Source organism: Chenopodium album, chromosome 11 (assembly GCF_948465745.1).
Source record: "Chenopodium album chromosome 11, dcCheAlbu1.1, whole genome shotgun sequence".
NCBI classification, from domain to species: Eukaryota; Viridiplantae; Streptophyta; class Magnoliopsida; order Caryophyllales; family Amaranthaceae; genus Chenopodium; species Chenopodium album.
In genome coordinates, this window is record NC_137844.1 from 42,567,533 (window position 1) to 42,711,711 (window position 144,179).

The window sequence follows — 144,179 nt, forward strand, 5'->3', positions numbered from 1 at the left end:
AAATGCAAAGATAAAACAGGCTTAATATAAAAAAAAAAAAAAAAAAGTTTGTATGTACAATATGTCTAATATGTAACTCATATAATACAATGGACAAAGTCCTATGAAGTCAAATAAATAAATAAGCACAGGTACAAACTATGGTGCCGGAGGCCGTAGATGATGAGGTACGCCCATCATATCAAAGAACGCTGTAGTCCGGGGTGTATGCCCCTCACCATCTCCTGACCCGCCAGTCGGCGGAAACCTCAGCTTAGGGTCAGTCCACCCAAGCTCACCCCGATAATCAATCGACAATGGCTGAAGCTGCAAGGGCTGCTGCGACGACGAGCCAACCTCGTACGTCCCACCACCCATCAAAGGAGCCGATGTCACGCCTCCTTGGCCCGTCGACCTAGCAAAGACATCCTCAGGCGAAGAAACCGAGTCCTCGGTAGGAGCAGCCTCAGACCGGCCACCTCGGCCGCCAGCAGAAGTGCAACGACGCCTTGAGCCAGATCTAGCCGGCTCTCTCCTAGCCTCGGGTCTCGACCGAGTGCGGGGTGAAGGAATAGGTTGTCCCTGCAAAGGTAAATCAATTCAGATACCAAGTAAAGGATATAATAAAAGATGACACAAAAGAAAGATACCTCCTCAATGTCGTTCCCCCGACAGGTAGCTCGGTTTCGTAACCTCACGAGCTGGCTGCGAAAGGCATCTATACACCTCGCCATAGCTGTCACCACCTCGCGAGAAAACTGTCAAAGGAATAAAGTTAGTAACAATACAGAAAAAATACAAAAGCAAGAAAATAGATAAGCTCACCCGAGTCAGGTGACGAGAAATGGAGCGCTCCACAAAACGTTGATCCTCGGGGGCTGGAGGAATCTCCTCGATCGGTCCGAACATACCCTAGTAACGCATAGACATCCTCGGGGGGATGAACTCCCTAGGCCCAGCCTGATAAAATAAAATTCAAATGATTAGAATTCACTTGGGGGCTACCTAATGAAAAATAAAAAGTAAAGCACACCGCTGCCTCCTCAGACAAAACAGGGGCCGGCGCTAGCAAAGGCAGCAAGTCATCCTCGTAACTCTACTCCGAATGGACATGAGACCGCCAGCGAGTGCCAGGAGATGACCGACTCGCGGAGTCACGCATCAACGCTTCGTGAAACATATGTTGAGGCGGGCAAGTGGGGACGACGAAAACATCCGAGGAGTGCTGAATAGCTACTCTCTCGCCAAGATACACTGTAGCGTCATACGTCCCCTGAAAATAACGACGCTCGGTAGTATACCGCGCGGCCAGCAAAGGTATAGCCAAATCAGCCCATGGTCGATATGCCACGCTTGGCGACAAGAAGAAATAGCGGCGACAAGCAGTTCCGGCTAGCTCTGGAGCGGCGACAGAGTACAGGGCTCCATAATATGGTTATGTGAACCTCGTGCAGCGATTTGGGTTCCTTGGTACGCCAGTTATCCCCTCTAAGCAACTTGACATGATTTAATGATCGGCTCGATTACGATTAAATCAAGTGATCGACCTGGTAAAAAGTCTCACTTCGCTTAAAGCGCCTGAACATTGGCTCATTACAAAGGCACAGACATAATGGTTCATAAACAGCAAAGGCACCGACATAATGGTTCATAAACAGCAAAAGCACCGACGTAATAGTTCACAAGCAAGCAAAAGCGCCGACGCACTGGCATAGCAAAAGCAAGTTCAAGCGAACTTTAAAGGATCAACAGGCGTTGGTCTTCGGTGATATTCTTCGGAGTATTGTCACAACAAATGAGGATGACTTCAGGCAAAGATATCTTCGACAACGTTCCCTAGCTTGTGGAGGGTTGTCACAAACAACAGGAGGTGATTTCAGGCGAAGTTATCTTCGATCATGTTCCCTGGCTTGCGGAAGATGGTCATAAAGCAATGGAGATCGTTTCAGGCGAAGTAGTCTTCGATGGTGTTCTCTAGCTTGCAGAAGACTATCACAACAGAAATTGGGGGTAGTTACAGGCATAGCGGTCTTCAGGCGGTATCCCCTAGCTTGAGGAAAATCGTCAGAACAACAAGATGGCATTCCCTAGCTTGTGGAAGGTCGTCAAAACAAAATGCAACAAATCGGTTGCCTTTAGAGACGTGTGCTCGACGGTGCAAGATACGCGTTTCTTAACTCTTTTATCTGTTTTAACTAAAGCTAGTTTGCAGGTATTGGCGTTACAAGAATGATTTGGGATCGCAGAACGTTCTGAATCATTCTCCGTCCCTATCGCTACTTTGACTTTTGTTTTCGAAACATGCGTTTCTCCAAACTCAGTCAAAGTGGGGGCTTCTGTAGACACCCATTTGTGTCTCCCCAAAACCAAACCCAATGATGAATACCTTTTGCGTCGAATGATAACCGAATAAAGTGAAATTCTGAAAGGTCAGGTGTTGCGGTTAGTTTTTATTAAAAACTCTTTCTTTCTGTTTTCGAAAAACAACTCTATTTTATGAAAATAGCCAATCCAATTTAGTTTGGTCCACGACAAGGGTCCAATAATAGTTTAGTTGGATGGGGCTTGCAAAGAGCTGTCCAACGATATATTATAAGCCCAATTCCGATGAATAATGAGGAAGTTATGGCCAAAATACTAAACTGGGCCCGATTTGATCTTTACATGCGGCCCGATGATCTAGGGGAGGGCCCAATGTTAATTATTATTCCTAAAGTTATTAGAATTAATTATAGTCTTCTAGAATTCTCTAGAAAGTTCTCTTAAATCCTAATAAAATTAGAATTAATAATTATATTTTGATAAGTTTTATTTGGAATAAAATATTATTTTATGAAAAATACGATTTCAGTTTTCATACGGACATTACAAGTCAATTTTGATAGATAAGTGGACTCCGTGTTTGAAAGCGCGTAGGAATCCAGGCTATCGCCAAACGACAGGCCTGTCGCTACGCGACAAGTTTGGTTTTGCGGCGACAGCGTGGAGTTTTATTCCTTATCAAATTCTACCTATTTCCGGACTGTTTTCTTATAAATAGGGTCCTGAACCTCCGTTTTTAAGGAATTCACAATCAATTCTCATCATCAATCAGTCTATTCTCTAAATTTTCTCTAGGCTCTCATCTCTCTAGCTTTTCAGAAACAAAATTCCGCATTCACAAGATCTAGAAACACCTAGCCGAATTCGAAGTTGCCTTCGCCCTAGACGTGAAAGGTTATAATTTTTGAGGGTTTGGTCCCAAATCTCTATTTCAATTATTTAATTTAATTGTTTAATTTTATTCTTTTCCTTGAAGTTACTAACGCGTGTATTTTGTTATTAGAAAGAGATACGAGACATCAAAGTATGTAATCTTATTGCTCTATTCTTGTAGAAAGCATGTTTAAATTTGTTTAATTCCTAGTATCATGTTAGGATGTCTTTATTGCTTTCTAGTATCATGTTTAGGGTGCCTTTTACTCTTTTCTAATACCATGTTAGTATCATGTTAGGGTTAAAGCTTTGATTTTTATTGTTTAGTGACATGCTAGGATTTGTTATAAATCTTGTTAGTATCATGCCTAGGATCTTGCTATTATATTTAAGCTTTATTATTAACATGATTATTATGTTGCTTGATCTTATATTTTATTATTGTTATTGCTTGATCACACCCTCTCTTGCAGGACTAGAGGGAATTTGTACTTGTAATCACGCTTAATAAGATAATTAATAATCTTGTTTAGGGCTAATATGATTATATGCTTGTGCATTTAATTCAACCAACATAGATAAACAGGTTTAGGGTTAACCTATTGATTGCATGTTAGTTAGAAAGCGCACATGAATACAAGAAGAATGAAGTAGAGGCCTATTTTATTAGGGCAGGTTCAATCTCTTTTAGGTTAGATTTGTACCTTCATCCCCGAACACCAATCATGGTTCCAGACCTATTGGAGTTGACAATCTCATGGATCATTAAGGGGTGTAACCTTCACCCTGTGAACGGTTTACAAGTTCCTAAAAATTATTGGCGACTCTTTTGCTCTAACTTCCTTCCCTTTGGACGCCACCATGCTTAAGTGTATGATCACAGTGGGGTTCAAGTTTGGGGTAATGCTTGAAATATTCCCTACAATGAGTTTCAATGAAAAAAAAATCAAGTGCGGAAGTTAAAGTTTGTTATTCACTCAAGTTCACATTGTTATATTTTTATGAGTGAAATTGTAAGTATTGGGATTATTTGATATGATTGGAGTTGTATTTGGTGAATTTTTGGTGGAGTTGAGTATGTTGGAGATGATTGGTCATTATTTATTTTTGACCTCGGGTTTTATTAGGATATGGCTCCCTTAAGCATGGCTTTACTCTCACATTTTCCCAAATTAATCCTACCTTTTACCCTATCCTTACATTACAAGATTTAACGACCTTCCGACTTTTGTGCATAGAGTTGTGTGAATGTGAAATTAGTTGTTTATCAATGCAAGGAATGACTTGACGTATTCCAAGTCGACTATTAGGTTGAGTGTATGTTTTTTTAAACACACGAGAGTGTGAGTTGGGAGGGCATTGTTCACATTAAAGGGGTTGGGATGGAGAGCGATCGAGTACATCTTTTACTGGCCACATAAATGAGAGTTGAGTGTGTGAGCACTAGTCATGAATTTTATATGCTCTTATGGTTTGCTCTATTTGACAATTGTTAGGGAGGATGAGTGATTGGATGGATGAGATTGGTTGATGTTAATGCATGCTTGTTGGATTTGCCTTGAATTGGTTGCTCTTGATTTTTATTATTTGGGGTGAGGCATGTTTTATGTATTCATTGATGAGCTCTTTGCTTAGGGACAAGCAAAGGTTTGGCTTGGGGGAGTTTGATATGTCTATTTTATATAGTATTTTACCCCCGTCCCTTGGTCATAATTGGTAGTGTTTTTGGCTCTTTAGAGCCACTTTTATTACTAATCGGTGTTTTCTAGTGTTTTCATAGTTTTGGTTGAGTTTTGTAGGGAATTGCACTTTTGGAGCATTTTCCCGGGATTTTATGGAGCGACTACGAGCATTGGAGGAGCACGGCCACTTTTCATAGCCCAAGGCCGGCTAGAGTCATCGAGCCGGTGATTAATGGCTCGACTTATGAAATACCGAGCATTGGACATCGTGTATTCAAGCCCCAAAGTGGAAATCCGGAGTGGGCTAAGAAGTGAAGCCCAATCGAAGTCCAAGCAAAGCCGGGCCCGATCGGGCAACCTTTGGCTCGATCGGGCGGCTGCCCAGAATCAGAAGGCGAGGAAAAAGGCGGGCCCGATCGGGCGCGTGTTTCTGAGAAGGCGTTTTCGACGATTTACTTAGTTTCTAATTAGGATTTGTGAGGAGCTTTGTATAAGTATGATTTAGTATTTTTAGGTATAGGGTACCTCTTCTCTTAGACTTTCTCTCACTACTTAGTTTTGTTTCCTCTCTTATTTTTTCTCTCTACAACTTTACACTTTGTTCTTGATTCAACTCATTATTTCCGTTAATTTTGGTAACGATTTCTTCTCTATTAATTTCAGTAATTTAATTTCTTTATTCATCATGTTTTGTTTAATTACTTTGATTAGTTTAGATTTAATTATGCGTGAGTAGTTTTCTTTCTAGGGTTTATGGGGATCCATAAATAATATGAAAGGGGGGTAATTTATTGTTGTTGATTGTCATTGCTTAATTAATTTCCTATTGATTGATTTAATGCTATGCAACTAGACTTGTGCAGGTCTTTTATGTATGAGTTTAGCAATATTGATTCGAGATTCAAGAGATGAGAATTGATGTTTAGGCTTATTTTCAATAGGCGGACTAATTTATAAATGGTTAAGTCGAGATTCGAGAGATGAGATTTAATACCGATAAATTAACTCTGTGATTGTAATACGTAGCGAAAGCCCTTTATGATCTAATTAATTGATGCATTGATGATTGATTGTTATGTTTTACCCTGGAATATTGTTTATTGGTGAACCTATGCCCTAGGTCTTTTATTCATTGATTTCCTCCTACTTTTATTTCTCCCTACTTTTATTCTTCGTAGTATAGTTCCTTTAATTAACAACAATTTTGGTTACTTGATAATTTAGATTACTCTTAATTAATTAGGAATAAATTGACTTGTTTTCCTGTGATTCGACCCTTCTTCCCTATCTGCATAGTTAGTGGACTTAGGAATTATTTTTGATTAGGTGATACGACTAAAACTTGTCACATACGTTTTGGACGTTTTTCGTGAGCGTGTCCTAAGACGTTCCATAGTGTTGCTTTACGTAAAAGCTCCCATAGAAAGGTTTGTCATTTTACTGTACTAACTTTAGAAATGTCACGTTCTTTTCTTTCTTTTTGGCGGTCACAGCAAAAACGATGGCGTTATCATACAGCGTAAAATTGTATGGCGTAGGTGTTGCGTAAAATTTCACCTCTTCCAAGCCAACGTGATCTACCTCTCGTAACTAAAAGGTAGAATTTCTTTAGGCGTTAGCCAAACGAGTTGACTGACGCGCCGAACCATCGAGGACAAGGCACATTCTCGATTGAAAGCAAATACGGTAGTTAGTGAGCTTACTGGCTTACCGGACAGTTAGGGTGTCCGTCCACCCCCTGTATAAAGAGTGACGTGCGATGTTGCATCTATTTAGACACGTGCCCCCAGTCCTGAGACACGTGTTTTCATCTTGTGGACAAAACTGCTGAGAGAGTTGCTGATTTTCTTCTCTCTTACTGGATTTGGATATATGCCTCCAATCTTGAGACATGTATTTCTATCTTGTGGACATCGAATACTGCGTTTTGACAAGCGAGTGTCAAGGACTTTATTCATGTGTTAGGCTACGAATGCCGAAACACCTCCCCTTTTATCATCTTTTTAAACTTGTTAAATCAGGCTAAAGTTTCAATGACATATCGAGGGAATTTAGACCAACGATGCTATAAATGAGAGGATATCATCCCCTTTAATCCTTTTTAAACCGATTTCTTCTCATGACTTGACATCACCCATGTCAGCCTTTACTTGTAAAAACGTTCTACATTTGCAAAGGATTAATTTAGATTCTTTAGCGTGTTAAGACTAGAAAATGCTTTTTCTAGCCTTAATATTGCTACTTGTCTCAAACACTTAGTGAATCAAGGATCGTTTCAACATCCTTAACATTACTGAAAGATTCTCTATTCATAGGGAACTTTGCAGAATGAGTCTTGGATTTATTTCCTTGACTACTTTGATCCTCGTCTATTCTAGACTCGATCAAAGTGGGGGCTAAATGTAGACATCTACTTTTGGCCTCCTATCCCGACAGAAAGTGCTATGACGATAAATAAAACCATCTTTGTGTTGGGTCAACGTGAAGAATGCTTATGGACAACTGATTAAATCACAAGAATGCAAAATGACTAGCCTAACCCAAAACAAAATGAATTAAGGTCCAAAATAACTAAGCCCGATCATAATTAGGCTTAAGCCCGAGGTTAAAACCTAATTATGACGGATTTAGAGGCGCCTAGGTTAAAAATCAATGTTGTCGCAGAGAAATCCGCACGCATCTCAATGAGTCGCACTGGTCTGGTGCGAGCAACTTAATCAGCTGCGTGTGACACCCAGCGCAACTACTAGTGATGCGCTTGCAGAAGATTTAGAATTTCATAAAAATATAAAATCGAATCTTACCATAATACCGCGCGCAAGACGATCAGTTGCGTTGTCCAGAGCAGCGCATCTAAATTACTTGCGCTGGGATGTCGCGCACAATCCATTCAGATGCGCGCGACACCTGCTACTGCAAAACGTTCAAAACCCTAAACGCATCCATTCCCTATAAATAGAGGCTTAATACGAGGCTCAAATAGACAGAAATTAACCTAAAACTCTGGCAGAAACTTTGTGAACTAGTGTACTATCAAACCCTCTTGTCCTAAACACTCACCCCCTCAATACTTGTTACTACGGTGGAGGTTCCCGGACAAGAAGGAGTCCATAAGTGTTCTAAACGAAGATCTAGCAAGGAGAAGTGGTAAATTCATGAGCACTTTGTAATCCCCCATATTTTCAACTTAATTATAATGTATTTATTTATTATTTATACAAATATTTTTTATTTTGATTTTATAAGTATGAATTATTTTGATGTAAAGTAATAAGATTTTCATTATTATTAAACTAAAACTATTAAGTTTTTGGTTGAAATCAAAATCCCTTTTAAGTTTAGTTGCCCAACACTTAAACCTTACTCAAGCCCAAACAACAATCCTAATCCTACTTGGATTAGGAAAGTTAAGCCCATACTTTTACAAAAACATAAACCTTTAAACCCACCTTATTTCCCCTCACTTCTCTTCTCCTCTTTCACGTACAACAACAAAAAAAAAAAAAAAAAAAAGAGTTGCTGCTTGCTACCAGCCAACCCGACGCCCTCCCTGCTCGCCGCTGACCACCACACGCCACCAGGCACCGCCGCCTGCTGCTGCCCCGTTCGACCCTCTCCTTTCTCTCTTCCTTTATTTCTTTTTATTGCTTTATTATCTTAATTAAATTGTTTAAAGTTTCAACCTTTAATTAAAATTTTGTTCTAAATTATATTATTATGGTTTGATGATATGTTTAGATTATAAAGATTATAAATTTAGGAGTTTTGACATGTTTAATTTATTATATAAATTTTCAGATTTGTGTATGTATAAAATTTAGGGTTTAAACATTGAATTTTTATGTTTTAGGGCTTGAAAACGTACTATCTAAGTTATCTAATTATACTATGTTTAAATTACATCAAAGTATGATTATTTTGATTATATATAAATTTTCAGATTATTAAAGTTTTGATTTTTATGAGCAAGATATGTTAATTTCATGTTTTTATGCTTCTAAGCCTATGAAATAATTATTATGGGTATTTTATGATTAAAAAGCTTTGAACTTAAATTACAACCTCAAGTATAAATTTTCAGATTTCATACTTTTTATTTTGAAGCCTCTAATTACATTGAATTGATATATTTTTGGGGTTTTAACACACTAACTTGCTATATAACAATAATTTCAAGTAATGATGCTTATGGGGTTATTTTATATACTTAAACTAAATTTTCAGATTTATTTACTTACTTTAAAGCTGCTGGAATTTCATGTTATACACTATATTTTCATAATTTTAACATATAAACTTATAGTTGGGATGTTATATTATAAATATTGACTAATGGGAACAATTTAAAGGCTTTATTTTGATGGTTTGAGAGGTTTTAAAGTAGTTTGGTATTGCTGTAAATTTATTTGCTTGGGTATTAATTTAATTCTCGTTGTTTGGTTTAGGAGAGGAGTTTATAGAAGGTGATTTCTAGTGAGTAAAGTGGCATACCAATTCGTATACTCAAGGTACGTATGAGTTATGAAACCTTGCTTTTAGATGCATGTTTAAGGACGGATCGAGAACTTAGTATCATGTATAGAGAAGACTAGGCTAAATTGTTTGATTATACATTGTGATTTCCGTATGTTGTGCACTATTCTATATTTCAAGTGTTGTTTATGCTCTAACTATGTAAGGTGCGCTTAGAGGCAAAGGTATGTGGTTGGTGAAATGATTCATTTATTACTCGATCATGATCATGGGGATAGAATGAGTAAAGAAGGAAATTTAAGTCTTATATGACGAGGTTAAAGTTGTGGGGTGCCTTATGCACTCAAGGTGTTTCTACACCGAGATAGTTAAAGGAATAAATAATAAATGTTGCTTGTCACTAATAAATCAAGAATTGAAATTGAAAGTTTGCTTTACTTGATTGAATTGATATTGGATTGATTGTATTGCTTTGCAAATGAGTCATCACCAAGTCTAAACTTGTAAATCACGTAAAGTGCAAGATGGATGAGCAACAAAACTCTAGATTTGTGCACATCTGGAGTAATGACAATCAGGGGTTGGGGTACACGGGATATTAGCCGTGCACTTTTCTTGAGGCCGTCTGATCTACGAGTCTCTTATTTCAAATATTTCTTTTCAAAAACTAGGAGTTAGATGAGATCTCATACTAGCTACGGTCACGGAGTCGTGCCCGTGGTCGTTGGATGTTTTATTGATGTTTCCGAAAGGAGGCATGGGGTTTTTCTTTTATTGATGTTCCAAATGGAGCATGGGTTGGACAACCTTGTCTATTGCTTAATCCAATGATTAAAAATGATGAGTTAACTACTTTTAATTAGTAGAGTCTTAGTAAATTGATAGTTGAGTCATGTGTCGAGTCTACAAATTAATGATGTGTGATGATTGATTATTAGTAGCATGCTAGGGATTTCTTATTATGTTTCGCAGCTTGTATGTACTCAGCTTTACTGATTGCGTGCTTTGTGTGTCTTTCTTGGTCATGGCCATCGCCTTTCAATGACCCTGTGACAATCCAATTTTTACACTTGTAATATTGGGGAGCAGATTAATCACAGGTTCTTACACATGCAGCATCTGTATCTAGGTGGTGGGATCTTGAGTGGAGTGTTGGTTGCTTTTCTTATTTTTATTGTTATTTACTATTGAAGTTATCTAAACTCAATTTTTCTTTCATACTACTTCTATTGATTCGAGTTTTGAATAAGGGCCTTAAGGGTTCCAAGTTGTAAGATTTAATTTGGTTTTGGTTATTGGTTTTGGAACTTATTTATAACTGAGTTAGTTTTTCCGCTGCTATTTTCTGATAAAGCCTTAACGTTTGAACACGTGGCTGTAGCACGCCAGTAATTCTCTTGAATATTGTTCAGGGTCCTCACAGGTTTAAAGAGAGAATTATTGGGGTGTTACACACTTAGATCAATCACCTTTATTTTCTTGTTTAAATAACTTTTAATTAATTAATTAGTGTTGTTTGATCACTTTAAACGAACTTTTAATTAATTAATTCCACATAGTATCTTGCGTTAAACAAAGAATGGAATTGAATAAATTTATTTTTGATTGATCACTTGAGCCAAGGCGAATCTTGTTTATTTATTGTTCTTTCATGAATATTGATTAAATAAGAATAACGACTTTTGCAATGTAATTCCTACGTGATTTACGCATATAAATAAAATCAACTAAATTAGGGTTCGTTTGGCATTGTTGTGGTTTTCTGTTGTTTGGTTTTTTATTTTTTAAAAGTATATGATATATGCCCCATAATGAATTAAAAATTATTTAAACTCATTAAAATCATGATAATTTTGAAAACTGACAACAGAAAAGTGGAAACACCTTTTTCTTGTTTCTTGATTTTGGTTTTTGGTTTTCAATAAAACAGGAAACTGAAAATAAAAAATGATGTCAAACAAGCCCTTAGTTTTTAGGCATCACGTTGTATATATTGTTTGGTGATGAAATTGTGAAAAAGGAAGAGCTAGAGACGTCGTACTAGGGCTAGGATAGCGATTCCCCCTAAAGGGAACGTTATTTTAGTACCCTCGCTCCCGAACTCATCTCTGGTACACGTAGACCAATTTGGGCATGGGTAAAATTACGATTCGTGCTAAATATCCCTTGAACCCTACTTGGGAGAAAGGCATAAACGAGGTTTATGAGTTTTCCTAAAACTCATTGGCGACTTCTACTTGTTTCTTACAAAAAAGCATAATGACAGGATCAATTCTAATTCAAGATCCCAAACACAGTCAGGAATTCAAATCCTAATACACCCTAACAAGTGTAAAGTCCTAGGCTTTTAAAGGGCCATGGGCATTTAAGGAGAAGGATCCCCCACGATGGGCACACCCTCCTTACGATATGACGAATCAAACTAAAGAGAATTAAAGTAGGATGAAATCAATAAATAAAAGCCTAGGGTATAGGTTCACCAATAAACAATATTCCAGGGTAAAACATAATAATCAATCACCAATGCAATAACTAATCAGATCATAAAGGGCTTTCACTACGTATTACAATCACAGTATTAATCTACCCGTATTAAATCGCATCTCTTGAATCTTGACTTAACCATTTATAAATTAACCTGTCTATTGAACTAATCCTAAACATCAATTCTCATCTCTCAAATCTCGAATCAATATTGCATAACTCATACAATTAAACCAGGCCTAATCTAATTGCATAGCATTAAATCAATCAATAGGAAATTAATCAAACATTGATAATCAACAATAATAAATTAACCCTTCATATTATTTATGGATCCCCACAACCCTAGAAAATAATGTACTCACACATATTAAAATCTAAACTAAACAAAGCAATTAAACAAGACATGATGAATCAAAACAATAAAATTACTGGAAATAAAAAAGGAAGAAATTGTTACCAAAATTAACGGAAATAATAAATTGCATAAACCAAGAGTTGTAGAGAGAGAAACAAGAGAAAAGTCTAAGCTTAAAAACTAAGTATGAGAATTTTAGCTAATGAAAGAGATAATTGTCTCAAAACTAAACAAAATGTATTTATAGAAAACCACAAAATCCTAATTAGAAACTAAGTAAAAAACGTCAATAATCTTCTCTCCAAAACACGCGCCCGGTCGGGTGCCATCTTGCCTGGCCGGGCCTGCCTTTTCTTGAGAGGTTGCTTCTCTCGCGCCCAATCGACGAAGAGGTCCTTCTTTCTTCCGCCTCGCTCGATCGGGCGCGCCTTCAGGCGAGGCCACATCCGATCGGGCGGACTCCTCAGGCAACATTTAGACTTCATTTGGGCCACTATTCTTGGCCCGAACACATATCTCCTCTTTGGGTCTTTATAACTCGGTCCGTTGCCCCGGTTTCTCCTATGCTGAGCCCTTAATCACCGGTTTGATGATTCTAACCGGCCTTGGGCTATGAAAGATGGTCGTGCTTCTCTAATGCTCGTAGCGGCTCCAAATAAATCCGGTAAAATGCTCAAAACCTGCAATTTTCTATAAAATAATACCAAAACTACGAAAATACTAAACACATATTAGTAATAAAGTGGCTCTAAAGAGCCAAAAATACTCCTAATAATGACCAAGGGACGGGGGTAAATCACTATATAAAATAGACATATCAGCAATTTAATCATTCTCTTTACGCCCACTATACCCTCAAAGTCCTCTACACTCATTTCCACCCCCCCTTGGGTTTCACATTCCCTATCTCTACTCTACTCCATAGCCACTTTGATCACCACAGGGCACCACCTTGACCATTGGGCCAAACAACCCCAACCACTAAAACCACCCACCGTCCAACCCCTCCACCTGAATTGCCAATAGCAGTCAACCTAACTTAGCATGAAATCTGCCTAACCACCACTACTCTTTACCAACAGACCACCCAAAAGTCATCCTCCCACCCGAAAACCCTCTTCACCCACCTAATAACTCAACCCCACCACACGAACCCACAACCACCAACTTGAATACACACCCCACCCTACCATGAACCAACCATTTCTAACCAAAAATTTATCATCACCCACCAAATATTGAATCTCTTTCCCGAAAATCTAACCCCACCAATGAAAATATATTACCACCTCCCACTCATAAGGAACTAGATTTATTTACAAATGTGTTAGTTATGGTGGTGATGGCGGCGATACCAAGGAAATGTGTAGAGGAAGAGAGTAGTGATGGAGAGTCAGAATTATTGTGAAAAGAGGAGAGGTGGAGAAAAATAAAAGTGACCAAGTGAGTTGGTGGTGGGAGAAGAATAGATAGACCAAAGTGAGAAAAGTTAAGGATAGTACTCAAACAACAACTTACATCAAAGGGATTTTCTTTCCATTTGCTTCCAATCCCTTTCTTCATTCTATTCCCTTTCCCTTTGAGTTACCAAACGACACCTAACTTTTTATTTACAAAAATAATATTTTATTTAACATATAGACGATATATGCTGTTCATGCAAGGGTAAGCATTAAGGGTAGTGTCAAAAAATTGCCCGACCCGAAAGGTTTACTTGAAATTGAACTATTTTCGAACTTGTTGGACCTGAAAATTATTCATTCAAATTCGATCTAGAATGATCAGGCCAAACTTGACTTGATATCCACTTTATCATTGTATATCAAAACCCAACTTGCTATCAACTCATTGTTTATCCGAACTAATAAAACCCGATAATTCAAGATCGGAATTTTATCTAACCTGAGAAATTTACCGAAAACCATTTATACCCGAAAAATACCTCATTTTATCCGACCTTTATTTACTCGTGGCCCGATTAAACCTAACCCAAAACTTATTTATTAATTTTAACCAAAATTAAAAGTGAATTGATTTCAACTGAGATTTAACCGAATTTGAAATGACCCGTATCAAAGTATATTAAATCCATCTTGACCCAAATAAACCCGGTTAGATCTGTATATGAGCTCATCTAAACTTGACCTGAATTTGACTTGACCCAAATTCGATTTGTACCCGACCATACTTGAACACAACTTTGACCCGTATTTAATTAAGCTTGACCCGACTTGATTTGATCTGATAGGATAAAATGACCTACCATCACCCAACCCAAATATCTTGACCCATTGTATGTCAACCCAAACTCTATCTTGGTACCCGATTTGGCACCTCTAAGCATTATTCAACGAATCTATCTATCTATCTATCTATCTATCTATCTATACTATATATTAAAAGACGTTCCTAAACAAGATTAGGCGCCACGTGCTACTTTCCGACTCCTTGTTTTTATACTTCATATGTTTAAGCTATAGGGAAACACCCTCATTTAAATCCGATTTTCACTCTATGTTTAAACATATGGTTTTATAAGATTTGAAAAATCAAGACATTAAGTTTAAAATATAAAGTGTTAGTTAGTAAGGTATTACCATATTACACGACATTTAAATATTCACTATAAATTAAATATTAATAAAAATAATTATTGTAGAAATAATAAAGTAACTCGGGACATAGTCGTTTACTAAAAACTAGTTACGGAGTATTACTTTTATTAGTTGCAAAATCGAGTTCAAACGCCAAGCTGCCCTCTCTCCATCCCCAATTGTTAACCAAAAATGGCAAATTATTTTTTTGCATATTTGAACTCTTGAGAAATCGAGCTCAATAACTCGCTACTTCACTAACTACACAATCGTTTCCGTTTATTCTTTCATTGTTTAACTCTTTCCAATAAAAATTGAATAAAATTTTCAGATTTGGGGGTTTAGATGAACCCATTAAACCCCCTTAATTAACCCACTAATGGCCGATAATCTCGACAATAATAATGATAAATACAATGTTGAAGCTGCTGAGATTTTGGCAAACGAAGCTTTGGTAATTTTTACTACTTGATTTTCTCACTCTAATTTCTTGTTATTCAATTTCTTACAAATTTTCGTATAGTTCGATACTACGTATTAATTTTTTTTTTTTTTTTTTTTTTTTTTTTTTTTTTTTTTTTTTTTTTTTTGTGATTAGCATCTGCCAATTACTGAAGCAATTCCCATTTATGAACAACTTCTGGCCATATATCCTACTGCTGTAAGTGCGCTCTATCTAAATTTCTGCTCATAAATAATTTCTTATGCTAAGTTTATTATATAGGAACAGATCATTGGTATGTTCAAAGTAATGAAATTTCGGGTTTTGGTAATATTTGAATCATGTAATGATAAATTGGAATCATTGTTAGGTTCAAAACTACATTGGTTTGATTTACTTTTTTCGTTCGATTTTAATGGCAATGGGTGAGGTGAAACAAGCAACAAGCAATAATTTTGCTAATATATTTTCAAACCCCAAGATGTTAAAGTGTTTAGAAATTAGTGATTATGGTTGGAAGTTAAAGCAAAACAATAAAGATGGAAACTTGACGAGGAGAGAGAGATAACGAAAATCATTGGCCGGATAATATAATTTTGAAATTAATTGCAACATCCCTAAAAGGAACATGTTGCAATTAAATAAGAATGAATTAATGTACGAAGTATTGATCTAAACTGAATAAATTGATGTCCAGGCAAAGTTTTGGAAGCAGTATGTGGAGGCACAAATGGCCGTCAATAATGATGATGCTACAAAACAAATCTTTAGCCGTTGTCTAATGATTTGTCCTCAAGTTCCTCTTTGGTAAGTGAGATCTTCTATTTCCTTTGGGCTTTACTATGGATAATCTGACATTATAACTTGCTATGTGAATCTGGTCTTAGGTTTGTAATTGCCTTCTAATTTGGAGTTGCTGTTTGTGATATACGATTATCTTTTGATGTCTTCTAAGTGTACTTTTCTTGTTTATTAATACATGTCTCACTGTGTGCTCCATATTGCTTCTAAAAGGAGGTGCTATATTCGTTTTATAAAGAAGGTTAATGAAAAGAAGGGCTTTGATGGTCAGGAAGAAACAAGGAAAGCCTTTGATTATATGCTGAATTGTGTCGGTAAGTTAACTCTTTTTGCAAACATACATAAAGAACTTTCAGTAAGATGTTTCCGTACTGAATTTTTTCCAATGACTCGCATGGCCACCACCTTTTTCCCACTTGTTCGTTCAGTTATTCACTGTAGTTTAATTATCTATTTTGACAGAAGGATATAATTCATATAACCATCAGTTGGTGAGTTGGTTTGTTATTATCCTCATCATCTACAGTTATATGTTTGATGTTTTGAGCATGGAGCAAAAGAACTTAATTGCCTTAGTGTTGTGTTTACCAAGTAGGGTATAGCCATCATTGCTTCCTGTAAACTAACTTCTGTTATGTGGCCTTAGCTTGTGTATGCGATTTTTGGGGCTTCAGGTTGCAAATTCATGCCTGTGATCTGAATTGGTCAAATGCCTTTTTGAAGTCTATTTTGTTGCCACCCTGTTGGTCAAAGTTTTTATTGTAAATCTATGGTTTTTCTGCTTGGATAAACAATTAAGGACAGGCTTGCAGTTTATAGTCATACTGCAAAAGGAGGTGGAATTGTTCCTGATTATAGCAATTGATTGAAGGGTGTGACAGTTGAGAGATGCTTGATGCTTTTAATGATACATAGTTTTGTAACAGGAGCTGATGTTGCATCGGGCCCTGTATGGTTAGAGTACATCAGCTTCTTGAAGTCCTTACCGGTTAGTCACACTTATCTTTACATTACCTTCTTTAATGATATATGTGCATTCTAACAGTGTTTTGGCAGGCTTGTTCAGCACAGGATGAGACTCATCGTATGACTGCTGTTCGCAAAGCATATCAAAAAGCTATTATCACTCCAACGCACAATGTTGAACAACTATGGAAGGAATATGAGAATTTTGAAAATTCTGTCAGCCGCGTACTGGTAATTTTGATCTTTTATTATGTGGTTTTTCAAGAAATTTTTTACTCCTTTTAGTATATAGATGTAAGCAAGCGCAAAAGTGTGTTCTTATTCTATTCAGCATTGTTTTCAATGTACCATCTTAAGTATTGTTATGTACCTTGTTTGGACATGTACTACAATACTCTTTATTTTAGTTCCCTTAGTGTTACTCCGTATTATATTTATAATGTTTGCCATTGTGCACCGTGTTGTTCTAAGCATGAAGCATATGCTGTTATGTAAGACAATATTTGTGAGGTGTTGTTGAGGCACCCAAAGGCACTTGAGGCACTTAAAGGCCCATTACTTTAGCTTCCAATTCCTTTACTGGGAGATAACTAAAGAAGTTATGACTCACAAACTCTTTGTGCATGATGGGGATGACTAGTTATCATATTAAATTTATCAATATAGCTTATCTCATTCAACATGATTCTAGATAATTGTTATTGTAGTTTTGGAGTTATGCAATGTGAGAGCCTGGTTCTTTTCACAATATTTAACTGAACCAATATTATTTTTACTGTACTTTTCTGATTTTTACTGATTAAAATTTATAGAATCCCCCAAATCCTACTTAGGAGCAAATAATATCTATTTCTATTTCCCTATTATTCCCTGTGAGCTTTTAATGTTCCCATCAAGTATTTAAACATATTCAAGTGCCTATGTAAGTGAATTAAATTTTGTGTAGCTTATAGACAACCAACCCATTAGTGTGGATCCTTACTGCATGGTTTCTCTTGGTAAAATTTCATTGTCCTCATTCTTACCAAATTGCTAAGTTTTGATTCCCTTGTCAAAGCCTGTACACCCGCTGCTTAATAGTAATTCTGAGTCTTACACATTTATGTGTGTTATCAATCCTGCTGCGCATGATATAGCTTACTTTGGTGTTATTATGAACATATTCATGTATGTAGTTTAAGGACTTTCATTTCTTTTGTTTTTTTCTTTATTGTTTTTGTTAAATACCCAATGGGCTAAAATGCATAAAATAATCACCTAACATGTTAACATCTAGAATTAGTCTTCATGTCTTAGTGACAACTTGTCTATTACTTATCCTTTCACTCAAGCTCAAGTGAGTCTGAAAACATTATGTGGAGATCACCACTCAGGTTTTGTTCTGCCACACTTGTGCATGGGTTCAATGCAATTGCATCTAACTGCTGTCAAGATATCAAGGTGCAATTTTGAAAGTAGGGCTTGATGCTTGTCCTAATGAGTTTCACTTTCTAGTGACAGTTGAGGTCATAGAGTTTACTTCGGGTAGCTTTTTATTCTGACTAGGTGAACTATAAGTGGGTGTAATGCGGAGGGTGTTATAAAATCGAGCTTACCTCTTTACCCATAGTGCTAGGGATCCATTTCATAGGAAACTCTAAAATAAGTATTCTTAGGGATCCATTTCCTAGGAAACTCTAAATTAAGTATTCTTAGGCTTTGTTCTTTTCACCTTATTCTTATTACATATTGCTTATTCTTTTTAAGATCAGAAAATTTCGGACCAGATTAGATCTTATTTATTTATTTATTTTTCCTTATTGCCATCTATCTTTATCTTCGTATTTAAAAATAAAGAATATTAGATATTTAAAAAATATATGTTGAGTGAACCTAACAAGATCCTATCTTCGCATGTCAATTCAGACCAGACCACCCCACATCCGAAAAATTCAAACCACACCAGAATTTTAGAAAATTCAGACAAGAACGGCTTATTTCACGCAAAGCGAACAAAGCTTTAGTGCCTTAGCTTGCTGTAATGAACTGCATATTGCACATGGTTCTAAGAGATGAGAGTGGTGATTTTGATTAGCAAACCTGAAATACAAAAAGATAAATAATAATTACAAGTATTCAAAAGACTTGACCCTCTTGCAAATCTAGCAAATAACAACTCAAATATTCTGGATGCCTTTTCTCTATGCCTACTCTCCCTGTTCATATCAAATCTGATGACTACTAATAGAATAATATCAGAGTTCCATGATGCCCCTCCCCTAGGTTTGTTCATTACATCTTAGGGGGCTTCTTATTTAGTAGAACTGAGTCTAATTGTTCTAGGGCAATCCTCTAAACCTTTTCATTATGTATAGTAGGAGGATTGAATGATTGATAGTTGTACTATTGAGCTTTGTTTGATATGATAGAATATCATGTCCTATGTATATCTTCCTTGTTGCCTTTGATTATCAGTGATATTTTCTTGAGGGAAGTGGAGTTGACTCTAGGCTATATGCAGGCTTACCGTTACATTTGGTTTAGCCATGGAAATGACCACCAGACCTAATTTTGTCTCGTTTTCTTAACCCACCTTATTTGGATTGGACCATGTTGGTCTATTTGTATCAATCTCTTTTGCTACCTAAATATGAATATCTCTAAGGAATTAATTTCTGCCTTTCATAAGAGTTGAAGCTGTAGCATAAACCTTCCATTACCAGTTCCTAGTTGTGTTTTGATATGAGCTTGTCCAACATATAAGTTCCCTTTCTTAGGCTAGTGGAGAAAGAAGGTCTCTTAAGAAATATGCTACAAGGGGGCACATAAGATAGATGAATGAGATATGAACTTTCTTTTGCTTGCTACACAATTGCCCAAATTTGTACCAAGTAGCAAATTTGAGCTACCCTTGAAAGGATTTTGAGGAAATATCCCCTCTCTGACTATTAATACTTAACTTAGAGAGGGTTCTGGAGCAAGAAAGAAACTTTATAGTCAGTGTGAATATTTAGAAAGAGAATGGATAGATAAACGCAAATTTGTGAGGTATCTAACATTTTTTAACTGTATTGAAATGTGTAACCAAATTTTTTTACAGGAGAAAAGTGACTTGGCTGTTACTATATGATTCTTATATGAAAAATTAGAGGTTTTTATAGGTATATTGTGAATGAGGTAATCCTAGCGGACCAATGATCGGCTATCATTTTCAATTTAATATTGGGCTTCTGCATAGCAATGGTGCATGTATCATTGTATCTAGTCAAATTAAGTCCCCTTAGCATCTTCCATATTTTGAGTATATGGCAGTACTGGAGCTTTCGTTTATAAAGTTCTTTAGTCAGGACTAGATGTATAGTATACCATGGTTAGCTTATACTTTGTATGCTGGATCAGTTGCCATATAGGCTTGCTGGATGAGCTGGGCTCCATATGCTCACTAATGCTGGTCTTGAATGAAAAATGCTGATGCATGATGCTTTATAATTATCTGCATATGTGATGGCTACTTAATTTTAATTATTCTATCACTTTCTTTTATGGAGAAAATGGTCCTTGGTAGCATAAACTTTGATATTGAATACTTGAGAAGCCGTATAGTATCATGATTAGAAATGTGGTAATTGTTATGCAGGCTAAAGGAATTATATCGGAGTATCAACCAAAATTTAATAGTGCAAGAGCTGTCTATAGAGAGCGGAAGAAATATGTTGATGAAATTGATTGGAACATGCTGGCCGTCCCACCAACTGGTTCTTGCAAGGCAATGTATATGTATTAGTTTTGATTAAAGATTGTATCTTGTTTGTTTCAAAATTTTGGCCCTTTTGTTGGCATATGCTATGACCATGCAAGGATAGTGTGGTTAATCATGTTGATTTAGTCACTTGTTAGTGTCATACATCATTTGTAGTTAGAACTCATCCGCTTCACATGCCTTCATGTTTGATGCATGTTAAGCCAGTCACTTGTTAGAGTTTTGATTAAAGATTGTATCTTGTTTGTTTCAAAATTTTGGCCCTTTTGTTGGCATATGCTATGACCATGCAAGGATAGTGTGGTTAATCATGTTGATTTAGTCACTTGTTAGTGTCATACATCATTTGTAGTTAGAACTCATCCGCTTCACATGCCTTCATGTTTGATGCATGTTAAGCCAGTCACTTGTTAGAGTTTTATACATTATTTGTTGATTGAACTGATTCCTTCACACTTTACGCCTATTTTGGGCCTTTTGTTTGCATATGCTATGGCCATGCAAAGATACTGTGCTTAATCATGTTGATTCATTCACTTGTTAGAGTGTCATAAATCATTTTTTTAGTTAGAACTCATCCTCTTGCCATGCCTTAATGTCTAATGCATGTTAAGCCAGTCACTTGTTGGATTGTCATACATCGTTTGTAGTTAAAACTCATTCCTTCACACTTTACGCCTTCATATCTCATGGTTGATTTATCTTTGAATGTTTACAGGAAGAACAACAATGGATGACATGGAAAAAACTTTTAGCATTTGAAAAGTAAGTATTGGTACCGTAAGCCTTTCACATTTTGTTTATTTACTTGTAGTTTATACAATGTAGTATTGTGTATCATTCCCCTTTTCCCAATTTTAATACAAAAGATTGTGATGTGTTCACCTATAAGAAATTTTAGGGAGTACCGTTTACCTTCTTTTCTTTGGAACTTATTATCAGCCTTACTTGAAATGACTGTGTGCATTCTTCATATGGCAATTTCCATTTTTGTAAGTCAGAAGAATTGTGGTTATGCCCTAGACCTGCTTTGTCATGGACTTTGATCTGATGGCATTACATATTATTGGTTGCTTTATTTCAGTGGGTTCTCCTTCTTCAAAGATCCAGCAAATTCACCCTTCTCCCTGTGGATAAAAAATAGCACCGTAGTTACGTTTCTGTTTATGCTTCCCAATAACATTGGAAGTGAAAAGTTTAGGTCAGAGTTTGAATGCATAACCTCATGGCTGTGTAACAACCTTATCAGACTAAAGTAATTCACGTATTTTTTTTTATAGATCCGTACATAACACTAGATGTATGTACTGTTTCATTCTTGTAGTTGCTTTATGATATCTGCTTAAAAGTTGGTTCTGTGCTTCAAACCAACACAATGCTTTCCTCCGCATCTATCCTTTTGTTTATTCTGCTATAGTTATGTGCTTATTGAAAATGTTTTCTTTGCAGGGGGAATCCTCAAAGGATTGACAGTGTATCATCTAATAAAAGAATTGTCTTTGCCTATGAACAGGTAGAGTAATAGATGTATGCATTTATGCAGAAGTATACTGGATATGCTTTTGTTATGTTCTTTTAGTGATCTATTTTCCCTTTCAATACTTTTCCAATCTATGCTACTTGGACTCGGGTACCCATATCTGACACGATTACATGTCCAAGTGTTCGACTCGGCTATTTTGTTAAAAGTTTTCATGATTTTGAACTTAAATGAAGTGTCTAAGCATCCACCCATGTCCGAGTGTCAAAGATCCGATACAGATACTTGAGGTGAAATGAAGAGTCTGTGTAACTTAGTTTCCGATCAGTTTTTTTTTTTTTTTTTTTTTCTTCTCTTTTTCATTTATTTACATATATAAAGTGGTGGGCTAGTTTCAACATGCAAGTTGCTTTTGTATCATTAGCTATTCTGTAGAATTTAGCATACTTAAGTGATGATTGTCTCTTTTCTTAAATTAAATTACTTCTTGTGCTGGACTTAATTTAATTGAATTGCCTTTTATCTTTCAAAAAAAAAAAAAAAAAAAAAAAACACCAACTTCATGCGCTCTGAAGGGAAAATAAGGCTTGAAGCAAAAAGGAAAAGAAAAACAAAAGTGTATAGTTACCTGATTTTGAGGCTTGCTTACCCAAATAAAGTTCAAGCTAACTTGGATGATTGTTTCCCTTACTGAATTTGAAGAGTGCTAAGTGGCAGACATCATTTGCCTGTACCTCAAAATTGTGCCTGTACTATCTGCATTATTACCTTTCCTTTTGAGCAAAGAGTCATTTCTTGGCTAACTTCATAACGTTACTATGAGGCAGCTAATATTGAAAACCTTGCAACTCTGTGTTCATCTAAATGATCATACATCTGCTAAGCTAGTGGTTCCTTTTTGCTGCTTCTAATTTTGTTTCTCATGGTTTTTGTTTGAAATTTGTGCTCTTACTGTCCTATTGTCACTTTTTAACCTTTCCCTTGCTTTTTGAATGATTCCAGTGTCTGATGTATTTATATCATTATCCTGATATATGGTATGACTATGCTTCATGGCATGCAAAAAGTGGGTCTGTAGATTCTGCTATTAAAGTTTATCAGAGAGCTCTGAAGGCTCTTCCAGGTGATTTTCCTGCTTTTGACTTTTCATAGCTTCTTGTCATGTTTTAATTAATAGGCAGTCTACGCTTTCTTCATGAAATGAAAGTGTCTCTGCCTTTCCTTGTGGGCTTTCTGAAGCTTCTTATTTTCTTCCTCAAGCAGGTTCTGAGATGCTGAAGTATGCTTATGCTGAGCTGGAAGAATCCCGTGGAGCGGTCCAGGTGAACTTCTCTTGCTTTATAAATTTGATCATTTATATGAATTGTTTATCTAATAATAACTTTTCTTACTCGATGCAGCCTGCAACGAAGATTTATGAGAGCCTGCTGGGCGATGGTGTGAATGCAACAGCCCTTTCACATATACAAGTAATGTGTGGTAGAAATTTATAAGGACTTTTCTAATAATCAAAGTTGTCTTTGAGCATTTTTTCCTGAGCAAAGAGCACTCAATTAGCTATTTATAATATGAATATAAAGGACCAACTACCAAATCGCACAACTTTGAACAAAATCGCACACAAAAAACACCAACTACCATATCGGACCAAAACTGACACAGTTGCGGAAAACAGTCCAGTTTAATAGCAAACGAACTCTGAAAATTCTGAAATTTTGCAGGAAGAAAGAAGACAAAATTTCACCCAAAATCAAAAAAAGAATCACCTTAAAAGACCTCGTAACGAAGGAGAACGAGCCCTCTGAAGTTGACAGAAAAACTGGTTGTCCGAGAACAATTCCGACTTGTTTGAACAAGTTATCGATCGATTAAACCAACCTGGCTTTGATACCAATTTGATGTGGATTAAAGCCCTTTAACCTAATAAAAGATCTAAAATCACACAATTAGAATAAAGATTCGTTCTTGACAAGAAATTCGAACCAAAAACGAGTCAAAGTAACCGGATATGACCTTGAAAACGACCGCTCCTGGAACGGATTCAATGCCTAATCAAATTATCTAGACTACTCCTAGAACTAGATACTTTGATGAACAACTCTTAGACTACTCCTAGAACTAAGAATTGCACGTTCTAATTATCAAAACAACTCCTTGAATTGAAAACTAGCAAAGAAAGTGTTTAAACAAAGTTAAACCAAAACAATATTATTAATCTCAATTTTTTTTCATGTCTCTAAGAGCCACGAAAATCCCTTATTTATAGACTAAAAATAAGCTAATTTCATCCCTACCAAGGATTAGGAAAACCCCTAACCTTGCCCCCCAAGTATCCTAACTAGAATAGAAAACTACTTCTAATTAGAATAGGAAAACTAATCCTAAACAAACTAAAAAACTTTCCTAATATACTTAGAAAGTTTATAACAACTAAATAACAGAAAATAAACTTAATCCTAAGTGCTTAAACCAAGAAAAACCCTCTCAAGTGAAAGGTAAAAACTTGCAAGCAAAACTCTACAAAAAAACTAAGTATAAAATTTCCTTCTTCCTTGACTTTTCCCTCCAAGTTCGAACCTTATTGGACGTAAAATCAATGTAATTGGCTCTTCAAAAGAATTACCCTCTTGATTCACATCATCTTGTCATAATCTCCCTTTTAAGAAAGTTGTTTGAGATTATGCAAGCTGATTATCAGGCTTTAAGATTAAGGATACTCGCCAAATTGACTTTATGGATTTAAGCAGTTAAGCTCAAGTCTTAACCCAATTTATTGGTTTCAATTTGTTTTGTGCATACTACACCGCATATATGAATACATATTGTATCAGCTGATCATTCTATTGCACTTAACAAGCTCAACCGATGAATTGCCATACTGTAATTGAGATGGACATAATTGAACATCTCATGTTACCTGTCCTTTTCTGACATTTGTTGTTGAGCCTCTTATCAGTCTTTGCTTTATAACCTTCAAGAGTATGACATCTTTCTGAGATTGATATTTGTAACCATGAAATAGTTTCTCCTGCCTGTGCATGCAAATGAGGAAACTGCTGATGATGTCACAATAATATAAGACTTAAGCTTTTTGTCTGGTTTGACTCTTTTTTGTCTGGTCTGGTCTGATCTGACATTTAAACTTTGATTATATTTTTAAACTTTCACCATATTTACGTGAACGACGTGTCGTGATATATATATATATATATATATATATATATATATATATACTTTTAATAATTTTATCTTTGTGTTTTATGAACTGTATTGATTTCCTTTGCTATAGTTTTCTCAAACCTGTATGATTTTTTTACTCTTAACGTTTGAACCATTCCTTCAAAACTTTCTTGAATTTTATTCTTGGTTAGTTGGTTCTCTTTTAAAACTCCCTTTTGGATGCTCTTTCTTTTTCTCATTTTACTCACCTTTTTTCAAACTCTTCTAACTGGCTGTCTTGTTATGTCCCTTTCTTTATATCGTATGATTCCTTATGACGATTCATGTTGGCTGAATCATTTTGGGACTAGGCTTTGTTGTTGTTGTTGTATAAGGAAAAAAATCTAGCAGGATCTTGTTAGGTTTTAATGTGAATTTTCAAAATGACATATATATATATATATATATATATATATATATATATATATATATATATATATATATATATATATATATATATATATATATATATTAGTGACACAACTTAAAATTTTCCTTAGAAATTAAACGGAAATAAGAAGTTTTGGTCTGACCTGGTGTGCTTTTTGGCAAGAATAAATAAAAAGTTCATGCAATAATGTTCTCAGCTGGCTCTTGTTGAAAGAGTTGCCACATGCATGTGCAGTGATATTTCTTCCCTGGAGACCTTATCTGTGTGAACTCTTGTGATTCTGCAGTTTACATAGTTGATTTGCCAAAGTTCTGTTGGCTATTCTTGTTAAGTCAAAGTTGATGACTACCAGTGATCAGGATTCTCTGAAGATGGTTTCTGGTATTTGATCACTTGAATTATGAAAAGTTTTTTATTGAACTTTTAAAGGAATTGAGGAAAGAGATTAATAATCATGGATTTTGGTCTTTGTCTTAGGGTGACCTGTATTTGATGATGTTTACTCCGTTGTACAGCATCACCTCTCCAATACTGAATCTATAGCATGTTGATAAGCGCTTGCCTTTGGTAGAATACACATGTAATTTCGTCTTTTCAATCTCTAACTTTTGCTTTGTGATGTTTGATGCTCCAGTTTATTAGATTTCTTAGAAGAAGTGAAGGAGTTGAAGCTGCCCGCAAGTATTTTTTAGATGCCCGCAAGTCACCTAATTGCACTTATCATGTATATGTTGCATATGCAATGATGTCTTTTTGTCTTGACAAGGATCCGAAGGTAGTTCAATGCTCTATAATCTATTCCCCAATTTCTTATTAAATATTAATTAAGATCATTTGTATGATTACTACGATAGAACAAGAAATGCGGTTTTATGAATTACATACCCTTGCTATTGGGTGTAACATATGTAAACCTACTATTTTGCGCCAACACGAGGGCTTGAACTTTATATGATGCCGGTGTAAATTTCTAATATAAATAAGTAAATTACTTACCCCCCCCCCCCCCCCCCCCCCCACCAAAAAAAAAGAAAAAAAAAAAAAACTTAACATACTCTCTTTGACCCGCAGAATTAGCCCACTTTGCTGTCTTAATGTTCTTATTAGAAATAAGCTCTCATTCATAAATTATCCAATATTACCTGATTTTTGTTTTATTGAAACCAATACCTGCTATCTGCATTCAAATGGCCGGGAGATCCAGAAAAATGAATTCCAGTTTTTGTTGTATACTCACTGTACTGTTCATTATTGCTATTATTAGGCCATTTCTTTATTATTCTTGTTCAATAGTTGTTGCTGTTATTTTTCTGCTGTTTGATTTTTTGTGTTGTCTCTTCATACAGGTTGCTCATAATATATTTGAAGCAGGATTAAAACGTTTCATGCACGAGCCTGGATACATCCTTGAGTGAGTTCAAATCTTGTTTTTTACCTTTACAAATAGTTTATTTATATATATTCTCTGTTTTCCATGTAAATAAGTCCAGTTGACTTTTTATGGTTGATGAGGAAAAAATATCCTTGACCACTATTTCCATGAATTGTTAGTAACAAATACATTACTTTTTCCATACCAGACACATTTTGAACTATATTTTGGTGGATATATTACAAAATGCCTTGAATACCCGTTTGTGTAAATTGTTATTTGAGCATTTCAAGTCTTTATCTCCTAGAAAACAAGGTTTTTCATGCTGTCCAAGGCATTGACAACCATTTTATAGGATGCTCAAACTATATGTTAAGTTCAGGTGTGATTTGCCTTGTTAAAACATGTTAACTGGTTCCCTGCTAAATTTCTGCCATTGCGAATATTTGCAATTTTCCTAATTACATTTTCTCCCAAATCTCCTTATTATTGAGTTATCAAAGGACATGAAAAATACTTTTAGATAATGATTGATCAGTAACGTTATTGTATTTTTCTCTATAAATCAATGGTTAAATTTTTATGTTTGGCCAACAAAGGTCTGACACATTTATGGAAGCACACTTTTTTGGGCATTTTGTGATGTTCATTGTGGTTTAACAATATCCGAAAGTATGATTAAATGAGATTGTGTTATCTTTAATATGCATCCCTACCTTTTAAAAAGTATGAGATAACTCTTATGAATAGTGCTTGGACAATTATACCGTCTAAAATATTTATTTACTTAATTACCCCCATTGATGTTAATTAACTCTTTTTTAAAACTCTTAAGAATAGTGTGTGGACATTTATACTCCTGAAAAATACTTGTTTAACTATTTTCTGTGTTGCTACTAATAACTAAAGTTGTGATGTAAGGCCAAACTGAAAGAGCTTCCCGAATATTGCTAGCTATGACTCGCGCATCGCGCGCATAAGCCACCCTAGTAATGGACAAAAGCTCAAGTGTCAAGCTATGATGAACAAGTTATTGTGAAAAGACCATCAAAAAATTTATTCAACACACAATCCTTTTTCTTTGTTTTCAATGTGGCTCATGATATAATATATATATATATATATATATATATATATATATATATATATATATATATATATATATATATATATATATATATATGTATATATATATATATATATATATGTATATATATATATATATATATATATACTACCTCCATTAATAGTTATTTGCAACAAAGGGAGGTAGCACGGACTCCAAGACAAAAGTTTTTAAACATGATTATTGAAATATAAGGGCATTACTTAAGTATTAATCCAATTTCTTTTTTTTTAAAAAACCTAAAATTAACCAAAAACAAACCACCCAACCCAAAACCGAGAATAACCACCACCACCACGGAAACCCAGCATCCACCGAAAACCACCACCACCGAAATTCAGAACCCACCGAAAACCACCCCCACCACCGAAAACCACCCCCACCGAAAACCATCACCATCGAACCCACGACCATGAAACCCAGAACCCACCCCCACGAAACCCCAGAACCCACAAATTAAACCACCACCACCACGAAACCTAGAACACTAATTAATCCACCACCACCACGAAACCCAGAACCCACCAATTAATCCACCACCACCACGAAAACTAGAACCCACCAATTAAACCACCACCACAAAACCCAAAACCCATCGAAACCAAGAACCTACTAATTGAACCACCACCACCACGAAACCCAACACCACGCCGCCCACTACCTACGAAACCCAACACCACGCCAACTACCACCCTAGGAAACACTGGCGGATGCATTTGGCTCCCAAGGGGAGCACTTGCATCCCCATTTTGCAAAAATAAAATGAAATTCATGGGTAAAGTATAATATGTAATTTGTATTCTAATAGATTTTGCTCTCCCATTTTCATAACATGATCTTCTAAACGACAAAAACAAGCAATAAAAATACATTCTAAATCTTTAGGCCCTGCTATTTTCATCTTGTTTTTGTTGAACTTATATTATTCTTATTGAATTAAAATTAACATAGCTTTCGAAATTTCTACAAAAATCAATATATATATATATATATATATATATATATATATATATTTTATCCATATAACATAAATTATATGATATATTTTCCCTGTTTTATAAATATTGATATGTTTGAACTTATGACACTATTCATACAATCTTTTATAACCACAAATTGTGATTTATACGTAAATGAAAATATAGTCATTTGAGGCTTTTTTTTAGATTCGTATCAATATATTATTATTACAAAAGGAATGGAGCGAGGATGTATGTAGATATAATAAGAACTAGCAAGTAAAAACATTCACATTATGAAAACATTAATAATATCAACCAACATCTAATTTTGCACCCCCATTTTGAAATTTCTAGATCCGCCACTGCTAGGAAATCAACCACAACAAAACCTATACCCAGACCCACGACATCTAGATCCACCTACGAAACCCACAAAACTTAGACCATCATCCACGAAACTCGTGCCGCCTAGAACCACCACACCCACGAAACCCATAGGCGACCATCTCCAGATCTGGACAGCAGATAGGGAAGATGATGAAGGAGGAGTAAGATTTTGAAGATGAAGGAGGAGTGAGATCTTGAAGATGAAGGAGGAGTGAGGAAGATTGAGATTTAGATGATGAAGGAGGAGAGAGAAATTTGATGATGAAGATGAATGTTGAGATTCTGATGGTTTTTGTTTTGAGATCCTTTTTTTTTTTTTTTGTAAGATTAGATGAGTTAAGTTGGTTATAATAGAGTATGGTTAGTGAAATGATTAAGGGAGTAAGTTGGTTAAGTAAGGGCAGTTTGGCCATTTCTTACAAAAAAACTTACTAAAAGAGGAAAAAAATTCATTTGTTGCACATAATAGGTAGCACCCGTTTATGGCAAATGTTGCAAATAACTGTTAATGGAGGTAGTGTATATATATATATATATATATATATATATATATATATATATATATATATATATATATATATATATATATATATATATATATATATATATATATATATATACTATCACCAACACATCTTTCTATTTTTTTTTATATTTATTATATATTGCAGATATGCAGATTTTTTGTCACGCTTGAATGATGATAGAAACATCCGAGCTTTGTTTGAACGTGCACTCAACTCACTTCCACCTGAAGAATCTGTTGAGGTACAAACTCATTCTTCAGATTGCTCTGAAAGCAATCACATCTAATTTAGTTTCTTAATAAAGCTTACAGAATGTCCTTGTGTTGGGGGGGGGGGGGGGGAGTGGATTGTGGCTATTTAGTAGTTATGATCGGGTCTAAACCTTCCTATGTTTCAAGTGAGACCATTGCTGTCCCAACTATTTCAATATAATGGTCACCCATAGTCGCTAAAGAATCCCAATATCAGATTTATAGTTGTCCTAATAAGGGGATATACTTGTCTGTAATAAGCATTGTGAAATTCAATTCATGTTTTCCCACTTAATATACCATCTTCCACCTTTTACTTGTAAGTATATATAGCTAATCTAACATTAACGGTTTATACTATATTTTACTCTTCTTTCTTCTCAAAGTGATAGGGGTGTTGGTGGTTATGACGAAGGAAATTTCGCATTGTTTGGATCATTAAACAAGTAATGTGGCAATGGTCATTATCCTCATTCCTCAAGGACTAAGGGACATCTATTTGAGTCAACTAAATAGGAGTTGAAAATTTCAATAAACCAACTACTAGCTACCAAACAAAATTTGGGGATGATGTTAAACTTCAATGTATCACAAACATTTTAGGTAAGCTAGGTAGCAATTACCTCTATGACTATGTTAGATTTTATGTATGAAGAACAAACATTGGTGTATGTGAATAGTGCAAGTGAGGCACTTTAAAAGATAGAGGAGTAATAAAAACAAAAAGAAAACTGAAGAGAAAGGTAAAAAAGGAAAAATAATAAAAAAAATAAAATCCCCAAAAGTTAGAAATCCCCCCCTTCCTTTTTTGTTGGCTATTCCATGAGATTTTCTTTGCTGCCCATCATCGTTAATCAATCTTGGCTGTTACTTCGTCTATCATCATCAATGCGGTCCGAAATCAAAGAGACCCACCAATCAGATCACATCTGTCAAACATTCTTTAATTCCGTATAGGGCTTGTCTTAAAAGGTTTGGACGAACCAAACACCTTTAGGTTCTCCGAACGCCTCTTGATTGTGGTTCGCTCGAACTCGAGAATTGCTCTGTTTTCTTGGTTTGCATGGCACCAATGTAATTGGTGGGTTGTAATGATCTTAGGGGTGTTGATTGTGCAGGGATGAACGTTGGTGTTTGGTGCTGCGTTGTGCTGAGGCCTGAGAGTGGCGTTGTTCTTAGTGCGTGAGGCTGTAGGCTGATGTTGTGTTTGTGAGGGGGTGCTGCTGCATGGAGTTGTTGTTTGGAAGGTGGCCGTGGTGAGACAAGGGAGAGTGTTGTTGTAGTTGTGACAAGGGAAAGTGATTAAATAAAAGTCGAAATAAATTAAGAGAACTAAACTAAATCAACAAAGTATAAAAATCAAGAAACTGTAAATGAATTACTAAATAAGGAATAAAAATGAATAAAAACCACTAAAATGTAAATGGGACTAAAATTGTATAACTAGAGGATAAAATCACTTAAAATAAAGTAAAATGGACTAGTTATTACCTAATCACTACCTATGACTCTATGAGTGACATAAGGAAGTAAACCTCAAATAGCAATTCCAAATTTTGACGATGGCAAGAATAAACCAGGGAAGAAACCTCTTGGTCCTCGTCAACTAGCAATTATTGTAATACTTTTAAAATTAGGAAAGGTAACGACTAGTATACAATGGAGGAAGTGTAGCCTTGAGGTTGAGGTCAATATTCAGAATATTCATTATAGTGGAAGGTACTGTGGGAGATCTTGTATAAATTGGATACATAAAAGACTTGTTAAAATGTTAAGGATTTGGGTCTGGTCCTTTTTACCTTAAAATTTAAATGCAATAAGTTAATGTCCAGTTTCTTAATTGATCCTCTCACTGCATGTTATCTTTTATATTTTAATCTTTTGTTACTTAGTAAAAAGAGTGTTTTATTCTAGCAATTATAATCCACAGGTTTGGAAGCGGTTTGCACAATTTGAGCAAACATATGGAGACCTGGCTAGCATGCTTAAGGTAGTAAAGCGAATTGTTATCTGATTCTTAATTTCATATAGCTCTTCATTTTCAGTGGCCTTTTGATGTGCTTACTGCTTCTTAATAAAAGTCTCTTAGGATTTTTTTTTCCTCTGATTTATTTGTACCACATATAATGAGAACAGTGACTGATAATTGGAATTTCTCTTTTCAACTGAGCATGGAGTTTGGCCTTCAGGGACCTAGTTTTTTTTTTTTTTTTTTTTTTTTTTTTTTTTTTTTTTTTTTTTTTGTAACTGATCCAATTAATATTGAAACTACATGTCTGTAACTGTTCTGTCAAACCTGAAGATGAAGAATGGGTCTTACGTTATTTTTACTGTATGCAAATTGCAGAGAAACAGTACTAAAACTTGTATGACTAATAATGAATTGAATATTTTTTGCCTTGTATCCAAATTTTATATTAACCTGGGCGGCACTGAAATAAGTATATAGTTGGTCATTGTGTGATTTAATGTCTGTATTTTTATACATGGTAAAGGTTCGTATAGGAGTTTCTGATAGTATCTGATGTTTGTTTTACTGTATGCAAATTGCAGAGAAACAGTACTAAAACTTGTATGACTAATAATGAATTGAATATTTTTTGCCTTGTATCCAAATTTTATATTAACCTGGGCGGCACTGAAATAAGTATATAGTTGGTCATTGTGTGATTTAATGTCTGTATTTTTATACATGGTAAAGGTTCGTATAGGAGTTTCTGATAGTATCTGATGTTTGTTGTTAGGTTGAGCAAAGAAGGAAAGAGGCTCTTTCGAGGACCAGTGATGATGGAGGTGTAGCACAGGAGGGTTCACTACAGGAAGTAATTTCACGATACAGTTTTATGGATCTTTGGCCATGTTCATCTAAAGATTTGGATAATTTAGCACGGCAAGAGGTGTGTTTTAATTCTTGTCTTTCTTTCTTTCTTTCCAAAACATAAAAATAGAAAAAGAGACAAAATTTGTGATGATAGAGCAACTGAAATCAGATTATCTGATTTGCAAGTTACCTTTACATTTTTCTTATCAAATTCCTGCATTTGTGATGATAGAGCAACTAAAATCAGATTTACCTTTACTTTTTGTTCCCATATCCTGTACTAGTGCCTAATGTAATTTTTTATTTGTTTAAATGTTGATGTCATTTTGTTAAAATGATTATTGATAATTTGATGTTGTAGAGAGAAAATTGTGTGGAATGTGTTTGTTATTTTCCTAGTTACTTGTGCGGCACACTGTTTCCTAATAATCAAGAATTGTTAGAGAACCCAATTTCTGAAGAACCCTGGTTCAGAACTAGTTGTATGGTGGATAATAATATGTTAATAGAAATAGGACAGGTGTCAATCTATAATTGTTTGGAGGTGCTATCAACTTATGTATGAAATACTAGTGCATAATCCTTTCTTGTTGCTTCTGTTTAATTCCAAAGAGTATAGTAACCGATTGTAACAAAGTTAGGAGGTCTTTTGAGTTTTTTTGGTGAGTATGTTTAAGAATTAAAAAAGGATTTATAGGATTAATGTCCATGATCTAGATCATGCAATGTGGTTGTATCACAATCAGAAGTACTCGTGTAAAATGACAGATATAGCTCGAAAGAATGGAAAAATGATGTGTAGGCTCTATGCCCAGTCAATTTCTTATAATGCATGCATCGTATACGGTTGTACCACTGTTCACAAATAATGTAACCCTACTGTTGCGATGTCAACCATAAATGTTTTATTCCCTTCTTTTTCCTTGCATACTGGATAGGGTTATATGGCATTACAGACATCTGGTATCACTAAATATGTGTAACAAATACTAGAGCACAACAAATTCTTGAGCTATAAGATATTTAGTATGTTTTGATTACTAAATGTTTCAAGAATACTAAACACATCATTTTGTTTAAACATCCAGTGGCTCACTATGAACATGAACAGAAAAGCGGAAAAATCTAACGTGCCAAATGGAGTTACTACTACAGGTAATGAATTTCTAAACACTGTTGATTGTGATAGATTTTCCACATTTTATTAAATGTTGATGGGGTTGCTTGTGCTACTTAAGGTGAAGAGAAGAGTACTTCAGGAGTTACTCCTATGTTGGACCAATCGTCCGAAGTGATTTATCCTGATATTACCCAGATGATGATATATGACCCTGGGCAGAAACAAGGTTTGTAACCAAACTTTGCAACGATTATATTTTGTGTGCAACTGTTTTGCACAAAATGTCATGATATTGGAATCTATGTGTAATCTTGCCAGTACATTTTATGCTCTGTAATCAGAACCTACAACTGTGACAACTTGACATGCCTTGCAACTTGTTGCAAACAATATATATGCTATATGTTGGATTTGTACAACCAAAGTTCAAAGTTAGAGTAGAACCTTTGTTTACTATGTCCATAAACGCGCCTAATCCATGGAAGTCTCAATTTTGAGCATATGCTGAGGGTTAGCTGCTGTCAAGAAATACAAATGGCTTAGAAGGTGCAGCCCCCCTGGGAATGCCTTGCTCAATATGTTGTGTGATTTACTTATATCATAAAAGTAAAGAGGTTTTATAGACTTATTGTAAAATTTATGTAGCTATTCATATTCCCTACATGTGTCTACTGCAAAATATTAAACTAGATGTGAAAATATATGTGAGATTAGAAAGCTGGAATAAGTGGCTGATGCAATGAAACAGAATCCTGTATATATATGTATATATGCCTCTGAATTAGAGTATGATATACTCTTATATGCTATGTTACTTACCCATGTCTGATACGGGTGTGTGTCCAAGCGTCTGACTCGGCTTTTTTGTAAAAAAGTTCCATGGTTTTGAACTAAAAGTGAAGTGTCCGAGTGTCATACCCATGTTCGAATGTCGAGGATCCAACATGGGTATGTGAGGAAAAATAAAGAGTCCGAGTAACATAGCTTATATGAATTGTGAGTCTGTGAATTCCGGGTCATGAGTTCATACTATGACATTTGAAATTTAGCCTGCTGTGCAATAATTTTATACTACGTAATTACATCTACAAGGGATTTTTTAAATTGTCCACATAAATGACCCTAATAAAATTTCATTTTAATGACAAGCATCAAATAAGGTTCTTTTGTATTCGGATATTTAGATATTTTAGAGGATGAAATTTTATGGGAGTCTCCTTTAATTTGATACACTAGAATATTCACTTTTAGCATTAGGCACGAATTTATAAGAATCAAGCTTTTCAAAGCCATTAAGTTTATTACAGATGACGATCAAGTATTCAAATTATGAATTTTTCACTGCGTCACTCTTTAGGAGTTAACATACTTTCAACTTTTGCAAAATTAATGATAACTTCATGTTAACCTGAACACTTAATTTATCTTAGACCTGAAATGTTGTGTTTTTACTCGCACCATTTCTGGATGTTGAAAACTTGATCATTAATTGCAGGGTCTACAACTCCTCCAAGTGGAATAGTAGGGGGTCTTCCCACTGTCTCTACTACCATGTCAACATTTGATGGGATTCTAAAAGCAGCTCCTCCTGCACTTGTAGCATTTATAGCAAATCTTCCTGCCGTAGAAGGTGATAATTGAACTTAATTCAAGTGTTTCAATTTTTTAATTGTTTTGCTAGTGATAGATACATAAAAGTTTTATCCTCTAATTTTTTACACTTTATGCGGTGCAATATGGGATTTGGTATCATACTTACGAGATCGATGAGATTAATATTAAAAGATTTTTTTTCTATGTTCTTTTTAACCTTTTTTTAATGATGATTTGATCTTAATAGTAAATTTTTTCTTAATTTTTTTTAATACCTGTTATAAAAAAAGATATTGCTAAAATGTACTAGAACCCTATGCTTGAAGAAAGAAGGATTTGTAAATTTTGTTTTGTAATTTATTTTTAAAATGTACTAGAACCCTATGCTTGAAAAAAGAGGAATTTGTAAATTTTGTTTTGTAGTTTATTTTTGGCTAAGTATTAGTGTATAGGTGCGCCTTAGGCACAAAGTGACAGGGTCTATTTACTTTTACTGGACCAGCTGAGGTGATTTTGGTGAGGTGCACTCGGCTTTTTTTTCGAAATTTTCTCACCTTATATTTAATTTGTCTCACTTCAATGTGGCTAGCCTAAGGCATATGTAAATCCCCATCGCCTTGAGCCTTTTTACGTGTTGCTTGTATCAAGAAATGGCACTAGTAATTTTTCCTTACTCATTTTTGTACTGAATTGTTTCTGACTGATCAGCATTTACAAATCAGCCATTACTGTTAACCAAAAGCAGAGTTTGATAACTAGCCATTTAGAGAAAATTAGTGCTTTAAAAACATGTGGTGGAGTGCCCATCCACCCATATATTATCAGCCAAAATTCTAGTGAGAAGCAACATTTTGACTGGGTTTTCAGAATCAAAACATGTGAAGTTGTGAACACAAGGCAGTCACGAGAATGTATAATTTTCCTCAAATTTTTCTACAAATGTATTATTCGGCCATAGTAAGTCATGAATACAATTTGAGCGACATCTATAGTGTTCAATTTTATTTTATTTTTTTTTATTTTTTTTTTTTCCTTTGGACTTTTTTGTAAAATCCATTTTGGGAAGAAATACAAATTCTTATTCTTTCTTCAAGTATATATTAGAGCTCTTATCTTATAATTATTAAAATTTTCACTTCTTTATTTTGAGTGTTATGCTTAAAGGGTAATGTAAAGTAGGATTTTAGCCAAGTATCTTACTCTTTCACTAACTAAACGATCCTTTGAAGTTGAAACTTGTTTTGAGATTTTTTTCATTTGCCTTAAAATCGGTTGAGGAATGAGATAATTAGGAAGAAAGTAGGGGTTACATCGATTGAGTACAAGATGAGGGATATCGCTTAAGATGGTTTAAGATAGTCTAGCCATGTAAGAAGGAGACCAAGTGTCGTGCGGTAAGGACTAAGGAGGCTTGAAGAATTGCAAAGTGTTGCGATCGCGAGAGGTGGGGAAAGACCTAATAAAACTTGAAAGAGGGTGATTGGGAGTGACATGAGTGCTTTGGGTATTGAGGAAAATATGGTGTGGGATAGGGGGTGGTGTTGAGGGAGAAATTTTCATGTCAACATGTCGTTATTATATACATACTTTCTATATTTATTATCGTATTTTATTTTATTATTTTATCCCACTACTGTTTTATGAACTGTATTGATTTCCTTTACTAATGTTTTCTCAAACCTTTATGTGTTTTTTACTCCAACGTTTTAACCACTCCTTTAAAACTTTCTTGAATTTTAACATGAGTTATAATGTAAGTATTCAACTTTTCAATAGCTTCATCTGCACAAGTGTTGGTTAATTGAGGGTTTTGAATCATTACACAGTTCTTAATCCTTGGTTTCAAAAACAAAGAATCCCCAGTCTGTTATTTTGTACTTTCACTTTGGACCATAAAGTGCCGAATGCATGGGGATAATTTTCAATTAAACACGTCTTTTGATCAGGGAAAATTTCTTAATAATCTTATTAGATAAGTGATTTATTTAAGAAATCAGCCACTATTCACAAACTCACAACCATTGGACTTGACGTTGTAGTTAAGAGGCATAGAAGCATGTGGGATTTAAAACGAGGAAGAATTTGAGGTTGATATAAGTTGAACTTCTAGTTCTTTGGAAGATGAGTGTGGGAAAGGAAGAAATGCGTGAATTAAAAATGTTAAATTAGAGCCTCCAAAACTAGGTAAGTAATTCTGATCCTAATGCTTTTTAGGAATGGATGACAAGGTGTAATAGGATTTGTAGTGAAAGGCTATTTAGATGAGAAGTCTTTTATGATCATAGTCAATAAGCTTAATGGATATGCATCTTTATGGCTGGATATATATAATGATGTAAAGAGCTTGAAAATGAAAGTGAAAAAAGTAAAACCTTGGGCGAATATGAAAAAAATTGATAAAAAGGTTTTTACAACCTAATTGCTCCGTGGAATTAAGATCGTATCAACAATATAGAATTCTGGGTTTGAGGATTATTTTCATGAATTTGAAAGCCGTAGTGTAAGTGTGTAACTAGTTGAGGAAAATATGGAAGAGCAAACTATAGCATGTGTTTAATTTTTTTTATTTATTTTTTTATTTAATTTTTTTAATTTTAATGAGGTTGGGAATCGTGGGAGGGTGGATCTAAAGTAAGAAACTGAATTTGAGGATTATATTTATGAATTTCCTTTCTTACCTGGAGTTTTATCTGGTGACCTGTTATTAGTTGCCAAGTTGTTGACCCCGGTTGTTCTGGTTAAAGAAAACTTGTGGAATGGGGGAATTTTCTTTACTGGATTTGATGCTTTCTGTTTACATGTAACATTTTGTGCTTGCCAGTTTCAGCATTCTGCCAATTTGTGGTTCCTTTCGAATTACTTGTTGCTGTTTTCTCATTGCCTCTAAATTTGTAGTCTACCCCACAACTAAAGTTTATTTTTTGAAATGTCAGGTCCTGCACCAGATGTAGATTTCGTGCTGTCAATATGTTTGCAAAGTAACCCTGTAACCAGACAGGCGTCAAAGCATGTGCCCTCAGCAGGTCAAGTACCTGCAGTAGCTGCTTCTGGTATAAGCGAGCCTTCTGGTACACACAAAGCCCGTCCAGCTCCAAGTGGTTCATCTGTGAGAATGGCAAGAGATAGACAACCTGGAAAGAGGAAAGATGCAGAGAGTATGTTTTATAATTTTGTTGCTTCACTATGTCTGTGTAAAATGCATGATTGCTATGATGCTCAACTATGTCTCTGTGTGAAATGGATGTTTGCTAAGATGCCTCACTATATTTGTGTAAAATGCTAGATTTATAAGAATGGACATGGCTTAGAAGATTTTTACAAGCATCTTAAACATGCATGATTGCTCATTCTTTGTATCATCAAAACATGTTGCTTACTACAGGGCAGCTGATAATTAAGTCCCCAGAACTTTCAGGAAATATATTCTACTAGTAATAAAAATTAATGGGATAGTGGTTGTATCAATGTAGTTCTAATAAATGCAAAATTTATAAGAATGGACATGGCTTAGAAGATTTTTACAAGCATCTTAAACATGCGTGATTGCTCATTCCTTGTATCATCAAGACATGTTGCTTACCACAGGGCAGCTGATAATTAAGTCCCCAGAACTTTCAGGAAATATATTAAAATTAATGGAATAGTGGTTGTATCAATTAATATATTCTAATAAAAATTAATGGAATAGTGGTTGTATCAATTTGGTTCTAATAAATGCAAGATTTATAAGAATGGACATGGCTTAGAAGATTTTTACAAGCATCTTAAACATGCATGATTGCTCACTCCTTGTATCATCAAGACATGTTGCTTACCACAGGGCAGCTGATAATTAAGTCCCCAGAACTTTCAGGAAATATATTCTAATAAAAACTAATGGGATAGTGGTTGTATCAATGTGAATTAGCTTCACTGGCAATGTATTAAAAGGTTGCTTCCGAGACCTAGAACCTTATCTTGGACCTTAGACAAATGATGCATTCTTTGGCATAGAATGTGAAATATTATAAGGATATGGAAGTCCACAAAAAAAACTTCCCATTCTCTTAATTCTTGTCCCTCAATAAGCTTCCCATTCCTCTCTTGAATTTGGTCCACTTAATATAGTAATGGTTTACTTTCCCTTTATATATTTTTTTTTTAACTCCTCTGTTCAACTAAAAAACAATAAATAGTACTCCCTCTGTGGCTCCGTCCCATTGTTAAGTGTTCGTTTCTCATATTTCATGGGTTTTAATGTAAATGAAGGAAGTATAGAAAGCATGTGTGAAGTACATTGGAAATAATTATAAAGAGTACTGTTTTCTAGTAGAGACAATAATGAAAAAGCATGTGTGAAGTACATATGGGCCCCAATTTTAAAGGATATTTAAGGAATACATGAGACAAAGCACTTATTTTGAGGCACCCAATTAGTAAAACAGACACTTAATAATGGGATGGAAGGAGTATCCACTGCCTAATTTATTATTCTCTTGCTTAACAGTGTCCCAAGAGAAGGGGAAGTTTTTTGTGGGATGGAAGGAGTATTACATTTTACCATTGAAAACAGTCAAAGTCTACTTTTCTTGAATATGCAACTCTCTGCCAATTGCCATTTGTTCCGCCTTATAAGACACAACAGACAAGGCATCAAAATTCATACTCTCAGAAGTTTGATTCATCTACTGTAGGCTATTGTTTGGGTGTAAGAGAAAGGTGGTTAAAGTAAGATGAATTTAAACATGGTTAGTGTAAGGGAAAGGTGGATAAAGTAAGAAACTGTGAAGTAGTAAATAGTGTTGGTAAGGTTGTAAAAGGGAACTAAGTCAAGCTTTCTGAATCACCCCAAATGGGAAACTGAGTCAAAACTTTCAAAATTGGAGAGTATATGAAATCCAGATGTCTTTTAATGAAGGACAAAAGTTGTGTTTATTGAGGATGATAGATGTGAGTATTAAGATTTTTTTAAGCCTATAGAATGGTCTATTTAACAATGAGCTAAGTAATCTTATTATTTCAGTGGATGATAGGTACCTCGGAAATGAGAATTAATAATGCTTGCTGCTCCATAGGAGAGAAAGTCTTAGTTTCACATTAATTGATTTTTCTGCTAGTTTCGCCTGCAATGTATTTTTTTCTTATTGTTTTTCGTTTTGTTCAATATGTTTCCCATGGTACAAAGCTCTTCATTCCATTTCAAGGCATATCTGTGCTCTTATGAGATAACGTAAAACAACCACAACTATTTCTTATTTCGTTGATAAGTTGAACTAGAAGTTGATATGATATATCATGAACTGATTACTAGAAACAGACCAAGTCAATCAAACGGAGTCTATGTACTCAAAATTCAAATGCATTGAATTAGATACTGAACCTTGCTGAAACCAAACATAGGTCTGTATCTACAGTTTTGATGAAGAAACTGCTGATACAGGTTTCTCAGATGTCTTTAAATTTGAAACCTAGTCTTATGTATCCAAATTTAGTTAGTTTCCCTATATTGATGGTCTCATTAGTTGTTTGCGAGTCACAGGTTTAAAAGCTCCTATAGAACTGATTTTTGGTTATTTTGATACCTGGAGTTTGCTGGCTGGATTATGTAAATGGCTGTGGTTGGTATAGTATGAATACCCATACTGAGTATTTGTGTAGCACTCATCAAGCTGATCATTGTGATACTTGTGAAGCTTTATACATATTAACTTGCTCGGGATCATTATATATGGTTGATTTCTTTTGCAGGACAAGATGATGATGAAACTGCTTCAATGCAGAGCGCACCTCTTCCCAAAGATGCCTTCAGATTGCGCCAATTGCAGAAAGCTCGTGGAGGATCAGCTTCACAAACAGGATCAACGTCGTATGGCAGTGCATTTTCTGGAGAACAGTCTGGGAGCACTAGCTGATAGCCTGATAATGTAATTTTGTACAATTAGCATTTGTATCACTAGTTTTTCTTTTTATTTTACATTATTTATATTTATCAAATAAATTTTTGTATAATCCCCTAATAATGTAATGATTCAGTTATCCTTCTAATAATTTATCAGCAGTTGCACTCTTTTTTAGCAATACATGTCAAATATCTTAAAATCCCTTGAGAATGTAGTGCTCAAGTGCGAGTTGCATGCCAGTATAGCTTTGTTTTGTTTAATAATTTCATAAATTGTTTTGCGAAAAGGCTACACATACATGGGATGTATGCGGGTTCCACATTCATTTTGATCTGGCAACTTGCAATTGGTTAAATAATATGGGTTCCGTATTCCACTTGTTTGAAATTTTAATTGAAAATTTAAAACCTGTTTTGAATTTGAAATTCAAATATAAATATTATGTTTATTTTTATTTTTAAGTTGTATACTGTTTACTGTATTTTAATTTCTCAACTTTAAAAATTTAAATCTAATCCGTTTCTTTCTCTTAGGTTTTGCAATCTCTCTCTTGTATTCTTTGCTGCGACCAGCGGCTTACGACCATGATTGCCGACGTCTGATCGGAAATACATCACCCTCCCTGGTGGTTTTGTCGTTGCATGTTGATATTAGTATAGTATTGATTTCAAGCTTTTCTGTATGAAAAGCACCTCACTCACTCCAAGCTTCGGTATATACAATTCTAAAATCCCTTATTTACCAATTTCCCAGTTAGTAAATCTCCACGAATGATAATTATAATTTGATATCGTTGATTGATTTAGGTCATAGATATGTTCTCACGTTAGAGTACAACAATATCTTATATATCGCGGTTTTTAGGAGGGTTTTCAAATAACCAGATTATGCCAAAAGTTGCTGCCTTTTCAATGTCTTCTTCTTCGCTTGATTCCATTGATATCAACAACACCAACATCCCCACTATAAGACTTTATTATTAACTATGTTATTGATTCAGTATATTATATTGAATCTCTGACTTGATTGTGAAACTATGGTTATGATTGATATTAATAATAACAACCTACATTGGCTTGAACATGAGCATGAGTATGTCGGCTTGTGGAGTTGTAATCTTCTTTACATTTATGTTTACAAAAGTAACGATATCATAATTCGATGTGATTGTAAGAGATTTTAACATTTCATTATCAAATTTTTATATCATTTTTTCACTTTTTAATATCTAATATCAAATTGAATTATCTGACAACACTTATTAATATCTGATACAACATTGAATAACTGATGATAACCGTTTTAATATCTGATGATATCATACTTAATGTCTGACAATCTAAATTCACCATCAGATATTGGCTTTTTTAGGTCTGATGATAACCAAAATTTATATTTGTTCGCGTTGTTCTTGCTGTTTAGAGGGTAGGTTATTTCTATTTATCTAGACGGACTCACCGTCCATCCTTGTACAAAATTCCTTTCCCTGTGCTTATAAATGACCAATGTATTTCTGTATGTAATTTGTTTCTGTAAATTCCATTCATTTTCGTTTGTTTGTTACCTCTGTTTTGAATCTCGAGCACTATCCCTCAATTCGGTGGTCATTCAAATTTATTCTCTAAATTATGTGGTCACTGTGCTCAATTAATTTAGATAAGTAAAATTTTAAGTTATGGGTTTGGAATGATCATAGTCCTCTCCGGTGACAGCAGTGAAAGCCGTAGTGTAATTTATCCTTAAAATCTTAGGGATTGATCATGTTTGCATTTGGAGATTCTGATTTTGTGTGATTGAATTAGAAATTGAAATTTATTTTACTCTCTTCAACTTCAATTGCAATCGCTTGTTTTCCTACCATCGTTATTCAATTAAAAGCTTAATGTATAAATTTGTGTGTAAAAGAACTTTATTTCTAAATTCTGTATAGTCAGTTGATGAGTGTTCCAACACTTCCGTTCTGACATAATGTGAAGTTTTGGATTTTAAAAATGAAACATTATACTAGCAGAAAGTATATGTCATTAGAACACTAAATTATATTTGTAAAATAAAGTTTGTGGATAAATATTGTATTCAGCAGGTATTGATTTTTGGTTATCGGTTTTGAAATTTGATTATCAGACATTTAAAGCGTTGTATCAGATATTAAGTTACTATATCGGATGTTGATTATTAATTTAGGACAAAAAATTGGTTTAAAAAAAATAAAAAATAAAAATTTAGGACAAAAAATTTCAATGTTTCTCATGGCGACAGGTTCAAGTTAACCTGCTCCAATTGACATAACCATGTACACGTGCAAAGTCTGAAACCAAGTGAAACATCGGTATCCGGGTATAGGCTTTAATTCGGGGAGATTATATATATATATATATATATATATATATATATATATATATATATATATATATATATATATATATATATATATATATATATATATATATATATATATATATATATATATATATACTGCTGGTTTTAGTTGTGCTTTCACAAGAAAAAATTATAAGGTGTTTTTTCAAAAAAAAAAAAAAATAATAAAATAATAATAATAATAAAACAAACCCGGAACTTCCACAACAAATCCAAGGGATAATTACCATAAAACCAGGGGATTAAATCCTTGTTAATTACTATAGATAAAACTGTTTAAACCCTTTTCAAAACTACTACTTGTGAGTATCCCTTTTGATCCTATAATTTATTAAATAGCCATTTGTTGTCAAATAACGGATAACCCTAAATCCTAAACTGAGTATTTTTCTTCTGACTCTTGGGTTATCTTGATTATGAAAAAATATTACCAATCCAAAGTATTTTAAACCTGCCTATGAAAAACTATCTTTCACGTAAAGAGATAATACCGGACTAGAAAAACATATAACCAAACCTAAGAAAAGTTATACCTGATTGTCGTAACTATCTTCAAACTAAGTGTTATAATATCGGACTATACTAAGCTGCTGTCATACAAAAAATTGTAACAAACTTGACAAACTTATATCACAGTATCACACTAGAGAATCGGAAATAATAAGTGAGATACTAATTTTATGTATGATATATATGAATGTCATATTAATGACCCTTTGTAAGTCTTTATTGAATCTCAACAGCCTACAATTTATATGAACTATGAGATCATGACTATAACGTCTAACTTCGTATAATATCAAAATATAACAGACAATGTTGAATAATATGATTATCAGACATTAAAGTGCAAAACCTAATGTTATTAATTTTTCTTCTGACGAGACTAATCTAATTTCTGATAGTGAATGATTATTCTTGTTATTCTTGGGATCTAGTGCGATGTGTGCTTACGGGGAGAAGTGTGAGAACCCAAGGTACATCAGGCTACTACTACTAGTACGTCAAGTATTAGTTGCATATACATTAACCACGCAATGTAAATACATTATAAAAAAGAGGGGGGGGGGGATTCTCAAAGGTAGCTATGTGCTTGTGCTCGTTCTCAATGATAACAAAATATTTGGCAAATTCTCCTAGATACCATTATTTTTTATAAATTTCCCAAACATACTATATTTGTACAATTTGCAACTAAGTAGCTTAATAAAACAAGAATTAACTTAATAATTAAAAAAAAAATATATTGGCCATGTTTGGTAATTGGCTTTTTGATGGCTTTTTGGTTAGCTTTTGGCTTTTGGCTTTTTTAGGTGGTCAAACAGCCAAAAAATGTGTTTGGTAATTGGCTTTTTAGTCAGCGAAAAAGCTAGCTTTTAAGCCAAAATGAAAAAGCTGCTTTGAGTAGCTTTTTTGTTGGCTTTTGGCTTGTTGGCCCACAAATTATCTAATAAACAGCCAACAAACAACAATTAATTTACCAAACACTTTTATAAACAGCTAGCTTAAAAAGCCAATTTCAAAAGCCATTATAAACAGCCAAACATTCCAGCTGGTCAAACAAGCCAAGTGAACCAGCCAACAGCCAACCGCCAACAGCCATTTGCCAAACAAGGCCATTATAATATCAAATAATCATAACAAATACATTAAGGGAATAATATTTTTTTTCCAAACAAACATGTAAACAAAGATTAAAAGTACATCAGCAAATATGAAAAATTACCAAACCAAAGTAAGTTTTGAACCTGCCTATGAAAAACTATCATTCACGTAAAAGAAATAATACCGGACAAGGAAAACATATAACCAAACCTAAGAAAAGTTATACCTGATTATCGTAAACTATCTTCAAACTAAGTATTATAATATCGGACTATACAAAGCTATTGTCATACAAAGAATTGTAACAAACCTGACAAAATTATATCACAGTATCACACCAGAGAATCGAAAATAATAAGTGAAGGTGGAGTGTAGTCGTCGATCATTGCGTCGATAATGAAAAACAAATTTAACAAAAGCAGACAAGAAAACGGGGAAGGGGGTTATTAATAATCAAAATACATTATTAATATAAACAAGAATAAAAATAAAAGAGTCCATTTTTAATCATTAAGTTAAACTAAATTTATCTTACACAGATTATTATGTTGTTTTGGAAAACGTGCATTGCACAGGCATTATACTAGTTCTTGATTATAATTTTTGTTTATGTGTATGTTTATATGGAATTGAAAATGTTTAAACTATATAGCTTAAACTATTCAAACCCTTATCACACTACTACAAGTGAGTAACCCTTTTGATCCTACAATTTATTAAATAGCCATTTTTAGTCAGAGAATGGACAACCCTATTTCCTAAATCGAGTATTTTTCTTCCGACTCTTTTGCTATCTTGATTATGAAAAACTATTACCAACTAACGTAATTTAAAACCTGACTATGGAAGACTATCATTCATGCAAAAAATTAAATAATACCAGACTAGAAAACTATCTAACCAAACATAAGCAAAGTTACACCTGACTACAGTAAACTATCTTCAAACAAAGTATTATAATATCTGACTACACTAAGCTGTTGATAAAAAGAAATATGTAACTAACCTAACAAACTTATATCACAGTAACACCAGAGAATCCAAAATAATAAGTACTCGTATGCTAATTTTTTGTTTGATGTATATGAATGTCATATTTATACACCTTTGTAAGTCTACATTGAATCTCAACAGCCTACAATTTAAGCGAACTCTGAGATCATGAGTATAAGGTATGACGTTGTTTAATATCCAAATGTAATAGACAAGGTTAGTGCAAAACCTAACAATATCAATATATTTTCTAGCATGACAAATTTAATTTAATTTCTACTAGAATGATTATTATTCGTGTTTTTCTGTTAATTTTTAAGAAATATATATAAATATAATTATACGGGAACATAAAATATTATTTGGAATTCCATTTTCTAATTTTTGCACTAATCAATAATATTGCGAGTCTATATTTGTGTGTATGTATAATGATGAATATTTGATACCTTAACACAAATGAGTACACTTTTTTTTTTTGTTAAAAAAAAAAGAAATCCTAAAGGACACTATATTTGTTAAATAAAGTCATACGACATGTACGTACAATAGAAAATTAATGATAATGAAATACAAATTTAACAAAATCGGACAAGAATTAATCGGGGAAGGGGTAATAATCAAAATACACTAATAAACATATATTAATAATAAAAGAGTCCAATATTAAATAGTATTATTTTAATAAGGTATTGTATGTATTATGTTTTTTTTTTTTAAACATTCTTTCTCTTCCCATATTATTTTCACATGATCACCTTCTCCATCATATAATCATATATATTTATAATAACACCCCATAGGTTCATTAGAAAATGTCAACCATACTTCATCATATTCACGAAAGACGTAGCTAACAGCACTTCAATCAAATAATGGAGCATGCATATTTTCCCAATAGTATTGCTGAGACAAACCCTGAGAAGGGTCTACACGGGAAGTGGATGCAACATTATGTTGTCCGTCAGAATAACCTCGGGAATTAGGCAATATTGAGGGTATTGGCACATTATTGTTAGCCGAATAACGTCTCTGTATATTCTTGAAACACTCCAAACTGTCAAATGTTGATTGTATAATAGCCGGTAAAAGGAAAACAAAGTGTAAACACAACACATACAAAATTACAAAGTACATCAGACGGGTTATATTGACATAATACTACTCAAAACCTCGGTTTTTTCATTTTGTTATGTTGTTAGATATGTCTTTTTTTTTTGGACACTACTCCACTTTCTCCTGCTTTCTAAGGACGATTCTTGCTGGCTGTACCAGTGAACAGCTTGTCTTTTGGGTCTTTGATGCAGTTAGGCTCCACGTCCTCTACTGCCCGGATTAGGTGGCGTTGATTATTCTCCTTCGGAAGTATCCGTCGCCGACCATAAACAATTGAAAGCGGTTGGATCCCACCATCCCTGATCGACGTTGGCAGGACGGTTTATTCCTATTGCGGCTTCTAGCGTCGTACATATGCTATCTGTTGCTCCCTTAAATAAGTTGTATGTCTCCTCGTTGTGCAACACTAACCCCTGTAGATAATTATTCCTACGTGACAATTTCCTTGCCCAGACAACTCGAGCTAATTCTTCTTGATCATATAGTAAGACATCCTAATATCTTCATAACTCCTAACAATATCCTTCCTCCACCGTTGTAGGATATATTTCTCAGGAATCCAATCAATTTCCTCAAACTCGATAACATGTATTATGTGCCTCACAGGATACCTCGAAACTCAAACAAGTTGCACGAACATTTGAACTCGCCTTTGTCCTTGTCAATGGTGAGGGATCGAAATAGCTCTTCCATCTCCTCCTCCATATAGGGGTGGGTATCTTCTCATCTGCTTTATAAAACAATACCGACCCTAATGTCCTAATCTTTGTAAAACTAACATGCTTTAAAGCATCACACTCATCCTTCACCTCTTTTTACTTGTATTTGTATAGGCTTTGTGAAACACGTAATCAACTAAGACACCCTTGTCAACAGCTACGAAACTGTACCTGGTCTTAAAGTTCAATTCGGCCTCTTCAACTGCCTTTCCCTATAACGCCAACTCGTACTTTTTCACAAAAAATTCAAGACACGAATCAATGTTGACACTAATTTTGACAAAACGATTAGTTTGCTCACTCCTCTGTGTAGACGACATTCCTGCCCAAAATGTACTTCTCCAATGTCTCGGAGCCCACCTCCGTCTTATTTCAAATGCTTCATTCATCCATGCATTGGTTTGCAATCCGAATTGTTGCATAACTAATTTCCACGCTTCATCAAACTCATCTGGTTCCAAAAAATCATGAACGACTGTCCTCATGGCAAAATCTATTTCGTTCCATTTTGGATGTCTACCTAAACTCTTATGTGCATTCTTTATTATATGCCACAAGCATAGCCTATGGGGGACATATAGGAATACGGTCTCAACTGCTTTTCCAATGGCTCTTGCCTGTGAAGATTCCCATTGGTTTTTTTCCCATGCATTCCATCCATTGCTGAAAAACCCAAACAAATGTTTGCGCATCCTCGTGAGAAATCAAACATGAAGTGAAGATTACCGTTTTCCCGTGATGGTTAACCCCGAAAAACGGGGCAAAAGGCATGCGATACCTGATCAACGTTAGTTATTAATTAATAAATGGTCCTTGTTAGAGTTTAATTAACTAAGTTAACAAAGGTGAAAACCTGTTAGTGCGAAAGGTTGTGTCAAATGTGATGATGTCACCGAAATATTTAGCTAATGCCCTACTCCTTACATCAGACCAGAATACATTCAACAATATGCCTTCATAATCTTGCTGCATTGAACTATAAAATTGGCTATTAAACTTACGGTGCCTTTTGAAATAATCTTCAAGGGCTTTTGCATCTCCTTGAATCCTTGATCGGTGCCTTGCAATGTTCACAGCATTCCTTACATCTCTTTTGTTGAAGGTCAAGTTTTTGTGGCCTTCGTTTTCAATGACTTGCGCAGTAAAATCTGAACAATAGGGATTCCGGCTTGGTCATTAATCATTATCCTATCAAAAGTAGGGTCATTAAGACCTCTGTAATTGACCATCATTTGGCCAGATTTTGGATCAAGAGGATGATTGTGGTCAAGCCTGCACCATGTGATCACCATTTGTCCCTCTATTATTTGAGCATATAAAAAAACTTTACACCCACTGACGTTGTTGGTGCTTTGTTCTTTCCCACCGAACTTACATTTGAGCCTAATTTCCTCCATCATGTGGGGTTTCACCTCAAGATCTCCTACACCTTTTCTAGATACGCCTTTTTCCCTGTAATCTCTCATCAGTCTGTTATTCCTCGTAAAGAACGTGAAACCTTTATTGTAGATGTATACATGGAAAAATGGCGCAAACTCACTACCTGATTCAAATGCCATTCCTTCCTTTGGCTCAGTCATTTCACCTGCTCCTTCATTAGGGTTTTCATCGACGGCCATATCATTAAGATCAATATTTCCCTGCTCCATGATTCTATGATTTCAACAATACACATATTATAAATTTCTGTTACAAATCATAATATTTTATTGATAAGCGAATAAAATACTATTAGCTAATGGATGATATCTTTTAAGTCTTGGATAAAGTATCATATTATGTTGATTTGTTTGATGATAGGTTACCATATTCACGTATTATAGTAGTTGTGATTGACTATTTGTTAGTAGGTATCAGGTATTATGTTAATAATGTTTGTTAGTATATTATTATATAACCTTCATTTGATAATAAGCTACAACAGTCAGGCAACATACGATTTTTGTTTGATATAAGCTTTAAAGTTAAAAATTTACGTTTTCAATTTTACAATATGAATGTCATGATTTAAACTCTTGATAATTGTACACAATAATTTCTTACACTAATCTATAACATAGGAATAATAATGGATGATATACTTTAAGTCTTGGATAATGTGTTATTATATTATCGTATTATGTTGAATTATTTGATGATAGGTTATCATATTCATGTATTATAATAGTTGTGATTGACTGTTTGTTAGTAGGTATCAGGTATTATGTTAACAATGTTTGTTAATATATTATTATATAACCTTTATTTGATAATAAGCTACAACAATCAGGAAAAATATGATTTTTGTTTGATATTAGCTTTAAAGTTAAGAATTTACGTTTTCAATTCTACAATATGAATGTCATGATTTAAACTCTTGATAATTGTATACCCTAACTTTTTACACTAATATATAACATAAGAATAATAATGGATAATATCCTTTAAGTCTTGGATAATGTGTTGAAACAGTATCATATTATGTTGATTTGTTTGATGATAGGTTATCATATTCATGTATTATAGTAGTTGTGATTGACTGTTTGTTAGTAGGTATCAGGTATTATGTTAACAATGTTTGTTAATATATTACTCCCTATGTCCCCAAATGATAGTCCTTTATGGGAAATTTTCAGTCCCAAAATGACAGTCTTATTTGCTTTTTTCAAGTAGCATTAATATTTTAGTTTACCAAAATACCTTCTCTTGTTTTGTCCTTTTCCTCTGTCCTTCCCATATTACCCCTGTAATTTCCTCAGATTCTTGTGCCATTTTTTCCTAAATTTCTACACTCTTTTTCTCTTCTGGCATTAAATTATATGTCCCCTCTTTCTCTCGATCTCTTCATTTTCCCTTCTTCTCTCTCCTAAATTCTTGAAGAACCCTAGTTTTTGTTTGTTCTCTCTCCTAAATTCAAGGATTTCCAATGACGATTTAGATGATCGAGTTGTAGGTCGGTATTTGCATAGGACCTGCGATGCAAAGCCCCCCCACAAAAAACCAAAAAAATCGCCATTTTCAGCCCAAGGTATTCGTATTAAACCCTTTGTGTTAGATTTTCTTTTTCTTTATTTCCAAGTATGATTTGTTACTTGGTGGTGTTTGGTAGTGCCAAATTAATTTTTTATGCCATTTTAAATCACTAGTAAGCATCATTAAGATCATATTCAAAGACGCCTTCCTCATCTTCTTTGCCAACATCTTCAACAGCAACATGTAAATCGAAAAACATGTTTAAAGCCATTGAATACATGCGATGATGATAGTGGATATACTCAGTTTTTTTCCTTATTTTTGGTGTTGTGAAAAGTTTAAATTTAGTTTAGGAGGGAATGAAATTCTTTTTATACGGAGTAATGAGTTTTAATTCTGATTTGATTTAGAGAGCAATCTGTGTACTTTAATTTCATTGGGTATTGTAATGAAATACTCTAATTTCATTGGTCAATTTTAATTCGCATGGATTAAGCTTTGTATAGTGCATTCTTAGTGGACATTGAATAAAAACAAAAAAAAAGGAAAAAAAAGAAAAAAAAAACCTATGGTTTCTTCTGAAAAGCGCAAAACAGCAAAGCAAAAACACTTTCTCTCTCTAGAATTTATTTGCTTATCATTATCAGTTTCTTTTCCCCATAGAGTTGTACTTCTTAGTTACGTTTCTTAATTCCTGTGATTTTTTCCCATAAGGGACTATCATTTGGGGACGGAGAGAGTATTATATAACCTTTATTTGATAATAAGCTACAACAGTCAGGCAAAATATGATTTTTTTTTTTATATTAGCTTTACAGTTAAGAATTCACGCTTTCAATTCCACAATATGAATGTCATGATTTAAACTTTTGATAATTGTACACCCTAACTTCTTACGCTAATATACAACATAGGAATAATAATTGATGATATCCTTTAAGTCTTGGATAATGTGTTATTATAGTATCGTATTATATTGATTTGTTTGATAATAGGTTACCATATTCATGTATTATAGTAGTTGTGATTGACTGTTTTTTAGTAGGTATCAGGTATTATGTTAATAATGTTTGTTAATATATTATTATATAATCCTTTATTTGATAATAAGCTACTTCAATTAGGAAAAATATTAATTTTGTTTGATATTAGCTTTAAAATTAAGAATTTACACTTTCAATTCCACAATATGAATGTTGTGATTTAAACTCTTGATAATTGTACACCCTACCTTCTTACACTAATATATGACGTACGAATAATAACCACAAATCGGTCTTCTATCTAACATTAATACAATATTTTCTCTACTTTAGTTCTTTAATTTTCAGAAGTTAGTACAATATGAATTTACTGCTTACCCTAACCCCAATTTAGAAGATAAATAACATAAATTACAATTGACACAGGGGAGAAGTAACTATTATGAACCTATTGATCATTAACAAGAAAAGATACTGGGCTAATATGATAATGCTGTTTAATTTGTGGAACTATTTGATTAAGTCTACTATGCTAGACTAATCCCTTACATTAAACTGTTGTTTTTATTGACGACTTCAAGGTTTTTTTTTTTTTTTTTTTTTTGACTTCAAGTAATTATAATTTATATTCAAAAATACCTTTTGCATTATTAAATTGTTGTTCTTGACTTTTTAAAGTCCTTCAATATTAAACTTTTGTTCTTATTGATGACATGCATGTGATTATGAACCTACTTGGGATAATGATTTCTGCCGCCAAATAAGAACAACATATGGAGGAAGGAGTTAGTGCAGAGAGCTAACCTTCACTATTACTTTTTTAGATAGATTTCACCAGAGTGACATTCAACGGTGATGTATTTCGCCTGGGCTATACTCGCTTGATTTTTCTTCTGATTAGGAAAAATACAATGACCACTGTATAAACAATAGTATATCTATAAATGATCGAATTATATGTTTATATAATACCAGGACAAATTATTCGTTTTCTCGCCAAGATCACTTCTTCGAAGACTGTGCCATCAAAATCCCGCATAGAAACAAGGCAGGCAGGAAAAGACGCAAAAATTATCCTACCCCTATCTTCTATATTGGAGCTTATATTTAAAAAAATATATATATGTGACATGTCCCAATCTAATGAAATGTGTATGTGGAACCCACATACATGAGATGTATTCGTATCACCTTCCACATTGATTATTTGGTTGTCCAACATTAAAGAAATAGAGGAAGGACTAACATTGAATGGAGTGGGTTACTTCCCTAAAAAAAAAAAATAATCAAGTGGGTTACTCCTAATACCAATTGATTTAACACCTTAACAAAAGTGAAAGGTTTATCAAAGGAGCAACTAGCCAACTAGCATAACATTCCATATTCTGTTTCCTTCACATCCCCAAAATAGCTTGCCATCTTTGTCTAATGTAACGCCTTTTCCAACACAATCCTAAATACACATAATTAAATATAATTAAGCATTTTTTTTATTATTATAAATAAATGAAAATTTTGTATTTTACCACCCACAAAATACACCTATTTTGAAATTACCACTGATAAGTGTCATTTATGTCACTATGTTTTAGGAGTTTCTAGTTAGTTTTTCATAGTTTTGATGTCTTTTTACTTTGATTTAATAACGATTTATTACATTTGTCGTGTTTGCATGTGAAATGTCGTTATTGCTCAATTTTGGCTTTTCTTGCATATTTTGGTTGCTTATGGCATTAAATTAAACTTTATTGGTTTATTCTTATGTTTAGGAACACTTGGATAAGCTCATTGCTCAAGATTGACGAAATATAAAACATAAAAGAACAAGTAATGAAGAAATGTGCACTTGATTTGCAAATATCAAACTTCAAATGCCTATATCTTTTTATCTACAAAACATTTTGGAGTGATTCCAATTGGAGATGAAAGCTTATCTCGAGAGCTTTCCAATGACAGGTCATATGCTCAATTCTGATGTAAAACGAGGGAGTTATGTTCGTTTGAAGCTGAGCAGTTTTGTCTAGTGCGTAGGAGCGGGCGCGCAGTCTATGAGGAGCGCCCGTGCACGACATTTGGAGCGTCCGCTCCTATACGTGCTGCTTGACTTTTTGCAGAGCTTCCTAGGCAATTTAGTAAGGAGTATAAATAGATTTTTTGCTCATTTTAGGAAAAAAAATTCATTTCTTCAGTAGTTTTTAGATTAGTTTTAGGTTTTTAGAGAGATAAACTCTCAAATTTAAGAGAGAGAAAGTGAGAAACACAATGGTTTTCATGGAAATTAGATAATCAAAGGAGGAATTTGATGATTTGAAGATCTCCATCTTATATCAATGAGCATTCTTACTCTCTTTTCTCTTTATACTTTCTTTAATTGCTTTGTTAATCATGTTTGAGTAGCTTTCCTTCTACTGGGTGTTGAGTGAAGCTTTGTAATGGTTAATTGAGTTATTTGAGATAAATTTGATGATAACTGTGTGATTAAATTGATTGAATTGATGATGGCATGTTGTTTGTTTTAGATTGGATTGATCTCCCATGATAGCAAACTTAATTGCATATTAGTTCTAGTTTGACAAGGGATTGTGAATTAGAATTGTTATATTTGATTGCATTTTGGGTAAATTTCTTTTATGCACCTAGTCAATGAGGGATCTAGGCTAGGAATTTGAGAGATTTCTCTTGAGTGTAATTAATTCCCATTTTAATTCTTTCTTTGCATGATTGATTATCAAATGGATTCTCATTAACTTGTTAATTGTTCAAAGTGGATCTTTACCCCTAGTAGACTTTATAATATTTTGTTCTTTATATGTGTGTTAGTGTAGTTGTAGTGTCCATTATCCATAAACCGACTTCGGCGTAGCTTAACCATTAGATCGAGAACAATCTAACATTACCGTTCCTTGTGGTTCGACTCCGAACTTACCACTAGACTTGTTTAGGGGTTAGTTTAGGATTATAATAAATTTTGTTTGGCCGTGAGGATGTTAGTCAACGACCTAATTTTCCCGCGTTCAACCACCCAAAAAAAATTATTTTGAATTATCACCAATTAAATTAAAAAAAAAAACTAATTAAATCACCACCTTTTTCATATATCTGGTCATTTTTCCTATAGCGGGCCCCACATTTTGGCTAGTAACTACTATTTTGACCCTACTTCTTCCCCCCCCCCCCCCGATTTAAACTATTCGTCTCCTCCAAATTTCTTCATCAATTACCTTCAAATTCTCACAAATTGTGCGAGGTTTTATTTGAAGAAATATCTCACACAAGTGCAGATGCTCCTTTCACAATCAAGTAAGCTCAATTCTTTGTTAAATTAGGGTCATTCGCACGGTTAAATTGGAGTTTTCTGAAATTAGGGTTCCTACTTCAATTGAATTGGGGTTTTTTTTTAAATTAGGGTTCCTACTTTAATTGAATTGGGGTTTTTTCTTAAAATTAAGGTTCATGCTTCAATTGAATTGGGGGTCTTTTGAATTTAGGGTTAAAATCAGGGTTTCTGCTTCAATTAAATTGGGGGTTTTTATGAAATTAGATTTCTTTGTAGTTATTGTTGTGCAATTGTCTTAAACAATTGATTATTAATGTATTGATATGCGTCTTAATAATCAAAGATTCCCACCTTCTAGTCCCCTATCAACTACCAACGATGGCGACTTCTCCTTCCTCTTTCCCTTTCTCGGAAAATGCAAGTACATATGGTGTAGTTATGTTGCAATACGAAAAGAAAAAAAATTTAAAAAATTGGGTTTACTTTCATTAATGGTGGGGAGGTTGATAATTTGGCAGTGAATTTATGAGGAAAAAGGAAGAAAACGAATAGAGGGAGAGTAGAGTAGAGTACAATAGTATGAGAGGAAATCGAGAATAGAGAAGGAAAAAAAAGAGGGATATAAAAAAAAGTGAGACCAGAAATATGAAAAAGCCAAAAAGGTGGTGATTTAATAAAATTTTTTAATTTATTAGGTGGTAATTTAAAATAAAAAAAATAACAAAAAAAAAGGGTGGTAATTTCAAAATAGGTGTATTTAGTGGGTGATAAAAAAACAAAACTTCCTAAATAAATTTCAAAGTAAAATAAAAATTACATATTACCTTAAAAAAATTATAATATTTTGTGCTGCTTGCAATTTTTTCCTGAACCTTATCCAATTCTTGAAATAATTTATCGACTTTAGTGGAGACTGGTAGTGCAATTCTGAAATATAAGCTAATTGTTGACAAACCATGTTGAAATTTATACGTTTTTTGCATATAAATAAGACTGTTCCTAATTGCGCAACGACAACTATAAATCTACCATCTGGTAGTAGCCTTTGCATATTTGACTAAGTTGATGAATATACCTTGATCTAATTTTAAGTAGGGATTGCAATGGGTCCTGGACCCGACCCAGACCCGGTCGAACCCGATCCATATTTTAGGGTTTGGGTCCTTTAAATTTTAGACCCGACCCAGATCCGACTCATGGACCCTTTTTTTTAATTTTTTTTTATAAATAATAATATATATTAGATATAATATTATTAAAAAAAACACTTAATCAAATAAACTTTTATAATATACTAAGTAATTAGAGAATGAGATGATAGACTTTACAGAAAGTCGGTACAACCAAGAAATTTAGTTTTTAAGTTTTTTTTTTCATGCATTGACTTTACTTTCTAATGAACAAATTATTTGTGTGTCAAAATTATGAACAAGTTTTTTTTTTAATGCATCTTTAATTATTTTCAAGTATTAATATAGTTATAAATTTATAATAGATATAAAAGATTATAAAAAAATTAATAAAAATTATAGTTAGACCCATTTTGGACCCGTTTTAGACCTGAGACCGCTAGATCCGATGGATCTGGGTCTGGGTCTGATATTTTAGGATCTAGTGGGTCTGGGTCGAATCTGGGTCCGCCTCCAAAATTTCGGGTCTAGGTCAGGGTGGACCCGACCCATTGCCATCCCTAATCTTAAGTATTGTCCTTGCAATAGTTAGGACGAGCACATAATATTATATGGATTTAATCACAATCGGGGTCACCCCTTACACTTAAGAGTTGTCTTTCGAGTGGGCCAAGTATTCTATTTATTTTTTCAAATACAATGATCATCACACAAGGCCAAACAAAATTCATATCCATTACAACACATTAGATGCAGTAGCATTATAACCAAAGTTATCAAAATCGAGATTCTACTTTAATTTGAATCGAAAGGGTCTCTTATAATCGAATCTTAGAATCGTACAGACATGCTTAATCAAGACGTCATAGCCAAATTTAATTGAATATATATTTGAATTATAAGTTAAAAACCTAATTATTAATATAATAAAAAAATAGTTGTTTATCCGCTAAGCAACCAATAATTGACAACATATATTTATAAATAACTTTGTAGACATGTTTTAAACTTCAAAGGTTTTCGCTAGAGAAATATATAAAATCAAGTAGAATCGTAAATCAACTTGAATGGGACATACATAAATCGTAAGATTCTAATTTTAGATGGGATTTTTATAATTATGATTATAACAAAAAAAGATGTAAAAAAAATTATTACAAAAAAAAAAAAAAAAAAAAGGAGATGACTCTTTAAATAAATTTGAAATATGATATAACATATATTAAAGCAAAGATAATTTGACAATACATCAAATTGCATAAGCTATTTAAGTGAGAAAGACCTCTTGAAGCAGTGGTCCAGAGGCCGCTTCACATCCTTAAGGTGCGAGGTTAGATTCTCATCAAGCACAAATCCCTTCCCCCTACCCCCTCCGGGCATTGCCAACCAGACTTTGGCCCTGTTCTTTTGAGCTTCTCGACAGAGCAGAGCAGATTTAAGGATAGCAGAGCAGAGCAGATTTCAACATTAGTATTAATACTAATATTAAAGTTGTTATTATTAAAGTTGTTATTATTATTATTATTATTATTATTATTAAATTTATGATAAGGAATTTAACAATCTAAGAAATTAGTAGCAATTAAAGTACAGAGAAGATAGAAGAGTAAGGGAATAAAGTATTACTAGAAGGTTCAAACTTAAATAACAATGGTGGAACTTGCTTGTCTTCTACAATGATTGAAATTGAAATTGAAATTTCTAACACTAAGAACTAAGATCTAAGTAATAATTTGAAAATTTTTTATAAACTACAATTGCTAACTAAGAGAAAAACTATGAGAAATTGGATATCCGTACAAAAGATGCTAAAGAAGTATTTATATCCCTCCAAATTACATAGTAATCTTTGCTAAAAGTTTTATATCCCTCCAAATTACATATTAATCTTTGCTTAAAAGTTCGCTTGAATCAACATAATAAAAAGAAAAAGAGCGTCGTTGTGAGGGCTCTCAACGACACGGATACTTCAATGTGCCCATCAGCGCCTAACCTTGAGATGTGGATCATCCAAGGCACATTAACGCCCCCTGCTTGTTTAGTTCTTGGAAACGAATGTTGTCATCCGACCGGGACAAAGCCATATCTTTCAATCTCGTATCTTGAGAAAGTGCATGAACTCCTTTGGTTTGGAGCGAAATTCCCTCAAAGGGGATGAGATTTCCCGAAAAAAAATTAGTGCCCATTTCAAGAAAAGACGGGCACAGCCACGCCATGTGGCGAGGTCGTGCCACTTTAGGTTTAGTATAAGTCAAGAACTCAAGCTTTAGGGTGGAGAGGGCTCTCCAAATAGGTAGAGAGACCACTCCATGTGATAAGCCGCATAATACTAATGGAGAGGACGCGCCACATCCTAAACATCAAAACTGACTTTGGGTAGGAAGTTTTGTATTATGTGTGAGGCCTCTTCACTAATCAGGAGAGATAGTGCCCAATGGAGAGGCCATGCCCTTCAACTCTTTGATGAAAAGTTTATTTTTGATCTTTTGGCTTCTTTCCATTGTCTTCTTGTTTCCAGCTTCGGTTCTTTATCCATAGGATTTAGTTGGTCGTCTATGGACCTTAAATCTCAAAAAAAAAAAAAAAAAAAAAAAAAACCATGAAGCATAGGGTACACAAAAATTGTGTAAAAATAGAGTAAAAGTGAAGCACAACGTTTGTTTATCAAGAAATTAAGGTTCAAAAACACTCTAAAATCATGAGCAATTTAAATAAGGAAAATTTACCGATTGTAGCCATTTAAAATTAGTATTTTGCAAATTGTAGCCATTTAAAAAAATTATAAATTGTAACCCAAAAGTACTAATAAATTGAAAATTGCAACCCAATTCAATTATTTAATTGATTTGCGTGTTGAAAAATATTTTGGGGAGGTTTGAGGAGCTAATTTAGCCTTAAAAGATCCAAAATGAGCACGGAATTGGCAAAAAATTAACATAAGGGCCTCATTTTCTCATAAAAAAATAGTTGCACACAAACGATACATTTTTTATACGAAAAACTAGACACTTACGTTATTTTTTTATGCAAATTTCAAGCTCAATTTAGTTCTTTAAAGGACTAAAAATGACCCCTCAAACCGTAACAGAACATTTTTCGACACAAAAATCGATGAAAAACATTGAATTGGGTTGCAATTTATAATTTATTAGTACTTTTGGGCTGCAATTTCAATTTTTTATTTTTTTTTTAAATGATTGTAATTTACAAAAATCAAAATTTAAATGGCTGCAATTGTCAAATTTTTCGTTAAATAATGTGGTTTTTTAGCATCATCACCAACTCTTTTGTCCTAAAAATTACACAAAAGTTGAAAAAATAATCATGAACAATTTTAAAAGGTAGTATTTATTTTTGAAGGTAGTAATTACTAAGGTGCCTAATTTGCAAGGTAGTAAGTGACAAACAATTTTCCTTAAAATGTGGACTATGTGGTATAAAATATACATTACCATTTTAAACATCAATTGAAACAACTTTATTCAGTACAAAACCATCATCACTAGGAACACTTTTTCAATTGAAATGAAAACGTATTTATACACAACCATCATTATGGAAAAAAAAAACATGGTTTAGAAAATAGATTTCACGTTTTAGTAATGAATCTCATCACAACTTCAATAGTTGCTTAATAATCAGTTAAAAAATGACTAGAAATGCATCTTGTATCTTAGACATCTTAGCTACTTCAATTTCATCTAATTTCTATTAAAATTATTATCATTAACATCACATCAATATCAACAAGTTATCAGTTTTCTCAAGTCACCAATTAACCCTAACTCCAACATTAGGACCACAATTCAGTTTACTTGCAATTGATTTGAAATAGCCGAAATTCAGACTTCAACACCTACACCAACTAAAATGCATCATAAAACACTTCAAATTGACATTAATATGGACAAAAATCACTCAAAATTCACAATTCAATCCGTCATATTTAAATTCGATATTTTTATACTAAATTAGGAAGAAAAAAAAAAAAAAACCGTACCATATTTGCGCAATTAGGGAATCAATGATTGTTACTTTCATCATTCACTCCATTGCAATGTCGTTGTCAAGATGATGGGGTTCATAAGAAATGTGGTTGAGTCTTCTTTGATGGGGGTGGGGAGAGAGAGAGAGAGAGAGAGAAGAAAAAGTTAATTAGCTTAGGAGAAAGGATTTACTAGTAAATTAAGCTCACTTGTCTTAGAAAAAACATCAAGTCATTACACATGTACCCATTATAAAATTGGAAAATTTATCGGAAACCACTTTTTAAAACCCATATTTTTTGTGAGAAACCTTATAAATTTTTTTTGTAAGAACACACCTAAATCCAGATTTTTTTTACGAGATAACACCTTGGGCCAGTTTCAAGGCATTGACCTTGCTTCCCGGCGTTGACCCCGTGAGGGTCACGTGCTCAAGCCCTCCCTTTCTTTTTTTTAATTTTCCCTTTTTTCTCCAATTACTAACACCATCACCTATAAACCTAGCCTCCATCATCGTCCACCCAAATCACTGTAAACCCACTCGAAAAAATCCCCACCCACATCCAAAACCACCCACGTCCTACCCAAAACCACCCAAATCCACTCGGAAAAAACCGTACCCTCCCCCCCCCCCCCTCCCCCAAAACCACCCAACCTCACTTGAAATTAACCCCTCACCCCCCACGTACACCATCCATCACCCTCCAAAACCAATAGACTAATCACGAAAACCACCTGAAAAGCCCTAAGCATCTTCATAAACACCACCAACCACCTTATCAACAACCCTAAACATCCAGAAAACAACCCTTTACACCTTAAAAACAACCACTAAAGAGGAGAGAAGAGTGTTGGTAGCGATTTTTCCCCCCTTTGTCCCTCCAATTAAAAACCCAAATCTACAGTAAATCAAAAACCAATGCAATCAACAACGAATCAATTTCATTAATTCTAACAACTTACCTACCTCAAAAGTAGGTTAATTGAAGTAGTTCTTGCAACAATTCTAGCAAAACACTGTTTTGCCCCTTCAATTAATTGAATTCGAGAGTTTCTAGGAAGAACAAAGGAGAGAGAAAGTCTAATTGGAGGGAAAAAAGAAATAAATTGGATTTTTTCGGGTGGTTTAGAGTAATTTGGGTGGGCGGTGATGGCAGCTAGGTTGATAGGTGATGGTGTAGAGGTGGTTCTAGTGGCGGCTAGTCAGTGGTGTCGGCGAATGGGGTTGGTTAGGCTATAGTTTTGGTGGTTTTGAGGAGAAAAAAGTAATTGGAGGTAAAAGGGGAAAAAAAGGGAAGGGTTGCGCAGTGATACTCATGTGAGGATCAACGCCGGGAAACATGGTCAATGCCCTGAAACGGCCTAAGGTGTTTTCTCGCAAAAAGTATCGTGGCTTTAGGTAGTTCTTTAAAATTAAAAAAAAAAAAAAGTGTTAAAAAAGGTGATTTCTTTCAAATTCCTCAACTTAAGCGTCATTTTACAATGGTTACATACTAAACTAATATAAAATCTTAATTTATGGATGTAACTTATAACTTAATTGAAATTTTAATAAACTCTCTAATCATATATGAATTATTCAAAACTATTGTGAGATTAATTCATTATAATAATATTAATTTCAATATTCGCTCCAATTTTTAAGTACAATAATTTGATTGCACAAATTTGTAAACATTTGATTTGAATTTATTAAAATAATATGCAAGTCAGTTTGTATGGAAATTAAAAAATATAGATTAGATGAAGGGGTAGATATTTTCAAAACCATTTACCCACCATCACCATTACACACCCTCATTATAAACATTACCTCTACAAAAAAAAAAAAAAAAAAAAAAAAAAAAAAAAAAAAAAAAAAACCAAACTACCCCAAGGATGGTGGATAGGAGGGGGGAGGGGGGAGGGGGGAGGGGGGGATGCGGTGGTGGCTAAGGGAAGAGAAGTAACGACAGCGGAGTAACCATAGCAATGAGAAAATGGAGGGTTAAAAGAGAAGTCAGTGTTGAAAATTGTGAATCAAAAATCTAAATTTAGTTAAAATTGATCTTTCACACACACCCCTCTGTCTCCCTCTATAATATTACATCAGGTCTTGCAGTTTTTTTTTTTTTTTTTTTTTTTTCTCTCTTTCTCTTTTAAGGTGACATATGACAAATTTTCCTTTAAAACAAAAGCAAAAATAATTAAATAAATAAATAACTACACCTAAATGCAGAATATTTTAACTTTTTTGCTTCTTATTTTAGTAAAATTATGGGAGCAAAATGTAGGTTGGTAAATTAAAGGAACGATAGTTAAGATGGGTAACCATTACTAAATAAATATGAAACACTCTATTAGTTGTTATTATAAATTACAACTGTAACTGGTAGTGTGTGGTTACTTAACATAAGTGCAAACTAATTATTTCTAGTATCAATTGGAGTTCCCATGTACACAAACTCTCTTCCTGATTCCCTCTTAAATTTAAAATGCATATTCAAAACAATAATAATACAGAGGTAAAAATAAAACTCATAGCCGCTCATATTGTTAGAATCTCCTTTCTAAACATATCAGCAAAGAGTAAGCGTAAACCTGATAAGGAGAGCACAAGAGCGCCAAACATGTATCTGCAGCAGACGAAAAGCTGTTAAGAGTCTAAAGTCGGTCACCAAATAAAGAAAAGCAGGGAAGAAACCCCGAACACTAAAGCCACAAGACTTGCAACGGTATGAGTAATAGAACTTACAAAATCTGCAACAGGTTACTCCTGTCTATCAGCGAAAATTGGGATGTTCCCAACTACAATTATCTAACGCAAGTTGCTGCAAGAGGCATACAGAAATGCAGAACCAGTCAACAGAAATTCATTTAACAGAAACCAGATGATAATTTCCGTGCATATCCTTAAGGAAAACTAGGATAAAGATACATGATTAAATTCCACAATTCCAATAATATCTTAAAAAATAATACCATAATTCCTTAAAATACATAATCAATATAAGGAAATATGAACTAACTACTGACTTCCTAATTCTAGCAGCCAACAGACTAAGGGGCAGTGCGATGAACCAACTGCCTGCACAAGCACAGTTCAAAATGCAGCTAACCCATGTCATGAAGGCATATCAATGTCTCGGATAGAGAATTATACAGTTAGCATATATGTTTCTTGGTATCACCAGATAGTATAATGCCAATATCTTAGACAAATATCTTTTATAGATTATTAATGTATCTTCTAGTGAATCGTAAAATTTGTAATGAGTTTAAATCTCTTGTAACGCAATTTATAGTTGTAGACTTGTACCATATCAGCAGTATGATTAATCTTTCTCATAAATCTATTATGATATCACAACCTTAATCTTTCTCCCTTTTTCCCTATCCTCCCCATTATTCAGCTGGTAACCCCTTAATTATCTTTCTCCACCAATGGCAGTCGTAAAATCTTCACTATTAAACTAGCCAAGCTAATGAGCGTGGTCGTGAAACACTTGTGACCACCAAACGAGCCAAAATCAGGAGAGCTTCAAACTCAAAACTTCCTCTTAAATCCCTTTCGACACACTGTAGTTAAGGCCTACTCGCCTCACCTACCGGTCTGATAATTCATACAAGATAAGATAAGATAAGATAAGATAAGATAAGATAGTGGTAATAAAAGCTTATATGTTTTAGAGATAAACTACTAAAAAATAAATAAGGATAGAAGAAATTCTAGTAAAGAGAAGAACCTAAGTGTTTGTCAACCACTTGTCTCCATTCTATTAAACCTTTAAGTTTATATATATTCAGATCTATAATCTATAATATTATAAAAGAAACATCTTAACTTGTGTCACCCTTCCCTCAACATGACTTGATGCCACATGAGCAATGACATGGCATACAAGTCTTGTATTCCCTTTCACCTTACAATAATTGCTTCATTCTCTTAAAAAAATAGAAACTAAAAAAATAAACTAATATTACACTACGCTGCTGCATTTTATATTTGTTTCCTTTCCATACAATCACCCTAATATTTATTATCTTTATTTTTCTAAATGATAATCAACTATGTTCACCAAGGCCTTGTTCACTTCATCTTAAGAAAATAATATTAAGTTCAATTCAGTAAAAATAATTTATATTTAGTAAAAATAAATCTAGTTTGGTAAAAATTATTCCAGTTGAGTAAAATTCAATATCTTTAAAAAAGAAACCTGTAAAAAATAATTTTGGTTCAGTAAAAATAATCTCGCTTCAGCAAATATAATTTAAGTTAGCATTATAGTAAAAATAAGTCTAGTCTAGTAAGAATAATTTCAATTCAATAAAATCCAAATATCTTCAAAGAAGAAATATATTAGAAAATCAGTAAAAATAGTTTCAGTTAGGCAAAAATAATTTCAGTTTCATAAAATTAATTTCAGGTCAATAAAAATAATACAAGTTCAGCAAAACTAATTTCTATTTGGTTAAAATATTTCAATTCAGCAGAAATAAGGTGAAGTGAAGGGAGCCTAACACAGTCTTTATTTTCTACTTCGTAGTATTCTACAAAATGCTCAGAATTCATTTTTGAAGTAATTACATCTCTCTTTTAAAGTTTGGTTATATTGTGTAATTTCATGATTGTTATAATATCTAACCATTATATCACTAATTCATTCATAATTCAAATACTTAATGACGATTTTGATTTCAATGTACAATGACTCAAGACATCGTTTCAGGCCAAACACTAGTTATTGGTAAAACATAATATATAATTATAAAAATTTAATTAAACCTTCTTCCTTTCTTCAATCATGCATCTCCTCTCTCAAAAATCAGTATCAACTCAAAACAATATTATCGTAAGCCACCAATCAAGCAATCAATGATTGTTCATCTTGCAACTCAATTCCAAGAGTAAACTTTCCCTTTGATTGTCCACCTGAAATTCATGTAGAAGATATACCTCACTCAAGGTTGATATCAATAAAGTAATTGCATTGTAATCACCTATATATATAGGCAATATACCTTGGATAAACCATGGTGCTTTCTTAAGTACCATAATTATTCAATGAAACTCACTAATATAATAAAGGCTTCTCCAATTCCTTTCTACAATCTTTAGCATAAATCTATTATGATATCGCAGCCTTGATCCTTCATTTCCCACCAATATTCCGCTACCCAACTCTCACTTAATATCTTCTCTATTTATGGCACTAAGCAAAATTGCTACCCCCTATAATGGGGGTAATTTGGTGGTTACACGTATCAAAGCAAAACTTTGACCATTAATATAGGCAAATATATATTAGTAAGAAATATTAAAAGTTGATATGATGAAAATATAAATAAATATTAATCCAAAGAATTGAAAAAGTTAAACTCTTGCGATTAATGAGGTAGTGTCACCAAAGAACCCAAACAAAAAAAACCTTTCAAACACAAAACTTTAGCTCTCATCTTGCACCCCGTTGTTTATCAATCATGTAGTGCCAACCTTTAATGTATTTGCTCCAAACTTTTATGGAGAAACTAAAACTTTAACAATGTCTTATTCTCCAAAACTAAGATAACCTTTAAAAGTTTAAACTACCATCACCACCATAACATATTTCTTCTACCTTTTATGTGATGAAAGAAGGAATTGATGCACTTACAAAAAAAAAACGCAAAAGGAAAGTGATACACTCTTACCGAATAAAGCCTATATTCTCACAAATGAAAATAAAGAGTTTAAGATAAATAAATAAAAAAATTATCTTTTGTTAAAAGACCTCATCTAAAGTATTCCAACAAATGAAAACAAAAGATGCAATTTATTTCGAAAATAAGATATGCATGTGAAATCTAATTTTTATTAATTAAAAAAAAAACGAATAAGACTAAAGTTTTTAATTTAATTTCATGGATAAATCAAACCACAACATAGCAATTAAAATGAGATTGGAGATTTCAAATATATATATATATATATATATATATATATATATATATATATATATATATATAAATATAAATATATATATATATATAGTGCATAAACAATCATTTACTAATGGGACAAAAAAAAGAAAGAGATGTATATTATTTTAGATTAAAAATTTTAAAAACTAGCATTTTGGGACCTTAAAGTTACGGTTATTTGTTAACTAAGACCTTATCAAAGATCATCCTGTTGATTTCAATTTGTAACCAAAATCATTTGTCTAAAGCACATGCCTCGATGTTCAACCTTTTACCTCCCTAATCACCATCCCACCATCATTCTCTTCCTTCCTAGCCTAAACCCACCACCAATTATGCCTTCACACCTATTACAAATTTTGATGCCCATGTTTTTCATTAAAAATGATTTGGTGAACTAATTATCCAATAAGATGCATTTTTCTTTAAGGAAATTCATATGCTAAGATATTCCACAACCTTTGGATGGGAGACCTCCTAAGAAGCTTCCCCCTTCCATTGCGCATGAGTGAGGACAAAATGCATCGGAAAAACTTGTGTTGGTCTGTGAAGCAAGTTGTGAGTCCTCCTCGATGCACATGTAGTCGGTGGTTGAGGACCTTTACCAAGATCGATCTATTAACATCAATTTTCCAACAAAAATTATTTGTGTAAAGCACATGCCTTGATTTTCTACCTTTTTCCTCCCTAATCACCATCCCACCATTATTCTCCCCCTTCCTTGCCCAAACACACCACCGATTACGCCTTCTCACATATTGCAAATAATCATTGCTGCCTTCTAAATTCTAATGTCACCATTCGCCATGAACCAAGAAAATCACCAATATGAAAGCATTGCTGACAAAAACCCTCTCTCCTAAGCCGTCAGTGTCATCTCACATTCTCCTCGACCTTAGCCACTCTATTTCTCTCTTTCCCCTCTTTGCCTAGGTTAGTCTATACTCTATAGAAACAATTATTAGTTCTGAATACACATTTAGTTACACTATACTCCACCAAGGGACAAGGTGTTACAAATGGTCCCACATCAATCTGTGACAACAAGTTAGTTGCCTAACCTAGAGGTGGGTATGGGGTTACATCATAGGCTATGGTCGAATATGTGATTAATTTCCATTACAAGGCTATACCATTGGCTTCGGCCAAATATGTGGGCACTTTTTAAGCACAACGAAGTTATCAAGGTCTCATATCATAGCTTCAGAGATTTGATGTACTACACATAGTATATACCTATGACTATGGTTGGACCGAATTGAGACACGAATAAGAAAAATTCTGGTCCATATTCATGCAAACTTGATTATTACTGTATGATCCGATTTTGGACCACTTTTGACCAATTAAAGCTGCTTTTGTGATTTTAATATTAAAATCCCAAAATTTTTAAAAAACAAGTAATAGTAAAAAATCAATAAAATACGAAAAATTATAAAATTCCAAAATTTTATAAACCGGAAATTTAATAATCATATTGTATGAATTTATAAAATGTTTTGCAACGAAAAAATAAAATTTAGGATTTAAATTTTATATTGCAAATGGTTGTATTAATAATAAAAAGGTTAACAATTAAAAGGAATTAAAAAGATATGCATATAAAAATATGGATCGATTTCTAGGCAAAACAAGAATTATTCGAGATGAACCCGGATCACAACGAAATCTCAAAATAGCATATGTAGCGTGAATTACATATGCTTTTAGACGATCAAAAGTTACTAGGGGCAGAGGAAATCTCTAGTGTAGCAGTGAAATTAGGAACCAATTTCAATCAATCCAATCTGGTCCAATCAAGTCTGATTTCAATCCGATCATAGGTCCAAGTATTCATTTGCACTAGGGGTGAGCATAAATATTGGGTACCCGGTACCGGACCCGGAACCAGTTAGGAACCGGTAGGTTCGAACCCGTAATTTGGACCCGTCGAAACCAATTCCAAATCCAAAAACTGGGACCCGGTTATAACCGGTACCAATTCCAATTCTTAGAATTTTGGACCCGGTACCCAGTACTAGAAAGTTCAAAATATCTGTAACTTGAATTTAGCCTAGCCCACCAGGTACTATTAATACAAACCTTAAACCTAACTCACTTACAAACACGCAGTCATCTTTTTTTTACCCATCTTCTTCTTATAATAATACTAGTAGAAGACTTGAGTTTTCTTACTCTTTTTTTTTTAATATAATTCTTTTCAACCCTTTGCCTTTTTCTTCTTCCATCAATGTTGAACTTCGTCTTTAGTTTTTCATTTTCTTAAAAAATTAATTAATTATTAGTAGATCTACAATCTTTTAGATTTATATGAGTTGATTAGAAAATTTGATGATTAAGGTTTTTTTTATACATCAAGAATTCATCCATGGTGCTGATGGTTGAGTTTCTAAGTGGCTGAGGAGGTTGACGGCCGGCTAGACGGGGTTGTACCGGCTACTGACATTGGTGATTTGATGTGACATGGTTTGGGTTTTTTTTTTTATATACACATTGACATTTAACCGGGTACCCGGTTTTGGAAAAGGTTCCCACCGGATCCGGGACCAGTTCTAGAAATCTAGGACCCGGTTTCACAAGTTCCGGAACCAGTTCCAATTTTCCAGACTCGGTGTTAACCGGTTCCAGTTCCGGGTCCTAAGTATGCACACCCCTACCCATACCAACAAGATGTATCTTTCATTATGAGATCTCATACATTTAGACACTTGAAAGTTTCGCTGGGAGAACTACTAGAATGGGTTTATCAAGGTGTGCATAGCTACGATAAGCAACATGATAAAACTTGTGTGGTGTACAAGATAGTTATTGATCCATGTATACTTCGTGGAAAATTGAAATTAATTAACTTCAGAGAATGTATTTCCTTTTTATTTACCTTTATACTATATATATATATATATATATATATAAAGACACACTAACACGCATTATCTTCGAGTGTATCTATAATATTTTTTTACTAAAACAAATAAGTAATTTTCACAAAACAAATCTTATAGGTAAGTAATAAATAGCTTTTTCTAACAATAACAACAACAATAATAATAACAACAACAAATATGAGACTATAATAAGCCAAAAGCAAAAAATAGATTAACAAAAACATTTTTTCAGATTGTTTTGTCCTAAAATAATTAGTTTAAAACAAAGCAATACAAACATCAAACCACTAACACATAAATTTGCTATTCCTACAAAAATGTATAATTATCATAATAATCAATCCATAACATATAACTATATACTAGATAGCAAGACCAACACATGTTGATTCTTGGGGCATTTTTCCCCCACCATTTAATGGGGTTTTTCATCAATTGTTTTGTTGAAAATTATTAAATGATATACAAAATAAGGATTTTTTTAAAAAAAAGTCAAAAGATAATTTAAAGTTTAAAAAAATACCATACGATTTTAGTTGATAAAAGAAAGCTTAAAGATATGTAATAAAAATTTATCAGAATTGTTGAAAAATATAAATATTATCACAACGCAAATTTAGAATAAAACCAAGTTAAAAACATTTATATTAGTTAGATAAAGAAAGACAGTTACACAAAAAATAAATGACATGTAGTTTAAAAGGATTGCTAAATGACACAATGCCAAAATATGATGATATACAAACAAGTATATCATTAAAATAGAAGAAATAAAAAAATAAAAAAAATAAAAAAACTAAATAAAAAATATTATGATGTTATAACAGATATGAAATAATATTTTAAATTACTTGGTTTGGGATGAACTACGAGAGGGTAGTTTTAATAATGAGTAAAAAATAAAATCAATTCACAAGATTAAATTAATTATTAAATATATATAATTTTATAATGCAAACAAAAGCATAACTGATAACCGAAAATTACAAAACAAATGACCATAAGATTCAATTCATTATTTAAATACGCTTTAAGCTAATTAACTACTTAATGATACTTATATTTTACTTTGATTAAAAAAAAATAAATAAAATAAAATAAAATAATTACATTTTGTTAACTTAGGTAGTAGTGCTTTAGGACTATTATTTTTAATTAATACTCCCTCCGTCCCTATTTGATAGTCACTTATTCCATTTTTGGTGCCCCAAAATGTTAGTCATATTTGCTTTTTTTAAGTACCATTAATATTAATTTTTTACCAAAATTTACTCCAATTTGCAAAAATATTTGTGCAAATTTAACTTTCCCATGTAAATTTTGATTTCCCATGTACTTCAATTACTTTCTCTCTTTACTTTTTTGCATACCCAATGTAAATTTACTTTTTCAATGTACTTTTGCTACTTCTTATTCATGTTTATTAACTCCCGTGAAAATTGCCCTAAAGTGACTATCAAATAGGGACGGAGGGAGTAACATTTTTAAATTGATAACTAGTATTCACCCCAGGCAACACGAGTTAAATTTGTTTGTAATTTTTTTTTATGGGTGGATCAAGTTATGCCTACCTTAAAAAATAAAAATAAAGAAAAAATTTAACAACGAATATATTTATGAAAAATAATTCCATTTAAAAATCAACAATAATAAAAATATCAAAAAAAATTTATACAAAATACAATTATCTGCTTGTAGAGTAGAATATAAAATATAGAAAAAGATAATTTTGTAAAAAATCAAACTAAGAATAACAAAAGGTAAAAAAAAAATTATAGAAAATTATAAAAAACATAGCGAAGTTAAATACCGAATTAATCAACTTTTAAACAAAAGTTTTTTTTACACCACAAAAAAAAAAAAAAAAAAAAAAAAAAAAAAAAAAAAAAAACCATTTTAAAATGTAAATTAAAAAATTATCTAAATCCTTAAATATAGTTTGTGGACCTAATTTAAAATATAACCAAAGCAATAATATGTAAAACAAAAAAAAAATAAATAACGAAAAAAACAAGCAACGTTTTTTATGATTTTTTTTTTTTTTGAAATATTTGTATATAGTCCAAGAAAAGTAGAAAACAATAAACCATAAACATTTATACATAGTCAGTAAACCATAAACATTTTTAAGGAAATCCATATAAATATTACAATATTTTTCTAGATTTTCAAAAAAGCAAAACGAAATTATGGAAAAAATTGAGGATTGAAAATAAAACACAAATAGCAGATCTTGAAACATATATATATATATATATATATATATATATATATATATATATATATATATATATATATATATATATATATATATATATATATATATGTATGTATATGTATTAGATCTTTTAAAAAAGCTAGATGAGATTTCAATGCACAATTCGTTTAAATTATAGAAAATGGATAAAAGAAAAATTCACGAACAACTTTGTAAAGATTAAATTATCAAAATCAAATTTATTTAAATTAAAAAGTGTTCCTAAATAAAAACGGATACATAAAACAAAAATAGAATAAATGCAAAACTACAAATCTAACTTTGAAAAAGTGGAAGAAAATTTAAAATTGAATAAATTTTCAAAAAAGAGCCATACAAAATTCTAAACAACAATTTGCTTTGAAAAATAACTAAACACAAAAATCATCCAACAAAAAAAAAAAAGCATTTTGTTCACAAATTGGAAAAAATAAATATAAAAATACAAAGTAAATAAAAACCAAAATGTTAATGTATAGGAAATATAAGTAACAAAATTAAAAATATTGTAAATTGCAAATAAATTAAGAAATATTTAAACCGGGAGTCAGTGAAAAAGAGAAAAAAAAATAAAAAAAATTAAAAAATTAAAAAATAAAAAAAAAACAAACCTTTTGTTTCAAAAAAAAATTATGCATACCCTTTGTTTCAAAGCACAAATTATATAGATCTAAACATAAAATTCGGAATAAAATATAAAGGAGAATTCGTTTAAGAAATAATTAAACATAAAATCATCAAATTTAAAAATAAAAAACTAATTTCGGAAAAAATTTGAAAAATTAAAGCTTAAAATAAATCATAAACAAAGTTACAATAAAAATTATAGATTGAGGGTGAAAAGGAGGAACAATATAGAAAAGGAAGAAACAAAGAGAAGGGTGAGGGGAAAATAAACTAATTTTCAATGTAATTCTTATATTTATATTGAAAGTTATAAGAACCAAGAGACACAAGTGATTTTCATTAGTTTATTATGATTTTTTTTAAGAATTGAACTTTAAAGCATTTGAGACAGAAAAGAAGATTTATATTAGTTTATTTTTGTTAGAGGGGATTGAAATTAAAAAAAGAAAAAGAAATATACTTCAAAAAGGCATGATTAATTCAGAGTATACATGGGATATAAAGATGTTTGATTGAATTTTTGTCAAATAAAAAAAATTAAAAAAAAAATTAATTTATAAAACTAGAAGAGGAAAAATGTCCTTCCAACTTCCTGTTTTACAATATTAGTATTGATAAGATCAAAATTTTTGATAGCCAAATCAAAATTAATAGTTTTAAAACAAACTTACAAGTAAAATGTTTAAAACTTAAAAGTTTTGGTTTAACTTACAAGTCAAAAGTTCGAAGCAATATGGGTAATCAAACAACCGTGAAACAAGGAAATAGCAATCTGTTGTGAAATACAAGTAAAAATTAGGTTGTACAACTTTTGAAATAAATGAATCCATAAATGTAATCATTTATACTTCTAAAATATTTTCATTGCGCTTTTTTCTTTTTAAACATAGTACCACACCAAACCAATCAAAAAGTCAAGCCAAATTTTTTTAAAATAATTTTGAATCCAAAAACATCCTCAGTGTACAACATAGGCCACTAGTTGTTAGATGATAGCATTTAGACTACAACAATTCAATCTTTGTTCATCCAAAATTTCCAAGTCACAAAAACATATGGTACAATGAGGTCACACCCAACACATTCCATACAAATGCCAAGGACAAGAGTCATGAGGGAAAAAAAAAAAAAAAAAAAAAGACATGCTTTACAAAGAGCTTTGGTCTCTAAATTAGTGAACTCATTCTCCACATATCATAAAGTCATATTAGATCTCATTGATTGTTGTCAATTTGCCATGCCAAAAAAGACATGCTTTACAAAGAGCTTTGGTCCTCTAAATTGCATTACCATTGACGGACCATAAATCAAAACACAACAATTCCACTGATGCAATGATCAAATGGCTTGCCACCTGAACCAACTCAGGGACATTACTGCTAAACTATGTAAAGCACATAGTTGCCCCTTAGTAACTAAAGTGATACAGCAGAGAAGGTATAGGGACTAAACATGGACAATAGTGGTGTGAGGCACCCTTAGAACAAATCACCCTCGAAATATAGTTGAATAAATTTGCAATCCATAAACTCAGATACAGCTTAATTTGATTTCATATTCAGCACATAAGTTAGAAGCACATGTAGCTACCAACACAAAGCAAGTGAAAATCAATCCACCATGATTGAATGAGAAGCTAAATGGCATAAGCCACATTATAGGTGAGCAAGTGCCACATAATAGTGATAGTACTCAATATGTTGCAGCACATCAAACTATGATAAGACTAGTACTCATGATTGAAAGATTAAAAACATGTAAGGTCTATGTACATACAAAGCCACTCACGGTCATGGATCTAATGGTGATTACTAAAAGATAAAAGGAAGGGACTCAAGGCTTCCATTGATTTTCATAATCCGAGAGGGCAAGAAAATAGAGAAAAGCATGAGAAGCTGAAACATTATCTGTGTATAGCAGTGAGAAACTGAAAAAGAACCATAGCTCTTCTTGGCCAAAAAAAAGGCAAGGCAATCTCAGATCAGAGAAGATTGTAGAAAAGAAACATGCTCTCGCCAACAGAAAGACACTCAGAGGGGCTGCAATTGACAGGAGAGATCTTCTGCACAAGGGAAGTAGAAGATGTATCAGCTACGATGTCATTTACAAGGGAACAAGTTTGTAACAACAAAATCTGAAGAAAAAAAAAACGAAAGTAGGAGTCAATTTAGAAAGAAGAAGATGGTTAAGATGCGCAATTGTGCAACCATACAGGTGCAGATGAAACTAGAGTGACATACTCACCAACCTTACGCAGAACACATATTTTCAACAACCTTCATCGCAAAGGAAAAAGTGTCTAAGAATAATATGACTTTTGGCCGGTCTTACAAATATAAAGCAACCTTTTAATTATCCTATAATATAATAATATGACCTTTGGAGGTATCTGAATAAAGACTAAAAACTAGAAACCTGTTTTATATGTTCAACCGGACGCGCATCGCATTTTGATTGGTTAAGATTTTATATTTTACATTTTTATTTCACTTTTAAGAAATTGATTTTTCTATTTTAAAAAACAATTTTTATTTTAAAAAAAAAAAAAAAAAATCCCTGCTCTCCCCAACAGCTAACTCCACCTGACCCTAACCCCTTAGTCACGCAATCTAATCACCACATCCCCACCACCATTTTCTGCCATTCCTCCATCCTTACCACCACCACGAAGTCGTCGAATGTGATTAAATGAATGAGGTGTTGCCTGAAATTGCAAGGGGAAGAGAGATTTGCTTTGCAAGGTTGAATGAGGAGAGAGAAAATTGGTGAGATTTTTGTTTGGCAGCGGTAGAGAACATGGGGCGGGGCGGTGGAAGAGGAGCGAGGGATTGACCTTGCCGCAGCAAAAAAAAGCCATAATTAGTGGAGGCATAGGGTTTTGGGCTCGTGAAGGGGTAAGTGTGGAGTTTTCGGTCTGGTGGGGTATCGGGGTTGCAGGACGGTTGGGTCTGGTGGAGGGTTGGGAGTTGGGGTTTTAGACTAGTGGAGGGTAGGTGAGGATTTCGGGCAGGCGGGGGGTTGGGTGGCAGGGCAAACAGTGGCCGGTGACATATAGGGAGTTGATAGGATGGGTGTTTGATTTTTATTTTTTTTTCTCTTTATCAAATTTTATTAGATAAAAATCTGTAAATATTTTTGTAAAATATTTCTACCAATCACAATGCAGCACGTGTCACAATAAACCTATTAAACAGATTACCATCAAGTCACATTCTTTTTTGAGCGGATAACCATCAAAGGTTGTATTATTTTGGGATAATCAAAAGGTCTGTTTTTAGGGGATCGGACAAAGATAGTGTTATTACCGACAATTTTCCCATGGCAAATTGGCAATAGCCTATAAGCTCTATTAACAAAGTACCCTTTATTTAAAGTTTTTATAGCTTTTTCTTTACAAGTCAAATCACAAGTCAAACATATTACTCAAATCTCATTTCGTTCTTGTAGGTGAGCCAACAAAGAATGCAATGGACCCACCACCTGTGTTCCATTCTAACTGCATATTATCACTATGAGACGGCCTGCCATTTTATTAGATTTTCAAGAATTTGTATCCACTAGTTGTTTCGCCCGCTCTTCCTGCATGATTTCTAGGCAACAGCAATGTTGTTTGGGCAGAATGTGCTAAATAAATATCAAGTTACTCGTATGTTTTATTTGACAAACACACAAACCCTGCCAAATGAAGCAAATTCACTCAATAAAAATGCAACAGATTACCAATTAGCTCACCAGCTAGATAAAATTAAAACTCATGTCTCCACATTAATTTTGATAGATCTTAGAATCCTAAACAGCCTTTCACGGTACAGTACAGGCCCCACCTACTAAGGCCTTGAATTTTCTCAATGGTAGATGGAAAACATTTCTATCCTTGTTCGCCCCCAAATCCTACAGCTTAATTAGCCAATAAGCCAAAATCTATAGATAATACATAAAGTAAAACTGGTCTGATAAGTAGTACAATCCTTGTTTCCACTCAATGAAGTTGTTATTTATCTAAAAATTCTAGGATTGTTGTCATCTTCAGATATTGAACCACATGGATCTTTGACACAATCATTCAAGCATGTTCAGCATTCCCAATCCTAAAATAACATTTTTCAACCATTCTGAAGGCTGACATTCAAGATATCTAACAACACAGCAATCCAATAATTACACAACCACAAAAATAAGGGTAACTTCTAAATCTTTTTCAATTTTTTTGCTTCGCTAAATTGATTGTCTTCTTCTGATAATTAAAGATGCCTCACCACATGCAGACCAAGGAATGTTCACCGGCTCATTAAAAAATACGTAGTAAAAAAAAAAAAATAAAAAAATAAAAAATAAAAAGATACTCAAGCCACATACAGTTATGTCTTTTAAATTTCAACATTTCAGGCATCTCCGTAGGCTCCAGTCAGCAACAACATCACCCAACAAAACTGCAGAAGATCTCTGATCTTTGTTTATTGTCTCCTTCCTATCCTACTATTTTACTCCCTAACATGTCCAACTTCTCTTCCAAAATTCAATGGAAGTTTCCATACATATACCAAGCAATACCCATGATCATAAGAAAAGGCTACTCAAGACATAAAGGCTTCTATAAGCTAAACACTAATTATTCTTCAAAGTAATAGAAGTCACAACCATTACCCACGATATGTATTCTCTTCCATCACCAGGGAATACTAATGGAGTCTCTTTGCAAATAATAAGTCACAATGTTGTACCTATATCAGATGAACTTCTTCATTTGACCATAAATCTCTATTTTGAACTTCAACTACACTTTTCAATGCTTGTAACAGATACCTTTACATCGCTTCTAAAAAAAAACTAGTATCAGCACTCACCTTATTCAAGGTAATAAATATACACTTGCACACATATAAACATTTAGCAGCTGGGAAATACAGTGAGGATAATCGAACGGGACATCTCAAGAAAATCACAAGGTAAGTCTTCTTTCCCCTTCCACAACTACACAACTCCCCTACCCACACAATAATAAATAAAAAGGAAAGTAGGATAAGTCACAACATCTTCAAAGACTTTATCTTCAGTTTAAAAAGTAAAAATCACCATCCAGAGCATTTCAAAGAGCAAAAGTAACAAGGAAGAAAGAAAGTTGGTATGTGCATTCACTTACAGCTCCTATTCTCCCTTCCAATCTATCAGCTCACTGCGAGGAACATATAGCTTAGCAGCCTGCTGCTCAGCTTCAATATCATTAACTACTCCTCGACATCTTTCAGCGCCACAATAACATTTAAGTTGCTCATCAATAGAAAAGAACCTGTATCATAAAAACTCAAGCTTACAGGCCACCAAATAAACAGGATGAATAGCAAAGAAACGAGCTCACAAGTCAAACCTGTAGTCATAAGTCAGTTCCTCCCATTGTTCAATATCTCTTTTCGCAAAAATTATTATATGCTCGTCACCACTAACAGTTATAACTCTAGAGTAACAGTTGGGCTGCAAAAAATACAAAGCAAAATTACAAAACATTCTTGGCATTACTGAATCTAAACAAAAAAACAATATCACCATTCTTATAGAACAAACACATAACCCTTTACAAAGTTCAAAACCTCAAAACATATTTATCAAGAATTTTTTAATAAGCCTCCTTTTTTCCAAGGCCCGTTTATTAACCTCAAAACATTAATTGTTACTTAGGCACTTGGTAACTTGGCATGTTTACAAAAGCAACACAAAAAACAGAAAGGAGCGACTAGTGACATTTTAAAAAATAAAAAAAAAAATGGATATAGAGAATAAAATCTTATCAAACTTATGAATGATGCAACACAAATAGCAATTGAGCATGTTGCAAATTAGACTTATAAAACACTTCCAGTCTATTGTCATTGGTGTTTCATGATATAATTTTGAAAATTATAAGATAGAAGCAAAGAGCACCAAGAAGAAATAAGAAATTTCCCATGAGCTGGACGGCATTGCATAGAAGAAAGGACAAAATAATTACTTCACAAGAATGGTTTATTAAATGAGCAATACTTCCAGCGCGCGTAGCATCAATGACACGCTCGTCATCAATCCTGAACATATAAGTCCCAGCACCCTGCATTGAAAATCAGTCAAACTGACGCTAATCTCACAGTAATTAACAATTGAAAATGGCTATAAAGGCGCAAAGCTCAAGAAAACTAGTTACAAATAATAGATTAAGACAATGGAAACTCAAAAAGAGAAGAGAGAATAATACATCAGTGATAGCTCAGAATCATAGCTAATTCCACCCAAATGGCAACATGGGCCATGATAGCGTCAATATTGTTTCCAAGATGATCAACATCATACAAACAAATAATTGCCGATTTGAATTAAATCAAAGAGTACAAGTAAAAAGATTAAATTTGACTTACAACTAATGAATTATATATTAAGTGTTCTCTTCGATCAGCCACTGGCGGCCTTACAAGTTCACCGGTATATTCGATCACCTGAATCAAACAACACAAGTGACTAAATTATCCAGCTATACTTTTATATAAGTGAAGAGGCTACAACAAATGGGTGTGTATTTACCATGTCTCCAGCTTTATGTGGCTGCTTCGCAAAGATCCCAAATCCATGAATTCTAGATTTTCCTACATAAAAATACTAGCAATCAATACAAAAAAAACATATATAGTTCAACACTACATATTCTCAATAAAAAAAAAATATTGTCAGTGTCCTAACACAAACTACACAAATCCAACCTTTATAAACTAGCACACAAATTAATACCTCGAGAATTTCATGTCACGATGACCAGGTAGTCTTGATATAAATCACAAAGGAAAATAAATCAAGGTAAAAAGTCAAGGAACATTCAAAAGCTTATGCAAACAGATAAACATACAAATTGTAATTGGATATAGTAAGCTCACGCACTTTAGAATTTTAACATCATATACATGCTTAGCGCTGAATATCCATAAGGCATATCACAAATTATCAATTATAAGCAATACCAAGAGCTACTCTAGTACATAAAATAACTACACACATGATTGTACTCATTGATTTGGCACATTTGTCTATGCCAAAACTTTGACCATTACGAATTTTTATTTTCTATCAATAAATAGATGATATATTAAGTTAGTAGATTGAAAATTCATATTATGACAAATCTAACAAGATCCATTTTCCTTATTGATAATCAAAGATGGTCAATGGGGATATGAATAATGAATTAAATCAATATGGATAAATAGAAAATATTGACAGTACAATTTACGCATTAACTAAAGGTAGGCCAAAAGTCCAACCTCGCCGAAGTAACCAAGCCTAAGATAACCTAACCCAAATCAAATTATACCCAAAACTAGATTACCCTACTTCTACTTGGCCTGAACCAAACAAACCCAAACCTAAAATCATATTAATTAATTTTTTGTGATAAACCAAATGACAAGACAAAAATATGTGGCTATAGTAATAGTGATCTTGATATAATCATGTCAATGAGAGAACATGTTAGAAAACCACAAAGGCAAAAAAATCGTAATTTACTATAATCAACCACCGAATCAATGCCAAAAAGTATCACATGTTAAAAAAATTGACTTTTAGGTAGTAAATAAATAAAAATTCTTAAGATTATCTTTGCCAAAGTTGCCTATATAAACCATTTAAAGTGAGATGCTTCAATTGCGAAAAAAAAAAAAAAGAGTGCCACGAACTAAAGCTCTCCTGTTGGGAGAGAACTTGCAACTTTCGATCCAGCAATCTTTGAATTGCTTCTCTCTATGTCTCTCTCCTCAATTTGCGTATAATTATGCAGACTTACTTTCATCGGAGGTTGAATTGTTAGTTTGATGCCATGATCTATTTTTAGAGGTGAGAGATAGGGAAAAAAAAAGCTACAGTCTTTTTATGCAAGCCTTATTTCTAAACACTTCAATCTTATTTTCAAAATTAAAAAGCTTAAATTAGGTATTGAATGACATGTATTTGTACTAAACATTATTAATGACATGTACTAAGTGTAAAAAAGGAAAAATGGCCTGGGGTTTGCTAAAAAACTATGTCTTCCTATCTCCTTTTTTTCCCTTGAATTTCTTAATATTTGAAATGCTTGTTTTTTACCTCCTCCGTTTTTTTTACTTGAGAAACTTCAATTTTCACGCTTGCCGATGCATTATTTCAATTGTTAATATCTTTAATTACCAATATGTAAAAATTATAAACATTGGATATTAATATAGTATAAATCGAAACGAATCTAATAAGATCCCACATGACTATATTTTTACTTAGATATAAATCATCAAAGCTAGACAAAGTGAAGCAAGTAAATAGTGTAAAAGTCAAAGTTTTGCAAGTATATAAAAAAAAAATAAATAAATATATTAAAAAAAATAAAATAAAATAAAACGGAGGTAGTATTATATTTGCCAAAAGAGTATCACTAATAGGTAGAACAAGCTGACCTACAAGCAAAAGCAGCTAATACAGATTAATCCAATTCCTAGGTTTGAAACTTGTGGCAAGCTTCTTTGATGCCCTTTTTTTTTTTATCTTTCAAACCCTTGGATATTTGGACTGGAAAACTTATACCACCTCCTCTAAGATTAAATTCCAAGTTCTACCATTGGCTACATAAATTTTCCTTGCCAGAAATCATTGAGAATGAGATACCTAGAACTTTTCAGAATACAAAATTATAAGTAATGCAGATATTTCGCAGGGATTGAGCATGGTATCAACACATCGATGAAGTTTACTATGTGACTCATGAAACATTCAAACTTACCAAATGATAATCGTTTCCTAGAAGTCTCCCTCATGTATCTATATTTATCAGCCATCGAAAGTATGCTAGGCAGAGCTTCCTGATTTGAAGATACATTTTGAATCACTGGAGTTGACTTGGAGCCATTATCCACATTGTCCTCCACTGCCATGCGAGCCAAAATCTCATGTACGTAGTAACAACCAACCAGGTGCGGCATATTAAGCAAAAATGAACGTTTTGCAGCAAGGATTTCTGGTTCTTTACGTCCTCTTCGGGCAGAATAATCATAAGGCTCTGATCATGATTGCAAAAGAAAATCAAAGACCAATTGATAAAAACAACCTTATCATAGAAACAAAAACTTAAATAACCCAATACATGAGCACCACAAAAAAGATATATGTTAAGCAACACGCCAACACATTAAAACATAATAGAAAGGTAAAACAATTTACAGCAAATTTAACTTATACAGTTGTCTAAACCTAGTTTTAAAGGGCGCAAGGCGCACCAAGGCGCAAAAGTCCTTGGAGCCTAGGCCCAAGGCACAAGGCGCAAGTACGCGCCTTTTCTAGGTGAGGTGCACTTTATTCATAGAAAACAAATAATAACATCTATTAAATAAGAGTAAAATTGGAATTATGTGACAAGGTGAAAAGGCCATGTGATCAATAGCTAGGGTTCTTCAAATCGAATTGGGGGATATGGATTCCTCTCTCCTTTTAGAAATTAATTAACCTGCCTGTCACAAAGTCCCATAGCGTTTTATAGAAAAAGAAAAACTTACAAAATAGCTATTGATGCTTAACAACATAAGGCGCAAAGGCGCAAGAAGCAACCTAGAAAAAAGATGCAAAGGCACGCGCCTTTTGAAGGTCTTTGAGCCTCACAAAGCTAAGGCGCCAACTCTTGAGCCTCACTGTGCCTTGCGCCTAGGCGCACTTTTTAAAACTAAGGTTTAAACCCTAACTCTCTAAGGTAATAAGATGTGTAATTTAATGGGCTCTTTAGAAAATTTCAAGAAATTCGGGGATATAAAGCTATTTAATCTAACCAAGACTAAATTTGTAGCCTTCTCAACAAATATCATATGCAATTCTCTTGCTAAAACAATCCATACGTATTGATCAGATATAACTCAAAACTTCTCTAACATCATCAATGAAAATAAATTACTATTTATAAGCAAACATCCTATGCCATTAGGATAACCAAAAGATAAATTAAATAATATAAGATATAAATACTCCCAATAACAAAATATATATCTTCTAATAATATTAGAAAATAATATCTTATCAATCTTACTAATTCTACTACAACCCTAATTCGATTAATCATGCATAACTCTTGGATTGACGCCACTAAACCTCATGATTAATAGAAGACTCAACAAAAATAAATAAAAATAATATAATGATGATATTGATGCCTTGGAATTGCATCATAATGCGACAGAGAGCATACATGTCATTGATATTTGATACTATTGTATTCCCATTTATCCAAAACTTAAGCACGGCATAAAAAGAAAAAAAGTTGGCTTTAGAATTCCAAATAGTCACTGTCAAAAAAAAAAAAAAAAAAAAAAAAAAAAAAAAAAAAAAAAAAACATAATTTCCAGATACCAGATTGCAGTAACCTACCACAGCGTGCACAGCCAGATTCATTAGATGGGGGGATGTAGCTCAATTGCTGACAAGACTTTTTCCCATTTGCCTCATCCGTGATTGGACGGTCATCGGATGGCTGCTTATGTCTTTTGCAGAAAGAAAGTAGGCGAATACACTGTTCCTCCTCATCTTCATCTACAGAAATGAGATGAAGTTTGTCTTCATCTTCAAGCTAAGCAAAATGATACCCAACAGAGGTTGCAAAAGTAAAATTACATGAGCTATTATTTCTGATGTTGAAAAAAATTAGAAAGCATTCCAGAAGAGGCTTCTAATAGCATCCTCACAAAGCAACCACTAAAACTAACAAAGTAAGATATACCTCAGCACAATAGCCAGAAACACGTGCACAGAGTGGATGATATGCAACACGGCAGGTGTTGTTAGAGCACTGAAATCAAATGGCCAAAATTTTGTAAATTTCATAGTAAGAAAACAGAATAATAAACGCCAAAAAAATGACAGATGTCCTCCAAATAAGAGTCAATATTAGGTCTATAAGCAAAATGCAATATTAAGTCAATTGGCAGAGACAAGAATTGGGACACAAGGGAAGAAAAACAACAAGAACAACAATCCCATAGCTTGTCTTTCTTGCCCGTGCTTTAAAAAAGGAAATAAGGATACCCTTTGAAGTCCAACTACAAAAACAGAGAACAAGATGGCTTCTCTAAAGCAATCAAACAGTCACAAAGTTTCTCCTTATGCTAAATTGTAAAACTTTGACACTCATAGAAGACAGGTGAGACGTCAGAAACGTGTAGAGCAGAAATTGCCTGTGAATGTTACTGTCATACCATAATTAAGCAATCCCATGATTCCCAACATTCACCTCATTCAAAGAGCTTAATCAAAGTTATTCAGAGAAAATTAGAAGCAAAATTGTCTCATCCCAGTTAAACCCTATTAGGTGGACGCTTTGGACCAGTCATACAAAAAATTGGGTATTTCACCATTCCTTACACTATATTTCACCATTCCTGACCTATGTTACCTTGCTTTGAAACAAGTTAAGATTCATACCCAGGTTGGCATGACCCAACACCTATCCAAGTATGGAATCCATAGTCCATACTGGATCCAAAGATCAGTCAGACACGGTATGACAAAAGAAAGAGAGATTGCAAGAGGAAGGACTCAATTCAAGTATTTTGTTTAGTTTATTAGCCCTAGGTCTGTATATTTTGGGGGTAAAATCCAAACAGACCAATGTGTTTTTACAATACTAAGGGTTCAAACCGCGCAACACAGCTAGATCTTTTAGAAGAGTTTTCGTAGTTGGTGTTATGTTTTATGGCCCTTTGCATGGTATTTTGTTGTAACTATGTATATAGCTAGATTGTAATGTTGATTCTTGTTTGCTATGCAATGCTCGTTGTACACATACCACAATTGATAAATACCAAATGTAAAAGAGAAACTTCCTTGGAAGGAATATGGAATACATCCAGCCACTAACACAAATTAAATACACAACTGATCCTACTCAAAACATATCTCTATCATTTTCCTTAAGGTGATGATTTGAGACTTTAAGAATACAACTATTCTTCCAATCACCAAATGATGTCTAAGGCAAACTCAAGCCAAACAATTGTCAATCCCTCATAATTTGTATTGTAGTCCAACCTTTTTGTTATGTCCTAGCGGATGGGATACATTGAACAAAGCTAGAAAAGAAATTAACACATTAACAAAATATATATTAGTATATAAGAAAATTGTGCTCAACTTTACCTGATATCTCACCTTAAATCTCACTTTCATTGTGATGGGATACTTGTCATTTCATGCAACATTGGTGGCTACTTATCTTTCAGTAAGCCAACATTAGGATATAGTTTCCTTTACTTTGCTAACAATCTATTGTTTTGATATCAGCCCGTCTCTCTCCCTGAAATTTAAATTAATCTTGGTGGAGAGTTTAAATAGGCACTCAAAACACACCTTAAGAATTTGGTCAGTAATATAGCGTGTGATTCTTGGTCATCATATTGATGATATGGAAGAATTAGAGGGTATAAGGGAGAGGAATCGGAGTAACGGGTGAAAATGGGAACTTAGAGAAATATAAAGAGGTAGTGATGACGCTTTGCATAAATCTCTTCATCACACTGATTTACAGGACTAAAGGAGATAGCCAATAAGTAAAATAGGGTGTTTGAGTGGTTAGGATTCATAGAACATTCCTCACACATTGCATAAATCTCATCATCACACTAATATACAGTAATCGTCTTTTTCATGTTGTTAGGGATTGTTGACGACACCCCAGCCCCACTACTCACCTTCACAACCCCCTCACCCAAACCCCAAAAATAAAATCCCAATTAATTTCAACAACGAACAACAATGACGCTTCTCCATTCAAAATTAACATTTCTGTATAGGTCAGGAAGAATTTAAACAGTAAGAGGGAGAAAAGCTACCTGGGATGGCTGCAGGCTGTTATAGCCATAATTTTTACCTCCGACTCATCAAAAAAACCCCATAATTTACCCCAACTTAATTGTAGAATTACATTAACAAAAAATCTAGGCTAGAAAGTGACAAAAAAAAAAAAAAAAAAAAAAAGGAGAAAATGAATTAGATGATGAAAGATGAGAGGGTCTGCCATGGAGGAGTTGGAGGAAGAGAAAACGAATAAAAGAAACGTGATTGAGACTTGAGACAAGATGAACCAGACAGAGCTCCACAGAAGAGAGAGAAGAAAGGTTTCAAAATTTTAATGGGGGCAAATATGTAAAATAACTTTTTTACGGGTATAATTGGAAACACACTATTCATAAGAGTATAGTTATACTTTTTATAAAGTAGGGAAGTAGGGATAAATTACACCAATGGTCTTCCTAGAGTCATGAGGCTTGGTGAACCCGTAGGAACTGACATGCTTATTGCAAACTCCACAATAAGTCTGTTCAACTTTCGCTTTCTAGTAGAATAGAGATAAAGCCTGAGAAAGTGGAAAGACTAGAAACCCAAATGAAACTTTTACTGTTATACTTTTTTCTTCTGTTTTCATACTATTTAGTATTTACACCTGCACTTTCCCTTTCTTTTCTTATTTAAATAAACTATTCAAGTCATTGGTAACCTTTTCCAAGAGAAAAAGTATCATGTAGTCATGAAAGTTGTTTTTAAATTTCTAATACTTTTTTATTTTGACATCTGGAAAACAAACAAAATAAACTAACTACTCCCTCTGTTTTCTTAATATGTGCCCCATTGTGACATGACATACATGCCGATGCAATAATTTGACCAATAATATCTTTAATTATCAATAACTATAAATTATAACAATTGAATTTTTTTTTTGAAGAATGTAATCATTAATGTTTTTTTTACTTCAAAAAAAACAACAATTGAATATTAATAATCTACTCATTAAGACAATTCCAACAAGTACCCACAAGAGTATTTTTTTTCTTATAATTCACAAACATTGGTCAAAGTAGGCCTTATAAAGAGTGCCAAAACTCCAATGGGGCACTTTAAAAAACGGAGGGATTACAAATCATCCTCAAAAGTACACGCAAGACGGATTGCTAGTCCCTATCAACCTTGCGAATAATACAACAGTCAAAAAGCTGTCTTCTGTTGCGAATTTCCTGAATCATCCACCTATTTCTCTTATAGTTCAACAGCACTTTGTTTTTTTTATTATTAAAACAATCATCATATCTCCGTGCCTGTGTCTTAGATTAGGGCAAGCCGACAAGGTCTCCATGAAGTAAAATTCTAGCTTTGTTGGGTCCAACACTAGGATATATACTCTTGTCCTAACACCCATACCCATGTTCATGTAACATAGCACCTAACTGAGCCATTATTCCTATCTCTCCCACTCGTTCTTCTACTACTAATTAGTAGTTTTCACCAATCCATAAGAAATCAAATGAAAGATAAGTGATCAACTACCCTGTTAGCATAATGGCTTCCTAGGGGAAGTCAGTCAGCACTCCACAGATCCAATTAGTGCAGGATCCACACTAGATTATAGCTATAGCTGATACTTTACCAGTATATTTCTCGTACTTGTTTTGAACGTTGCACAAAAAATATAAGTTTCCCAGGTTAAAATCAGAAAGAATAAGAAAACAAAAACACCCCTATTCATTCCTTAGAGACGCATTACAACTTAACACTTAAGCCTGCTGTCTTGAAGCTGCCTCAATTCCCACAATCTCAAATAGTGTATTTTTTAAAAATTACAAAAAAAAAAAAAAAAAAAAAAAAAAAAAAAAAAAAAAGGAATACTCCTTCCATCTCAATTCACTTACCCATAGCCATTTGCAGAGGAATTCATTCAGGTGAGAAAAAGAGAGGAAAACAAATAGTTTGAGCATGGAACCCAACCCAAGAGAAAAAGTACAGGAAAAAAATTCTAAAGAGGAAATGGGGCAAGCAAATTGAGACAGCCCAAAATGGAAAATGAAGCAAGTAATCCCAACTCCTTTTCAACAAAATAAAATATATTCTACTCAGTACTTAGAAATGTTAGAAAGTTGAAGACAAAGATATATGATTAATAATATTTGAAAAATACAGCATAAACCGCTTTTACCTGGATGCAAGCTCCATAAGGGATATGACAAATACTACAAATGAGCTTCCAGCGGTCCTAAAAGGAAAAGGCCTCAAAGAAAGTTAGCAGTAGAAAAGCATTACGGCATCCATGCATGGGCATCCATACTACAAAGCAAATACATACAAACACTAACTACCTTATTAATCCTGCTGACGCCATCGATGGGCTCCATCTTCTTGACATCAGATAAGCACGTTTCTGTAAGGGGTTATAATATGGTGACATAGGAAGAAAAAAAAAATGCTGAAAGAGCAAGACACATAGTGCACAAACGAACCAGGAATCCAGATAGCACAAGCTAGATGAGCCCAATGACCATCAGTTGTGGGCTTCATAGCTCCACCTATATAAGGTATCAATTACGAAATTAATATGTGACAGTCATGTGTTTATTTAACCATCTTCAATGAAGCTATACGTACCTACAACAGGGCAGAGACGACAAGGTGGAGTTGATTCAGGTGCACCAACTCGACACAGATTACACAACCAAAGTCTACCATCAACAGACTCCTCCCCGTAGCACCTGGCATGAACCTGAGAAAGAAGCATGCTATCACAAATTTTTTCAATTCAAAAGAGTTTCCATGAGAACTAGAGACGTTCAGGCCTCAAGGTATGCTTGGAATGAGGAATAATTGATACAACTAATTTGGGGGTATATCATGCAGATTTTTGGGATTGGAATTAAAAATTCAGCAAGGGTTAATACATACCCCTGTAACAGGGAACCTATACCCCAACCCCCCCCCCCCCTCTTCAAACATAAAATTTCTACCTCCCCTATCCCATCTCAATCATCTCCACTATGCACTATCAACACCACCTTCAACCAGGGGTGGACCCACTTATGGTCATAGTGTGTCACGTGACACTATTTTTTTGGAAAAAAATTACTAACTCAGTAAGTAATAGTCACCTCTAGTAAATTAAATTTTCATCTTTCTGTCTTGTTCCCCACCACACTCACACCACACTCACAACCAAAAACATTTTCAATTCCCCAAACTCTCTTTCTCTCTTTATCAATACCCCTCTGGCCCTCTTCTACGCCCTCTCTCCTTTCACCATGCCAATTCACCAAGTCAGTAAAACCCACTCTTACTAATTCATAAAGAAATAAATAAAATCACCAATTCATATTTCATATAAGATGAAAATTCATTTGAAGAATTGAAGTCTCTAAAAGGAAAAAAAAAAAAAAAAAAAAAAAAAAAGGAGAAGATGTGAATAAATAGTACGAAGTAATTTGTAAAACGAAGAGTAAAATTCAGGTATGACAATTAACAAATTGATGAAATTGCAGATTTAAGTTAAATATAAGGAAGAGAAAGAACTCTAGTTTATAAGTGAAATAATGGAGAAAGAACCCTACCACAAAAGCCGTAGCTTTTACAGAAGTTTGCGGTGGATGTGTGGTGGTTGCAGCGGTGGTGCTGTGAACGAGGGGATGGGGGTCATGGTGGTGCAGATTGGGAGAAGAGGCTAAGAGGGGTATCCTTCTTTCCTCTCCTTTCAAATTAAATAGTCAATCTAATTGCTCATAGTTGCTATTAATTGCTGTTTACTGTGCTTTTCATTCAGAGAATTTAAGATATTGTTTTAAGTTGATGATTTTTTTTTTTTTTTTTTTTTTTGGTGAAGGAGAGGGCCTAGGCCCTAAAACAAAACAAGTTAAACTAGTAAATAGAAGCAGCAAAACTAAAAGACAACGAAATAGAAAGCAAAATAAAAGGATTAAAAGCAGCAGCCTTACAGTAAAATTATAAATTATAAATTTCTCACTTATTAATTTACAACTGATACGGAAAAAATTGATTGGCAGTGAAATTGTTTGTCAATTGATATTTACCGAAAAAAAAATTTAGTAGGAATTAGTATATACGATAGATATCAAAATATGAAATGTTGTGAGCTATATATAAGTCTCAATTTATAATTCGTATATTTTATCCATGCCTTTGTTATTCATTGTTATGTGGTCGGTGAACGTTGGTGACACACTATTCCTTAAATCCAGGATCCGCCACTGGCTTCAATGATCCCCATGAGTCAAACAACCTTCCAATCTTACTAAAAATTTCAGGCATACCCTCTAACGGAACAAGCACATGGACATATGCCAATGACTATGTGCAAATTACATGCATATTAGGAGTATCAGGCCAGAAATAAAGATGGTCAAAGGGATAAGCGATAATCTAATGGATGCTCACCATCATTCTGCATTTATCACACTGCAGGAACAAGTTGTTCTCGTACTCCTATATAGAATACAACGGCATATTACCACATTGAGACAGATAATAAAAGGAGGATAGATTAAGAATTTACTGATTTAATTCCTCACCTCATCCATGTGGCACACATTGCATCTATCAAGATCTTTCCAATTAATACGAATAGGCCAATAACCATTGGGCATGTTCTGGAATCTTTCAGGCAATAATTTACGTGAAGGGAGTTTAATTGGCCCTTTTGAAAATGATAAAACCTGCCAATACCATACATTAATCATAATTCATTCAAATGTTGCATTCAAATATTAAAGAAGACAAAACCAAAATAAAAACATTTAAATACAACTAATTTCTTCAAAAAAAAAAACTTTTGACAAAAACCATAAAAGATAAGTGTGATGCAAGATATTCACATATTGCTTTGCTGTGTACAACTTCTGCAGAGTGTAATTTTAATACTACATCACCAAACTATACGATACTGTTCATCATCAAAAATGTTAAGATTAACATGCCACATTTCAAAAGCTTTGAATAAGAAATAAACCAACTGACATGATGCTAAGTAAACCGACAGAATTAATTTATACGGATCAGTAGTTACCTCATCCTTCATTGAAGCTTCATCTGAATCAACAGTTTGAACATCCATGGATACACGCATGTTCAACATGCTTTTAGGAAGTTTCTGCACATTCAAGTACCTGATAGAACAGTATGTCTGCAAGCTTAGTATGATTACTAAATGTCTCATTAAGTAGGACCAAAAGACTACATAAGGAAACTAACTAATGATAAGAAGCAAAAGGATCATCAGTAGACAAGGAGATCTTAAGTATCGGTACTTTGGTGCTATGAGAAGATCTAAACAAGACAGAGGGAACAATCACAAGCCAGTATTTTCAGCCTAAAATTTAGGTTTAATCTAAGACAGAACATTTATTTAGCTAAATCATACTTGACCTCTACCTTAAAAGAGGAAATTCAAAGAAAAAAAAATTACAACAAAATACAAGTGAACAACATTAACACACACAACCAGAGTTACTCTGTATAATCAGGCTGTATCCGAAAAGATATAATTTACAGAATTTGAAACGTAACACATAATACCAAACAGGTTTCCCACTTCATACCATCTAAAATGCAGTCAAAACACAAGTATTACCCCTAATAGGATCAAGAAAATTAATGAGTAAGCTAGATAAAGATGCAGAATACAGAGAGAACTGCAACATTATACAGCCCAATAAGGCTTCCACATAATCACATAAGAAACAAATAATGCGATCATTTACTTTTTTTAAGAGAAAAATTACATTGAAGATTTTCCATATGATTCAGATGCAGCACAACAAAAGGTCAAATATTAGACCATTGGAATTTTGCATGAAGAATAGGCAGCAGCAAGGTAATGATATTGCATTACTCTTAAGGAATACATCCACTCCCTGCAAGAGATAGTAAGCAATGATCCAAATGTCTTCCTTCTACACTAGAACTTTTAAAATGCTTCCAAACTCAATAGAGGGTTTCCAATTGAACAGAAAAGGCAATAGAGTCGAAAAAATGCTCCAGATAAGCCTATCTCAACAAAATCAAAAGAGGATTGCATGGATATGCATTTCTCAACTCTCATTGTCAAAACACAGGACTAGTTTTCTTCTACAGTCATTAGTAGTCCTACAAATGGATATCATGCAGTTTAGAACTTAGCTCATTATATGTGGAATTAGAACTTCTAAAAATAAAGCCACCTAATGAGATCACGAAGCACAATTAAACATTTTACAAAACTACTTGGGAGAAAACAGATATATGCTGACGATGCAATTTAGTATCTATTGAGGTAGTACTGTTCTTGGTAGTGAATTTACTCCACTAGCCTTGCTAAACAGATCAAAAAGACCACTGTACCCCTATATTAACAGGTATTTTCTCTATATAAATCAACGGTTACCAATTGATTTTGGTGCATCCAACACCGTAGATGTTGGCAAGAAATTTATTTTAAAACCAACTCTCTTTTTCTTTGGACCAATTTATCTTGCCACGTATTGTTTTTTTTAGACAAATTTATCTAGTCATGTATTTATTTTAAAATCAATTGTTTCTGAGTTCCAGGATTTACCATTAATACACCAAGTAATCAAGCTACAATACAGATAGGCATAACATAGTCCTACATAAATTATGCAACAACCTAATACATTTGTATCAAAAAAAAAAAACAGTCCATGTTAGCAAGGCATAGTCAGTTAATAAGGATGAACTATGTTGGTAGGAAAAAAATTTGTGGCCCTAAAGGTACAGAAGCAGATAGAGAGAAGAAGGGATTTTAATCACTACCCTTGAAATAAGAGAGAGAGAGAGAGAGAACTAGCAAAAACTTACGATTTTGCTTCTTTCAAGCTTCGAAGAAAGCGTGTGGACTTGCACTTCAAATGAAAACAAGAAAGCAGTCCTTTTACAAAGGATACTATCTGTTTCACCTGTATTCTGATTGTCAACAAGAAATTCTTAGGAACATATTAACTCAGTAACAACAAAAATTTCCTGCAAACTACAGTCTACTTCCTCCGTGTAAAAAAATTGCAACACCTTGCCCAAAAAGCTCACATAATTAGTCAAAGTGTTAGAATTTTTTAGAAACAGAGGAAGTAATCATTAGAAAAAGAGCAAAAGCCAACCTTGCAAAATCATGAGTTCCAAAGAATTGCACAGGAATTGATCTTTTTCCAGAGCTGTTGTTCAATCCTTTGCGGTCACGAACGAGTGATTCATCACTAATGACAGCAGGCCACATTGCATGACCTGAAAGAAGATAAATTAGCACAAGATAGAATTGAATAACAAGATTGCATGTTTGCACATGAAGGGTCAGCAGCAGCTGTTGTTTACTATTTCACGTAACGCTGTGCAAACTTGTGTTTTTTATAATACTGTAAGCATAAAACTGTATACACGAGATGATCTACAACAACATAATACAAAATGGTGACAGTGCAATTCAAATGCAAGCTTCTTCTCTTCAACTTCAACACAAGGTACTACCTTTTAGTCGTTGAAAATAGATCCATCAAAGATACGAAGTCCAAAAGGACATAACATAAGTCAATACAGCTCCTTACTTTCCAGTTAGCTCATACTGTTTCATATATATCTTAGTAGCTTACTCACCTGTAAGTTTTGCCCAAATTATATCCCCAGGCTCAAGGTCTCGACTTTCATCTACACTAGCAGCCAGACCCATCAACTGACTGTAATCAGGATCATCGTCAGCCGTATATTCTTTCCCTTTAAGATTTTTGTTCTGCATTTCCTCTCTTGACATATAAAATTTTATCTGTTCTTGTGATAAAATCAGCTCTTCTTCATCACCATCCTCATACTTAATCTGCAATTAAATTTGTGTACATGCATTACAGAAAGCTCCGACCAATATGAAAAACACTTCGACCAAAAAGCAAACAAATAATAGTGAAAAGAACATACATTGTGCTTTTTCGATACCGCATCATAGCCAGATACAGACCCTTTATACCAAACATCATCCAATGGCCAATAAACCTACATTAAGCACAAAATCAAGATATTTTTTTCCCATTTTCATTCAACCCTACTAATTCATCAAATCACAAAAGGAATAAAATAATCAACTTGCCTGGCATTTCAAGCCATCAAATACCATAGGATCAACACCATCAAAAGTTAACCTGGTGCATAATACAGTTCAAATCAAACTAATGTTAAAATCCTCATAAACATAAACAAACACATAAATATATTATGATCTCAAAAGCCTCAAATTAGAGAACAAACAACATACAGGAACCATTTTTTTGCCCGAGAATCATTGTTATTCTTTTGATTAGCCGAAGAATTTTGCTTCCCTTTCTTTACAGCAGATTTATTAGTATTTACATTGTATTGAAACCGCGATTCCCTCAATCTGGGGCCATTCAACCTACACAAAACACTCGAATCCACCCCTAATTTCACAAGCTCCGAATTCCCGAGTCGCCTTTTCTTATTCGGAAACCCCACAAACACATCCCCAACAAAACCCTCCTCCTCAACCGGCTCCTCTTTCACCACAATTCCCTCCCCCTCACCGTCCAATTTCTTCACCTTGGAATCACAATGCCGCAACGACGAATTCTTCTTTCCCCGGCGAGAATAAACCCGGATCACCTGCGACGAATCCGATAAGGGTTCACCCTTAACTTCCTTACTTACCCCTTCCTTCATCCCCTCCTCCTCCTCCCCTTCCTCTAACTGATGACAAATATGATCGCCCAAGCAGTCGTCAATTAGGGTTAGCTTTCGAGCTCGAACCTTCTTGGAAACGACATTGGAAGAACCACTAGCACCAACACAAGGAGAAGTAGCGGAGTAAACATGGCGAAGAGGAAGAAACCTAATTGGAGTTCCGGCGTAATGATTATCGATATCTTCAGCACACCCCAATTTCTGCGAATCTGGTAACTGTTCCTGCTGCTGCTGCTGCTGCTGTTGTTCGTGGGTTTGTTCATGGCAGTTTTCCTGCATCGAATTTTGCGACGCAGGAAACGCCATTGAAGAAGAAGAGGAGAGAGAAAATGAGGATGAAATTGTGAGTGAGAATGTTAATCTAGGGTTTGAAATTGGGGATTTGGGGGTGTTTGGAGGGATGAAGATTTGAGATTTTCGGCCTAAAAACTTCCGTTTTCCCGCCGTTTGGAGAGCGTGCGACTGAGTGAGTGAAGATGTTAAGAGAGAGAAAAAGAGAGGGTTTTGATGTTGGAGATTTTGCGGATTCTTATTTATACTCATCATAATTACGTGTGCTATGGTTTTTTTTTATATAAAAAAAAAAGAAAAAAAAACCAATATGGATTACTTCTTTTTAATTCGTCTTATCGGTTTGACTTTTACGTTATTTATTTATACTATAAATATATTTTTACTTATAAAAGCCCTATTCACTCTGCCTTAAAAATATAATATTTAGTATATAAGTTTTAAAAACAATGTGACCTTTTTTCCCTCTAGGTTTTCCTCAGGAGGGCAATTTTCTAGCGATGGCTAGGGTTCCTCGTTTTGGAGGGTGTGTTTCTTGATTCTTCAAGTTTCTTCTCGATTTTCCGAGGGGATTGTTTGATAATGGAAGATAAAGAGATAGCAGTAGTGCATCAAGAAACTGTAGTCAATGATGGGGATGAAGAAGAGGCAAAATGGGAGATAGACGGGGAAGAGGAGGAAGAAGCAAATGCCGCCCTTGGGCTTGTGGGGAGAGTATTGACCGAGAGAAATGTAAATGCCAAGGCACTGATTGAGATGATGAAGAAAATATGGAACCCTAAACATGGTATGGAGGCTAATTGCATCGACAAAAATCTCTTCTTCTTCCAGTTTCACCATTAGAAGGACAAGACTCATGTTGTTGAATCCCAACCAAGGCATTTCGATAGACGTGTGATGGTTCTTATTAGTGACATTCTTGATGAAACAAAACCGTCTGATATTCCGTTGTTTTTCACCCCTTTCTGGGTAAGGGTTTATGACTTACCTTTCAAAGGTAGGACAAATGAAAATAATGTGAGGCTCGTAGGAAATAAAATGGGATCATTCATGGAGGCTGATAATTCGGATGTGGTGGGGATTAATAAGTGTAGACACCTAAAAATGTCTTCCCAAAACCAAACCCGATGATGAACAACCTTTCACCACCATTATTGGTCGGGTTGAGTATCTAATCTTTGGAGTGCTTAATCCATATTTCTATTCAATACATTTCATAAGCCAACTCAATTCTTAGCCCATTTTCCCACACCATAACTTACTTTCCACTTTTCGTATCCACATCACTAAACCGAACTGAATTGATTTCGTAGCCCTATAATATTGATCCAAATGTAATTTTGTTGGATAGGTCTTTCAATAAGCTTTCAAACGGTATATCATAATCCCAACTCCGGTTTAAAACGAAGAAGATATGAGCAAAACACTAAACTCGGCCCAAAACCGACACCCTTTCACTAAAACGGCAATATCTTAAAATCTACAAATAATTTTGACCTGATTTTAATTGGGTTGGAAAGTAGACTTAATCATCTTTCCAAAGATGTATTATATGCCTTATTCCAAGTTACGGATCAAAAGTTATCATAGTTTTAAAAACGTGTAAAAAAACTGAAATTACCGCGCAACAGCTAAAATGCCGCATCGCGGCAAAAGCTGACGTGTCATGGTGCCTTGTACCGTGACATGTACCATGTCACGTTACAAATACCGTGACACAGTGCTTTTCCGTGTCTTTTCCGCGTCTTTTCCGCGCGTTTATGAATCTAGATGCAATTTTTGGTAGTTTGTACACTGTGACACAGTGCCACGTGCTATGCCACGGTGGACAATGCCGCATCGCGGTGTCCTTTTTCGTGTCACGGTACGCATACTGTGACACTGGTTTTTCTGTGTGCTCTCCGCGTACAACTCTTCACGCGCTTTATCAGTTTATACGTATTTAAGGCAAAACTGCGCACCGCGACACGGTAATCTGTACCGTGTCACGGCACCCTTTACTGCGATGCGGCAAACACATGCCGTGTCATGGTGCCCTAATTTAAATTAGGGTTTTTATCTCTAGGGTTTCGTGTGATCCCCTACTCGATCATTTCCTCTATAAATACGAGCCTCATTTCTGCAGTTCGGGGCACCAAAAATCATTCTCTTTCCCTACACCAAAAATCATTCTCTTCTCCCTCTTTAGCCTAAACACTAGTCTCCTTATTCTTCCATAATACTTCCCCTAAGCACTCCAAGGAGTCCATACTTGACCCGAGGTTCCGTCCTTAAACCAAGGCGTGAAAGGTACAATTAACTGAGGGTTTGGACCAAATCAACTCTATCTTTTATTTAATTTAATTATTTCAATTTGATTTATTATTTATTGAAGTTACTAACAGTTTATTCATTATGTAGCAATTCAAGGAAACGCGGAAAGCGAGTAATTAATTCACTTAATTACTCTTATTATTTTATATTGCTAGTATCATGATTAGGTTTATTTTTATTTGATTTAACTAACGAAATTATGGTTAAATTGCTTCCAATATTAATGTTTATTCTATTATATTTAATTGATCACCATATTGCATGTTTAAAGGGAACATGTAATTGAAATCACGCCTAATAAGATAATTTGGACGACCGGTTTAGGTTCCTTTTTAATCTTGTTGTTTAATCAAGTGATCACTAATATTTTAGAATTATATGTTGCATTAATATTCAACCAATTTAGCCTAATAATAGTTTGGAGCAAATTAAATCTTTGTTTGCATGCTTTTGAGATCGCAGGAGTACTTTTCACCATAAGAATCGAGTAGAGGCCAATACGGCCGAATGTGACTTCATGGCTCACTTCGTACCATCATCCCCAATCCTCCTTTCGTGGTTCCGAACCATATGGAGTTACTAATCTCATGGATTATGAATGGGGTGTAACTTTCACGGGTCAATCGTTGTTGCCTATCGTTGTCCCTTATTCATGGTAGCCTTAAATGATCCGTGAACAGTTTACAAGTTCCTTAAAAACTTTTTAGCGGCTCCCTACTTTCCTTGTCCCTAATCGTTGTCCTTAATCGTATATGTCAATTCCCACTTCCTATGAGTGCCAAGCATATTCACCAGATGCTTAACGTAGGCGTGCTTCGAACGACGCCTAAAATAAATCTTTAAGGCTGAGAGTGTTGATTGATGTTCGAAAGCCTTTGAAGAAAGTGGTTGAGTTGAAGATGAGAGGAGGGGAGAAAGAAGTGTTCAAATTAGCTTATGAGAAACTGCCCTTATTTTGTTATGTTTGTGGGAAATTAGGGCACGGAGAAAAGGATTGTGATGATGTAGTGAAAAACAACCCAAATGCGAAACCGTTTACTAAGCAACTCAGAGCTTCTCCATGGAAGGCGAATAAGGGAGACATATCAGGAGATGATGAGTCTGGAAAGTGTGTGCGAAGATTATTTGTTACAAAGAAGTCGAAGATGTATAAGGGGAAGGATAAAGAGGTGGTGGGCAAGGTTGCTCAACATTTTGAAACTGTCTCTATACAGGAAGATAGGGGTGAGAATGTGCATGGAAAAGAGTCAGGGAATGTTTAGCATAATGCCTCAAAATATAACCAATTGCAGCAGCATACAATAACTTCAGTGTTAAATGATAATACCATCATTTACAAGTCCTCAATTGCCGCTTCCTTTGTTGTTTTCATTGGGAGTAAATGATGGTGAAAAGAAGAAACGCATATTGAAATTAGGGAAAAATACTGGGAGGGCAGTACAAAAAAATGTGAGGGGGAAAGGATGGAAAAAAGAAAGAGAAAGGAGTCATGGGTTGGGGGGAACCAGGGGGAAGGGGAGAATGGGGGGGAGAAGAGAAGCAGGTTGATAGTGGGAGTTAAAGGTGTGCATGAAAATCAGAAAGTAGCGGAGGTGGATCACATGCCACCCCGCGAACAACAATGAAAATCTTGAGTTGGAACTGTCAAGGGATTGGAAACCCTCGTACATTTAGTGCTTTCTGGGAGTGGTGTTGGAGCGATATGCCAAACATGTGTTCCTTATGGAAACAAAGATTGATTCGAAAAAATTAAAAGTCGTTCGGAATAAATGTGGGTTTACTGAAGGGGTGTGTGTTAGTAGTAATGGTCTCTCAGGAGGAATGGGTTTTTGGTGGCGGGACCTAAATGTGAAGGTTGTGGCTTAATCTAATCATCATTTTATTGCTGACATTCTTGATGGAAATAATGCGATGTTATGGAGGGCGATTGGGGTGTACGTTTGGCCGGAGAAAGAAAACAAATACAAAACTTGGAGTCTCTTGAAATCGATTAGAAGGGATTCTACTTGCCCGGTGGTATTTTTTGGCGATTGTTATTAGATTATTAGTGATCGAGAGTAGAATGGTGGGGTTCCGAGAAGGGAGAGATGTATGGATGAATTTCGTGAAGCTATGGAAATGATGTTGGTGCGTGACTTGGGCTATAGAGGAAGCATCTACACTTGGCAGCAAGGTCTTTCAGTAGATATTATTATTCGTGAAAGGCTTGATAGATTTATTGCGTGTGACAATTGGTGCTCGTTGTTTCCTTGGCATGAGGTTAAACATTACCCGATCAATGTTAATAGGTCCGATCATGCACCTACTATTCTTCAAGCTGGGCTGAGAGAAGAGAATAGAAGGAAGAAGCGCATTTTTAGGTTTAAAGCTCTTTGGTTGTCTAAACCGGAATGTGAAAAGGTTATTAGGGATGCTTGGAGTGGTTGTGATCATGAGCCGGCTCATGTTAAGGTGGCTATTTGTGCTAGTGAGTTGAGTAAATGGGCTGTTAAAACCTTTGGTGTAGTTAAGAAGAAAATTGAATCTGCTGAAGAGAGATTGAGGGTGGTACAACAAGGTATGATGGATCATAATGCTTTGGAACAATGTAGGACAATTGTGAATGAGCTTGATGAGTTGCACATGCTCGAAGAGTCTTATTGGTATGCCCGGGCTAGAACAAATGAGTTGCGTGATGGCGATCGTAATACCTCTTATTTTCATCACAAGGCAAGCCATCGTAGGAAACGTAATACTACTGATGGGCTTGAAAATGTGACTATTGAATGGATTGATGAGTCTAAGGGGATTGAAAAAATCGTGGTCGACTATTTTAAAAAGTTCACTTCCGAGGGTCCAACTGGTTTTGATGAAGCTTTATGTGGTGTGGAGCAGATTGTGTCTGAACATATGAATACCGAGTTGAGGAAAGAACCAACTATGGAGGAAATTAAGGCAACTTTCTTTGATATGCATCTGAATAAAGCACCCGGAGTTGATGGTATGCACGCTCTTTTTTATCAGAAATTTTGGCATATAATTGGTAATGATATATGTGCTTTTGTTTTGAACTCGAGAAGGGAGATGTTGGCATTTTAAAGATTAGTAAGACTTGCATTATTCTTATTCCGAAAACGGATTCCCCCCGAAAAATTACAGAATTTCGTCCAATAAGTCTATGCAATGTGATTTACAAGATCATATCTAAAATTCTTGCTAATCAAATGAAACCGACGTTGAAGCAAATTATCTCACCCTTTCAAAGTGCTTTTGTTCCAGGTCGGTTAATTACAGATAATGCTCTTGTAGCTTTTGGGGTGTTTTATGCAATGAAAAGGAGAGGGAAGGGAAGGAATGGTACGATGGCCTTGAAGTTAGATATGATGAAAGCTTGCGACCGTGTTGAATGGAGTTTTTTAGAGCGGATCATGTATAAGCTTAGGTTTGTGATGATTGGATTCAAAGAATCATGTCTTGCATTTCAAGTGTGTCGTTCTTAGTGAAGGTAAATGGTGAGATTGTGGGTAATATTGTTCTTCAACGTGGCTTGAGACAAGGGGACTCAATATCCCCTTACCTCTTTCTCTTGGTGGCAGAGGCGTTCTCATGTTTGATTTCAAAAGCTGGCAGGGAGAAGAAGCTACATGGTGCAAAAGTTTGTAATGGTGCTCCTCGTATTTCCCATCTATTTTTTGCGGACAATAACATCTTGTTTGCGAGAGCCACCGTGCAAGAATGTGAGGAGATTGCAAGTATTCTTGGCATTTATGAGCGAGCTTCGGGACAAAAAATAAATTTCAGCAAGTGTGAGGTTACTTTTAGCAAAATTGTTCCAATGGAGAGAAAGGCGGTTATTTGTGACACTCTTGGGATTAAGGAGATGGATAGACATGAGAATACCTTGGACTTCTAACGACTATTGGCAAGTCGAAGAAAGCTACATTTGCGGGTCTTAAGGACAGAATTTGAAAAAAGCTTCAAGGTTGGAAGGAAAAACTTCTTTCTAAGCCAAGGAAGAAAGTGCTGATCAAGGCAGTTACCCAAGCTATTCCGACTTACCTCATGAGCGTTTTGAAAATTCCCGATGGCCTCCTAGATGAGATTCATTCTATTCTAGCTCGGTTTTGGTGGGGTAATGGTAAATTGGTAATGAAAACAAGATGCATTGGAAAAGTTGGGATTCACTTTATCTTCCTAAGTCTACGGGTAGGATGAGTTTCCGAAATTTGAAGGTTTTCAACCAAGCGTTACTTGCTAAGCAATGTTGGAGACTCATGAATGATGGTGATACTCTGCTTCAACTGGTTTTTAAAGCGAAATACTTTAAGCATTGTGAGTTCCTGGATGCAAGGCGTGGTTTTGATCTGAGCTTCACGTGGCGTAGTATTTGGGGGGCGAAAGCTTTGTTGATGGAAGGTCTGAAATGGAGGGTGGGTGATGGTAGTAGGATTCGAGTTTGGGAAGATATGTGGCTGTTGAATGGTGCCTCAAATGGCATATTAGTGCCTCCCTCCAATGGTTTACATGACCCTAACCTTTTGGTTTCTGATTTATTAGTGGAGGGGGCTGCTAGGTGGGATCCGAATGCTATTGCCTTACACTACAGAACTGAAGATGTTAATTAAGCACATCCTTGCAATCCCTTTGATGTTTTCCATAGTTGCTGACAGAAGATTTTGGTGGCCTTAGCTTGCTTAACTGGTGTCTTCTCTATAAAATCTGCTTATTGGTTGGGAGTGCTTAGGGTAAGGGATTCTCACACTGCTGTTGATGAACAAACATGGAAGATGGCCTGGCACATTCCTGGTCCTCCAAAGATGCAACATTTTCTCTAGAGAGCTTGTCATAACTCTCTTGGTGTTAATGATGTGCAACGTGCAAGACATATAAGAGAGGATGGTGTTTGTATGTTGTGTGGTTGTGATCAAGAAACTATTATCCACGCCCTTTTTGATTACTCGCTCTTTTCTCAGATTTGGAGCTCTAGCCCTTTTGCTGATATGCTTATTGAAGCCCCTGTTACTTCTTTTAGTGACACATTTAAATGGATTGCAGGGCAGTTATCAAAAGAGGACTTCTCTCTTTTTGCAACATTGGTCTAGGTTGCCTGGACTAGCAGAAATAAGGCTATTCATGAGCCTAACTCTCATGATGTAAGGTTAATTGCTGCGGGTTTTGCAAAGTATGTAGCTGATTATAAAACGTATGCTGCGAGAGTGTTTGGTGGGGGTTGTTATGCTATTCAGTCAGCAGCAGGGTGGGTGAAACCTCCCTTAGGTGTTGTGAAAGTTAATACAGATGTTAGATTTTTAGGCAGAAGGGAGGTTGGTCTTGGGGTGGTGATTAGAGACTCTTGTGGGAAGATTCTTGCTACTGTTGTGAGGAGGAAAATGGGTCAGTGGGATTCTACTGTCGCTGAAGCTGTGACAGGTTAAAGTCGTATCACCTAATCAAAAGTAATTCCTAAAACCACTACCTAATAATAGATAGGGAAGTAGGGTCGAATCCACAGGGAAACGAGTCTTTCTATTCCTAATTAATTATTATAATCTAAATTATTAAGTAACCAAAAGTTGTTATTTAAAGGAACTATACTACGAAGAATATGAGTAGGGAGAAATCAAATGATAAAAGACCTAGGGCATAGGTTCACCAATAAATAATATTCCAGGGTAAAACATAACAATCAATCATCAATACATCAATTAATCAGATCATAAAGGGCTTTCGCTACGTATTACAATCACAGAGTTAATTTACCAATATTAAATCTCATCTCTCGAATCTCGACCTAACCATTTATAAATTAGTCTACCTATTGAAACTAAGCCCAAACATCAATTCTCATCTCTCGAATCTCGAATCAATATTGCTAAACTTATATGAATTAAATCTGGCCAAATCTAACCGCATAACATTAAATCAATCAATAGGAAATTAATCAAGCATTGACAATTAACAATAATAAATTACCCCTTTATATTATTTATGGATTCCCATAACCCTAGAAAGAAAACTACTCACACATAATTAAATATAAACTAAAAAAAGCAATTAAACAAGTCACGATGAAAGAGAGAGAATAAATAACTGAGATTAAAGGAAAAGAAATCGTTACCAAAGTTGAAGGAAACAAGAGATGGAACTAAACAAAGAATTTTAGAGAGAGAAAATATAATAGAGTTTAAGAGGAGAGAGAGAGAAAAGTTAGAGAGAGAAAGAGAGAGAAAGTAAGGAAAAGGGAGAAAAAGATCCTCAACTCGCTTAACAAAAGCGTATATAAACTAAGCTCGAAAATCCTAAGTTAAAACAACTTTAACGACGCTTAAATTTCTCCTTAGAAACACGCGCCCGATCGGACGCGCCTTCGGGCGGAGACCCTTGTTTAGGCTTGTAACTCGGCCCAAACCAAATATCCTCCTTGGGGCTTTAATCATTCGGTCCAATGCCTCATCTTCTCATAAGTCGAGCCCTTAATCACCGGTTCGATGACTCTAACCGATCTTGGGCTACGAAAGATGGTCGTGCTCCTCCAATGCTCGTAGTAGCTTCATAAAATCCCGGGAAAATGCTCCAAGAGTGCAATTCCCTATAAAACTCAACCAAAACTACGAAAACACTAGAAAACACATATTAGTAATAAAAGTGGCTCTAAAGAGCCAAAAGCACTACTAATTAAGAGCAAGGGACGGGGGTAAAATACTATATAAAATAGACATATCAAACTCCCCCAAGCCGAACCTTTGCTTGTCCCTAAGCAAAGAGCTCATCAATAAATAAATAAAACATGCCTCACCCCAAATAATCAAAATCAAGCACAAACAATTCAAGGCAAATCTAATAAACATGCTTCAACATCAACCAATCTCATCCATCCAATCACTTGTCTTCCCTAACAATTGTCAAATAGAGCAAACCACAAGAGCATATAGAATTCAAGACTAGTGCTCACACACTCAACCCTCATTTATGTGACGAGTAAAAGATGTACTCGATCGCTCTCCATCCCAACCCCTTTATGTGAACAATGCCCTCCCAAACTCACAACACTCGTGTGTTTAAAAAGAAAAGCACTCAACCTAATAGTCGACTCGGAATATGTCAAATCATTCCTTGCATTGATAGGCAACACTTTCACATTCGCACGACTCTATGCATAAGGTCGGAAGGTCTTTAAATTTGGTAATGTAAGGCTAGGGTAAAGGGTAGGAAATATTTGGGAAAGTGTGAGAGAAAAGCCATGCTTAAGGGAGCAAATCCTAATAAAACCAAGGTCAAAAATAAATAATGACCAATCATCACCAACGTACTCAACTCCACCAAAAATTCACCAAATAACTCCAAACATAACAAACAATCCTAACACTTACAATATCACTCACAAAAGTATAATAATGTAAAACTTGAGTGAATAAATAAACTCTAATCTTCAAATTTGATTATTTATTTATTTATTTTTTATTGAAGTTCACTTATATTTTTCACTTTTTCTTTTCTTTTCTTGAACTTCTTTTTCTTTCATAACATCGTACTTTATTTTTTTTCTCAAGAACATTAAACTTTCAAATTCATCAAAAATAAACTACAATCAAGGACAAAACAACTTCTCAAAATCCACCCAAATTGTGAAAATAATAAGCACACTACAAACTCCCTCACCTCACTCACTAATAGCTCCCCCAAGCCAAGCTTGGGACTAGTAACCAATGGGGCAAAGTAGGCTTGTAATGTGGCTAATAAACAACAAAAGGGCACAAGCAACAACATGGGTAGCAAGAAGGGAACAAATGTATCTAATATCGTCTGAAGGTTACCTAAAATAATGAACGCCTTTGTCCTCCACATTGTGCATAATGGTGAGCCATAAAAACATTACTCATAGTTGCAAACCAATACTCAAATTTATTGACATACCAGGAACTAACACACATTCCTAACCAAATCAACTAGTCAAGCACTATATTCACAAGCAGTTGGACAAAATTGACGCATGTTAGGGTATCCAAGCAATCAAACTTCAAATCATGATCAACAAATCCACAATGCTCATCATCACATACCAAGAATCAAAACAATTTTTTCCAAGTATGGGGCACAGGGAAGCATGATTCACAATTCATTGGAACGTATTTTTGGATTTTTGATTTTTTGATTTTTTTTTTTTTTGCTTTGTATTTTTCATAAAGGAAAGCAATAAAACTATACTAGAAAGCAATAAAAGAAAGAAACCATACCTCAATCCGAAAACTCCCCCAAGCCAGAATTAGACAATATCCTCATTGGCTCAGGAATGAGCCTAACATGGCTAAACGTCATCTGGTTTTAAGAAAGAGACAAGGCAAAGAGGGAAAAGAGAAAAAGAAAAAGGAAAAAATGAAAAATAAAAAATAAAATAAAATAAAGCGGGAAAGGGGGGGTATGGCGCGCCCGGTTGGGCGAAAATAAGGACATAAACTCGTTAACCTCGCGCCCGATCGGGCGGTTCTTCGCCCGGTCGGGCGATTTTGTGTCCTCGATAAAGTTCTTTCACGCGCCCGGTCGGGCGCCATCTCGCCCGGTCAGGCAAAATTTGTCGTATATGGACCTCTTCTCCCGCCCGATTGGGCGAAATTAAGGCCACAATCTTTCTTCTTCTTGCACTCGATCGGGCGGATCTTCCGTAGCTTGTACTGGGGGTTCTTTATCATTGATTACAAAGGGCACCTCCTTAGGCTCAAATTGCCTTGGTTACCCACTCGGAGCCACTACTACTCGATCAGGTGGGACTCTCATTAAGGGCTCAATTATCGCAACCTGTTCACCTTGCTCCTCGTGCTCATCATCAAAACCAAGCCCTTCACAATATAGAGCTCGTTCTATTGCATCCACTTCTTCCTTCCATGTCTTAGTTTTACCTGTAGAAGATGCAACACAAGATACCGCCATCAAGGGATCTTTAACAAGAGCTTGGGGCTCATTAGAACAATTATTTTCAACCACATCAATGCTTAAACACTTCTCCTCAATCATGGGGCTTTTAGGGGTATTATTTAAATTAAAAACAATATTGTCATCCCCTACTGGTAGTGTCAATTTTCCACCTTGTACATCTGTAATTGCTCTTGTAGTATTACGGAATGGTCTACCCAAAATGATTGGAGTTTGCAAATCCTCAGCCATATCAAGAACAACAAAGTCAACAGGTATAAAAAATTTACCTACTCTAACGGGAACATCCTCTAAAATACCTAGGGGGTATTTAAAAGAACGGTCGACCATTTGTAGAGTAATATTAGTAGATTTTAATTTATCCATATTTAGCTATGAGCACACAGACAATGGCATGACACTAACACTAGCACCCAGATCACATAATGCATTATCAATCTTCAGATTGCCAATATGACAAGGAATAGAAAAACTACCGGGGTCTTTTAGTTTGGGTGGAGATTTATTTTGTAGTACGGCACTACATTCTGCAGTAAAAACGACAGTCTCTACCTCACTAATAGACCTTTTCCTAGTCAATATTTCCTTCATGAATTTTGCATATGCAAGAATTTGTGTAATTAATTATGTGAAAGGAACTGTTACTTGCAAATCTTTCACCATCTCCAGGAACTTACCAAACTGCTTATCCACTTTAGTTTTCAAATGTCGATTGGGGAATGATAGTTTGATAGTTGGCTTTTGAACATCATTACTCTTATCTTGAATTGCAACCTTTCTTGGAGATTTACCCTGCAATGTAACATCAGAAATATTAGTACAACCTTTTAGCCCTGCAGGGATATTAGCAACATTGTTAGGTTTAATGGAATCAAGATTAGCATTATTCATTAAAACAGGTTCATCATCTCTGGGCATAGGGGGCCCTTCATAGTTTGAACCACTCCTTAGAGTAATTGCGAAAGCTTGATCCGTAAGCCTAGTTGGCTGTGCTGGCAGGGCTCCCTGTTGACGGGCTTGTAGAGTAGAAGAAATCTACGCAATTTGATTATCTACTATTTTATTATGTGCCATGATCGAATCAATTTGAGCATCTCTACTCTCCATGTGCTTTTGCATACTAGCCAGCATCGCTCTAATTTCTGCCAAAGCAGGGTCGGAAGATGAGGAGGGTTGTTGTGGTTGGTTCTTCTGGCCAGCATTGGGGTGGTAATATTTCTGCTGTGGTTGTTGTGGCGCTTGTGATTGTTGTGGAGGTGGCGGATTTTGAACATTGGTGCTCCGGTAAGAAAGATATGGATGATTCCGGAACCCAGGATTGTAGGTGCTGGAGTATGGGTCATTCTGTCTATAAGCTTGAAAGGCATTGACTTGCTCCACGGAACTCCTGCAATCTTGCTCCCAATGACCTGCAATTCCACAATTTTCACAAAAAGCCTCATTAGCATTATTATTAATTGCAGAAACATTAGCTATATTTGCAGTACTAAGATTATCTAATTTTTGACAAATAGAGGTTAATTGAGCTTGTAAAAAGGATACAGAGTCAGCACTATGTTTCCCTTTGTTAGCAAAGCCTCTAGGATTCCCATATTGGGAATTGTGGATTGCCATATCTTCGATAACTTAACCTGCATCATCAACATTAAGGTTCATAAACCTCCCACTAGCTGTAGAATCCAATATTGTTCTAGATAAATTTCCAATCCCATTATACAAGACTTGGATTAACTGCCACTGTGCCAAATTATGGTGGGGACACTCCCTCTGCAGATCTTTAAATCTTTCCCAAGCCTCATACAAATTTTCATCTGGCTCTTGGGCAAAGTTTTGAATTGCGCTTCTTAGCAAAGATGTCCTCTCTGTAGGGTAATATTTATTATAGAAATTTAAAACAAGAGTCTCCCAGTTAGTTATACCAAGTGCAGTTCTATTTAATCCATTATACCATAATTTGGCTTTTCCACATAAAGAAAAAGGAAAGAGAATCTCCCTGATTTGGTCCTATGTAACCCCAGCTTGCCTGATGGCATTACAATATTGACAGTAGCCTGCAATATGAAGATTTGGGTCTTCACCCTTAGCTCCACTGAATTACTTCCTTTCTATCATCGTGATAAATTGGGGTTTAATCTCGAATTGTACCCCATCAAGAGCCGGAGTGGGAGTAAGATGTGGAAAATTTGTAAACGTCGGCTGCGAATAATCACTGAGCTTCTTAGGTGCCGTCATCTCTGATTCCGAATCCGAAGGTACTTCTGAATCAATTAAATCAGATGGAGGGCCGCTAGGAATATTACCACCAGAACTTGCCAGTATTTGCCTGTATAAATTCTTTTGTCTATGAAAAGAGCGCTCGATCTCAGGATCAAAAGCAATGTAACCTGATCTGGAACACCTGGGCATAAACAAAGAACTAGAAGACAAATATGAGAACTGTCCCAAAGAACTTACGTTCTCTGAGACGAAAGAAAATAATCTAGACTATAAAAACAATCAGAAATAAAAATAAAACCGTTTCCCCGGCAACGGCGCCAAATTTTGACAAGCTAAAGTCGTATCACCTAATCAAAAGTAATTCCTAAAACCATTGACTAATAATAGATAGGAAAGTAGGGTCGAATCCACAGGGAAACGAGTCTTTGTATTCCTAATTAATTATTATAATCTAAATTATTAAGTAACCAAAATTTGTTATTTAAAGGAACTATACTACGAAGAATATGAGTAGGGATAAATCAAATGATAAAAGACCTAGGGCATAGGTTCACCAATAAATAATATTCCAGGGTAAAACATAACAATCAATCATCAATACATCAATTAATCAGATCATAAAGGGCTTTCGCTACGTATTACAATCACAGAGTTAATTTACCAATATTAAATCTCATCTCTCGAATCTCGACCTAACCATTTATAAATTAGTCTACCTATTGAAACTAAGCCCAAACAACAATTCTCATCTCTCGAATCTCGAATCAATATTTCTAAACTCATACGAATTAAATCTGGCCAAATCTAACCGCATAGCATTAAATCAATCAATAGGAAATTAATTAAGCATTGACAATTAACAATAATAAATTACCCCTTCATATTATTTATGGATCCCCATAACCCTAGAAAGAAAACTACTCACACATAATTAAATATAAACTAAACAAAGCAATTAAACAAGTCACGATGAAAGAGAGAGAATAAATAACTGAGATTAAAGGAGAAGAAATCGTTACCAAAGTTGACGGAAACAAGTGATGGTACTAAACAAGGAGTTGTAGAGAGAGAAAATAATAATAGAGTTTAGGAGGAGAGAGAGAGATAAAAGTTAGAGAGAGAAAGAGAGAGAAAGTAAGGAAAAGGGAGAAAAAGATCCTCAACTCGCTTAACAAAAGCGTATATAAACTAAGCTCGAAAATCCTAAGTTAAAACAACTTAAACGACGCTTAAACTTCTCCTTAGAAACACGCGCCCGATCGGGCGCGCCTTCGGGCGGAGACCCTTGTTTAGGCTTGTAACTCGGCCCAAACCAAATATCCTCCTTGGGGCTTTAATCATTCGGTCCAATGCCTCATCTTCTCATAAGTCGAGCCCTTAATCACCGGTTCGATGACTCTAACCGATCTTGGGCTACGAAAGATGGTCGTGCTCCTCCAATGCTCGTAGTCAGGGAAAATGCTCCAAGAGTGCAATTCCCTATAAAACTCAACCAAAACTACGAAAACACTAGAAAACACATATTAGTAATAAAAGTGGCTCTAAAGAGCCAAAAACACTACTAATTAAGACCAAGGGACGGGGGTAAAATACTATATAAAATAGACATATCAAGCTGCTGCTATGTGCTTTGGTGTGGAAGTTGCTAGGAGACTAGGCTATGCAAAGGTGATACTTGAGAGTGATGCTCTCGGGGTAGTGTAGAAAGTCAGAGGCAATCTTAGGGGCCTAAGCTATGTTTATCTTTTCATTGAGCGCACTTTAAATATTTCTTTATCTTTTAGTTCCTTTTCTTGTAGCCATGTTAAGAGGGCGGGTAATAACGTTACTCATCTTGTTGCTAGATCTTGTTCCCCCAATGTGGAGGAGCTTGTAACTTTTGAACCGTTCTCACAAGGTGTTTTAACACTTGCGGAAATGGATGTCGTTTAATAATACTACTGCTCCTTTGCTTGCTTTCAAAAAAATATATAATATTTAGTAAAAAAGTTTAATTTAGTAAAAATTAGTAAATTTTAAGAAGAAATATAATAGAAAATCAACAAAAAATAATTTCAGTTCGGTAAAAATAATATCAGTTTAATAAAATAATTTTAATTCGGTAAAAATAAGGTGAAATGAACGAGGTCCAAGTACTTGAATTTTTAAAAAAATATTAATTTGTACTATGGTATAGTACATGTTAATGTATGTATATATATATATATATATATATATATATATATATAATTAATTAATTGTTAGTTTTTGTTTAAGAAAATTATTTATTAGTGTTTCTAGGTTTATGTATCCCTCGGGAGAGTTTCGTCATCAAGACTGGATTCCGGCCAACTGTACCAGCAAAACAACGGAAGCTCCGGTTGGTCGGAGTTCCGCCTCCGACGATCAAGTTAGAAAGTGTTCGGAGTAAAAAAGCGACAAGTAAAATATCTTCTCGGATCCGAGATTAGGTGTTTTCTTTGTTGTCAGAATAATAAATGCTATAATGATTAAATGTGTCCCCAAAATGGGGGAAATCTCCCTATTTATAGGGTCATTATTTGTGCCCTCAACTAGGTCACTTCGACCTAAGATTGGTGGGCTGCGCCGTTTTACGGCTTTTGAGCTAGGGATTTGGGCCTTGAAGGTCGCCAATTCCTTTAGGGTATTTGCCTGCCATGTGTCAAGCCCTGGTAGGTCCACTTTGAGCTCTCCCTAGGGTGACACATGTGACGCCATGGATGGTCCACGTGGCTGGGTAAAAATACCCAAATCAATTAGTAAAATATAAAATAAAAAAAATAAATAAACTTGATATTATGAAACTTTATATTAATACCTATTTGACAACATATTTCATGATACAATTTTTTTTTTAATACAGGTCCATTATATCTGGACTGGAGAAGTAAGTTTATTTACTGAAATATTAAATAAACTAGATGAAGCCTGTGCGATGCATGGTTTGTTTGAATTTTTTAAAATAATTTTTTTTATCTATGTGCTAAAATTTGTTATATATTTAGATAAAATTCCTACTATCAAAAGATGATATTTTTTATTCAATTAATTCAAACTTAAAAATTTCATTCGCCAATTTTGCTTATGTGGCATTTGAATGGTTTGAATCTAAAACAAATTAATAATCTCTTATCTAATTGGCAAAAACTAAAATTTATAATCCTACATGGCGCGTGTAAGAAAATTAAATCCTACGTGGCTCTCTAAAAACTCGGGAAAAAACTCCCCTTTATATATATATAAAAATTAGATTATTAATATTGGTATTTATTTGTAGGAGTGAGCACAAATCGGATATTTGATATTTGGGATATCCGATATCCGAATTCGATCGGATTAGTGTTAAATTTCGATATTTAAAAATTTCAATCGAATATATCGGATATTAGATATCCAAAATATTTTATAATAATTTTTTATATAAAAATTTTTGTAAGAAAATGAAAAACATTCCCCAATGTTTTGGGGATTTTAGGAATATCCCTTGGGAAATAGATCTTCAACGCAACCTTCTCAACTTAGACACATCATAAATGATTGATGTATTTATAGGACTTGGAGAACGTGCCCCTTAAAGCTACGTATCCTAAAAAGGTGTGCTCTTGTTGATTGCCCAATGCTAGGGTTGTGTCGTTATGTCGCATTTATTGGGATTGGGATGGCTTTTGGGATGCAATCTTCGGGGGTATTTTTTCTGTTGCCACTTGTTGGACCATGATTCAGTCCCTTGTGCATAACCAAGGGACACGTGTCATCTTCTGATAAGTCCACATGGCAACATATCTTTGATATATGTATAGGAGGGTAATTTACCCTAAATATCCAAAATTTCAGACATATGGATGGATCAGATTTCCACTATCCAAATATGAAAAGTTGTTTGGATCATATATCTGAAATCCGTAATCCAAAAATTGAAATCCGAATAGGTATCTGGTATCTAATATCTGAAATTTTCAAATTAGATATCCTAAAATATTGGGTTGGATGCGAATCGAATCAAATCTTCGGATACTTTTGCTCAACCCTATTTATTTGGAAAGATATTAGGGGATAAAAAAAATTTCTTTTAATTACCACTTACAAAAGCCAAAATTGTCTTTTACCACCCAAACAAATACGAAGTAAATATTTTGTTTTACCACCAAAAAAAAGGTTGGGTTTTTCTACCTCTTTATAGATTCCGTCCATAAATTTGTTAGTAGCCTACTAGGGTTTACACTTTAACGTTTTCCTTTTATTTCACCTTCATTTTCACGATTTTTCCCTTTTAACTTCAATTCACACACAAATCAATCTTATTAACTCTCTCTCTCTCTCTCTCTCTCTCTCTCTCTCTCTCTAGTTCTTAATACCTTAAATTGAAGCTTTCAACAATGGAGGTTCGTTTGTGCCAAATTTGGTTGTTAGGATTGTCTTTTGTCTTGTTACCTTATTTCTTTATTGCTTGACGTATCGGTCCTCATTGATGAATATGTAGATCGATGTTGTTAGGAGAAAGTTTCTTATGAATGAGAGGTTATGTATGTCATACTTGTATTTTATCCTTTAGCATTGCATGTCTAAATGTGGGATGATTTGTTACTGTACAAAAACTAGATTGATAAGACATATTATTTGATCTAAGAGGAACATTAAAATATATTCCTCAATTATCTTCCAAAAATATATGAGTTCGATAGAATACAAAACCTAGCAATTTAGCTCTTTGCCTTAATCATTCAACTTGTAAGTGTTTTGTTGTTGATGTAGTAAAGTACTTGCATCTACAAACCTTGATGATTTGTATTTTTGGCTCACTGAGAGGACCACGGTTTAAAATGAAAATGTTTTTTTTGTTGTGTTTATCTGATTGATTTAGTTTCTAATTCTCGATGAAGTAATATCCCGCATTTTTACAATATTATGTATATAAATTATATATTTTATTCTATAAATTGAAATGGTACATTTTATATTTAATGAAATTAATTATTTAATTATCAAATAGGTGGGTATAAATTAATATGAGTAATTATTAATTTAGGCAATCAAATATATTGTATTAGATTGAATTGGTTTTAAACATTGGACTTGGTTGGGAAGTAGAATTTTAGTAATGGCAAGTTTATAAATAAAAGAATTCTGAATTCTGAGGTTTTTTTTTTTTTTTTTTTTTTTTTTTTTTTTTTTGTGAAAAAAAAATATGATTTTAAAAGAGGGTCTATATACCCCAAAAACTCAAGGGTTTTCCATTCAAGTTTATTTGTTAGATTTTTCTTAAACCCCAAACCTCTTTACCTCTCTTTTTCTCTTTCTCTTCTATGTCCCTATCTCCCTTTGCTCAGACCACCACCAGCCACTGTCTCTCTCGATCTCCTCTCCTACTTTCTAGTTCGGTAGTAAGCAAAAAAAACTTCATCTTTTAATTTTTCAAGCTTGTTTATTTAATTCCAAAGCATATTTTAATTATAATTTGATGTTGTTTTTGAATGATTAGTGTTGGTATTTATTGTTGGAATTTTCATATTTGAATTAGATTAAAAACCCCTTTACAAACCTTAGAATTTGGGAATTTGATTATTTTGGTTACTAGGTTAGGTCCAGTGCCATGCCCTGTAATTTTTACAAGAGAATTATTTTCATATTCACACAACATTTAATTATATGTTATTAATTTGTCTAAAATATGATGAATTTATGAAAGAACCTATTAGCAAATAAAAAAAATTGTGTACATCATGTCCAAGGTACACTTAGGGTATTTTCTCCTCATTCAATTTTTTTTTTGCTCATTTTTAATTCTTAAAATGAGAAGGAACAAAATGTCAAATAAGCAAATAACTACCTTTGGATACACTTACATCTATGGGTACCCAGGTGTATATAAAAGGTGTTGATTGATTAGATCTATGTATTTTAAAATATGCAATTGTCAATAAGCATATTTTTTTATTTATTTGATTTCACTAACAAATTGGTTTTATTTATTCTTGTTAACCAAATGAATTTCTTAAAACGTAGTAGTGTAGTACATTACACTATGTTGTCTATGTATGTCTCAAATTATGTTAGAATCTGATTTTTTTTCTTCTAAAATTTATAGTTGTTAATATCTTTTTGTAACACCCCAATAATTCTCTCTTTAAACCTGTAAGTACCCTGAACAAAATCCAAGAGAATTACTGACGTGCTACCGCCACGTGTTCAAACGTTACGACTATATCAGAAATTAGCAGCGGAAAAACTATTTCAGTTATAAATAAGTTTCAAAACCAACAAACAAGACCAATTAAATCTTACAACTTGGAACCATTAAGGCCCTTATTCAAAATCCAAATTAGTAAAAGTAGTACATAAATGAAACTGAGTTTGAATAATTCAAAAGTAAGTAGCAAAATAAGCTGTGAAAAGTAACCAACACTCCACTCAAAATCCCACCACCTTGATGCAAATTCTGAATATGTAAAAACCTGTGGTTAATCTGCTCCCCAATATTACAAGTGTAAAAATTGGATCGTCACAGGGTCATTGAAAGGCGAAGGCCATGACCAAAGAAAGACACACAAAAGCACGCAATCAGCAACGCTGAGTACATACAAGCTGCGAAATATAATAAGAAATCCCTAGCATGCTACTAATAATCAATCATCATGCTCATTAAATTATAGACTCAACACACGACTCAACTGCCAGTTTTTCTAAGACTTCACTAGTTAATAGTAGTTAAATCATTTCATTTTATTCATTGGAATAAGAAATATACAAGGTTGTCCATCCCATGCTCCATTTGGAACATCAATAAAAGAAAAACCCCATGCCTCCTTTCGGAAACATCAATAAAACATCCAACGACCACGGGCGCGACTCCGTGACCGTAGCTTGTATGAGATCTCATCTAACTCCTAGTTTTTTTTTTGAAAAGTATTTGAAATAAGAGACCCGTAGATCAGACAACCTCTAGAAAAGTGCACGGCTAATACCCCGTGTACCCCAACCCCTGATTGTCATTACTCCAGATGTGCACAAATCTAGAGTTTTATTGCTCATCCATCTTGCACTTTACGTGATTTACAAGTTTAGACTTGGTGATGACTGATGGGCGTTAGAACGGTCGCACATTTAACACTCAATCAAAATCACTTATAAACAAACATCCTACAAACCAAGCATAATGACAAGTAAGAGTTCGGTCCACAAGGAACGGGACATGGTTGCTAAAGATCTTAATACTTAAGCTAATTCGAAGTCTTTGGTGGATTGGGGGTTCGTCAAGTAGACAAACAAATTATGGTTCTAAAACGATGTATTAAAGACACTAGGGAATGAGATTCACTCAACCAAGGCAATTAGGCAAACGGGGAGTGAAATAGACAAGATATAGCAAGGACTATATGTAAGATCAACCTCATGCAATTAGGAAACAACTCCCACTACTAAACTTAGATTCCTCATTAGTTCAGCAATAGAAAATACATAATCAAATTGCAATAAGTAATGCCATGCTTTATTCACATTTCCATGCCAAACTAAGTATATCATGCTATCAAGCTCCTAAATCAAAGGTAGCTAATCCTATTATGAAGAACTAACAAGCAATCTCATACAATCAATTTAATTGCAATACAAACATCAATGATACTCCCACATTTGCATAATTAATCTAAAAGGTTGAGCTTCACCCAACCCCTAGAAAGAAGACTACTCACAACTCATATTCATCAACATGCAAACAACTATTAGGGTTCTAACTACTTCAATAATTGGGGAAAAGTGGTTAACAATCAAATTCACTATCGTCCAACAAGGAATTATCAAGAACTAAAAGGATTCAAGTAACATGCAAATACCAAATAAAATCTGAAATTAAGTAGAAGAAGGTTGAATAAATTACTAATTGAAGCTTCAAATGTTGATACAAATTGCCAAACCTTGAGAATAATTCTTGAATTTCACTAATACAATGATTTGATTTGATGAAAACTAAGCTAAATTAACTCAAAGGAATGTTTCAAACTAAGAGAGATCTCTGAAAACTAGGCTACTGTTCTGTTATTACAAATGAGCTAAAGGGGAAGTATTTATACTCCCCGAAACACATAGGGAAATCCGTCAAAAGAAAACGGATTCCCAGCTAGGAGCGCCGCCCGCTCCTAGGATAGGAGCGCCCGCTCCTATCAGCTGCACGCCCTCTCCAGCTGCTTCAGTGAAAAGTCAGATTTGAAAATGCCAAGGAGGAGCGCCCGCTCCTCTTAGGATGCGCGCCCGCTCCCCTGTTCCACAGCATGGGCAGAATTCAACATCAAAGGGAGGAGCGCCCGCTCCTGATCAGGTCCACGCCCGCTCCTTTGTTCCACAGTATAGGCAGACTTTAACTTCAAAGGGAGGAGCTCCCGCTCCAAGAGAGGTGCACGCCCGCTCCCCCTGGAGCGGGCTCTCCCTTCTTTGTCTTCAAGCCTTGAGAGTTACTCCATGCTTTGAGTGCTTGTCAAATTGAGATATAATACCTGCAAAACATGGACAAACACAAGCAAAGAAGGAGTGAAGCCGAGATACAATATTTTCATTCAAAAATGGGTTAGAAAGAGGGGAAAAGATTACAAAATCGGGTTTAAATCAACACTATAAGTGGTCAAATAAACCACATATCAAATCCCCCCAAGCTAGCCAAATGCTTGTCCTCAAGCAATTCACATTGCCCAAAAACAAACCAAAAGATCAATTAGCTCAAAGAAAAGCACATGCATAGATACAAGAATCCTTAAGCAATAAAACTCGAGCATGAGGTATATGCCTAAGATCAACCACGTTCATGACTAGCCAAGGCCTAGCTAACCTTTCCGAAGATACTCAACTTAAGCCTATTCAACACATCTTACCGCGTCCCCATCACAAAGCTCAAATCCCCCCTAATGGTAGTGTATCGTGACTCCTCGAAGGAGCCTAAAAAACATAGATAAAGTGGGTTTCAAAACACTTGACATCTCAATGAAAAAGTACCTTCTCCATATGCTTGTGAAACGACTCCCTCCACCGACTATGGCTTCCACTACTCTCCGAATCATTACAAAACTCAAGGACTTCGACACAAAGTTAAGGCATAGATATAACTAGAAGTGTTTTGCAATTTGAGCCAAACTAAAATGTATATCATTAAGATCAAACTCTAAGAGGTTCCTAATTTTGACCCATTCTACAAACCATGAATGAATTGAAACAAAAACACATCCCCAAGCTTGTTTAATTGCTAGGGTGGTGACATTTCATCACTTCTTTTCTTCCTTTCTTTCACTTCTTTTTTTTCTTTTCATTTTCATTTTTTTAAGTAATTTGGATATATACATCACTAACTACTAAATACAATCAACTTAAAGGATGAACTAAAGGAACAAAAATGATACGCCTTAACTTTTGTGAATTATCAACACATAACAACCTTCATCAAAAGTAAGAGTAGTTTAGGCCGCGGTCTTGGGAGTTGAGACTCAAGTTCTCGATCTAGGTACTAAATCAAAGAGGATCTTTGCCACTCATGCAAAATGTAGTCGGCTTGAAAAATGTTAAAACCTCACTTTTTGGAACATTGTGGGATCAAATACTACTATTGAGGATCAAATTCCTTTGAGATAGGAGACACCATCTTACCACAAACCTAGACTTTAAGTCTCGTATATTCGGCAAAGTTATTCTCACACTAGCCTAAACTAACCAATTCTATGTTCAACCAAGGGCATCTAAACCATGCTCGAAATTTTATTACAAAAAGAAAACAAGCATCCACCACATACAATCTAATATCATCATTGCAAACCGATCAAAGGCAAAACAAACTCTTTTTTTTTGTTTTTCAAAGCTCATTTTTTTTCCCTATTTTATTATTTTTATTTATTTATTTTTTTTATATAAAAAGCTGAAAATGGGGGATAGGAGAACTAATTAAAGAATTGGATATTAGGGGTTTGGATGTTAGGGAATTTGGATATTAGAGGGGTTAGAAGATAAGAAGAAGAAGTTTGGATATTAGGCAGAGACCAACATCATCAATCATCATAAATCATCATCATCACAAGGGACTAAAAGCAAACCAACCATACCATGCAATCGACCATCACACAAACCAACCAAAAATATGCAAATACCAAAGCTTAATCATAAGAATAAGATGCTCCAATGCACACATATAAGGAGAAGTGAGACAAACACATCAACATGCAATTGTTCTAGCCTAGGCATGCCATAAAATCGAGAAAAGAGCACAACCAACCTAAAATAGGCATGTAATCTAGAACATAATAACACATGAATCCTACCACAAGTCCCAAAGGCTAAGCTAAGCCTTTCATGCCAAACATTCCTATCAAAATCGGAACTTTTCCTTATATAGCACAAGATCATCACAAGAAAGCATAAATCCTATCAAAATCGAAACTACCCTATACACAAAGACCCCAAGATTTCCGCCAAGCTAGACATTTGATTACCGTTCCCTCGATAGATGGACACAATGAGAAACATCTCCCCCCCCCAAACTAGAACTTGACACCGGCCTCGGTGTTACACACGATGGGAAAGAAGAGAAGGGAACGGTAAAAACAAATGTATAAAGGCTACTCCCGATCATCCTCCCTAGGCGGCGATGGCATGTAGTTATAGTTGAGTTCTACATCGCCGGAAAAGGAAGGTTGATCCACATATGGAGAAAGATCATAGTTGGGGCTGCTACGATAGTGACCGTAGTCCGGTGCACTACTAGTACCCTAACCACCATCATACCCGGGTGGAAACCCGAAGTATCCCCTTAAGGGGTAGTTATCGATCTCTTCGGGAGCCATATTACCACATGTCTCGGGCACGTGGTAATAAGAAGGGTCCCCCCTAAAATCACAACCTCCGGGTTGTGTATAATCGTAGGAAGGGAAGGAGCTCCAAAATGGAGCCACGTGGTCCTTGCCAATAGGAGTAGGTGGGTTGGTTGTTGTTCCAAACCGGAACCGGCCCCTCTTGTACGGGGCGGTGAGGATAGTTGACATAGGGGAGGAAATCTCCCCTCTCAACTTGGCTTTGATAGAACATTTGAGATACAAAACTTTGATATTCATTTTCTTGAAGGATTCTTTGGTTGGTTAGGTTGAGATGGTGAAAGGCCGACTCAAGGTTGAAGGAGGAAGAAGAGGAGGAGGATTGGCCACCCATAAAACTAGGAATGGTGGATATGCTATGGCGGCGGGGTTGAGATGGTTGATCAAGGTCGGGAACATTCCTAGGGAGTGCCTCATTTGGAACTTGCCAAGTGGTTCCCACGGTGTTCATTACCGCCGCATTAGGGAGAATGCAACGGTGTTTCCCCTTGACCAACCAAGAGTAGGTGGTCACATTTCCCCGGATTTCCACAAGCATATGCATTGAGGCAAGTCCGGCAAGGTCAAGGACATTGGAGCCATTCACCGGGGTTAATTGCTCAACCCAATTGGTGAAATTCAATGCCTTGGCAATGATAGTGTAGTGATCATCCCACCACACTTGATCTCACCCGTCAACTCCGAACTCTTCTTAATTTCGAGGCACCGTTTAAAAAATAAGTACCCCATATTCACTTTACCCTCAAGGTCCCCCTCAAATCGGGAAGATATAAAGAGGCATTTTATCTCCTCTTTAGTTAGCTTCCCGAGATCTTGCTTTGAGAAGCAAGCGTACCCCATAATTCTCATGAATATACGGAGTACGGGGTGGACAATGTGGCTAGCATGGCTATACCGGGTAGTGAATTTGGGGTACTCCGCGATAATATTCCACCAATTGTACTCCTTGTAACTGTTAAGGTAGAAATTATCGGGGTCGGTTAGTTGGTTGTTAACGGGCCATCCAAAAATCTCATTGAGGTGAGTTAAGCTTAATGTTTTTGGTTGGTTAAACATATTAAACTTAAGCTCGCACTCAATAGGCTCTCCCTCACCACTAACCTTCCGCATGGTTAAGGTAGAAAGAAATTCGAGAGTAAGTGATTCGTAGGTTAGCTCCCTCTTGTCGAGGAAGTTTAACCATCCGAAATTTTCGGCCACTCGCCGAATTCCATTGTCCAAACCTAGGATTTGGCAAGCTTCTTGGTCGTAAAATCTAGTTGGTAGAATTTTTCGTGTGGCAAGCTTTTTATGGTACCCCTTGAATTTTTCTGGAATTCTTATTGAAAGGGGAGGATTGCTTTGGTTTAGTGTTTGGCTAGAGGTTTGAGTTGGGCTTTCGGAAGAACGATTTTCATTTATTTGGATGCCGCAAGTAGTCTTCCTCTTCTTCCCTCCCGCACCTCCAAATAAACGAAGAACCATTTTGGTATTGAGGTTTGGATTAAGAAGTTAACTCAAAACACCATAAACACACTCACAACACACCACAAACAATCTCCGAAACTTCAAACCCCCAAAAAAATCCAAGTACCTGTTTCACAATTCAATATAATTCCAACACTACCAACAAACAATTCCAACACAACCAACTAACAACTTCAACACACTAATTCACAATTCCAATATAATTCACACAAATTTCATGCACAAGTTCACCAAACTTAATGAAGAAACTAATCACAATTCTCTTACTCCAATAACTAATCACAAGAAATCTACCAATTAATTCTCAATAGTAAGTAAATTTGTTTTAATTCACCTAATCATGCAACTAATCACACAACATTCATGAAATAAACAAATTTAAGGTTTAAGAGGGAAAGTGAAGTAGGGAAGATGATTTTACCAATCAGAGTATGGAAATACTCTAAAATCCACCAACTTTACCCAAATTGGCTCCTTCTCTACCAATCTTAACCCTTTTGCTTTCTTGTTCTTCAATTTGAATTTGTGGGTTTTCAAATTTTTGCCTAAATTTGTGAGAAATTGTGATTTTTGGAGAGATAATTTGATGGAGATTGAGGATTTGAGAATTTTTAGTGAAGAAAATGGGGTTTTGATGATGAAATTGAAGAGAGAAGTTGGAGAAAATAAGGGTTTTTAGAGAGAGAAAAAGATGTGTATAGAGGAGAGAGAATAAGAATGGGGAAATGAGTTGTGAAAAAGGAAGAAGGAGGATAAAAGGAAAAGAAAGAATCTCTTTTTTTTTTTACTCGGATGGGTCGGAGCGGGCGTGCAGGGTGAGAGGAGCGCCCGCTCCGACTCTGAAGAGCAAATTCTGATTTCGTAAATCTAATTCTGAGCGGGCGTGCAGTCATAAAGAGCGCCCCCTCCAAACTTTGAAAATGTGCCTACAATCTGAGCCCCAGACAGGAGCGGGCGTGCAGTTAGAGAGGAGTGCCCGCTCCAAAAAGAATTTTAGCTACGGCATTTTCGAGGAGCGGGCGTGCTCAAGGTCTAGAGCGCCCGCTCCTTCTCAAGTTCTTGTATCTGTTTTCCTTCCCAGAATGGAGCGGGCGTGCACTTCGCATGGAGCGCCCGCTCCAAATAAAACTTTGGCTACGGCTTTTGGGAGGAGCGGGCGTGCAGGGGCGATGGAGCGCCCGCTCCTTCTTATGTACCTGGGTTCTGTTATCCTACCCAGAACGTAGTGGGCGTGCTGAACTCTTGGAGCGCCCGCTCCGAAACCCAATGGAGTTCCTGCCTCCTTTTTGCACAACTTGGAGTGGGCGTGCTGAGTTATGGAGCGCCCGCTCCTACCTTGATTTTTGAACTTGTGATTTTAACCCAAAATGGAGTGGGCGTGCATTCTTCCTGAATTGCCCGCTCCTACTCGACATGAAGAATTCTGATTTTTCCATAAACTAGGAGCGGGTGTGCAAGGTGAGAGGAGCACCCGCTCCTCATGGTACCTGAACTCACTAGTTCTGTACAGAGCTTAGGAGCGGGCGTGCATTAGTGGTGGAGCGCCCGCTCCTCCTCTCACTGGAGGGTTCTGATTTTTGCATTGAGCTAGGAGCGGGCGTGCAGGGTGCTTGGAGCGCCCGCTCCTAGCTGCTGACAACTTTTTAGCTTTTTTTTCTTTGCTTCCTTTAGCCCCAAGTTCCTACATCAAAATCACAAGAATAAAATTCAACCAAAATGTTAGCCAAAATCAGATATCACCATCACTCTTCTCTCTTTTCTTACTCACTCATTTTTTTTATTTCTCATTCTCTTTCTCTTGTCATTTTTTTTTGCTTCTTTTTCTTTTTACTTGAGTTGCCTCCCAGAAGCTCTTCTTTAATGTCAATAGCTTGAAGACCTCCACACTTAGGACGTATGATTACATTGTATTGATTCAACCAAGCCAACATGAGCACCCTTGTAGTAAAGCTTGAGGCGATGCCCATTTACCTTAAAAGATCTCATTCCATCCAAATCCAAAACTTCCACGACTCCATGAGGAAACACCTCTTTGACAACAAAAGGACCACTCCACCTTGATAAAAGTTTCCCGGGAAACAATTTCATCCTAGAGTTGTAGAGGAGTACCTTATCGCCTTGAAGAAATGCTTTCTTTTCAATATTGCGGTCATGGCAATCCTTCGTGCGATTCTTGTAGTTGCTAGCACACTCATAGGCCTCCAATCTTAGCTCTTCAAGATCATGTAAATCAAGCCATCTTTTCTCTCCCGCACTAGCCAAGTCGAAGTTAATCTTCTTGATTGCCCATTGAGTTCGGTGTTCAAGTTCCACCGAAAGATGACAAGATTTTCCATACACTAGACGATATGGAGCTGTGCCGATAGGGGTTTTGTAGGCTGTTCTATATGCCCATAGGGCATCATCAAGTTTTTCTGACCAATCCTTCCTATTTCTTGCAACCGTCTTCTCAAGGATTAACTTGATTTGACGGTTGGACACTTTCGCTTGTCCACTTGTTTGTGGATGATAGGTAAGGCTGAACCTTTGGTGAACCCCGTGCTTTTGTAGCATCTTTTGAAAAGCACTATGAACAAAATGTGAACCGTTGTCCCTTACCACAGCTCTAGGATTTCCGAGTCTTGGAAATATCACTTTCTTGAACAATTTCATAACTACCTTGTGGTCATTAGTTGGGGAGGCAATGGCCTCAACCCATTTTGAGACGTAATCAACCGCCACAAGGATGTATTGATTTCCATAAGAAGTAGGGAATGGTCCCATAAAATCAATACCCCACACATCAAATACCTCTAGCTCAAGAATCGGTTGTTGAGGCATCTCATTTCGCTTGGATATGTTGCCGGTTTGTTGACACTGGTCACAAGTTTTCACAAACCCCCAAGCATCCTTAAAGATGTGAGGCCACCACAACCCGCTATGCAAGACCTTCAATGCTGTTTTGTTCGCTCCCATATGCCCTCCACAAGGATCGGAATGACACATCTTGAGCACATTTTGCACTTCTTCATTCGGAACACACCTACGGAGCAAACCATCTACTCCTCTCTTGTAGAGAATGGGTCATCCCATACATAGTGCCTTGCTTCCTTCTTTAGCTTCTTCCTTTGGTTTTTGGAGAAATCGGGAGGAAATTCTCCGCATGCAAAGTAGTTCACCAAGTTGGCGAACCAAGGAAGCTCCTTCTCATTCAAGATATAAAGCACATCATCTCTTAATTCATCACATATGGGGATTTCATCATCACTAGCTTTCACATTCTCTAATCGGGAAAGATGGTCTGCAACCACATTCTCGGCCCCTTTCTTGTCACGGATTTCAACATGAAATCGTTGGAGGGATAGGACCCATTGAAGAAGACGAGGTTTGGACTCTTTCTTTGCCACAAGGTACCTAATAGCCGCATGATCGGTGTAAACAATAGTTTTGAAACCAATAAGGTAGTTCCAAAACTTCTCAAAAGTATGTACCACGGCAGGAAACTCTTTCTCCGTCGTGGTGTAGTTCCGTTGAGCTTCATTCAAGGTCTTGGACATGTAGTAAATGACGTGAAGCTTCTTCTCAATTCTTTGTCCCAACACCCCTCCAATTGCAACATCACTAGCATCGCACATAAGTTCAAACGGCAAATCCCATCTTGGCCCTTACATGATTGGAGTAGAGTTCAAACCCTCCTTTAATTTGTTGAAAGCTTGAAGACACTTTTCATCAAAAATAAAGATGACATCCTTTTAAAGAAGAGCATTTTTCCCCTTGCTTGATATCTTGTGACCAAGGACGATTCTGGCATTTTTCCCAATTTAGGACCAAGTTGACCTTCTCACATCTTGCTAAGCATTTGCCCAAATTGGAAAAAAACAATCTTAAAATGAAAGGCCCCCTACTGAGAAATTATCCATGAACACTTCCATTTCGGCCTCAAGCATGTCTCCAAAGATACTCAGCATGCACCTTTGAAAGGTTGCCGGTGCATTGCAAAGCCCAAACGACACCCTCTTATATGTAAAAGTACCATATGGACAAGTAAAAGTTGTCTTCTCTTGATCATTCGGGTTTATGGGGATTTGAAAGAATCCCGAATAACCATCAAGAAAGCAATAATACTTATGCTTGGTTAGTCTTTCAAGCATTTGTTCGATAAAAGGAAGAGGAAAATGATCCTTGTTAGTGGATGCATTTAGACGTCTATAGTCTATTCACATCCTCTAACCGGTCACCGTTCTAGTTGAAATGAGATCACCATTCTCATTTTCAAATACAGTCATTCCTCCCTTTTTAGGGACCACATGAACGGGGGAAACCCATCTAGAACTCGAAATGGGAAAGATGATGCCGGCATCAAGGAGTTTGGTGATTTCTTTCTTCACCATCTCCCCCATTTGAGGATTGAGTTTCCTCTGCCTCTCAATGGAAGGCTTAGCACCCTCCTCAAGTGTTATGTGGTGCATACATAAAGCGGGACTAATACCTTTGAGGTTATCAATGGTATAGCCTAAAGCACCTTGGTGGTTTCTTAAAACACCACATAACATTTGAGTTTGGCACTTGTTTAAAGAAGAATTCACAATTACCGGAAAAGTTAAATTAGGACCCAAAAACACATACCTTAGGTGTGATGGTAGAGGTTTCAACGCTACCATTGGAACACCCTTACCTTCTCTTGAGGTAGCTATTTCCAAAGCATCATCACTTGTGATTCCCATGCATACTTGCTCAATGCTTTCTTCCGTACTTCCTTCAAGCATTCCTTCATACAATGCCATCTCCTTGCCTTGCTCACCTATCTTTTCCTTATTCAAAAGGAAATTCTCAAGGGCATCGTTAATAGTGAGCAAGTGCTCATGCATAGAAGTCACAATAGAATCAATAGTATCAATCATCATACAATTATCAAGACTAGAGCTTGGATATTTCATGCTCTCATTCAAATCGAATTCTATTACCACATCTCCTACTTTTAGTGAAATTTTAGCACTTTTAACATCTATTAAAGCACCCGAAGTAGCAAGAAAAGGTCTTCCTAGAATTATTGGAATGTTCACATCTTCATCCATCTCTAACACAACAAAATTCACCGGGATTACAAAATTTCCCACCCTTAGAGGAACATCCTCTACCTTACCTTTTGGAAATTTGATAGAACGATCGGCCAATTGTAAGGTAATGTTGGTGGGTAGAAGTTCCCATATCTCAAGTCTTTGATATACTGAATATGGCATAAGGCTAACACTAGCCCCAAGATCACATAAAGCATTATCAATTTGCATATTATATATAGCACAAGGGATAGAAAAGTTACCGGGGTCTTTCAATTTCGGTGGCATTTTATTCATGATAATTACACTACAATTCTCGGTGAGATTCACCGTTTCCACCAATTCACACTTTCTCCTTCCACTCAAAATATCTTTTAAAAACCTAGCATAGTTAGGAATTTTCTTGATAGCATCGGTAAAAGGGATTGAAAGGTGAATTTGTTTCAATGTTTCAAGAAACTTTCTAAATTGCACATCTAATTTGTTTCTAAAAAATTTGTGAGGATATGGTAGCTTTTGCAATTGTTTTGTTTCTCTCTCTTTTTCTTTTTTCTCTTTACTCTCTTTTTCAAAATCTTTCTCTTTTTCACATTCTTTTTCTTTCTCACACTCTTTTTCTTTCTCACATTCTTTCTCTTTTTCATTCTCATGATGTTCCTCTCTTTCTTGCTCAAAATCACTCTCAAGGGGAGGCTCACTCATGTTCATTCTCTCATTACTTTTCTTAGGAACACTCTCTTCCAACACTTTACCACTCCTAGTTGATATAGCATTTATGGGCCTCTTGGGATCTAGTCCTTGGGGTGGAAGTTTGGAAGTGCTAGTCCCTTCCTTCAAAGCATTGGCCAATTGAGAAATTTGTGTTTCAAGAATTTTATTATGGGTCATGACTTCACTAAATTTCTTATCACTAGAGGCCATGAAAGTATTGAACATTTTGGTTTGACTTTCCATCATTTCCTCTAAGTTAGACCTACTAGGTGGTGCTTGTGCATAGTAGTTATCTTGGGGAGCTCTATTACCTCTCACATTTGAATTGGAAGCATTTTGATTAGAAGAACCTCTATTGTTATTGTTGTTCCAATTATTCCTATTATTAGAGTTCCCCCCTTGGTGATATTGGCCTTGATTCCCATATATCCCTTGGTTATTATGGTTATGGTTACCATAACCACCTTGTTGGTTGTAGTTACCTTGGGGATTTTGGTCCCTTTGGTTCCTATTTCCCCATTGGTTTTGGTTATGGTAATCATAATCATTTCCTCTTTGGTTATAGGAATTTCCCCCTTGTTCTCTTCGATTAGGTGGTAAGTATTTTTGATTGTCATTCCTAGATCTATTATCATAAGACAAGGCATTGACTTGGTCATTTTCATTATCATTACCATCTTCATATTGGGGTTGAGGTTGGGAATCATAATTACAAGAAGAAGTATCATGGTCATATGACCCACAATTTTCACAAAACAAACACCCATGTGGCATGTGTTGAGTAATTAGGTTTTGATGATTATAAACTAATGATGATTATCTATCTAACATGTTTGTCTAGTTGTGCATAGAAAGAACAAGTCATGCTTAGAACAGGGTACAAGGAACCTGAGTAACGTCAGGTATATATCAGGAACTTAAGCAATATAGGATAAGCAATAAGGGAACAAGGACAATGATGAGTGTTATGGTTGATAAGTATGATGATGGCTAAGGAACCATGAAGGTAACTATGTAAATAGGTGTTTGCATATGTTAGCTTCACAAGGTAAGTATCCTATGCATATATAGGTCATGTATGTGTAGGAGTCTTTTAATTTAGTTTAGTTTTCTTTATTGTTTTTATAAATGAAAAAACTAACCTTCTGTTTTACTCTGTTATCCTCAGAAATTTGCTCAGTTTGTCATCATCAAAAAGGGGCAACTTGTTGACCCTTATGAGGTTTTGATGATGATAGTTATGATTGAGCAAACTTCCATCTAATAAGGATTTTCTAGTGTTGTGATGTTTGCAGGTTCAGTAAGCGTTGAGAGCTGAAGTAGGAACTGAGACAAAGGAACTTTAGAAGATCCATGAGGACAAGTAAATACAGAAGAAGAGTTCCAGTAATGGAACTTCCCGAAGTTTCCTAACAGGAACCTCAAAACGGGTGTAACGACCTGGTTCCGGTGTAATGCTGGGGCAAATCCTGAGATCCAGAATACATCAAGACTACAGAATTCCAGAACAAGAATCTCAGAGAAGCAACATGAAGACGGAGAAATAGAAGTATATTGCTCTAGGATTCATGTAAGTATGTTGGACATAAAAGTCGGTCTGGAACAAGTTTATATAGAGCCAAGGTGAACTCCAGACAGTCAATGAAATTAGAGTTACTGACTTGTCAAGAACTCAGAGACTGTCAGAAGTTCCGAACCTAATAGGAACTTAAGTATGTACGTCTTTAAAAGTCGGTTTTAATGATATATATTTATCTAATACGTGCATATCTTTTAGGGATTTGGTTTTACTGAATAAAGATATTTATTTTCTAATAAATCCCTTTTGGAAAAAGATAAGTTAGTTTAAAAAGTATTTTTAAACAAAAAGATAAGTTTTGAATAAAATATGATTTTATATTAATTATATCTTTTTATTATTGACAGATTTTATTCTTAACAAAAAGATATATTTTCGGAAGACTTGTTTTAGAAAATATCTTTTAAACTTATCTTTTCATAAAACCTATCTTTTTCAAGGTGAAATGAATAATTTGAGTGTACTATAAATATGCTCATATGTATTCATTCAAAGTTGAGGCTGATGAAGTGGAGTGGTCGTGCGTAATGGTTTTATCCTTCACCACGAAGCTAAGTCAGTCCTCCTGGTCAAAGTTCCTATCAGGTTTTGGTTACAGTTCGTCTAGTGAGTTCCAAACAGATCTCGAGTGTCCAACATATTAGTTTTATCTCTTTATTCATATATATGTATTTAGAGTTATTCAATGAGATCTTGTAATGGGAAAAAGGGTTTGAGTGTTTTGGGTTTTGGGGTGAGATTGTGAATTCTCTTAAATTCACGTTTGAGTGTAAGAGTTTGAATTCTCTAAAATTCGAGTGGTAGTGAGTCACTTCGAGTGTGTCTTGGGGTGCACAGTGGGAAAAAGGAACCTGAGTGTGTCTTAGGTCGAAAAAGGAACCTGAGTGTGTCTTGGGTCGAAAAAGGTGCCTGAGTGTGTCTTAGGTCTGATAGGATAGGTTCTTATCAATTAGCGAGTGTCCATGGAGGAACTTGCGAAGCAAAGGTCTGTGTAATAGGTTGTACTAGGAGAGTTGCCTATTATAGTGGAATTTGTTTATAAGTCCCTATAGGGCCGAGGTTTTACTTCCAGCTAGGCACTGGATGGTTTCCTCGTAAAATTGCTGTGTGCTTTAAGTTCCTTTTGCGTTTTGTTTTTAATTTCCGCTTAAGTTCTGCGATTGGAACCTACTACTATTCACCCCCTCTTGTAGTAGTTCATCTAAACTAACAGCATGTTATTAGAAGTAGAAAGAGAAGAGTTAGAATTCATACCTCTCCCCTTAGATTGGGAGGGATGCTCTTGTTGCGGAGTAGAGGCCTCAAGTTTCGCCTTGATAGACGTCATTTCCTTGCCAAGGTTGGCAATTTGGGACGTCAAATTGTTGATGGTGTTGAGGTGATCAACGGAGTAAACCGCATTTCCTCCCTTGCTTAGAGACTCTCTCTCTCCTTCTTGCCAATCCATGTGGTGCCTCACCACATCCTCAATTATCTCTATGACTTGCTCCTCCGTCTTGTTCATAATCGAACCACCCGCTCCCGCATCTAAGCTAATCTTTCCTTGTGGGCTCAAGCCCCCATAGAAAATTTGAAGCACTTGGTATGTCGGAATGCCATGATGGGGACACTCCCTTTGATATTCTTTATATCTCTCCCAAGCCTCGTAAATGGTTTCACTAGCCCTTTGATGGAAACCTTGGATCAAATCCCTTGCCTCGGCCGTCTTCTTCTAAGAGTAGAATCTCCCTAAGAAAGCCATGGTGACCTCGTCCCAAGTTCTCAAGAGTTCGTCCTTACCTCTTTCTCAAGCCATTCAAGAGCCCTTCCTATCAAGGAGAAAGGAAATAGATTTAGTCTCACAAATTCTTGAGTTAACCCTATTTACCTTGATTGTATTGCAATATTTTTCAAATTCGTTCAAATGTGCAAGAGGGCTCTCATGTTTTGCTCCACTAAATTGCCTCCTTTCGATCAAATTTATCATTGCGGGGCGAATTTCAAAATCATTGGGTTGAGTAACGGGCGGAGCAATGCCACTTGAAGCTCTATAAGCTCCCGGAGTTCCCAACTCCTTCAAAGGTCTTTGAACTGGTGGTTCCGCATCACCCATTTGCTCTTATCTTTCCTCGAAATTGACCTCCCTAGTTGGGGAAGTAGTTAATGGCCTAGAACCGGCTCTCCTTCTCCTCCTATAGGTTTGCTCAATCTCGAGATCGTAAGGCACCAAAATCCTGTTATGATTTCTGCGCATACACTCTCAACAATTGCAATTAGTAACAAGGCTACAAGTGTGGCAAAAAAGAAACACACTCTTTTTGAATTTTTGTTGTTTTATGGTGAACTAGACTCAAGTAATCAATCAGCAATCAACAACACTGTTCCCCGGCAACGGCGCCATTTTGATGGGCATTAGAACGGTCGCACATTCAACACTCAATCAAACTCACTTATAAACAAACATCCTACAAACCAAGCATAATGACAAGTAAGAGTTCGGTCCACAAGGAACGGGACATGGTTGCTAAAGATCTTAACACTTGAGCTAATTCAAAGTCTTTGGTGGATTGGGGGTTCGTCAAGTAGACAAACAAATTATGGTTCTAAAACGATGTATTAAAGACACTAGGGAATGGAATTCACTCAACCAAGGCAATTAGGCAAACGGGGAGTGAAATAGACAAGATATAGCAAGGACTATATGTAAGATCAACCTCATGCAATTAGGAAACAACTCACACTACTAAACTTAGATTCCTCATTAGTTTAGCAATAGAAGATACATAATCAAATTGCAGTAAGTAATGCCATGCTTCATTCAAATTTCCATGCTAAACTAAGCATATCATGCTATCAAGCACCTAAATCAAGGGTAGCTAATCCTATCATGAAGAACTAACAAGCAATCTCATGCAATCAATTTAATTGCAATAAAAACATCAATGCTACTCCCACATTTGCATAATTAATCTAAAAGGTTGAGCTTCACCCAACCCATAGCAAGAAGACTACTCACAACTCGTATTCATCAACATGCAAACAACTATTAGGGTTCTAACTACTTCAATAATTGGGGAAAAGTGGTTAACAATCAAATTCACTATCGTCCAACAAGGAATTATCAAGAACTAAAAGGATTCAAGTAACATGCAAATACCAAATAAAATATGAAATTAAGTAGAAGAAGGTTGAAGAAATTACTAATTGAAGCTTCAAATGTTGAATTCAAATTGCCAAACCTTGAGAATAATTCTTGAATTTCACTAATACAATGATTTGATTTGATGAAAACTAAGCTAAATTAACTAAAAGGAATGTTTCAAACTAAGAGAGATTTCTGAAAACTAGGCTACTGTTCTGTTATTACAAATGAGCTAAAGGGGAAGTATTTATACTCCCCGAAAGACATAGGGAAATCCGTTAAAAGAAAACGGATTCCCAACGAGAGTGCCCGCTCCACAATGAGGAGCGCCCGCTCCTATCAGCTGCACGCCCTCTCCAGCTGCTTCAGTGAAAAGTCAGATTTGAAAATGCCAAGGAGGAACACCCGCTTCTCTCAGGATGCGCACCCGCTCCCCTGTTCCACAGCATGGGCATAATTCAACATCAATGGGAGGAGCGCCCGCTCCTGATCAGGTGCACGCCCGCTCCTCTGTTCCACAGTATAGGGAGATTTTAACTTCAAAGGGAGGAGCGCCCGCTCCAGGAGAGGTGCACGCCCGCTCCCCCTGGAGCGGGCTCTCCCTTATTTGTCTTCAAGCCTTGAGAGTTACTCCATGCTTTGAGTGCTTGTCAAATTGAGATATAATACCTGCAAAACATGGACAAACACAAGCAAAGAAGGGGCGAAGCCGAGGTACAACATTTTCATTCAAAAACGGGTTAGAAAGAGGGGAAAAGATTACAAAATCGGGTTTAAATCAACACTATAAGTGGTCAAATAAACCACTTATCAATGACTCGTATACAAAACAATACAATCAATCCAATATCAATTCAATCAAGTAAAGCAAGTTTCCAATTCCAATTCTTGATTTATTAGTGACAAGCAATATTTATTATTTATCCCTTTAACTACCTTGGTGTATAAACACATTGAGTGCATAAGGCACCCCACAATCTTATCCTCGTCTTATAAGACTTAAATTCTTTCTTTACTCATTCTATCTCAATAATCATGAATGAGTAATAAATAAATCATTTCACCAAATCACATACCTTTGCCTCTAAGCGCATCTTGCATAATTAGTGCATAAATAATACTTGCAATGTAGAATAGTGCACAACATACGAAAATCACGATGTATAACCAAACAATTTAGCCCAGTCTTCTTTATACATGATACTAAGTTCTCGATACATCCCTAAACATGCATCTAAAGGCAAGGTTTCGTAACTCGTACGTACCTTGTATAAACAAATTGGTAAACCGCTTTACCAACTAGAAATCACCTTCTATAAAGTCCTCTCCTAAACCAAGCAATAAGATTTCAATCAATACTCAAACAACCAAATTTACAACAATACTAACTTACTTTAAAACCTTCAAAATCCAATTAAACAACACTTTAAAACATCCCCTTTAATTAAAATCAAAAGCTTATATATAGTTCGTTAAATTTCCTTCATAAAAACCTTAAAATACACCCTTGTACATGAAATTACAGCAAGTTTAAAGCTTTATAAAAATCTGAAAATTTACTTTATACATGAAATCTTAAAATTATAGTAATATATGAAACTACCAATATTATATATTAAGTTAGTAGGCTTTAAACTCAAAAATTCACCAATTCAATGCAATTAGAAGCTTAAAAAACAATAACCTAAAATCTTAAAATTTATTATTGCAATCAAACTTTAAAGTTCCCAACTTTATATCACAAAATATCCAAAGCCTTTGTTTGATGAAATTAAAGACTTGAAACACATTAAATCAATACAATTTAGACCCAAAATTAAAACTTTAACAAATCTGAAAATTAGTTTTAATCATCAAAAATATAATTTTAACATAATATAATCACTATATTTATAAGTAACTTGGTTATCATGTTTTAAGCCCTAAAATCATGAAAAAACAAGGTTTAAGCCCTAATTTTCTAAACTAATTGGAAATTTTATTTTGAAATTTAAACATGATAAAACTTATAAATTTATACTCTTTTATAATTCATATACATAATCAAACCATAATAATAACAATTTAATAACAAAATTTGATAAAGATTAAAACTTGAATTAGATTAACAAAAGAAGAAAAAGAAGAAGAAGAAGAAGAAGAAGAAGAAGAAGAAGAAAGGAGAGAGGAGGGGGGCGAACTGGTGGTGTGGTGGTGCTGCGGTGGTCAGAGGTCGTTGGGCGGCGCCGGTGGTGGGTGGCGTGGCTGGCAGCGGCAGCAAGGTAAGCAGCAATATTTTTTTTTAATTTTTTTTTCGAAATCGTGCAAAGCAAGCTAGGAGGAAAATAATGAAAGCAAATTACGTGAATGAGGGAGGAAGAGTTTGAGGGTTTAATTTTCTAGTCCAAATAAAATTAGAATTGCTTGTTTGGGCCCAATTTGCATACTAATTAAGGTTGGGAATAAAATATAAAGCTGGGCTATAAATTAGTTTGGACTAGGCTTTTAACTTGTATGGTAAAATAATCATTGACAATAGTTAGTAAGCTAATTTTGAAATGGAGAATAATGACTAAATCATTTAGAATTAATTTTTATTTATTTATTTTAAACAATATTTTTCAAAACATTTATGAAATATATAATTATCGTAAAATAATCATATAATCGATAATAAAATATAATTATTGTTTATTAAAAAATATGGGGGATTACACTTTTGGAGAAGGATACATCAAATCTTTATCTTATGGCCTGTTCGGTAACTAGAATTTCATTTAAAATTCTGGATTTGGCCCAATTGTGTTGTTTAGATATGCTTAGAATTTGGGAATTGAAATTGGCCTAAATCCAAGATTATAAAGACAAGAGTATTTTTTGATATATTGAAATTCCAAACCTACACTTGTCATTTCAAATTCTGATATTCATTAAAAAAAAAGCCCAACTCTCTCCCCCTATGTCGTACAACGTACACAACATCTTCCCCAATTTTTTCTCTCTCCTAGGGTTCTTCACCATTGAAACACCTCCTCCATTGAAGTAAGCTTCGAATTTCTGTACTCTCATTATTCCTCTTGGTCCACCATTGAAGTGTACGCTCATTCCACTTGTTCAACATTGAAGTGCAATCTCGATTCTCCATTGAAGCGGCATGCGAGCTTTCTCTCTCCTCCATTGAACAACAAAATAAAAATACCAACATTGAAGCAAGAATCAACGAAATTCTGTACTTCTTCGGCACAAATTTACTGAAAATTTGGAGGAATTTGGATTTAATTGAGGACTTTTGGGAATAATTTGGGGTATTTTTGAACTTCTTTGGTAGTGATTTACTGAATAATTGAACAAATTTGGGTTTAATTTTAGGGTTTATTGAAGAAAAAAATTGATAATCTAAGTATAGAAAGAGATGAAAATTTGGGAATTTAAGATTGAGGAGGAGAGAGAAAGGAAATTTTTGTGAGTTAAGAGTATAATTTCATTTGCTTAATTCAAAATTTCACTCATCTCCAAACATAGGTTAGAATTTGAAATTTTGGAATGGAATTGAAATTCTGATATTTTACAAACACCCAATATTAAAATTGAATATCAAGATTTCAAATTCAAAAATTCAATTCCAACATTTGAAATGAATATCTTGTTTCCAAACACAACCTTAAGTAATTTTTTAATATTTGATATTTGAATTAATTTCTTGGAGCTTCTAATATATAAATAAATAAAAATACTCAAAAAAATTAAATCCTTGTTGTACTATTTGACTCAAATTCTGTTCAACAAATGATTCACTTTTATTTTTTACTTATGTTTATTATTGTTGCTAATATGTAATGAAAAGATACATCAAATATTTTATTTATGTATAAACATGTTATCTTTTATTTATGCATGGTAGAAGATTTGTTTCCAAAAATGATTTTTTAAAAAAATTAAAACCCTAAGGGCACACCAGGTGATGACACGTGTCATTGCTGGTGTGTCTTTTAGTATATAATAATTATAATTATAATTATTATTGAAGGTTTGATCTTAGTTTATTGTGGTTGATGTATTGATGATTAGAACATGTTTTTAATAAGTTTTAAGCCATCAATTTAATTCTAAAAATTGATTACACACACTTTTCTTTAATTATTATGTTAGGGTTTGATTACCCAGGAGAAAATGTTACAATGATTTAGATATAAGGAAAAATGTACTGGTTTGTTAGTGATGTTTATATATTAATTAGTATACTGTAATTTTATTTAAGTCACTAAATTTGAGTTTTCCTGAAGGAGTTTTAAGTACCCACTTAAAGAAAAGGATTTAAGACTTTTTAACCATTGAATTGAATTTTTAAGTAAGGTTTGAAATATTTAAAAAAGTTGCTGTAAATTTGTGTTAGTAGTGACAAATTAATTTTGGTTACGTATTTTAATTGTAGAAGGTTTCGAGTTAGGCTACTTCTAGTGAGTGTGGCTAAATTAAGGCAATATTCAAGGTATGTATCCACGTAAAACTAAATGTGTATGTGTATTTATTTATTTATTTTTGACAACAAAAATGTGTATGTGTAGTGTCATGCTAAGAGTTTAAAGTATGTATCAAGTAATGAATTAGTAGCATGTTTGTTTGACAAATGCTTGGAATTTTGTTGGTTGATGATGAAAATATATGCAAGCATGTGAACATGTTATTTGAGGCATGATACAAGTTGATATATGTGTGAGTCATGATAGTATGTTTTATTTTCAAGTATCAAGGAAGCATAAATTTATTAAGCAAGACTTATATATGCTTAAAGGAGCTAAGATTATTTTTATTGAGCATGGTTTATGATTTCATTCTCACCCATATATTATTAGAGCTGAGTGAAGAAAGCTGGTATAATTAACTCACTCACATAAGTTGATATTGGTTGAGTCAAGAAAGTTTATTAGTGCATTTTATGCACCAAGGTAGTAATAGTCACTACTACAAAATATGGCTAAGAAACCATTAATAAGAAATCATTTATGTCTTAAAAGGTTTCTTAGGTAAAGAAACCATACAACTCAAAATTATGGTATCTTAGGAATAAATAAGAAACCACTGTTGTAGAGTCATGGTTTCTTATACATATATGACTTGAGATTAGGGAGCAAGGAGACAACATTTTTTTTAGAACGAAATCCCTTACTTTTTGATTAAAGTCTGGTTTGTTTAATATATTTCATTTTTTTAGGAATCTTTTTACTTTTTTATTAAGTGAAACAAGTAAACATCAAAAGCCAACACCCTAACATTTTCACTTTTCATTCATATCAGATCAATGCGCCATTTATAACTCATTCTTATCTCTCTCTCATCAAAGTAAGAAATGAATTCAGGCCAAAATTAGATCGAAAAATTCAATATTACGATCTAGAAATTTCTCTTAATGTCTTCAATTGCTCTTCCATTAGATATCCATGGTTTCGCATTTCAAAACGCGAGGCTTGCGATGGATCGACTGGTTGAAATGCTTATTGGCCGGGTGTGTGGAGAAGAGCAAGAAGAAGACAAAGCCAAAGAGCCGCAATTTCTGATTGAGTATTGGATGCAAAAATGGTGAGGGGGAAAGAAATGGATCGAAACAACCACCAGAATCTTCGCCCGCCGAATTGTAGCAACCGTAAGATTGGGACCCAATTGGCAAGTGTTTGACTTTCTCTTTACCGTGCATTTCTGTGCATCTATGATTTCTTCTCCATTCCTCGGCCATTGAAGCAACACTACTTCTACTCCATTGAAGCATCTTTGAGAGGAGCAAGAGCAAGGAAAAATTCACCGGTTAGTTATTTTAATTACTTTGATTATTTTGTTATCTGTTTTTCAATTTTAGATCAATTTGTTCTATTAATTACCCCTCTCACCTCACATTTTTTGTAATCGTTTGTAAAAAGTTTAAATTATTATTTTTATTTTTTTTTATGTTTTTGTGTATAGATATGTTTATATTTTTTTGTAAGAAGTATAAAGTTTATAGGGATAATTGTATTATTTGAACATGTAAATCTAAGTTTGTGATAATATAAATTTCATGTACTTTGTATTTAATTTAAATTGATTATTGATGTTAGAATTTCATATCCAATGTTTTGGATGGGTGGAGGGGTAGCGGGGGTGGGCGGTGGAGGTGGCCACATGGAGTCTAGGTTAGGAAAAAGGTGGTTCTCATATTTTTTTTTTAAAAAATTTGGTTATAAGAGACTAGACTTCTTACACATCTGGTCCCTTTTCTCCAACTAAAGAAACCTTTTTTTTTATTGGAAAAAGGTGTCTTTGCCTTTAAAAAGGTATCTAAGAAATCATATATCTTATAACTATGGTCTTTTTCTTCAATCTAACAAACCATACCAAAAGTATGGTTTCTTATACTAAGAGACCATTGAGATAGAAACCATACAATTGATGGTTTCTTAGGCCTATTTTGAATGATTTCTTTGCGATTTTTTGTAGTAGTGAGTGCAATTTTATGCACAAAATTAGGCAAAGAAGACTGGTTAAAATAATTTATATGTGCTTACTAATTAATTCAAGAATTAATTTGGAATATATGTGTTGATGTTTATTGTGTTATATTCTTGATTGATTGGTTGGAGTCATCACATGGTAAATCACGTAAATTATAAGATGATACACACCAAAACTCTTGGAACGTATACACCTAGAGTAGGAACATATGGGGGGGAGCTATGGGATTTTAAGTTTAACCATGACTTCTAATAGGGGAACAGGACAGTGTACTTTCTTTTATTATTTATACGTTGGAATCCTGTTCCAAGGTGACACTAGTTGGTACTCGCTTGGTTAGCTCTCAAGTAAGGGGTCCATTCATAATGTATAGATAAAACAAGAATACTCGTTCGATGCGTTATCCAAACCCATATAATGTGATTGTATGGCAAGCATATTTTTATTATTATTGCTAGGATATTCATGTTAGAGTGCTAGTTTTATAGGTGCATATGTACTCAGCTTTTGTGGATTCGTACTTTGTTGTTTGTGTTTGGCTTTTATTTAGATCGACTCAACTATGACCCATTTAATTTTAATGGGAGTAGTGAGGTTGAAATAAAGAGAAAGCGATAGGTACTTGAAGGGTGAAGAGCATGATGCATGGAACGAGTGCTGAGAGTTACTTGTTATGCTTTCATAGACTTTATGTTTTAGTTTATTGATGATTTATTATTAGACTAAAGTTGTTTGATTACTTACGTTTTGAGTGTTGGATTTATGAGCCATGTTGTTCCAACTTGTGAATGGTTTAATTTTACTTTGGTTTTGAGGTTGTGAACTCAAGTTATTTATTTTCAAATGTTTTATTTTGGTTTAAAGACTTCTTATGTGTGACTTTAAAACGCCTTAGCGCGCCGTTGGCATTAATGTTTTGATTATATCCTAAATTGTGTTTTAATTAGGGTAAAAATGGTATTTCAAAAAGGTGAAATTTCCAGGGTATTATAGATGATATTACCATATGAAATCTAAATGGTTACCCTCATACTTTTAATGAAGTAATACTGGCATGCGTTAGCAATGATTGTTCTGTGTTTTATTTTTCAAAAGAGGATAAATTGATTAAGGTTGTCAAATGATGAGGATGATGTTGTTTAATATTTTATGAGGCCTCAATGACTTAATTGGAGAGATTTGTAACCTGCAAGGCCTTGTTTATGTTGTTTTGTGATTCATTTTGTTTTGGGTTTATGACCTCAAAGAACTAAAATTAGATATCTAATCAAATTGAATTAACAGAAACTGTAAAGATACAATTAACATTAATTATTATATATTCATACTCAAGCCTTACAAAAAGTTGGATTCACATTTTCTTAATCTAGCATGTAAAAGTTAAGTCAATAACTACACAATTATGCTTCAATCTTCACAAAATATTTTAACCACGTGCATATTCAGAGTCTTAGTGTACTGTACAATAAACACAATTACTAAGACGCTTCATCCACATAAGCTTTCAAAAAATTACTTGTAATCTAATCTGCACAAAAGAATATGTCAACATCTTCAACTTCTTAACCACATATGAAAATATGCATTGGCCCTATAACATTAATATATAATATTCTTCTTTAAGTAGGTCACAGTTTCATCCAACGTTTTGTCACTAAGCTTAACAATGGACATGGATTATTGTCGATAATCTTTTTTGGCTAATGTTTAGGCCATTTGTTTAGCTATTCTAGAAGACTTAGCACTTAGCTCTGCTGGGACGACTAGTTCATGCCCGTATACCAATTGGTAAGGGGTAGTCCCAATTGCATCTCTTTTAGAAGTTTTATAAGCCCAACTAGCGTACTGTAGAAGAACATGCCCCAATTTTTTGGGATTTTCTTCCACCATTTTAGCAATTCCTTTAGAGATTATTTTGTTAGTCTGCTTGTCCATTACCCTGTGTAAAGTAAGGAGTAGAGTGAATAATCTGAATTTCGAATTCCTGAAGATAGGAATTAAACTCATGTCTTGTAAACGTGGTAGCTTGATCCACTGTTATATAGACTTAGGAATTTCATATCTTGTGAAGATTTTCTCTTCCAAGAACAAAATTATTATTCTTGCATTCACTCTCTAAAAGTCTTGGACCTCAATCCACTTTGTAAAATAAGCAGTAGTTATTATGATATACTTTTGGTAAGATAACATGGGAGGTTTAATGGGCCCTATTGTGTCCATCGCCCAGCATTTGAAATGCCAAGGCTTATTTATAGGGTGCGTAACTTAATTGTTGGCGTTATACTTATTGGCCTATAACGGTGGCACTATTTACAACCCCTCCAGCATCCAGTCAAAGGAGGTATGTTCTTGTAGCCGTTGATTACTTCACAAAATGGGTTGAGGCTGAGGCCGTCCGAGGTATCAAGTGGATGGACGTATCAGCCTTCATTTGGAAGAATATTATTACTCGCTATGGAGTGCCTCAGTCTATGGTATTTGACAACGGACCTCAGTTTGAAACTCGCCAACTCAAAGAATGGCCAGGTAGAGGCCTATAAAAAGCTGATTTCCAACGGCATCAAGCGGAAGCTTGAAAAAGCACGCGGCCTGTAAGCAGATGGGTTGGTTAACGTCTTGTGGTCCATACGTACCATAGCAAAGAGTTCAACTGGTGAAACCCCATTCTTCTTGGTTTATTGTGCTGAAGCAGTGCTCCCAATTGAGATGTACGAGCCCACTCTTCGAGTGAAGTTTTATGATGAGAATGCCAATTAGGAGGCCATGAAAACCGCCTTGGATTTTCTTCCAGAGGAAAGGGGCAACGTGGCACTTAGACATGAAATCTACCGTCTAAGAATGGCGAGAGCTTACAATCGCCGAGTGTTTAAACTGCCGCTGAAGATTGGTGATTTGGTCTTTACGAAAATGAAAGCGGTTGGCCGAGCAAATGAGGACGGGAAGTTAACCTCAAACTGGGAAGGGCCATACCGAATTAAAGAAGAGGTCTGAGATGGCACTTATCGTCTCGAAGCTTTGGATGTTCGTCCAATTCCTCAAACCTGGAACACAGACAATCTGAAGAAATACTATGTTTAATTTTTTTTCTTACATAGCCAAAAGCTGTATATACAGCTAGGTCTTGATGACCGAGAAATGTAGTTAAGGCCATATGGCCCCAACAATGTAATTTTGACAAAATTAATGAAAAAGTCAAGCCCTGTTAACTTACGTTGTTCATATTTTTCCCATTTTTAGCAGAAATGCCGAGTGAAAAAGAAAACGATGCTGCTTGCAACATAGCAGCTCGGCCTTAAAAGGCTAAGTAAAAATGCCAAATAAAATAATTTATAGAGTGTTGGCAATATAAATGTTCGGTCGCAAGGTATAACCTAGCGGCCGCATGATTGCCTAGGCAAGGGCATCCTGACAAAAATAACGACCGACCCCAAACGGGACGGATGGTGGGGCGCAAAGGTTACCTAAATTTCTCTAAGGCATTTTATGCCCCAAAAGAGAGTAAGCGAATGCCAATGCACCCTAGCCCAGCCAAAACTTAGAAATTTTCAGGTTGAGATATTACTTGAACTTTTCCAGGAATGTCCGAGCGACAGCTTCAACGGACGGCCCTACAAAGCCAATAGAATGGCCGAATATTCGATATTGATTCAGCGCTCACCTAGTCCAAGGGAAATCATGGTATATGATTTGATTAACTTATTAAATTCATACCCTTTAAGGCATCAATCTACCAAGTTAATCAAACATTTGAAATTTGGACTAGGAGATTGCCGACTAAAGGGGCATACCCCCCAATGCTAGTACGAAAGCAATAAAAAGCATAAAAATTGCGCAAAAAATTGCTAAGTATAAAAGAAGCATAGAAAATCGCTCAACAGGCGGAGAAATTTAAATAAAAATAAAACCGCTCAGTAGGCGGCAAAATATTTATACAAACCGCTCAAAACAGGCGGCACTGAAACAAAAAAAAATGTTCAAAATAAGCAGAAAAAGCTAAGTACTAGAGGGCTTAAACTGGGCAGCGGCCGATGGAGGACCTGAGCTCTACTTAGCCAAGTTTTCATCTTTGGAAGGCTCCTCCGTGGCGAGGATGGAAGCATCCTCGGCTGGCTTCTCTTCTTCCCTCTCCTCCTCGCCCTCCACCTCGTATGCCTCTTCATCATCCTTCCCCTTGTCTGATCCGGTCGGAGTAACGACCAGCTCGGGAGAAGGCTACCCGGCCTTTTTGGCCTCATCTCTAAGGCAGACGAAGTTGAGGCGCTTGTTAAAGCACTCTTGGTAGTAGGCGGCCGACCCTTCCTCCACCATCAGCTCAAACACTTCGAAGAAATGGCTCTTCAGCCTCTCCTCGGCGTTATGTTCTATGCGGACGATCTTGGTGGGGCTGGGCGGCCGAGGTGCTTATAGCTGCTCAGTCAAGTTTGAGACAGTCTTTTTCAGCGACTCCACCTTGGCCTTGGGGGATTCCGCCTCCTTGAGGGCCGTCTCCAAATTCCGTTGGGCAAGGGTCAGGTCCCCCTTAAGCTTTTCGGAGGCTTCGAAGCCCTCCTTCAATCGTTGGGCGTCCAGGAGCGCCACATCCCTTTCCTACCGAAAGATATCCCTCGCCAAAGACTCCAGTTGAAGAGCCTTACCCAACTTTACTAGATCCTCAGCCTTCCGCGCTGCTTTATCGGTCAGCGCGGTTATCTGAGTCTCCAAAGGGAACCTTTGGATGGCGGCCGACTCCTTTACCTCATCCTAAGCCTTTCTAACTTCGACCTAGACCGCCTTCAGCCGCTCGTTCTCTTTTTCCTTCCACTCTAAGAAGGCGTTAAGCCTGAGAAAGAGGTGCACCCGGACAAAGAGTTGTTAGAAAAAGCAAAATTGAGAAATATTTTCTAAGTATAAAAGCTAAAGTGGCAAATAGATGCGAATGGTTACCTCGGCGCTGCAATTAATCATGGGGCCGAGGAAGCCCTCGTTTATTCCCCTGAGCTTGTCCCTCTACTCCTGAGGGAAGGCCCTAGCCATGGCTTTCCTCATGGATTTTCTGTCTGCACTAGTCAGCGACTGGCCGGGAAATTTCATGTTCATCTCCTCCGCAATGTCTGCACGCGGCCGCAAAAATTGTTAAGCCAAATCAATAAAAAGTTTGCAAGAAAACACAAGTGTAGAGTTTTTTACTAACCAGTTGAGAAGCTGGGAGGAGATGGAGGGTTGAAGAAGAAGGCAGGAGGAGGCTGAGGTTCTTCCTCCTCTTCCCCTGTGCGACCGGTTACATTTTCAGTCGTATGACCGGCAGCCGCTTGCCAGTCTGACTTCTCGACCCTTTGAACAAGGTCGCCGTCCTCCCCCAAGGACAGATCGTGGACCGACCTCGTTTTTGGGTCCACGGACTTGGAGCCCCCACTTTTTGTCAGCTGGGGTTATTCTCCTTTGGATTACTTTGCAGCAATTCGCGACGTTGTCTTGGTCGCAGGGTCTGAAGGGGTCTTAGAAGCAACCGACTTCCTCTGTTTGGACGCCTAGTCCTAGGAAGAGGTGGCCAGTGCCTTCCGCTTCGCCCTTGGGGTGGGAGTAGCCAGCTGGAAAAGAAAGAAAGAAAGAAAGTGCGAGAAGTTATTAAAATACGTCAGTGTCCGTGCAAAAAAGGGAAGGAGTCTCCTCCCAACATACCAGCTCGGCAAAGAAAAGAAAAAATAAAATGGTCCATACCTCCTTGGTCTGCTCGTACGCTCATTGACGAGCCTTGTACCGAGCCAGATCAGTCTCGGACTTGTCGATCTCCTCCTTCTGCTCTTTGTCCAACATGGCGTACGCTTCCTCTGCAAAAACGTAAAAGTTGACTAACAATTAGAAAAATTTCCAAAAAGAAAAAGTATTCGGACGTCAGAAAGCATTAAAACCCCACCTTGGGGAAGGTTCTTGTACAGGCCGCATGAGGACATAAATATAGGGTCCTAGAGCCAGCCGGCCAAGGGGGTCCAATTTTGGGGCACGGCCACCAATTTGTCGTCCCTCCTAACCGTTCTGACCTTGAAGTATTCAAGTTGGTGCGCTTGGTCAAGGTGGACGGGTGGTTTGTATGGTTTGTGATCCCCTTAGCCGAGCTGGATTTGCTTGGCATTAAACCGATTCATTCGTAGATTGAACTCCTCGTCCTTTGTCTTGATGCGGTAGAATCAGTTCTTCCAGTCCCGCCACTTTGACACACGGTCCATCACTACCATATAATCTCTGGTTGTGCTAAGTATGAACCAGTCGTTCGTGTGCTTCTCTAGGCAGGTCATCGTGTGCATCTCGCAGAAAATCGGAAATTCCGACTTGAAGCCTTTCCGCATGCACGTCACCAAGTACCCAAATATGTTTAACCAGCTGTGCGGCATCAGCTGGAAAAGATCAATATCATACTCGTCCAAGACCGTACAATGAAGGGATGATGGGGGAAGCGGTGTCCAACATCTAAGGTGGCTCAATAGACGCTGAATGACCTGCGGCGCGGCCTCTGTTCCTCCCAGACGGCCACCGAAAGAGACCTTTTCGGGGCCACAAGTTCAAATCCTTCTCCCAGCTGGAGAAATGCCTTGTACTCATCCAGGCCATCATTCAAGTAGCACAAGGCCATGCTACCCACCGTACAGGCGTACGGGTCCTTGAATGTGTCAATATTGGCAACGGCCTCTCGGCCGCTGCCTCGCCCTCAGCCATATTCTCCGCCTCCTCTTCTCCAAGGTGAGGAGCAGCTCAAAACTCAGAGGACAGAACTCTGTCCAAATCAGCAGCCTCGGCCGAGCTCCTGCTTCTGGAGCCATGGCCGCCCCCTTGTCTTTTGCAGCGACCGCCCAAAATCCTGAAGAAGGGGCACTGCGAGGTAGCAGGTCGGAGGGTTCATTGATAATAACGCCTGTCCTAGGCCTGTCCGACCTGCTATGTTGGAGATAGGGTGGTTCAGGAAATGGGGCGGATGATCCAGCTCTGTCCGCGATGGAGGTCCCTCCCGAGATAGCAACTCGGCCGGGTCCATGACCGTGTTGGCATATTGG

The 144,179-nt window shown here is 35.2% G+C and overlaps 3 protein-coding genes and 1 non-coding gene across 10 annotated transcripts; 3 read left to right on the top strand and 1 right to left on the bottom strand.

Annotated features, from left to right (window-relative positions):
- Positions 1-14,893: 14,893 nt before the first annotated feature.
- LOC145568906 (cleavage stimulation factor subunit 77-like) lies at positions 14,894-42,019 on the top strand. 4 transcript variants are annotated; one of them, XM_081628286.1, is made up of 22 exons: positions 14,894-15,219; positions 15,364-15,426; positions 15,905-16,014; positions 16,222-16,322; positions 16,935-16,996; positions 17,065-17,205; positions 20,591-20,719; positions 21,432-21,478; positions 22,163-22,226; positions 23,196-23,316; positions 23,457-23,515; positions 23,594-23,662; positions 26,438-26,578; positions 27,150-27,214; positions 30,322-30,418; positions 32,359-32,418; positions 33,173-33,325; positions 34,338-34,404; positions 34,488-34,595; positions 35,865-35,999; positions 38,896-39,117; positions 41,690-42,019. In XM_081628286.1, the coding sequence occupies exons 1-22, from the start codon at positions 15,145-15,147 to the stop codon at positions 41,851-41,853; spliced, it is 2,253 nt and encodes a 750-aa protein (XP_081484412.1). In that variant the 5' UTR covers positions 14,894-15,144; the 3' UTR covers positions 41,854-42,019. The 4 variants fall into 4 exon arrangements, with proteins under 4 accessions (XP_081484412.1, XP_081484413.1, XP_081484414.1 ...); XM_081628287.1 differs by having other exon boundaries at positions 17,080-17,205; XM_081628288.1 differs by lacking the exon at positions 20,591-20,719.
- A 21,259-nt stretch (positions 42,020-63,278) lies between these two features.
- Positions 63,279-94,711, bottom strand: LOC145567584 (histone-lysine N-methyltransferase ATX2-like). 4 transcript variants are annotated; one of them, XR_014095706.1, is made up of 24 exons: positions 93,770-94,711; positions 93,605-93,656; positions 93,436-93,510; positions 93,121-93,337; positions 92,631-92,754; positions 92,335-92,439; positions 90,545-90,644; positions 90,051-90,194; positions 89,917-89,964; positions 88,123-88,237; positions 87,978-88,043; positions 87,837-87,898; positions 87,677-87,733; positions 83,432-83,500; positions 83,083-83,281; positions 81,455-81,730; positions 79,237-79,298; positions 79,074-79,151; positions 78,674-78,769; positions 78,056-78,159; positions 77,831-77,977; positions 74,630-74,752; positions 63,716-63,791; positions 63,279-63,596 (listed from the first exon to the last, which is right to left on the bottom strand). XR_014095706.1 is itself a non-coding variant. In XM_081626894.1 (22 exons), the coding sequence occupies exons 1-21, from the start codon at positions 94,516-94,518 to the stop codon at positions 77,836-77,838; spliced, it is 2,940 nt and encodes a 979-aa protein (XP_081483020.1). In that variant the 5' UTR covers positions 94,519-94,711; the 3' UTR covers positions 76,962-77,506; positions 77,831-77,835. The 4 variants fall into 4 exon arrangements, 1 of the variants encoding a protein (XP_081483020.1); XR_014095705.1 differs by having other exon boundaries at positions 74,479-74,752; XR_014095707.1 differs by lacking the exon at positions 74,630-74,752.
- A 4,196-nt stretch (positions 94,712-98,907) lies between these two features.
- Positions 98,908-99,894, top strand: LOC145566636 (uncharacterized). Its single transcript, XM_081625992.1, has one exon. It carries the CDS (start codon positions 98,908-98,910, stop codon positions 99,892-99,894), a length of 987 nt encoding a protein of 328 aa, XP_081482118.1.
- A 29,269-nt stretch (positions 99,895-129,163) lies between these two features.
- LOC145569585 (small nucleolar RNA R71) lies at positions 129,164-129,269 on the top strand. Its single transcript, XR_014096175.1, has one exon. It is a non-coding gene; the product is annotated as a small nucleolar RNA R71 (small nucleolar RNA).
- Positions 129,270-144,179: the final 14,910 nt, after the last annotated feature.

Coding starts and splice junctions, on each gene's coding strand:
- LOC145568906 (XM_081628286.1), top strand. CDS start 15,145: ATGGCCGATAATCTCGACAATAATAATGATAAATACAATGTTGAAGCT. Junction 15,220..15,363: donor TTTTGGCAAACGAAGCTTTG/GTAATTTTTACT, acceptor TTTTGTGATTAG/CATCTGCCAATTACTGAAGC. Junction 33,326..34,337: donor ATAATTTAGCACGGCAAGAG/GTGTGTTTTAAT, acceptor TTAAACATCCAG/TGGCTCACTATGAACATGAA.
- LOC145567584 (XM_081626894.1), bottom strand. CDS start 94,518: ATGGCGTTTCCTGCGTCGCAAAATTCGATGCAGGAAAACTGCCATGAA. Junction 83,282..83,431: donor TTTCTGGCTATTGTGCTGAG/GTATATCTTACT, acceptor CATTTTGCTTAG/CTTGAAGATGAAGACAAACT. Junction 78,770..79,073: donor TAATATATAATTCATTAGTT/GTAAGTCAAATT, acceptor TTTTCAATGCAG/GGTGCTGGGACTTATATGTT.
- LOC145566636 (XM_081625992.1), top strand. CDS start 98,908: ATGGATGAATTTCGTGAAGCTATGGAAATGATGTTGGTGCGTGACTTG.